The sequence below is a fragment of the Antechinus flavipes genome, chromosome 3 (genome assembly GCF_016432865.1).
Source record: "Antechinus flavipes isolate AdamAnt ecotype Samford, QLD, Australia chromosome 3, AdamAnt_v2, whole genome shotgun sequence".
Lineage (NCBI taxonomy): Eukaryota > Metazoa > Chordata > Mammalia > Dasyuromorphia > Dasyuridae > Antechinus > Antechinus flavipes.
The window spans coordinates 165122276-165266454 of NC_067400.1; the positions used below are offsets into that span (position 1 = coordinate 165122276).

At 32.7% G+C, this 144179-nt stretch overlaps 1 long non-coding RNA gene across 1 annotated transcript; it reads left to right on the plus strand.

The window, feature by feature from the left end:
- The first annotated feature begins 3848 nt into the window (after positions 1–3848).
- On the plus strand, positions 3849–119962 carry LOC127553457 (uncharacterized). Its single transcript, XR_007951743.1, has 3 exons — positions 3849–4181; positions 59062–59118; positions 119638–119962. It is a non-coding gene; the product is annotated as an uncharacterized LOC127553457 (long non-coding RNA).
- Positions 119963–144179: the final 24217 nt, after the last annotated feature.

Consider the following 144179-nt stretch of genomic DNA (forward strand, 5'->3'; position numbering starts at 1 on the left):
CACAGCGTGCATCCCACCCCAAGAATGTCAAGATCTCTAAAATGTCAGGGCTTCCACCATGATCCAAGAGAGACATTTGCTTTGGTGAACATAGATACCTATTTTTTTCCTTTGATATTAATTAAGATCATAGAGTTAATATGTCAAGGAACCTCAGAGGACATCTAGTCCAAACTTTTCATCAAACAGATGAAGAAAATGAGTCTCAGGAACCATAAATGACTTGCCTAATCTACAACAGCAAATTAAGATAGGATAACAGATGTCTGGTAGAACTCATTGAAACCTCTATAGAAGATATAAATGCATAATATCAGATATGTGTATTTCTCTGCCCTAAATATTCCCTTAATACTTATATTTGTGCCTAAAATAGTTTTGAAAGACTGCTAAATGATTTTAGTAGTTCTAGATGTTTAAAAAAAAGTCTAATAAATGAGAGAAAGATGATATTCAAGAACAAAGAGAAGAAAACAGAACAGAATGGAATGAATAGGAATTCCAGGCTTTCAAAGTTAAGTTTAGGAGAAGACTGCTGATCTTAATCTAGAAATTTAGTTTTAGTCAACATCTGAAATTTCATCAGGTAGATACTAATTCAGTGAAAATGCCCCCAACAAATGGAAATAATTGCAACATATTTTTAGAGTTGCATGGATAAAAGGGTATTCAAGTGACTTGCCCATACAGCAAGTATGTGACCAGCAGAATTTGAATCTAGGAAACTTGGAATTTCAGAATTTTTTGGAAGTGGTAGAGAGAGACTAGACATTTCATTTTATTGTCATAAGAAAGTCCCAGTAAAGAAATTTCTACTAATACAAGTTAATTTTTTTAAAAAATGAATTTATAGTCCTATAAAGTAGCTCAAGGATGCTAAGAAAACGTAACTTACTCAGTTACATAGATAGTATGTCAAAGGCTGGTCTTGAATTCAGATTTTCTTTATTTTACTGTCCATTCTCCATCTACTGCACCATGCTGCCTGTTCGAATGAAACATGAAGATATGAATATGTGAATAATGTAGTAGAGAATTTAAAATGTGCAGAATATGGGGAAAATTTTCTCTAATGAGAAATGACTTTTTTAATTAAATGTGTTAAAATTTTCTAAATGGTAAAATTGCATTTGTAAATACATTTACATTTATATCTAAAAAGTCTAGTTAATATAGAATACAGTTCCAATTACATGGGAAATGGATATCCCAGGCCTTTCAATATCTGTTAAAAATGAACAGACTACTTCATTAACATTCCTAGGTTGTCTCTACATTTAAGAAAAGAATCTAAAAAGGGGGACATTTGGATGTAAGTCTACTTAAAATACAGTTTCATTTAATGCTATCAACTGGTTCAATAAAAACACATTTATAATCCCAAAGTTTTAATAATTTTGTTTCTAAAGTATTAAAAAATCTAAAGCTAATGGAACATACTTGCTTTCAGGACTTTGTTTTAGGCAATTTTCTTTTATAACTGTAACTCATGGGGTTGCAAAGAATGGATAATACATTTCTATGCTAGCAAAAGAATTAATATTTAGAATTGGATATCTTTGTATGTAGTGTGCTATTGCTAATGGCAAATCAGCTTTCAAATCTTACTTTAAGAATTGACTTTTGAGAATAGAGCCAATATTGACATGTTTAATAACAAAGTGTCAATATGATGGGATAGCATATTTATTTTTTATAAATCCAAAGGTAGTTGTGTTTCAAGGATCCATGATTTTATAATTGTAGATACTCATTTCAACACGTCACCAGCACTGCTCCTCTTTCCTTAAGTAGTTAGGTTAATAAATTATTATGGTTGAAGAAATTTATAACCTGTAAACAACTCTTTTTTAATGAGTCTGAATTTAGCAAAGCTGATGTTCAGAGAAAAGGTGTAAAGTCTGCTACCAAGACTCTACCCAAAATCTTTCTAGCTTGGTATCAGAGATTTCACTTGAAAATGTAGTCTTCTAGAAGCTACTGTTACTTTCCTGTGATAAAGATTGGGAATTGGATTTATATAGGGATTATTCCCATAAGTCTGGGAATGTAAAGTGACCAAATATATTCATAAATACTTATGATTAGCATAAGAATTTGAAGAAAAGGAATAATCACATTTTGTATCCAAAATTAACACTCTAATTGATTCTGCAGTAGCAATTTAAATAATAAGGTAGGTCTTAATTGTAAAAGATTCTAATTTTGTTGAAGGTTTTTATTGAAAATACTAATAGCTCAAGAAAGTAGATTAATTCATAATGATTTTAGGCATTATAGGATAATAAAATATAAAAAAGGAAATATTTCCTATGCTGAATCTGAATTTCTCTGAAACTAGAATTATAATACATAAACTTGTCACATACACACTTCCCCTGTAAAGTAGCTGTAAAGATAAATCAATTACCTGAATTGATCTTGTGTCACATATACTAAAAATCTAGAGGCACTCTATTTTAGTTCACCCTAAAAAAATGAATGACATCCAAGAAAAATCACAATCATAAAGAGTTTAATCCTTTTATATAATCTCAATGCTATCTTTACAAATCATGCCTACTATATGTTGTGAGGGCTTTTGGATAGCCTAAGAAAATATCCTAAGTTTCTATGTTCATTATCTTCATAGTTATTATTTGATGTTTTCAGAAAGGCCCATACCAAAGATGGACATAAATTGTTCATATAACAGTTGGGTGTTTGGAAAACAGCATTTGTTATAAAAAGTACAAATGACATATTAAAGAGACAGATAAATGAAATCTCAAAAGTTGCCCCCATATTGTAGTACATAAGTAGTATCCTACTCCTTTCAAGTCACACACACACACACACACACACACACACACACACACACACACACACACACCACTACCACCACCACCACCACCAACAACAACAACCCTCCCCCCCCAAATAAAATACAGTTGCAGAGAAAAAGTCAATTGTAATTTGATATAATAGAACTATAACTCAATTAGGTAGCAGACAACTTGGATTTGAATTTTGGTTCTGCCCATGAGTTATACCTAAACAGGTCACTTAACTTCTCTTTCCTCTTCTTTATATGATCATATCTGAGATCTCTTTCAGCTTGGAAATTTCAAGATAATTCTACAGTTATAATGACTCTTGCCTTTTTCAAATTACCTACTGGATTTACAATGAAATATGAATTTTGATGTATATTAGGAGAATGTCTCTGAGGATTTTAGAAAGCCTTAAAGGGGAAAGAATAAGAAAGTGAAGGAAGTATTTATGGCTGTGTATCTTTAAAATGTTTTTTCCATCATCTCATACGGTGACAATTGCAATATACCCAGTGTTTCCCCTTTGTTCTATTCCATCAGTCAGTGGGGAATCAACCAGCTCTTTGTCATGCTGATTAGCAACCAGACTGTTGCAGTGTGTATTCCCTCCCTCCCCACCCCCCCCCCCTTTTTTTTTCCTTCTAACAGTTCTAGGAGGGGAAAGTTTGAAGAAGGGGCCACATTCTTAGGTTTGCAGCAAAGGGTGAGGCGGATGTAATTGAAAGGCAGAATTGTGTGAGGAAGAATAAGAGAGAGAGGGGCAGAATTCGAGAAAGTGTGAGAAAAGAAGGAAAGAGAATCAAGGAGAGAATTAAAAAGAATGCTTTTATAATGAAAGAGTGAAATAAAGGAAAAGTAAGGAAGTATGGAGAGAAGCTGTTAAGTGAAAACAGGGGTGGCTTTAAAACGTTAAGAAGACATTCGTGACAGAAGGGGAGAAACCTGCGCGCAGTGGCTATTAGGAGAAAACGTGTGTGTGTGTGTGTGTGTGTGTGTGTGTGTGTGTGTGTGTGTGTGTGTGTGTGTAAAAGAAAAAGAAGTGAAGCTTTCAGTGCCCACCCACACCTCCTTGTGGGTGTAAAGTGTCTGTGTTGTCGCTACTGCTGCTTGTCTGAGAAAGGAGAAAGCAGCTGTTAGATTTGACTAAGCAGCTGTAATTAGAGTCTCTTTTGCGAAGCTGTCTCTCCTCTCCTCCCATCCCCCGCTCACTACTTGGCAGAATCCCCTAACCAAGGGGGGCTTCAGGGCCGGATCCCTTTGCCTCCAAGTGCCGGATCAGCATGAACTGAGGAATAAACTGATTGGAGCTGGGAAGGCTGCATGCTTCGGGAGGACGCGGGAGCTTCCGAGGATCCCATCCCTACCCAGGTACTGCCTACTGGCGGCGTCCGCACAAGGTTGGGTGGGCTGCTAGTCCCCAGCCAGGCTGTCAGGGTTGAGGATTAACTTCCCGAAGCCCCTTTGCCTGTGAGGGTCGAGGATTAAGAGGGGAAAGGATGGTCCTTTCTATTTCGGACTGTCGGAGAAATGGGTTTAGGAGCTTGTCACTAGGAATCCCTATTACGCTCAGGGCGGAGAGTGGTGGCTTGCGCTGGACTTGCTTCCAAAGGCACAGGGAGTATGGGGGTGTGGGTTTCTTTGGGGGCTCAATTAAGACACCTCTCCCTGAACTTCAGGGACAGAGAGGCGTATTTTGCATTGGAGTTGAAATGGAGTGAGAAGGAAGACTAAGGGAAACAGGCTGCTTGTAGTGAGGGGGAAGCCTCTCGTTGCTAAGGTTACTACTTAGATACTAGTGAGAAGCTGAAGGGTCACCTGCTTAGGCAGCCACTCTTGTCATGCTTCTGCTTTATCCTCTTCTTCTTGAGGTTAAAGAACACGGGTTTATTTAAAGAACAAAGCTAGAGAAGTGAGAGAATTCTTCTTGTTTGTTTCTCGATAGGACCAAAACTATTTTCCCTTCACATTACTATCTTCTTTCACCCCTCAACTCCAACCCCCAATAAGTATTCCCTTTGAAAATGTCAGTTTCATTGTTTAAGAGACAGAGGAAGCGTTGCTTCTAAATGCTGGAGTAAAGTAAATCTCTAGGGATTTGAGCGGTGAAAAACAATACGTTTATTCCCAATCTTCCCTGGATGTGTAACTAATCAAATAGGTCTATCGAGGCCCCGCTGTGCTTAATTGATACCACTTATACCTCTCGGTGATAACCGAGAGAATTTTGATCAGTTTCTGCTTGATTGTCCCCATGTTCCCCAGGAAAGTGGTAGGGACTCCATTCATTTGTTTCTGCATTTAAACAGCAGGATGAATTGACTGTTTGTGTGTGTGTGTGTGTGTGTGTGTGTGTGTGTGTGTGTGTGTGTGTATCTTTCCACCTGGCAAGAACATATGACCAGGAGGAATATTGCCTCTTGGGGAGAAAGGTTGATGAAAACTTAGCTTCTCTGGTTATATTTGGCTGCAGGAGTGTGCCTGAATGGGAAGGAGAAAAGGTTGAGAGATTCTATTTATTTCTCCAAGCTTTAGTTTTTCTCCAGGGTCTTTGTGGCTTGCTTTTACTGAAGTTCAAGCCCTAGCTGGGCGTTGGAAATTGGGAGTTGGGGGTGGAATAAACAAACGAGATTCCTAGGTCAAAGGAAATCAAATATCAGTGCTGCTGCTCGTGGAATGGCAGCAGTAAGGCATGGAGTCTTAATCTCTCTCTCTCTCTCTCTCTCTCTCTCTCTCTCTCTCTCTCAATCTCTCTTTCTCTCTCTCTCCCCCCTTTTACACCCCCACTTTGGACTACATTGGCAGTCTAATGAAAATGTGGATCTTTCCCCAAATAATATTTTTCAATATATAAAATACATAGGGTTACAAAGAAAATTAATGATTGAAATTCAGTTATTGAAATATTAGAAATTCCACATTTACACCCCGCTCTGAAATCTTAATACTTTCCCCCTCAAGGTTAAAGGTCAAGGTTAGATATATTTGGAGATCTTCATACTTCCAAAGATATAATCATAACAAAAAGCAGAATTTCTTCAAGATTTTTTTTTCTTTCAAGTTTTTATGCTCTCTTGAAGTTGCTTGTATTTGCATCAAATGGCCAAATTAGAAAGTAGTTATATGAAATAGTTGCTCACACTTACATGACATATAATGAAAACAACTGGGCTTGACTACTTATTTTTTAGGAACATATTCTATATTGTGAAAAATTATGGCTTATTTAACAGACATTGATGTGGGTTTGTCTTTGGAATCTGCAAGTGGCACACTGATTTATAGCTGATATTTACATACACAGGGCAGTATGTTAACCTGTCTTTTAAAAATATATTGGAGAATATGATGTTTCTTTAAAAAGATAACCTTAATAATCTATTCAGGAATATATACTTCTGTTATAGTTTTCTTGAAGTTATGGAGAATATATTTTAAACCTGCATTCTATTGATTAAATGAAAATATGACAGTCATAGGAGTTGAAAATTAAAAAAAAAAAACTAAGTAATCTTAAACTGACAATTTATATTTTATTTGAACTGTTTCTTTGGCCTGCAGATTCAAGAAAGGATTTAATAGATTCTGTACTAAATCATTAATAAGTTTTATGACTCAATCAGTATCACACACTTTGGCACTATTTTTATGAGCAAATGTATAAAGGTATTTGATATTCTTTTCTTAAAAGTCTTACTAATTCACTTAAACACAAATGATACTTATAGTTTTCAATAATGCCCCTCATCAAACCCTCAGTAGAATTATCCTTTGTAACAAATAGATTAAAATTAAGCAATATAATCAATGTATTTCCTCTTTCTGAAAATGTATTCTTCATTCCACACTCATTGACCATCATCTCTTTACTCTTAGGTAAAAGGAATACTTGCTCATCTAGACCTCTGAAGTCAAGATTAGTCATTTCATTGCTCTGAGTTCTGAAGACTTTCAACAATGCTTTCCTTAAATAAAATGATCTTGAATGAAGATGTTTTTGAATATAAACTAGAAGCTATCAGAAAAAGAAGAATCTCAATGAGATCAGTGAATGAAATATTTAACTTAGAACTTTACTTTCTCTAGAGAATTATTATTTACAATTTCTATTTTGAGGAGTTTCATTGGTTTGGAAAATTAACAGTGTGGAAACCCCCTCTATAGATGCAAGTTGGCAAGGCATTTGTAACCTGTATTCTGAGAATTGTTTCTTTGACTCTCTGAGAGTTATCACATTGCTAGAATTTTTCAGAGGCAGATGTGTCAAATAATTGACTTGTTTCCAAGTCTTCCAAACTCCAAGACTTTTCTGCTTCATGGCAGCAATGTAAAACAATGTGAAAATACAAAGGTAGTATATTGGAAGGAGCATAGAATTTGGAGACAAAAGACCTGAACTCAAATGCCAGTTTTACTACTTAATATCTATATGATCATGGGTAAGTTTTTTCTCATCTCTGAACCTCAGTTTCTTCATCCAAAAAATGGAGAAAATACTTTACTACACAGAGTTGTAATGGATTACATATAATAATATGCATGTTAAATATTTGCCAGACTTAAAGTACTACATGAAAGTCAATTGCTATTATTTTCATTATTAAATTTTTTAAAGGATGGTTTGATTCATATCCCTGAATCTTAATGTGTATGAACATACACATATACATATATGTACACACATACATATGTATGCATCTGTATGGTTACTTCACTGACTCATAGGGTTGGTTCTACATTTCTCTAATTTCTTCTTTACATCTTTTGAAATATTAAAAAATGTTAATTGGACATAATTTTCCTTTTTATCTTTTTTTTATGATCACAGTTTGATAGATTATTAAAGGGCTAATTAATTCTTCTTGGCCACTTGATTTTATCAGCCAGCCAACCAATAACTATTTAATTAGCACCAATGATATTCATGCTACATTATACTTAGGTACAGACTATTCTAAGAGATATGTAAATTGCCATAAGAAATTCTCCCTTGTTCTCCCTACCTTTTGGAATTTCTCCTTCCTTGAATTTCTCAACATAACTTGTTACTATATAAAATGTCCCTTTTGTCTAGTACCATGCCAACCTCGACTCCTTTTTCTTGTTTTTTTTTTTTTATCTCATCTGAAATTTCTCTGCAGTTGTGCCATTTTTAGTGCCAAGGAGAAAGAGAACTAAGAAGGGGTGGGTGGAAGGGGAATTCCTGTGATTGTTTCTTTCTCTCTCTAGTGCTAGTTTTCTTGGGAACTCCTACTCCATTACTTTACAATCTCCTCTTTCGTCCATGCCCTACTCAGCTTGTCATTCTAAAACCTGCTTTCAACTTTTTGGTCCTGTGATAAAAGACATGAGATAATTGTCATATTTTACCTTTCAAATTAAATTGCTTAAGCCCTTTGTGTGCCCCAAAACTATTATATCTATCTTTGTCTTTCTTTTCCTGGTGATTCAAGTGAAATATAGAAGTATGTATAGGAAACAGGTTTTTAAATCAACTTCTGTTGTTACTAGCAGTAAGGCTCCTTAGGAACCCTCAAAAGTGCTGTGTACTTGTTTTTCTGCCTTTTTTCCACAAAGATAACCCACTGGCTTTAAGCTTTATGTTTTCCAACTCCACTTATGATCTTCTTCTTAGATCCCTGGATTTGTTACTTCGTAAGTGGACTTAAATTTCTAAACTTGGAAAGACTGACTGATTACCCCTTGAGATCTCATCTTGTACCACATCTTTTCCCCTTGGGTTTGTTTATCCCCATTGGGTCTATTAATTACTCTGTGGTTTCAGACATATGTGATTCCTATTTCCTCAAGAGGCCAGAGACATAATACAACAGATGTTGGCAGCAGAAAGAGAAATAGGCAAGTTAGTCCCTGGAGCTCAGGAAGAAAATAAAGGTCCTGATGGAAAATCAGTTTTAGATATAGAAATGAAAAATGCACTAGACTGTGGGTGTTGTGTTTATGTAAGTTTATACTAAAGAAAGGCATGTACTTCCTCCCTTTGCCCCCATGAGCTTTTGATTCTTTTACCCTTTGGAGACCTCTTCCAAAAGCTTAGACCAGTGGTTCTCAAACTTTTGTTTTCAGTATCTTTATCCTATTAAAAATTATTGAGTATCTCTCCAAAGCATTTTTGTTTATCTGGATTATATTTATAGACATTTACCATATTGGAAATAAAAACTATTTTTGAATTTGTAGACCTTCTAAAAGGGTTTCAGAGATCCCCAGGATTCTCTAGACCATACTTTGAGAATTACTGGCTTAGACTTTCCCACTCCTTATTTATCCCCATACTTTAAAGTTCAAGTCTGTAGCAGTTACAATTAGTGATTTGAAACTTTCCAATAGGTGGTTATGGAGAACTATCATCAATCCTTGGACCCCTAGTTTAAATTCATTGTATTCATTGTTTTTAAGAAGTTTCCATCCAGAATATATTTGAAGATCTTCTGCAAGGGATACTTTACTGCCTCATGAGACAGTTTATTCTAGTCTTGTATACCACTATTTTAAAATAAATGCCTGTTTGAATGGGTTAAATTTCACTTCACTCCAATTTCTCTACCTATCAGTCTTCTAAAGCCAAGTTAAATGTCTATTCCTTCTTTCATGTTAATAACTTAAAGTTATATAATATTCTAAAATTTTTAATTTTTTTAACACAAGTGGTTATACTAGTCAATGCCATTACATATAATTAACTTTGTTTTATAGATTAAAGACATAAGGTTAAAAGAGATTGAGTATTTTGTCCATGATCAAATAATTAAAAAGTTATCAAGAGGAAGGCATGGGCTCATGTATCTTAGAATTGGCAAAGACAGATTTCAGAGACAATAGAGTTACGTATTATTGCTTAAAATCTATATGGGAAATTGCTCTAAAGTATTAACTCTCAAGTTATTAGTTGAGGCAAGTACAAATTATTTCAGTGAGAAATAAAAGAGGGCATTAGGCAAAGAAACTGATGTGGATACATAAGTAACTCAGTGACTTACTGCTAGACTTTTTTTTTAATTTAAAAAAGTTAAAATAAAGAGCAGACACTTAGCTAAGGATACATGCAAATAAATGCTATAACCTTGAAAAAAATTGTCAAGAATGCTAAATTTCGGAACAAACTTTGCTTAATAATGAATATCAGATACAAAAAGGGAATTTTGTTCTCTAGCATGAGAAAGAAGCAAATTAAAGAAAGAGTGTTTCTTAAAATAAACAGGATAGTAATAAGAGTGATGATATATGAATACCAGTCATGGGACACTATAGTTTACAAAGAATTGAAGTTGAGGAATACCCAAAGTTTAATAGTTAGGCACATGGTGGACAGGATTAGGCCATTATAATACTAAAAAGGAGGTATACAGAAGTAGTGTAAGAAATACATGAACAAAGAAAGAAATGAGTGAACTACAAAGGTGGTGGATCAGTTATAAAACAGGGGTAAAGGATGGAATGCATGTTTGCTCCATTGGTATCATGATACCAAGAGATTATCATGTTGAATGAATATAGAAAAGTGGTGGTTAATCTTATCAATAAAAGGAATTTCAATATTGATAAGATTATTGATCTCATTGGATATTGCTTTGTAGTATACCAAATCAATATATAATTTTTACTTGTGTGGCATATTCTGGACTACATTAATACAACACATGCACATGGGCACACACCAATATATGTATGTACATATTTAGTCCATATTCTCATTATTAATATCTTGTAAGTTATAAATTGGCAGATATTCTAAGTTTCTTACTAAGATTGTGGAATATATGCTGTTCAAAAGCCAATGAATTAGGAATTCCTTATAGATGTTAAAGTCCTTCAGATATTTGTGTTAAGGGTTAATTTCAGAGTTAATTATTGCTGAGTGCATCAAATCTCAGAATATTAGAAGTCTCCTTAATAAGTGTGATGATTATAACTGATGATTATAAAAGAAATTAACAACTGTATGGCAAGGACTAAATGACTGGATGAGTAAGTGAGAACCCTAGATAGGATTTATGCAAGAAAAAAATCTACTGGAAAGCAGAAGATTCCTAATGACCCTCAAATTTCCCTAGGCTAGACTTATCCAAGCAAAGGTTAGGTAATTGCTTGTAAAAGATTTGTTGGGTTTTGTTGTTGTTGTTGTTGAAGTTGCTTATTTGTTTTTTGTTTTGTTTTGTGGAGGTGGGGATTCTTCTTGAGGTTTGGATGGATTAGATAACCCTTAACATCCTTTCCAATTATGAGATTCTATGATTCTGTGGTTCTGTCATATATTCCTGATGATTATTATCAGTATTTTATATTTTTTTTATTATTAGTATTGATCATTAAAAAATGGAAACATTCTAAATAACTCATTAATACTTTAAAAATATTTAAATATTCCCATTTAATTCAGCCTTTTACAACACAGTTGTATTAGAAAAATCATTCTAGGAATCATTAAATCTTTTGCTTAAGCAAAGGGGAAAGAAGGAAATTGAAAAAAGGTGGGGGGGAAAGGATTCTTCAAGAGAAACTTAAGAGAGTACCCCCTTTTGAGAGTATATGCAAGAAAGAACTTCAAGAAGATGAAATTTCCCAATTAAGCCCCAATTCTGATCTTCAGTTTAGATTCTATTCTAAATGACTATAAACATAAATTTTACTTGTATCCACTTTTTCATATTAGAGATATGTGCATTGTTCTGAATTTAAATATTGTACTGTCACACAAGGGTCTGGTCTTGTACATTGGTTACTTAATAAATTAGAAGGTCTCTGTTTCATCTCTTTTTAGCTTTTGTAGAAATAGTCATCAACTATTTAAGGACAAAGCTATAGCATAGAAGATTGAGACATATATCTGCAGTACCCATTGGTATATCTTGGTTTGTAAAGTATGGAATGACTTTGTATCATTTGATTGTATCTGTTTTCTTTTAAACTCTTTGTGATCCTAGGTTGTAGATTGTAACATTATACCATGTGAAGATCATAGAATTTTGTCCTAAAAGAAGCCTTAGTGTTCATTTACCCCAAGCCTCACTTGTCCGTCCCTCCCTAGCCCTGATTTTATACATAAGACAATTTAGACTTCATAATAATGAAACATGGATATTGCAGAAACTGGGCAATTGATGAGTACAAAATGAAGCACTTCAAGGAAAGAGTTATATGTAATTAGCACAACTAGGAACTACAAAGGGAGAGAGAGTCTGCAGGAGACGATCAAAGGATAAAATGAGGAATCAACCACTAGTGGAAGCCAGGGTTCCTAGAAAATCTCAGTTCTTCACTGAGGATTTTAAGAGCCAAGACCTATTCAAGTATAAATGTCTGCTATAAAAAGAGTTTCAATTTGTATGCTTTCTCCTGTAGAAGATCAAGTGTTTGGTAGCTGCTCCATTCTAAACTATTCTGCAGAAAAAGGGAATCAAATGGTATTCATTTGTAAATGTGGCTAAGATTGCTTTTGTTTACTGAACAATAATGTCCTCTGAAAATTTTTAATTATTTAAATGCATTCCTGCCTGGTTACAGTGGTGAACATTAAAATATATCTAAACCCAAAGTAACTTCAGACCTTGATAATGAAAATGAGATAAGATTGGTGAATTATAATTCAGCTTCTCATGATTTGAAGTTGAATCCTTGAGATGAAGGAGATGAGGTCTATAGCATATAATTAATTTATATTTTTCTTTAAAAGCTATCTTTTTACTTAGAACAAAGTTATTCTCTATCCTCTGTACATGTTAAATAAGATACTGAAGAAGTCTGAAAAATATCACTCAAAAATTCAAAGTTCTTCAGCGTCTCATTTTTTCTATACTCAATTCTTCTTTCTTTTACTATTTTATTCAAGGATGATCAGTATGATCAAACATGAAAAGTACAAGCCAAATATTTTATTTTTCTTTTCTCTTTTCAAACTCATATGTTGTATAGCTTATGTGATCTATATAAACTTTGGGGCTCCTTAAACCAATTTCCACTTGTAATGATAAATTGTTTCCCCAGAATATAGCAAGCTATATCTTTTCATCTTGGTTCTTGAAGGTCTCTTGAAAGATTGGGGTGTCTTTCCCATGCTTTTGGCTGGTCTGGAGTCATTCTAGTACTTCCTCCTCAATATCAATCAATGTAATTTTCATTACAACTATAGCCAATGAATATCTTCTTTACATAATCGATATCATTGGTCAGGGCTCTAGCATTATTTAATCAATCACTGCAAATTAGCCTTCACAAAAATGTATATTTATTGAGAAGATACAGCAGGAAAAGAAGCTATAAATGATTTTACCTATTATACTTGAGCAACTCTTCTCTTAGCACCACAATCCTCAGTTCCTTGAGAAAATGGGATCAGATTTAAAGCAGTTCATACTAGCATTTGCCTCACCAAATTCACTTCCAAATGTGACATAGCCAATAGATAAATTGCTAAGGTAATCTTTGATCAACTGCTATGTTGAGTCATATAGGTTTCTCCTCTCTGGGATTGGCTGACAGAAAAGTTTGGTATGAATTCTTACCCTTGGACCTCTGACAGTTAACTCTTCAAGTAGATGACTGGTATTTCATCATACTCAGATGCCAGAAAACTGTTATAACCTTTGATCCTTCAAAATACATACTACACTTTTTGTCAAAGAGTGAAAAAAATCAATATAATAGAAATAAAATCAACAGTAGGACTGAGGATCCAGATGAGGATATAAAGGCATGATGCCTGTCTTCCCACCCAGAAGCTTACACTATAGCTTTCCTAAATCCCCCTCAGCAAAGAAACCAATTTGGCACTCTTTTGTCTCAGCATCAACCCAAAGGTCCTTTCTTAACCATGCAATAAATTAACAGTTGCAGAATGTTTGAGTATGTGTTGATGTAGAGAGCCAGACCTTTACATTTCATATCATCATTCACTTCTAAAAAGCATCACACATGCTCTCAAGAATAAGGCCTCATTGGTCATTCTTCTATTATATTTACATATTGCTTAAAGGTTTGATTAACTAATACTTTTAAAAATATATGTTAGAGTTAAAGGAAAGCAGGCCTATTTTTTTTCTTCTGAGATTTTGAGCTAAAGTCTTGAAAAACTTCCTTTGACAGTTTATACCAAACTGTGAAGAAAACAAAAAAACTTGAAATGAGAAGATGTGGATTTGAGTCCTGATTCTGCTATTTACCAGATTTGGGGCAAGTCACTTGTCTCTCAGAGACTCAGTTTCTCTCTCTTTTTAATGGGGATTTCATAAATGTATATGTGTGCATATGTATGTGTGTGTATATATGCTATAAATATGTATATGTATATTTATGATTGCATATGTACACACATGTATATATCATACATCATCTTAGAAGATGATTGTGGGGACCTAAGGAGAGAATAAGTTCACAAAATGTTTTGCAACCATAAACCTGTCTAAATTTAAAATATAGACAGAGGGTATGACATTGTCATAAGAAAATTGAAAATGAGATTTTCACAGTTCAGCCCTAATGAATGTAATGAAAATCTGAATACTAAAATTAATATAATCAAAATTAATACAGCTAGTAAGCAAATCATACTGTGTAAAGTTATTAGTATATTGTAGAGTTTTAATGTAGCTATTTCCCAGGCAAATTCTATATAAATCACACAGTACAACTTATGAATACACTATTTTATCTAAATATTAACAGGAATAACATTTTAAAGTTAGTGCAGTCCTAGCAAGAATCACTTGCTTATTCTCCAAAGGAAAGTGATGAAGCAGGTTAATTTATTTCATAGACTACATTTCTCCTAAGGAGAAGCTTGATTGCTTCCTGGTTTTTATGAGCAGATACACTTGGGTCATTTAGAATTATAAAAGTTCCTATTTGGAAAGTATTTTCAAGGTCAACTTAGCCTGAATTTTTATTATAGCAACTATTAGACCTATTGGCAAGAATATTGCTATAGTATACATTTTTGCGAGGCTACAAATTAGCATCTGTCAGCTACAAATTAGATCTTCACATTATGTTCATTGGAGGTGTGTTTGGTAATATTATTTTGAAGCTATAATTTCATTTTGAGTACTTAGTCATGTAGCATTTCTTGTCCCCAGTATAAGACGTACATAAATAAAAATGATATAAAAACTGTTTAAGATTCTGAGTAATGCTTATTAACCAAAACATATTCAATTCATATTCTTATGAAATAAGTCATTCTAGGCTATACATAACTCTATTTGAATTTATATATATTTTAAATGTTATATACATTTGTATGTACGGATATAAAATTTTCTTATAAACTATTAGTTGACATATATTCTAAACTCTTTCGGGTACCTAGTTTTTTTTTTTTTTGTTTTGTTTTTTTGTTTTGTTTTGTTTTTTTGTTTTGTTTTCCTTTCTTGAAATAATACCTTTATATTTGGAAGGGATTCTAGAGGACATCAAGCTTAACCTCCTTGTTTTATATATGAGAAAACAGGCAAAGAGGATAAATGACTTGCCCAGAGTCTCAGAACTAGTAAATGTTTGGCATACATTTTGAACTCAAGTCTTCTTGATTCCAAGTCTAGTGCCCTATCCACTACACTATGCTATAACTTTCACAGTTTAAAAAAAAATGTACTGAAGATCAATTCTGATAGACATGGCTCTCTTCAACAATGAGATAACCCAAACTAGTTCCAATTGTTCAGTAATGAAGAGAGTCATTTACACCCAGAAAGAGAACTATGGTAAATGAGTGTGGACAATAGCACAGCATTTTCACTCTTTCTGTTATTGTTTGCTTGCATTTTTGTTTTCCTTCTAAGGTTTTTCTCTTTCTAGATCCAATTTTTCTTGTGCAGCAAGACAACTGTATAAATATGTATACATATATTGGATTTAACATTTACTTTAACATATTTAACATGTATTGGACTACCTGCCATCTAGAGGAGGGGTTGGGGGAAGGAGAAGTAAATTTGGAACACAAGATTTTGCAAGAGTCATTGTTGAAAAATTACCCATGCATATGTTTTGTAAATAAAAAGCTATAATAAAAAGAATGCATTATTATATTGCTGTATAATTTTCATATATAGTAAAATTAAGGAAGAAGAAAATATTTTAAGTAGGATGGAAGTTGAACAGGTGTTATAATGTCATACCACATAACCACATTTTAAAGGAATTAATGATAACATGCCACGTACACCAATAATTGGGTTTCCTAAATGAACATGTGCCTTGAGTATATTGTTTGGTCAGGTTGTATATTAAACAATTCCAATCACAGAAAGGTTTTAATGCATTTTTGGGAGCTTAAGTTTATTAATATTCATGACATTTTAGTTATTCTGATAAGACATGAAGATTTCAGAGACTGACTTTCTCTAGCATACCAAATATTAATTGCCCTGTTCATATTACCTTGTATGGTCTTTTTTCGTCCTCTGAGTAATCAGTGACAAACCACAATCTACACACACACACACACACACACACACACACACACACACACACCAACTCCTTCTAGTCTCCTTTGATTCCTTGTATCTTTTTTTTTTTAATATATCATTAAACATACACATTTTTGTATATATCTATACACACATATATCTCCCTTTCCTCCAGGTAATTATTAATCTTTTTATGGGCACAAAGTTCTTTACTTTTTTATTTGAGCTTTTAGTCTTTAATGAAATGCTTCAAATATGACAGATTCTTAAATTCTAATTATTTGAATGATTTTTGACATCTCTGATGTCATGGGAGCAGCTGGATTTTCACTGAGAACTGAGATTATATGATTAATTTTCTAGGAATGCATAAGTGTAAAATAGATAAATAAACTAGGTGCTGTAAGTATACAAGTAATGTCAAGTGAAGCATTTGCCTATGTAAAGAGTGGGCTTTTCATTTATTTATTTATTTAGAGATTAACTCTAGCTGATATCATTAATAGATGGAAATATTTTAAAAAATAAAACATTCTGACATCTGATCAAATTTAAAAACTTACTACCTACTTTGAATGAGTCATTTAACATCTCTGAACCTCAATTTCCTCAACTATGAAAAGAGAGTGTTGAACTAGTTGGCCACTGAACATTCTTCCATATCTAAATCTGTGATCCTAGATGGGTAGGATGATGGGATTATTCCTAGATGGGATTATTTTGTTAACAATTTAGAATCAGTTATTGTTTTGATAGGGCAGCTCAGTATCAGACTGGATAGGGCACATAGCCTCAAGTCAAAAAGATATCTTCAGGAATTCAAATACAGCTTCAGACACTAACCAGCTATGTGACCCTGGGAAAGTCATTAAACCCTATTGTTCCTCAGTTTCTTTATATGTAAAATGACCTTCAGAAGAAAATACAAATCACTTCAGTATCTCTGCCAAAAGCAGAGTCAGGAAAAGCCCAACACAACAGCAGCATTAAATTGATGAATGCATAGAAACAAGTCCTGCTCCTCTGTGACTAAGATTGCCAATACACAATCTCTTCTTCAATCTTATGCACAGAGAAACAGTTTAATATTTTAGATAAAAATTTCATAGGTCAAGAAACTGAGCATGTGATACTTGCACATATTTAACAAACAAATTTGGAATCTTAAGGAATTCCTCTAAGAATAATAAAGCAGTATCCAATACCCTAGTTCTCTTTCTAATTTAGATTCTTAGCTTTAAGCAGCTCTATAATATGTGCTTTAAGAGTCCCCAGATGGAAATCATTATATCAGATACCAATTCTTCTTTTTTTAAAAAAATCCATTAATATGTCTCTTATCTTTTATTATTTGGCACAGCGAGTCATTAACTTTACATTTATTTCAGTCCTTTAAAATTATATTGCAAATTAAGTTTTCTTTTGTAGAAGATACTTAGAATTAAGGAGTTTGGTCTATTATAATGAAAAACTGCATGGAATAGAAGAGTAATAAAATACTTCTTACATAGTTTTCTAGTTCAATAATTTTATTTTTGCATTGTGTAAAGAGAGCTAACACTTTCCCAAGCTGAACTTTGATATGTTAGCTACTAATGTAGGGATTTGAACGAAGCAAAGGGTTAATTCTCTATACTCAGATGGGGGAGATGGTTGATACTATGCTAATATTGATTGCTGAATGTAACATAGAGAAGGACACCTAGGTGGAACAATGATTGGAGTATACATTCTAAAGTCAGGAAGATCTGAGTTCAGATCCAGATGCAGACACTCAATTAGCTTTGTGACCTTGGATATGTACTTAATCCTGTTTGCCTCAGTTTCTTTATGTGTAAAATGAGTTGGAGAAGGAAGTAAGCCATTTCAGTATTTTTGTCAAGACCTAAATGAGGTCATGAAGAATTGACTGCAACTGAAACAACTGAACAACAAAGACAGTATGATATATATTATTATTAATAAATATTATTAGTTTTAATAAGGGGATCTAAACACCAGAATATCTGCTAGAAGTTTCATTTAGCTAAAAGCTAAACATCTGAATTCTTGACTTTATTGCTAATAATTTCATATTTTGAAAGGTAAATGAAAGAAGTAGGGGACTTTTGATTCTGAACTTTCTTCAGTTAAAAAAAGAAAACAATTGACAGATCTTTAATATTATAGTCACTTATTAGGTCATGCTTGAGAGGAAATAACACTGGATTTGGAATTAGAAAATATGAGTTTGTGTATTAATTCTGTTATTTGCTGTCTGTAAACTTTGGAAATTTACTCTCTTTGGACTTCAGTAAGATGAAAATTAACATCTAAAGTCACTTTTATTTTTAAATATCATGAACCCTATGAACTTTAAATGACATAAATATGCAAACTATAGGGTTTCAAGAGATATAAAATAATAATAATATATTTTATAACTGCCTTATTATAACTATGACATGTTTATTATAATAACAGTATAAGCAAGTAACTACTTATTATTTAAGCACGTAAAGAGGAAGTGTATATTCTAAAGAGGAACAGTTTTTACATGTAAGGCAGATCTTGTGCATCAAATCAGGGGATGGTTAGTAGACTTTTAGCTTGAGTATTCATAAAAATGAAATTTTGAAATATTATTATAATGAAAAACTGAAGCCCAATTGTTATAAAATTTAAATGCCAGGCTGAGAAATTTGTATTTTTATGCTTCGGGCACTTATGAAAGATATGAGCAAAAGAGTAGTGTGCTCTAGAAACATTATTTTGAAGTAGTGCAGAGGATGAATAGGAAAAGGGAGCTATGGAAACAGGAAAATCAATTAGAAGGATTTTTCATTTGACCAGGTAAAAGATGAAGATGTAAAGTATGTGATCAATATTATGAACAGAGAGAAATGGAATTATATGAACTGTATTGATATGAAATAGACAAGATGAGTAAACTGCCAGATATATAAATATATCTGGGAGAAGATAAGACCTTAGATGAACCTAGGGTTGATTGGGAGAAATCATTGTCAACAGAAATAAGAAAGCCTGGAGGAAGAACAGGTTTTAATGGGTGAAGATAATGAATTTTATTTTTGATATATTGTGTTTGAGATTCCTGTAGGTCTCTAGAAGGATGTACTCACTAGATTAGTATTGATTTAGAACTGGAGCTCAGGGATGTGATGAATATTGGTTATATAGATTTGGGAATCATCTACATAGAGGTGATAACTGAACTTATGAGTGAAAATGTGATCTCCTAGGGAAGATGAACAAGATGAAATTGGCAAATGGTTATCCAACAAAGAAGAGAGAGAATGAACAGTGAGGTAGAAGGAAAAAGCAATACTTAAAATCCAAATGAGGAAAGAGTAATTGGGGGATTGTCAATGGTGATTAAAAAATAAAAACAAAACAGTACAAACAATTTTGGAAGTGATAAAGGAAGATGAAGAATCAAATGAGATTAAATACTTAAGATACTATTCAGAAATTTGTGAGAGCACTTTTAGCTGCAAGGGTTTGCAAAGGGTGTGGAAGGTTAGGAAATAGAGAAAGTTAGGAAAATGACAGAGAATTCTCTTTTGCAAGGTAAGCTATACCAAAGTAGCTTAAGGTCATGGGAAGGTTTTATATATATATATATATATTATATATATATATATATATATATATATATATATATATATATATATATATATATATATTTCTTTTAAAGGTATGATTAGAGTTGAGAGGGTTTGTGGGAAACAAGGAGAAAGCTAATAGGTAGACAATGAAAATGAGATAAGGGTGAGGGAATTGTTGATGGGGCAAGCGCCAATAAGATTAAATGGGATTACAAACACAAGTAGAATAATTCTTGGTGTGAATAATAACATCAAGATAAAGGTGATGGATAAAGATATAGAGGAATTATGTGCTATAAATAGAGGAAATGAGGGAACTTATAGTGGACAAATACAGATTTTCAGAGCAATATAGGAGTTGGGTACATTTAATGAGAGACAGAACTGAAAATGATATTAGAGCCATTGAAGAGTTTTGAATAGTACATAGATTCATTAGATCACTACATCAAAAAAAAAAAAAGATTTTCCAGATAAAAAATATAAAGAAAAAATTTATGAAGGACTGACTGGTAACAAGAAAGTTAGGAAGCAGTTCAAGGTTTTTAAGAATTGATAAGATCCTGAATTAGGTTTTTATGTTAAATTGAAAAGGAGGAGATGGGTACAAGAAATATAATGGTTATAGACTTGATAGATAGAATTTGAAATGTGATTTAATGTATGGTATGAGGGAGAGGAGAAAAGACTCATTTGTGACTTTAGTCACAAGCCTAAATGATTAGATTGATGTTAAAACTACCAACAAAGAGAAAAGATAGTAAAATGAGAAGTTTTGGTTTAAAAATGTAGAATTTCGTTTTGAACATGTTATGCTTGAAGTGATGGCACAGCATCCAGATGGAGATGCCTATCAGGATTTTGGAATATGGCTCAGGACAGGGAGAAAGAGTCATTGCAGGAAGGTAAACAAATCTTAGGGTATAATAGTTATACTTTGGATAGTGAATGAATTCACTAAGAAAGAATGTGAAGTGAGAATCTTCTATTTTCTTTTAAACTTAGATGTACATGTTTTCTCCCTTTTTACAGTATATTCAACTATGTAGCAGCAACTCTACCTTATTCATTGTGGTATCATTGAGGTATACCCAGTAAATAGTTTAGCTTTCTGTACATAATAGGATTTTAATAAGTATTTGTTGAATTTTAATATCCACTTAGTCTAAAGCATTCTATAGTTCACAAACATGTGCAACAGAAGTGTTTATTATTTATCTTTTTACTTCTAAATTATAGCATCCACCCACCAAGTTTCACAATTGCACCTGTCCCCCAAACTAAAGATTGCTATACTGAAAGATGGAGGAGGGAAAAATATGAAAAACCAAAAATAATAAACAAAATGGTAAAAACCAAAGTAGAAAATGTGAAACCTTTAACGGCTGACCCAAAGATTAGTGTGATGCATAAATGTGACTTATTGAAGATTCAAAATAATTCTGGCTAGAGAAAACAGTAAAATAAGATGAGGTCTGTATTATAGAAATTTGGAACTAGAAGGAACCTTAGATGGCATTTCATTCAAGTCAGACAAAATTAGGGTTTGAACTGAGTTGCCATGGTCTCCAATCTTTAATTTTTTTTCCCCCAATTTATCTTATTAGGAGCATTTAACTATTCTTAATAAGATGACTACCTTCTATGTTGCTGGGAATTAATCTTGTTCTTATTGTTGTGATGCATCTTATAACTATTGGAAACCTATTTTGTGCAATGTGATCAAAGCAAACATGTTTTAAAAATTCTTTTCAATAGCAATAGAGTTTCAGTTAAAAATTCATCATGAAAATAGAAAAGCACTCCTATTTTCAAGTATATGAATATTCTCAAGAAGTAAATGATATCATAGTTGTCAATATGATCAACTCACTGGACATAAAAAGAATAGATTTTATTCAGAAATACAAAGTATAGTTGAATCTCATGTAGAAGACAGATATGGGTTATAGGTCAACACATTTTAACAAAACAATAATAATGAAATTAACAATCTTTATGAAGTGTAAGATAATTAAATCAATAGCAATAACTAATTAAACATGAAAATGAAAGTGCTGTGTGATATTGTGACATTTAAGCTATGGATTAAATAAGCTAAGCTTTAAAGAAAATGTTACTCAAAATCTATACTGGAATATTTTAAAATCTTTTTATAAATTATGTATTTTTCTCTATCTTTTTTTTTTTAAGTACTTAACTTTCTGATTTCAGGCAGAGGTTAGAAGATAAATCTTAAATTAAAAAATATTAAATCTACCTGTAAAGTTAATGAAAGAAGACCTATTATTTTCTCTGATTAAGACACCTTATTTTTATCTACTTATCAAATCTACTAATTATTTATTAATCACTTAATATATACAAAGTACTTTACCTAGTACTAAAGATACAACCACATCAAAATATTCCCTTCCCTCAAGGAGTTTATATTCTGTTGGAGTATGTCTGTGTGTTTTGGAGGGTTGGTAGAACAGGAAAGGGGAAAAGATACAACATCTATACAGCTAAAGTCATTAAAGATATTTTGAGAGGAGAAATATCTTAGGGGATTGAGGAAAAAAACTTCCTATAGGAACTGGCCTGAAAGTAAGGATTCTAAGAAATGGAGGTGATAAGTACATTCTTAGCATAGGAGACAGACTATGCAATGCTTGGAAATAAGAAATGGAAAGACTATTTAAAAGAACTGCAATTATACTTGTTTTCTTGAAATGTAAAGTATATAAAGTAGTGTAATATGAACAATTCTGCAAAGATAAAGCTAGGAATTTCATGGCTTCTTAACCTAAGAGCTGTGAACTTTTTTGAAAAAAAATTCTATTTTGATACCTTATTTCAACACAATTAATTTATCTTATGCATTTAAAACCATTATTCTTTGAAAGCTTTACCAGATTGCCAAAAGACTTCATGATGCAAAAAAGAGCTAAGAATGCCTGAGTTAGATTGTAGCTTTTTCAATATGTAGGATAAAGTCAATGAAGAATTTTAAGCAGAGCAATGTTTAAGAAATTTATTAGGGATAAATAAAATAACTTCTATTTTTGAATATGTTGATTTTGAGGTATCCATGGGACATCCAGTCAGAGCTTAACAAACCATTATTGATGCAGGATTAGAACTCAGAAGTGAGTGTATGTATACATCACTCAATGTTGAAGTCATTTATACATGGAGGTGAGAATGCAATCCTTGGGAGTTTATGACATCACTAAGGAAGGGTATAGAGTAAGAATTAAAAAGCACAGAGAGCAGAACCTTAGGTGGGTGGGTGGGACATTTGGTTGAAGGGCATAAATAATCATCTTGTGCTGTAGAAATGTCAAGAAGTATAAAGAATGAGCAAAGACTATTTCGCATCTAAGAGATAGTAGAACTTTGGAGACAGTAGGTTTAGGTCTTCTACATAAATTTGTACATAAATATTACATACCCAAATAGTATGTACATATTAACACCTATGTACAAATTACATATATATTTATGTATTTTATAGAAATATTACATGACAAATTTATGCTCTATCTCAAGAAAATTCAGTCACTTGCATAGACATTCATTTTATTCTTGAACATGACAGTATGTCCTATTTCTTACACTTACTTGATCTTTTTTGGCCTCAGGTAATTAATCAGTAAAATAAAAAGATTGAACCCACATCACCTAGAAGGTATCTTTCATCTTTGATTCCATGATCCTAAGATCTGAAAGCATATAATTCTTATGTTAGAGAGTCTTCATCAGGTTCTTTAATGAGATTTCATCACTTGTATGATTTATAAACTCCCTCCCCCGCCACACACCTCAAAACATGTGAAAATATGTGCTTGTTTTTTGTTTTTGTTTTGTTATTGTTGCTTTTGTTGCTTAATTGTTTTATTTTTGTCCACCTCTGTGACTCTATCTGTTTTTTTTTTTTTTTTTTTTTTGGCAAAAATACTGGAGTGGTTTGACAACATTTCCTTCTACAGGTCATTTTACAGATGAAGAAAATGAGACAAATGATTTAATGACTTGTCCAAACAATACTAGGCAACCAATATTGTCTGAAATCAGATTTGAACTCAGGGAGAAGAGTCTTGCTGACTCCATACCTAACACACTGTTCATTGAGTCATTCATGTTTGCTTTACCCAATATATTGAGACCAGCTTTCTACTTGATACTTGAAAACATAGAATTCACAGAATTACAGGAGAAATTCTTTTAAAAGGGCAAAAATAAAGCAGACCTCCTCCAGAATGAACAGCCATTAATTCTATAAACATCCAACAAGCATCCTTTATAATCCTAAATGTTATGGCTACTTTGATAGATGCTCCCCCTTTTCTTTACCTCCTCACAAATCCCGCCTTTGCTATTTTTGGCTTCTCAGAGTAGGGCCAGGAAGAGAATTAAGTCTGCCAACATGTCTTTCTTATTACTGTCCAACTGGTAGCCACTTACCTTAATTATAAACATAATCCTTGGAAGGAAATAAACAGTATGTTAGCTCGTGTGTATAACACAATGTCAACAACCCTAACACTGCTTTGTCCCTGAGGGCATTACTGAAATAGCTGCTGTTCCTTATTGTGATTCTTCAAATGAAGATTAAATTATGATCAGTGTAATCAAACTAAAAGCAGACTTATATATAGGTTATTATAGTCACAAAGTGCTTTACAAACATTATTTCATTTGACTCTTACACTAACCTTGTGAAGAAGGTGGTACAAATATCACTGTATTTTATGGAGGAATGAACTGAGGCTCAGGATTTAACTATTTGCTCAAGGTTACAAAGAAAAGAATTAGCATTTAAAGTCAAATTTTCTCACTCCAAATTCTTTGCATGTTACATTAAACCATGTCCATAGTTTTTGCCATAGAATGCATTTAAGAAATGTATTTATATTAATATAATATGTAAAAAGTTTCAGAGGCAAAATGGGAGAGTAGGTAGAGAGACAGGCTTATAGGCAGGAAGGTTTGGATTTATATCCCACTTTGAAATCCCATCTGTGACATATAACAGCTTTGTGACCCTTTGGAACTCACTTAACCTCTGAGTGTTTCAGCTAATTAAGACTATAATTTCCAGACAGAAACTGACTGGCACTGATAGAAATTTTCTCATCACAAAGACCCCTACAAAAATAAATAAATAAAATGTCAGGCCAAGGTCTCCCACTGCATCCAGGGCCACCTCCAGTCAATCTGATCTATATTTAGCAACTGAACCCAGATAACTCTGGAGGGGAAAATGAGACAGATTACCTCACATAGCCCTATTAAATCTAATTCATTTACATAGTATGGTATCACCTCCTGATGTCATGATCCACTTCAAGAACTAAGGACAAATAATAGCAAATATTTCTATAGATACATAGAGTGTTTGTTGTTGTTCAGTTGTTTCTTTTTTTTGTCATGTCCAATGTACCATGACTATATTTGGCCTTTTCTTTTCTTTCTCTTTTTTTAAAAAATTTTATAATAACTTTTTATTGACAGAATCCATGCCAGTGTAATTTTTTACAACATTATCCCTTGCACTCACTTTCGTTCTGATTTTTCCCCTCTCTCCCTCCATCCCCTCCCCCAGATGGCAAGCAGTCCTATGTATATTAAATATGTTGCAGTATATCCTAGATACAATATATGTATGCAGAACCGAACAGTTCTCCTTTTGCACAGGGAGAATTGGATTCAGAAGGTAAAAAAAAAAAAAAAAAAACCGGAAGAAAAACAAAAATGCAAATAGTTTACATTCATTTTCCAGTATTCTTTCTTTGGGTGTAGCTGCTTCTGTTCATCATTGATCAATTGAAACTGAATTAGGTCTCTTTGTCAAAGAAATCCACTTCCATCAGAATACATCTTCATACAGTATTGTTGTTGAAGTATATAATTATCTCCTGGTTCTGCTCATTTCATTTAGTATCAGTTCATGTAGGTCTCTCCAAGCCTCTCTGAATTCATCCTGCTGGTCATTTCTTACAGAACAATATTCCATAACATTCATATACCACAATTTACCCAACCATTCTCCAATTGATGGGCATCCATTCCATTTTCAGTTTCTAGCCACTACAAATAGGACTGCCACAAACATTTTGGCACATATGGGTCCCTTTCCCTTCTTTAGTATCTCTTTGGGATATAAGCCCAGAAGTAACACTGCTGGATCAAAGGGTATGCACAGTTTGATAACTTTTTGGGCATAATTCCAGATTGCTCTCCAGAATGGTTGGATTCATTCACAACTCTACCAACAATGCATCAGTGTCCCAGTTTTCCCACATCCCCTCCAACATTCATTATTATTTTTTCCTGTCATCTTAGTGTTTGGCCTTTTCTAAGAAAAAATGGGGGTGGTTTGTCCTTTTTTATCCAACTCTATTTTACTGATAAAGAAACTGAAGTAAACAATGTAAATGACTTGTCTAGGATCACACAACTAGCATATGTCTGAGGTCACATTTGAACTGCAAGATGAGTATTCCTAAATTCAGGCCCAGGACTTGTCCACTGTGCCACCCAACTGCCTCTACTTACTGATTACTACCTACTATTCAGAGAACACATTATTTGTGTTCAGTGCTTAGTCTACTTAAAAGTCTATAATTATATAATAAAATTGTTTTATTTTTATGGATAGTATAAATATCTGACCAAATGAGTTAACATATGTAAAATGTTCTGTAAAACTTAAAACAATATATAAAATGCTAGCTTCTTATAACAACAATAATAATAATATGATGATGATGATGAAGAAAATCATCATATTTGATATCCAGAGATATATCCAGGGAAGAGACAGACATTTTTTTTTGATGGTCCTTCCAAGGACAAGAACTTGTAAATAGAAGTATTTACATTTTAAAGTCTCTTTTCAAAAACCTCTGTAGTTGTCTGGTCACCAAGAACAAGTAATCATATTGCCCATATGGATTAGTTAAGCTTTCTGCTTTGAATAAAATTAGTGGAGTTGGATGATTGAAGGTATGCTTACAGGTCAATCAGCTGTAAGCTGAAACAAGAGATAATATGCCATCCACTTACCCCAGGGAATATTATAAAAGAGGGATCATAAGATTTAAGTCCATTCTTGGCTCAGATCCTATCTAAGCCAGCCTTATAATGTGATGATTGTGTTATTACCTTAATATGCCTATAGTCATATTGGGTCCATGCATAGGGTTTAGTACCTCTACCACATGACTCATTGTATCAGAATAATGCTGAAAATCAGCGGATAGCTATTATTCATAGCTGTATTGCTTGGACAACTTATCTTGGATTAAAGACTAGGCAACCAATTGGATATCTAAATGTTGGGCAGAAGATTATCCCTACCAGAAATTCTTTTTTATTCTAGATCACTTTAAAAGATAGTCCAGAAATGACCCTGTGGATTAAAAATCAATTAAGAGAACTGAACACAATATATATTCCTTTCTCTAAAGTGGAAGCTGCTAGATTCAGGGTAATCTTGATTGTGGCTCCTCAATATTTGAATTATTTTTTTCTGGCTGTTTGTAGTATTTCACTACTTGATCTGATAATTCTGGAATTTAGCTATAATATTCCTTAGAATTTTCGTTTTGGGATCCTAGGGGGTGACTGGTGGATTCCTTCAAAGACTATTTTACCCTCTGATTCTAGGATATTAGGGTAATTTTCTTTGATGATTTCTTGAAAGATGTTGTCCAGCTGGCGAGACTTACATGAACTGATGCTAAGTGAAATGAGTAGAACCAGGAGATCTTTATATGCCTCAATGACGATACTATATGAGGATGTATTCTGATGGAAGTGGATTTCTTCAACAAAGAGATCTAACTCAATTTCAATTGATCAAGGATGGACAGAAGCAGCTACACCCAAAGAAAGGACACTGGGAAATGAATAGAAACTGCTTGCATTTTAATTTTTCTTCCCAGGTTATTTATACCTTCTGAATCCAATTCTCCCTGTGCAACAAGAGAACTGTTTGGTTCTGCACACATATATTGTATCTAGGATATACTTTAGCCTACTTAACATGTATAGGACTGCTTGCCATATGGGGGAGGGGGTGGAGGGAGGGAAGGGAAAAATCGGAACAGAAGAGAGTGCAAGGGATAATGTTGTAAAAAATTACCCTGGCATGGGTTCTGTTAATAAAAAGTTATTAAAAAAAGAAAAAAAGAAAGATGTTGTCCAGGCTCTTTTTTGCATTGTGATTTTCAGATAGTCCAGTAATTCTTATATTGTTTTTCCTAGATCTATTTTCCCAGGTCAGCTATTTTTCTAATGAGGTATTTTATATTTTCTTCTTTCATGTTTTTGTTTTATTTTGTTTGATTGATTCTTGATGTCTCATTGAGTCATTCACTTCCATTTGTTCAATTCTAATTTTTAATGAATTATTTTCTTTCAATTGCTTTTTTACTTCCTTTTGCATTTGGCCAATTGTACTTTTAAAGAAGTATGGTGTCTGGACTAGCTCTCTGGGGGATCTCGGGACCATCCTTGATCTTAGTGGAGAAGTGCAGGAGACAGGAGAGCCACCAGGAGGATGGTTAAAGATGGAATGTCTCATTTCCAGTCCTCTCAGCTCTTATATACCTTAGTACAATTACATGACTACAGCACATTGAGTATGTGTGAACTACAGAATCATTACATCAACATACTAAGTACTAAATATATGGAAACTAGAGAACCATTATCTTATGAATTTCACTGAGTTAACCACTTGTTGTAAGTATCATTGTTTCAAGTATACTTCTCCAGAGTTCCGGCCCTCTACAAAGAAGTTATTTTGTTCATTGGATTTTTTTTTTCCATTTCTTGGATTCTAATTTTTAGGGAGTTGTTCTTTTTTTTTTTTTTCAATTTTACCAATTCCATTTTTCAAAGAATTAGTTTCTTTTTCCATTTTGCCAAAGCTATTTTAAGGAGTTGTTTTCTTCAGACAATCTCTATGTTTCCTTTTCCAAACTCTCCTACAAAGTTCTCATTTTCTTTTCCTACTTTTCTTCTAACTCTCTTTTAAGATCTTTTTTGAATTCTTCCAAGAATCTTTTGAATTGGTGACCAACTCATATCATCCTTTGACGCTTCATCTGGAATTGTTTTGTCTTTAGTGTCCACAGGAGTTGAGGTCTGTTCTTCCCCATCTCCATAATAGCTAGATAAGGTCAGAGCTTTTTGCTTTTTTGCTTATTTTTAAAGGTTGAGGTCTACTCCTATGGCAAAGAGGAGATTGTCCCAAGCTTTCACTACAGGATGACAGGAGTTTTACATTGAGCTGGAGCAGTGCTGCTAGTTTCCTTCCTTTGCTAGGTGAATGTGGCCAAGTCCAACTTGTTATGCTGAGGTTCAGGAGCTCAATATTTGGCTTCTGTAGCCTGCTGGTCCTGAACAAGGAAAGATACTGTTGTATTTTGACTAAAAGCCTCTCAATATATTTTCCACCTGAGGCCTCTTCGCCCTGGGCCTCCCTGCATTGAACCTATGCTGCACACCTCTCCTCTCCCTGCCCATCCCTTCTCTCCCCCCTTTCCTCCCTCCCCCCACCTTCCCACCTAAATTGAGACAGACTTTTCCTCAAGTCCTTCCAAGATATCTTCTACTGGAAATTTGTTATCCTCCAAATATTTGTGGGTTCTGTCACTAAAAAATCTTGATCTAGACTCTTGATCTAGTTTTGATTCTGAAGGAAGACAGGAAGAGCTCAAGTGAACTCCCATCTATTCAATGACATCCTGGCTCTACTCCAATATATTCACTTTTTCATTCTTTTCAGGCATATCTTACATGACTACATACACAACTATGGAAGAAGCAGACATTTTCTTTGATAGTTCTTTTTTTGATATTTCCTCTTATGAGGCCATTTTAACTTCAAAATTTGACTTTAGATGTGTTAAGTATGTTAATTAAGTTTAATGTCTTTCTAAGAGTACAATTCATGAATACTAAGATCTGCATGATATAAATAGGAATGACCAATATCAACATTTCCATTTTACTCTCAGAAAAGACAATGTACTGTCTACACTTAGTTCAAGACAGAGAGTTGTGACAATGATCTCAATGCACTTTCTTATCGCCCATGTTAGTGGTTTCAATTAATTTAGGGCTTTTTCTTTTTCACAGCTTAACCATAAAGACCTGGCATTGTCAGGGAAGGTGCTAGGGAATTGTTGATTTTATTTGCCTATAAAATTGAGCATGGCAAGATTTTCTAACTTCCATCTCCTTTCCTTTTTTGCTTCCTTCTTTATTCTTTTTCTTTCTGTGATTTTTAAGTGTTATCAATTATACTCTTTCAAATATTGAAGGCCTATAAAAGGAAAATTAAAAATGTTTGTTATTCTCAGGGAGAGTATATAATCAAATCGAAAAGATAAGAAAGTAACATAAAGTACTTAAATAATAAAATAGTATGTGATGGTATAAAAACATAAAAGAAATAAAGTAACATGATAATGTTAAAAAGAACAATGTAGACAGTAAATATTTTAGCAACAGTGAAAAGGGCATCTTTATCAATTGGGGTCGTTGGGAAAAGATTCATGAAAGACATAAGATTTAAGCAAGTCTTAAAGAATATTTAGATTCTGTTTTAGAATGCTATTTAAATTATTGTGCATCAGCATAAATTAACAGCATATAGAGCAAATAGATGAACTTTATCCTAGAGTTCAACTTTCTCTAATTAGCTAAAAGAACATTTCCAATGTAAATGTCTGTCAGAGAACATACTTTGCATTTGATTTCCTCTATTCTAAACATAAGGGGATGCAATATAAATGTTAACAGTTGCCAGCATGCTGTTTAATCTCTTCACCTTTTATGAAGCTGTTTTGTAAACAGCACCATTCAAACCAATAACTGTCCTTTTAATGTCTAATAATCTGCTGCTGAGCCTTGCATTTGGGACCTTAAGTAGTTTTATTTGTAAATGTAATTATATTTAATGATCTATTTCATAAATGCTTTTTCTTTACTATGTTCTTCCTATGTGTAGTCAGATGAATCTAGATACACAAAAAAGAAGAAAAAAACGAAATGAAGAAGCTGTACTCTTTAGAAAACAGTGGCATCATCATATGTGTTTTGTATTTGATTTATAGTAGATATTCCACATGACTTCAGTTTTGTTAATATCAAGGAGTATAAATATGATTTAAATTACCTAAATTTCTTAAAAACATAGAATAAATCTTTTTGTTATATAATTGTCCCCAAACTTTACCATAGTCTTTCCCTCCCAAAGAGTACTAAGTTCAACACTGTATATGCAAAAATGTTCAATATAATTATTAATGAGAGCCCATATGAAAAGCCAATGATTGGAAGAAGACAAATTGCATTAAATAAGGTATTACATAAGTTTGCATGGTCAAAGGTAATAAAATGGAAATCAGTACACTTGGCTTTAATTAGAACATGCATTATTCTCAAATTTCTTTATTATTGAGAAAACCAAGACTCATACTAAGCCCTTGCTTCTTAATTTGTGCTGGAAAGTTTAGTATCTCTAGAGGATTAGATTACCCTGGATATGTTTTATGCTAGCAAACAATATATGTCTGGACTTGCTTGTCTAAGTCAGTGTCCATTTTCAGTTCTTTGTCAGTTGCCAGAGGAAGATAAGGAGACCCTTTCTGATAACTGTTAATAAGGAGTACATGGTGAGAATTGTCCAGCAAAACTAGAAGCATGGGTTAAAATAAGATTACTAAACTGGGGTTTGTAAACATGGAACAATATCTAGGATGAAGAAAATATGGTAAATAGAACCAATGTCAGTCATACAAATGGGAAGCATCCTATTAAGCAAGATGTAGGACCATGTCTTCTCTATACATAATCCCAACCTTTTCTCACCTCAAATTTTGTACTTGACACCATCTACTGGATATTTTGATTTGGATATACTGTTAGCAGATCAAAAACCAAACTACTTTTAAACCAGATGCTATTGCTGACAATTATTCTTGTTAATGGAACTACCATTCTCTGAAATAATTTAAACTTGAAACTTCTTTGGATATGGGTGGTTCTGCATGTAATGTTTACACATACATTATCTATCTATCTATCTATCTATCTATCTATCTATCTATCTGTCTGTCTGTCTGTCTGTTTGTCTATCTGTCTAATTATGGAAGAATTAGGACCCGAAGAGTTAAAGTCAAAGCCCTTGGTTTGGCTTTTTATTTTTCCACTCAAATTTATTTTCATATTAACTTGGAAAGGACCTTGTGAAGTTCTAAACCAGAATTTAATAATTGTCTGGAGTAATGAACTTTGATTCAGCCTTAAACAAATTGGATTATAGAACTTGATATCTTGGATTTTTCTCTCCTGGGACCCAGAAAAGAAGTACAGTTGCAGTAACAATACAGAGAGCAAATATTCTGGGATGGATTTCAGAAAGTATGTTTTCATTATGTGCTAAGATTTCTGAACTAGGAATGTTTCAAATTCTTTAAGGAATAAGAATAAAAGGCAATATAAGCAGATGATATAGTCTAAGAGATCTGGAAAGATAGAAGACCAACACCAAGTCAAAAAAAAAATGCATTCATGTTATAAATATTCCAATTCTTAAAAGAGTAATTTCATCCATATTGGTACTTGTCCCATGGATCACTATGATGCCATGTTATAAATTATAAAATCCTTTACAGGAGTCTTTAAATATTGCTGTGTTAGGAAAAACACACGCACATTATTTGGTGATCAGTCTGATGTTGAAGATCTCTAAATAGCTAGCATGGTTTTTGAAAAATAGAAACTTTTTCTGGGGGATGGAAACATGCACTTGAAAACTATCAAAATCGTCACAATGCCAGAACTTTCCCTCTACTCACATGTATTGACCCTGGGAGCTCCCTACATTTCCATGACAAGCTAATCTATTCAAGTGATTTCCAGTCCACTTAAAAGTTACAATGACTTTTTCTTGCTAGAAAGTTATAAAGTAGTTATTTGTAACTACTTTATATAGAAGAGGAAACACAGAGAAGAGAAAGAAAAGTTTTGGGAATGTTAGCTCAAATAGCTTCTATCCTTGTGGCCTTTTTAGATGTCTACTATATTAAGTGTAAATGCTTCCATACATTCTCTTCCCTTTTGTTTGCTTCACTCTGGAGAACTATGAATGGGATATATCATTATAAGATGCCCCAAAGAACAATTTTATAAGACAAACACATCTATAAGAATATGTTAGAAACTGCTATATCTTTTTACTGAAAACATTTGAAAGAGTTTCTTACCTCTTAATTTTTTTTTTCTCTTTGATTCAGCTTCTAAAAACAGGATTAAAAATAATAGTGTCCTTACCAGGAATTATGCCATAATTGTAGGCCTTATTCAGCCTTATTGGTTTAGCAAAGAGGACTTTGGGACAGGAGTTATATATTAGTAATTCATTAAATCGTTCTTTATAATTTAAGATGAATGTGTATTTGAGGTCCCTGTATTTTCTAATAATTATTTTAGTTTATAATTTGCTTATAAATATAAAAGATACTATCGCAGCAAAATGTTAGTAAGTTGAATATTTTGTATTCTGATCATCAATTTCCTCTCTCTTCTTTGTTCTTCAAGTGAAAGAGACATGGGAATGTATCTTTTATAATTTGTTTCTAAATCTCAGGGGCCGAAGAGACAATTGAAGGCAAAGAAATCTAAAGGCATTATCTTTTTTTAATTGAGAATTTTCTGTTTATTATATAGATTGTCAGAGAAATGTAAGATGATATTTTATTGTCATTATATTTTAGTAGCAATTAGATCTCATATGGATCATCTTTAGAAAACAAGTATTTTGGGAAGAACTTTTGCTCCATTTGTCACTGCTTGAATGTCAGTCATGACAAATAAGCTTATTAACTTATTAAGTACTACCTAATGAGTAAACCATCATATTACCCAAACACTTATGATAAGTCTTTCAATGAATTCTATATATAAAAATGTTAAGTGAACCAGAGTTAATAACTTTTTACTCATTTCTATAATTTTTTTCCCTTCTGTTATAGTTAATTAAGTGACATTCTTTCTCTCTTTTCTTTCTTTCTTTCTCAAATTGGTGACAGACATTGGTGCTGATCTTCCAAATCTCTGTATGTCTGTGTGTCTGTGTATGTTGGGGGAAGAGGGGATTGTGGGTGTTATTTTTTGACTATAGTGACACCAGCTGGTGAATGCAGAATTAATTAGAGATTGTTTTCCTAAAAAAGCACACACGGATAACGAACTACTAATGATTTTGGCAGCTATCCCTGCCCTTTAAGATTACCCGGAATTGAACTGATAATTTCTTTTCCTTCTTAGAAGCATATGTCGCAATTCTTTGGGATTTAGAGACTTGCTGCTGTGTTGCAGGTCCCACAGATGGTTAGCACTTTGGACTTCCCATGTTTTTGCTGGACCTATCGTTGAGTCGATTAACTCTTTTGGAGTTGTTAAATTAAAATCCACAAAATACTAAATTAAAATACACTATTTGTCCAAAATAAAAACAAAGTAAAAACAAAGAAATATAAGCAAGTAATCTAGAAAATACCTATGAATTTAAGTTGAATTTTTAAAAGAATATTTTGTCACCACACATAAAAAAATAGCCATTCCCAAATATTATATTTACAGATAAGTTGTGTTAAGATATTTTCCCAGTATTTCAAGTTCCTAATATTTTAAAATGATGATTGTATAGAATGTTTGTCTTTTTATGTTTAAAGAATAGATTCTAGATTCTTCTCTGAAGTAAAATTCTTACATATATAGTCTTGAAAAGTAAATTGAGTTGAGTATGATAACCAGCAAAACTCTGTCTGAAAATTTATACATTTCCATATATTTGTGGAAGACACTTGGGAAGGTTGCCATTTTGGTCAAATTATATTGTACATTATTTATTCCTTACTTCCCATCTCTGAACAAATTAATTCTCTGTAATTAGAGATTCCAGATCTATTACTTATTCATGTATTCCTAACAAGGAGCTAGCATGAGGTGATGGAAAAAGCACTTGATTTAGAGTCACAAAACTTGGGTTTAAATCCCATTTCTCTTACCTATTAGTTGTGTGAATTCAGGCAAGAACTTTACCTTTTAAGCCTTTAGTTTTTGTATCTTCCAATCCAGGAGGTAGGAATTTATGACTATTATTTTTTTGTTCTTTCTATGCTTACATTCTTTGAGCTATAATAATTTTGCCATGTTTCATTTATTTTTTAGTGTCTAGCACATAATAAGGTAGGCTCATCAAGAAGTTATTGGCATTCAAGACATATACCAAATTTTTTTTACTGGGATTTAATTTCATCAATACACTTATAGATACACATATAGATGAATACATACATATGTGTGTATATATATATATATATATATATAGAGAGAGAGAGAGAGAGAGAGAGAGATAAAAGACATAGACACAGAAATAGATAGATATAGAGATAAATAGATATAGATAGATATAAAATGCTTATATATAATTATGAGTGAAAGTAGGTAGAAAAAATCCATGTATTAAGTTCTAATGTTAAATTTCAAGAATTGTAGAGGAAAATTTTAATTGATGAAAAAATGTCAACAAGTCACATCACCTGATTGATTCAGGACTGCTTAGTATTTTGCCAAGAACAAAGATGTGTTAAATAAAATAAATGATAGGGATATACAGTGACAGGCTCTATAATAATAAGTATTTACTAAATACTAACCAGACATGTCAATTGTTAAGAAGGAGGAGAAGGAGAAGTAAGAAAAAGAAAAAGAGGAGGGGGAGGAGAAAAAAGAAGAGGAACAAGAAGAAAAGGAGGAAGAGAAGTTGAAGAAAAAGAAGAGGAGGAGAAAGGGGAAGAAGAAACAATAATGTCTGTCTTCAAGAAACTTACATTGGTTAACTAGGAGTAGTTAAGTTTTAATTAGACTTAATTCAATTAATTGGTAAAAAAAAAAAGGGAAATAAATAGCAAAACTTCTATCAGGAATTTTGGTCTAAGCAGAACAATAAGTATTAGAATCTTGGTGAAAGGTGAGGTTAAGACAAGTACCTGAGATAGCCAAAAAAACATGCAATGTTCTAATTTGAAATAATAAATGAGAACTTAGCTTCAGAATTCTAATACAATGTGAGAATTAGCCATTGAGATGTTATCCAAAATCAATTCTAAGGGTGATAAGATAGGTAGAGAAAAATGAAAAGAAGATGTGTCCAATCAAACAAGATAGACCTTGTTATAATATTTTACAGATCATATAGGAGAGCTATATCATTAATAATAGGCATCAGACAGATCATCTATGAAAGGCTTGGCTCTTCAGTAGTTCAGTGATCCAAAGCAATTCCAATAGACTTTGCCATCTGCAACTAGTAAAAGAACTAAGGAGACAATGTAATCCACACATGCTATATTTACTTTTTTTTTTTTTTTAACCTCTCCTATGCTTTTCTCCCTTTTGCTCTGATTTTTGTCTCCCAATGTATTTCATAAAATGATGTATATTAAAAAATTTTTAAAAATAGGCATCACACTAAGAGAATATAGAAGCAGTTAATAAGGGTCATAGCAATTGAGACCCAAATTGTAACAATAAGACATATTGTAGCATAGTGAGTAGAAAGATCTGCGTTCCAATCAATTTCAACACATTCTGTATGTGTGATTGTGGACAATCTCTAATTGCTCTGGGCAAGCTTTGAAGATCATCACACAGAAAACGATTTGAATCTATATTGATAGAAAGAATTCCCTGATGCAGGAGTTCCCTATATCAATAAAATGTCAGGTTTAGCCTTTTCCTTTCACAGGCAGAATTTGAAAAGGCTTCATACTGTAATAAATGCCAGCAGTTAGATTTATGACATTTTCCCCATCTAGTCTAAATATATATTTTTTCATCTAGTCTGTATCCAGATGAAAGAAATAAATAAAAACTTACCAAATAGTTCTAAACCTTGGAATTTGGGATTATTCAAAGAAAATGTATCCCTTTTGACCTTTTGTAATCTAGTAGTCATTCCAATTCAGTTCAGTTACACAAAATGGGCAAATAAGGATATAAAGATAAGCAAATTTTATTGCCTCAGTCTATGGAGAATTTATAATTTAAAGAGTGGGGAGAAGATCTATATCTATAGGAAAGAGGAAAGAAACTGATTCAGTCATCTTTCTGCATTTAAAGTAATGAGATAAACTTGTGTTGGTAACTTTATCAGGTGAGAACATCTTTTTTGAAATAAATAATCAATGAAAAGCACTAAATTGATCTACAAACTAGTTGCCTTGTTGCTCATCTTCAATATATTAAGTAAATTAAGTTTCTAGCATTTATAAGAATTTATTAGATTCTATTGGTGAGCCAGGTGAAAGTAGTTTCAGCTATTATCTTCCCCTACGCCCAAACACTTTGGAAAGAAGCAGAAAAACTTAAGTCTCCTCAGTATCCTGGATCATTGAAGGTCCTTTTGGACTTAAGGTAGTTAGAGGATTTAGAATTCTCATCAGTATGCCTAGAAGAGCAATGATTCATAGCATTGTCTGCAAAGGGGGTCAAGGAAAATTAAAATTGAAAAAAGGCAGCTCCACAACTCTAAATAAAACTATAACATCCTAAGGAGAATTATATGCATACCTCATAAAGGGGATAAAAGGACTTATGACAATCAGAAGCTGTGACCCTTTTCTATATGTTATAGCCCATCTTTCCCTAAACTTGTGTATTGTAAAAAGTAAAAAGTTTTGTATCAACTTCTTTTACTACTTCAATAACTATTCATTTCTAAAAACTAATTAGGCCTGGTTGACTGATATTAGTTGATAATCCATGCAAAAGACAAACATGTTGGGGCTCATGAATTATAATTTTAGAAAAAATATAACTCAGTGCTTTGGTACCCTGTAATACCCTGAGGCTCCAGCTTGTCAGTAAGGATGGGAATTTGGAATAGTAGCCTTGGATTTTTGCTGCATATGAGTCCTCAGTCATTGTCCCCTGAATTTCCTCTGTCAAAAGACAGACAGGAGGGAGATGATGGGTCAGAGTCCAGAATTTACTCAAAACTGAATATTTAGCTAAGGAATGTGGAGCAATAAAACCTCTTATTTGTTGCTACTTGTTTCTTGTAAAACCCCATTCCAACTTATCTTTCTATAAAGGCTCTTATTTGTCTCTTTCCATAAATTATGATCTTTCTTGTCTCTCTTTTACAATTTATAAAATTTATAGCTTTGTAGACTATTAGATTGCAGATTGAAACCCCAAATTTTCTGTGTGAAAAATCCTCCCAAAATTCCTCTAATTGCTAGACTCCTTTAGAGACTAATATTATACCAGCTATGGCATAAATAAACTCTTTGTGGCTATAAAAGAATCTCTTTGGATTCTTTCAAATTATGAACCATGACTCCCAAACACTTCATATACAAATGCATGCCATCAATTTTATATACTGGATATAAAAGAAAAGTCAACAAAGTAAAATAAATTGTTAATTCTAGAAAGATAGATTAGTGAAGGATTCATGAAACATTATCTCTCTTTCTAGAGAATTCAGTCTTGAACTGAACCTTGAGAGCTCTAAGAGAGAAAGAGTAGAACCAGAGGAACAAATATTTAAGGAAGAATTCTTTGGCAATGGTTATATTGGAAAACAATTTTTAGAATATAGGAAAAAAGCAACAAGGTAAACAAAGATGCATCAGTCACAGATAAAATGTAGTATCTATCTATCTATCTATCTATATGTATAGTATCATAGCAGCTAGGTATGGAACATTTCAGAAACAATATGATGGTCAACTCTTAAAAACAAAGATAGCAGGAAAGATTAAAGAGACAAAAATGGAAAAAAATACACTGGATGTTGTGATCTGGTAGATTTTTTGTTGTTCTCTAGCAATATATACTCAATTTTTATATTGCTATGTAAAAAATAGTTTTAATTACGTTTTTTTTAAGTTTACATTTCCAGGAATTTGCATATGATTTAATTTTTGGCTTGGAATCATATAGACATTGTGGGTGATTGTCCATTATCATTGAAGTTTCTCACAGATCTCTTCTTGTTTGCTTTTTGGTTGTTATTACAAAGGCAGATTTTGTTTGGCCAGATGGGATGAGTGCTATTAGAAAGTGTTAGAACTCTACTTGTTACATTTATTATATAAACTGATATTTGTTATGATTCCAAGGGATTAGGGGAGGAAATGAAACATCTTATCATTTATACTTTGTGTAAAGTATAAAAAAGTAGAGGTATAATAAAATATAAAGAATCTAAGAATGGTAGATATTATTTCAGGTGCATTGATAGAAGATAGAACTTTCAATAAATATTGTAGAGGACCAGAACTCTGAAAAGGTGTACTTGAATCAAAGACAGCAGGATATTTGTAGTTAAGCACCCTACTCAGTGTGAGCTAATGGTTACATAATCAGTATGCAGTAATGCTGTAATTGTAATAGGGTATTTAAGGGTTGAGAAGAACTAGAAATGATACATTCCATTTTTTACCATCATCCTAGTGGCTCTCCTGCCTCTTGCACTCCCTAATTCCAGAAAGCTGGCCTGGACATTACATTTTGGCACCCAAACATGGATATAAAGACTTACACTCAGCAGTTTGACTGATGCAATTGTATGTTCAGTAGAGAAGTTCCTATCACTTGGAAATAAATGAGTAAACTAGTCACTTTTGTTTTTCAACTGAAATGGGGCAAATACTAAGAAAAGAGCCTTTCCATCCCAAGGGAAGTGTGTAGCAAGCATAAGTAGGTTAGTAAAGGAGCAAGGTTTGTTGGTAACTTGGGAGCAGATCATTGGAATCTTAGATACATTAGAAGAATATACATCTCCTTGGTTCTCTAAGGAAGAAAAATTAGAACCAGATTAGTGGAAACTACTGAGAGAGCAGCTATTTGAATATTATGAAGATAATGGACCTGATTCAATTCCTGAGGAAACATTCTATATGTACAACATAATACAATTGGCTACAAGGAATTACATAAGTTCTAAAATAAGGAAAAAAGGAGAAAGAGCAGGAAAGAGATGGTACTGACAAAGCAGCTGAAAAGCATGAAGAATTGGACAAGAAAGGAGTTAAATACAGTGCTGATAAAATTAAGGAGTGTGGTGCTTCTCAATCAGCCTCACCCATGCAGCAGCTTTGTCCACCCCCTATGACAGGATTAAAAAAGACATTAATTGAAACTAAAGATGAAGAACAGGATACATCTGATTTGAAAATAGAAGCATAGCCTGTGATTGAAGAGTTTGACTCTTCAGATCAAGAAAAAATATATATACTCCATTTAACCCAGAAATTTTCAAAGATATGAAAAAGACTTGTACTCTTTATGGTCTACATCATCTTATCTTAAGATGGTAATAGAGAATTTGGCTTTTGAAGTTTTAACCCCTAATGATTGGAAATCTATAACAAGGACATGTTTAGAACCTAGACAAAACTTGTTGTGTCTTTCTGAGTATAGTGAACTCTGTAGAATAAAAGCTCAATGAATTAGACAACCTGTAGTTAATATACCAGTTGCCTCTGATCAACTAGCAGGTTTAGGTCTTTATGCAGACACTTTAGCACAGCTATTGCTATCAAAGCATGGGGTACTCTCCCAGGAAGACAACATAAAGAGGAAGCCTTCACAAAAACAGCACAAGGTCCAAATGAATCCTTTGCTGATTTTTGTGGGACTTCTGCAGACGCTGTCATACAAACTATCAATGAAAACGTAGCAACAGAAATTATGATAAGATAAATTATGATAACTTGCTAAAGAAAATTATAATGAGGTTTGTAGAAGAATTATACTAGGATTACATGGAATGCTCCTTTAGATGAGATCATAAGATGCTGTGCCACAATGGGCACAGATACCTTTTATACCCAGGCTATGCAGACTTTTCAAGATCTGAACATGGGAAGACAGGGTCCCTTTTGGCAAGGGACTTTCATAAAGACTCATCAATGCTTTCAATATGGTAAAGTAGGGCATCTAAAAGTTCAATGTTGGCATAGAAGACAGGGTGGGAAAACAAGACCCAAAACCCTCTGTCTAAAATGCAACAAAGGGTTCCACTGGGCATCAGAATGTAGATTGCCTCAGGGAAATGAGAGGCAAGGGTTGACTCCAGAGCCTCAGGCAAAAAACACTTGGAGCATGATGGCAGCCAATGTTACCCAGAGAGTCTTTAGAAATTCAGTACTTTGACATAATCAATTAGTGGAGAAGCAACCTGATGGGGGAAAGAGATTACAGTTGGGGAGAATAGAGTTATATGCATCTGAGACTACTGAAATATCTCCTGGAGAGGTGAAATCTGTTCCTGTATGGCCTATGGATCCTTTGCCTCCAGGCACAGTAGATTTGATCATTTTACCTCCTGGGAGTGCTTACAAAACAGTGTCTATCCATACACTGATTTGGGAAACTGGAGAATGTGTAGCTAATATCCTAGTCACTACTATAGCTAGAAATGTGTGACTTATCACCCAGCAGAAGAAGTCACATCAGGTTTACTGATACATACTCCTAATAGACAAATTGGTGATATTTGTCCAGATTTTGACTCCTAGCAACAGAATCCAGGAATATTCTGGACTGCAGCTGTTATAACTGACCTTCCTATGTTCACTATCTATGTAAATGGCATACTATTGAAAGGGTTGGTAGACACAGGTGCAGATCATATACTCATTAGAGGTGACAATTGGCCCAGTCACTGGCCAAAGATTAAGGTAGATAACTATATGTCTGGCATAAGAGGATCAATAGCAGCTGAAGCTACCCCTTTCAGATGGATATGTGAAGGTAAAACAGAAATTTTTACTCCTATTGTAGTAGAAAAAAAATCTCCATCAATCTATGGGGAAGATACATCTTACAACAGTTAGGATTATAAATGAGTACTTCAGCTTTTTAGGCAGGGCTGCTGTTGAAGGCCTGCCTGCACTCTCACCTGTTCCCATTCAATGGAAAACTGATATACCAGTGTGAGTAGAACAGTGCTCTTAACAAGTGAAAAAATTCAGGCCTTATTAGGTATAGAACAAGAGCATTAGATATAGTACAAGAGCAACTTGACCAAGGATACTAACAACCTTTTCTAAGTCCTTGGAATTCCCCTGTATTTGTTGTAAAAAAAAAAAAAAAAAAAAAAAAAAATCTGGAAAATGAAGGATGTTGACTGATTTAAGAAAAGTAACTGAACAGATGGAAACTATGAGAACTTTTCAGCCTGGACTCCCATCTCTTACTCAATTGCCTAGAGAATGGGCTCTTTGGGTTATTGATATTAAGGATTCTTTCTATTCTATCATTCTAGATAAGGACAATATGAAAAGATTTGCCTTTTCAGTGCCCAGCATTAACTTAGCTGAGCCTTATAAAAGATATGAATGAACAGTTTTGCCATAGGGAATGAAAAATAGCCCCACTATGTGTCAAATATATGTGGCTGCTGCTCTTATTCCAGTAAGAAAAGCATTTCCAAACATTATGTTGCTACATCACAATACGATGATATCTTGGGCTATATACCTGAGGAGCTGTATTCACCTTGTCAATCAGAGAGAGATGAAGAAGACCCTTGAAACAAAGAAAACGATCCAAGAAACATCAGATGGTTCTATCTGATTATATGTGTCAATGAACATAAAACATTGTTTATGAGACTGTTGCAAGACTAAAAAACCAGCAGGAATCATTGGATTCCCTAACACATGAAGTAATGGACAATAAATTGGTTTTGGACTACCTCTTGGCTCCTGAAGGAGGTATATTGTGATTGTTGTTTATATAGCCTCCTTCTAGGACTTAAGGACATGTATATTCATATGGTTTGCTATATCACTATGTTGATTCATAGTTTTTGTTACATCGCTACTAGTGTGTGTATATTACTATGTACTTGTGTAATACCTCCCGTGCTGTGGATTTATTTACCTGTTTCAATTTCAGGCCAGAGGAAACCTGCTAACCATATCTGATTTTGACTCCCCATTTCTCTTTGATGTTCTTACCTCCCTTCCTGAGAAATCAGGGAGGGCGTGACTGTCTATGTTCTAAAACAAAAGAAAATGGGAGATGTAGAGGGCTAGAACTCTGAAAAGGTGTACTTGAATTAAGGACAGCAGGGTGCTTATAGTTAAGCACCTACTCAGTGTGAGGTAATGGTTCTCTAGTTTACACATAATGCAATAATACTGCATAATAAGTATACTGCAATAGAGTGTTTTAGGGCTGAAAAGGACTAGAAATGAGACATTGCATTTTTGACCATCCTCCTGGTGATTCTCCTGCCTCCTGCACTCCTTAATTCCAGAAAGCTAGCCCATACATTACAAAACATGGTTTTATGTGTTATCTTCTAGACTAGTGATCCTCAAAGTGTAGTCCAAAGAATTGTTGGGGCCTCTGAAACCCTTTCAGAGGATCTACAAATTCAAAATTATTATTTTTTTTATTTCTAATATAGTAAATAGCTATAAATATAATCCATGTGAATAAAAACTCTTTGAACATATCCTTGATAGTTTTTTAACAACATGAAGATACTGAGAACAAAAGTTTGAGAACCACTGCTCTAGACCTTTTTTACAGAACTCGTTGGGTTCCAAGGAAAATACCAATGCTATGTTTTGTTTTATTTTATTTCATTTTCATGAAAAGGGGAAGATTTCGTCTTCAAAATCCTGCAGTTTCTGAAATAACAGAGCTATGCTGTGGGTATAATATCTTCCATCTACAAAACAGTAAACTCCTAGCTTTGAAACAGACTGCAGTCACTTGTGTGATCCGGGCAGCACTCAATATACTCCTAGGCCAATTGATAATTTGTAGTGGCAAACAAGCCTGAGAGAAATGTGAAGTATCATCTACAGAGGACTGCAGGTGCTTTCTTTTCATTCACCACACACAGCAGGTAACCTCTTGGGTTTAAGTGAAGACTTTGCAGAATTAACTCTCAGCTCTGATACAAGATGAAAAGGTAAAGGTGTCTGGAGGCTACCTCAGGAAACTGCTCTCCCCATAAGCACTTTTCGTCCCTTCTGGGTCTGAGTCATGACATCTAAAAGGAGAGGAATCAGTTGAATATAAACACAGCTGCTGTAACAGTTTGTAGTTGTTTAGTTTCCCCTCGGCTTCGAGAAGGGGAAAGTGATAGAATGCAAGAGGGGGAATCATAATATTTGGGGTCTTAATTTGCTTTCTAGTCTCTAGACTCTCCATGTTGCTATATTATGCTGCTCAAATTCTGGGCAAATCACCACTTGTTGAACTTCAGTTTCCTCATTTGTAAAATAGGGTAATTGCATTACTTGATTGTTATGATAGAGTAAGGAACTGGAGCTATAATTTCACTTATGAAAGAAACTGTTCAATAAATAAAATCCAAAAGTTGGTCCCTTTTATGTAATTTATAGGTCTAAATAGTTATCTAGTGCTCTAATTGATTAAGAGGTTTTCCTACTAGTGTCACATAGCCAATGTGTGAAAGAGGTGGGAGCTGAAACTGTGACATGAAAAATTTGAGAGACATAGTTTCTGAGTAACTAATCATTTCATTAATCATGATAGCAATAATTAATAAAAGGAGTCAGCAACACTCTCAAATACCAAAGACTCCTTATGAAACCCACTAAATGCTTATAAACCCTTGAAAAGATGGGTATTCCTGAATGTGGTAAATGATTGGTTTATAAGTAATAAGATAATGGACATTATCATTATTATTATTCTAATCTTATTCTTATTCTTCATCCTATTCTAATAGGGGGTTGGGAGATACGACTTATGTCATTTACTTCCAGACTACCTGCCTTGAATAATTTAATCAAAAAATTTATCCCCACCCATGGGCTTCCCCAATTTGGTGAAGTCTGAACAAGATTGGAGAGAAAGTTAATCCAGTCTCATTATCAGCAATGTCCTTCAGATACTGGTTTGGCTTACTAGAGAATGAGGATATAGGAAGGAGGAAAAAATAAACCAACACAACAAACTGGTTCTTCCCAATATTAACAATTATTTATTTAACAATCATTTCTCACAAAACCTAGATTTTCTTAGCCAATAATAGCTCTCTTCCCACTACTTCACATGCATCTAAAGCCTTTTATTTGGGGGGCAATTTGGTGTTGTACTGCAGAAAGCACAAGTCCTAAAGTCAGGAGGACCTGTACAATTGAGTAAGGTACTGAAGCTGTGATTTTATTGATGAAAAAACTGCCCAATGAAAAAAATACATTTGTCAACCTAAGTTGGTGCCTTTTCTGTAATTTATAGTTCTAAATAGTTACCTAGTGCGCTGAATGATGAAGAGGCTTTCCTGAGGTCACAAAGTACATGAAAGAGTTGGGGGCCTGTGACATGAAACTGTAATGTGAAAAGAGTCATAGACCATAAGAGACATAGACCAAATTTCAGATACTTACAGGCTATATGATCATAGATAAGTCACTTAATCTCTATGTTTAAAAAGAAAATAGAAAACATTTTGTTCTCAGAACTCCTTTATACTTCTAAAATTATTGAGAACTTCAAAGAACTTAATTTTATATGAGTTACATCAATATTTACCATGATAGAAATTGAAACAGATAAAATTAAAAATATTTAATTCATTAAAAATAATAACACGCCCATTATATAACTGCATATAAAATATTTTATTAAAATAACTCTGTTTTCCAAAAAAGAAATTATATGGAGTGGCATTGTTTTGCCCTATCCCCACAAACCTCTTTAATGGCTTGACAGTGGGATTTTCATATCTATTCTTGCAGGCAATCTGTTACAATGTAGTTTTGGTGATGTACATAAAAAAACCCAGCTTCACGTGGATTTGTAGTTAAAAAAGGGAGGAATATTTTAATAGGCAAATTACATACTAGTATTATTATGAAAACAGTTTTGAGCTTGCTGAAGAAGTTTCAAGGATTTCTAAGAATCCATGGATCACATTTTAAGAGCCACTACATTAGAACAAAGCTACATTTATACATGGTTGTTGAGAGCATTTATTTATAAGATATAGGTAAAATGCTTTTTAAAAACTATGAACCATAAATATCATGTCACTCCCATACTTAAACAACTTCCAAATTAAATTTCACATCATATTGTCTAAATTCCTCTATTTGAATTTTTTATCTCAATCCACTATAAATATTGATTTAGCCTATTTACTGACTTTATTTCTTATTATTTATCATTGACAATAGTAACCCTTTGCGCTAGTTTCTTCTATTTCTCCAAGAATATGCCATGTTCACACCTATGTCTTCTATCACTAATGTTTTCTTTTCCTAGAAATCCTTTCCTATTCTATCTTAATAGACCCTCAATCCTGCTTTCCTGCTCCCCAAAGCACTTAAAAATAATATCAAATACATTGCACTCATCCATAAATATTTGATTGATTGGTTGCTTTGCCCTTACATAGAATACTTCAATGAGGACATCAAGACAATCTCTGTCATTTCAAAATGAAATAAAATTTCCATGGGAGAAATTTTGTTAAATATTTTCGACTGCTTACCTCATCCCACCTCATATTTTTCCTTTAACTTTCAGCCAGGAACAATATCAAAAGAAGCAATTTGTAAGATCCAGAATTGGCAGAATCTACTTTGTGCATTAAGTGAGTAAAAGTCATTTATTTTACTCTATAGTGATTGATTGTTACTCAGTCTTAGCAGGGCCACAGACAGAGGAAAAACAATTGTTGCCCTAGAGCAACCTCTGTCTGTGACCAAATGCAGAATAAATATAGGTTTATGTCTTGTACTTGGAGTTCAGGGCCTTGGTTCTGTAAACCCATATTTGGACTTTTATATCTTCTTGAATTTATATTCTTTGATGTTCTATGGGCTCCATACAAGGAAATAAATGCCCAAGATAAAGTACAGAGATGACAGAAGAGATATAGAACCTATAATGTTAAAGCTATATATTTCTTTGTGAGTCTGTCACAGAATCAGGATACCATTATATAGATGTTAGTAGGGAGTTAATGATCTGTTATGCAACTTGGGGTTATCTATGTCCTTTCATTTTTTTTCCTTTTCTCTCCCCTTTTCCATTTTCTTCTCATCAACACATTCTTTAGAGGATGATTAGAAAAATTAACTTTAAAAAAGCTTTCTTCAAAAGTTAGCATCCCATCCTTTGAGTAAATGATAGATAGAAATAGTCTGTATGCTTATAAATATTTAATAACAGCCTCTCAAATATATATAAAATACTTTCATGCTTAATTTTCATTATTTGTGATTTCAATTATCACTTTCTTAAGTCTAGAAAATCAACAGTACAACAAATCAAACTCATATGTGTATTTTGCTTATTTCTGAGGTCTAAATGATCATGGAATATTTAACCATCAGCTCTGTATCCAATTTGAGCTGACTCCAGGATAATTTATGACTTATACAGGAAATCAAAAAACACATCTGTAAGTTGATATATATCCCTGTAGATAACATAACTGATGATCTGTCAAAATATTGAATGAAATGCTATAGTTGGGAAGGAATGTTATGGTGATCATGTGCAGATGATGTTTCTTACATGAAAAATGGGTTTATTAATGGCATTCTTAGTAAGAAAGCTCCACTCTAGTGTTCTGTTATTGTATTTAATTAACCAGTAAACTGTTAAAGATCCATAGAGTTCAGCTCTGGAAGTGAGTGATAATCAATTTTTGATTTTGCTCTGGCCACAACTAAGAAAAGGTAGTTGCAAACCTCAGAAAGATCATTCAAAAGAAGAGATCAATATTTCATTTTGTCTTTTGCCACTGTTAATTTAGTAAGGGGAAATTCACATATGTTCACAACTTGCTGTTTTTCTGCTCAAATTCTGGGTTTATTTATTTCTCAGGTGAGACTATTTGTGAGCCAGAGAAAATAATCTTAGATGTTTAAAGTTAAGATGGCACAAAATAATCTGTATTAAAATAAGACATGTTAGCTCCATGCTCTGAAATTTGTAATCTGTCTTTTCACGTTAGAAAAAATAGCTAACAGGCGTAAAGACACAATAGCAACAGATTTTCTTTAGTAGAATAACTATGATTGAGGGTGTAGTGATCACTTTCTTTTCTTTAAGCTTCATTAAAGCCAGCTGCCTCCATTTTGACAAAAAATTTAAAACCCACTATAAGAGTTTTATACTGAATTGCAACTAAAAATACAAATGGATGTAATAAAGCAGAGACTTGTTAGTTATTGTAACCAGATATATAATCTTTAATGATATAGTTGCCAAAATGGATAGTGGAGGAGTAGAGGATTCACTTTTTATTTGTCCTTTATTGTTGAAGAGGACGGTGACATCATGGAGATGATACCATGACATTCAATGAATTGGATTTAAGTGAGGGAGGGCTGTGTAAGGTCATCTGCCTTACTTTCTCCTCAAGAGTCTGTGGGTCCAGTGGCCAGATATAGATGATGGGATGATGGTCCTGGACACAGTGGGACATATTGGCCTTTTCAAGTTAAGATTTTCAACAGGTCTCTGTTTGCCCAAGGCTACCCTCATTTAGTAATTTAAGGCTAGTACACTTAATAAACCACCTGAAGGAATCAGTTATGACTGGTTTACCTTTAGGACCCTAGTAATAAACCAATCAGCAAGCATTTATCAAGAACCTACCATGTAATATTTATTACATTCTAGGGGTGGAAATACAGAAAATGAAACAAGCCCTCTTCTTTTTTTTTTTTTTTTCCTTTTTAAAATTTATTTATTTTATAATAACTTTTTATTGACAGAACCCATGCCAGGGTAATTTTTTACAACATTATCCCTTCCACTCACTTCTGTTCCGATTTTTCCCCTCCCTCCCTCCACCCCTTCCCCTAGATGGCAAGCAGTTCTATATATGTTAAATATGTTGCAGTATATCCTAGATACAATATATGTATGCAGAACCAAACAGTTCTCTTATTGCACAGGAAGAATGGGTAATATTATATGAGCTTGGAATTACTGTAGATTGCATTTTCTATCCCTAAAGATTCTTTAATGTTGATCAATAAATTTGAATAGCATTGAATTAGCTTCATAAATACCATTGTCCAGCATACATTATCTTGGATGATATTTTGAAAAAGCAAAATTGTATCTGTGGATATTTTTAAGATTTTTCCATGTTTAAAAATTAAAATAGATATGGTAATGGCTTTTTTATTTTATTGTTAATAATTACTTTGTATTAATTAGGTGGCACAGAGTAGAATTTCTTAAACTTTTCTTCCTCAGGACCCCTTTTCATCTGAGAAATTTTTATGTGATATTAGGTGTATAGATATATAAAATAGTTATACAAATCAAACATTTACTGATAAATCATAATTTTGCAACTCCCACATTTACTTATGCAGTTACATACAGGATCATGATACACAGTTTAAGAAGCTTTGTGAAGTCTTGTGGCCCTGGAGTCAGTAGGACCTGAGTTCAAATCTACCTTCAGACACTTACTAGCTGTGTGACTCTGTAAATCAATTAACCTTATTTGCCTCCCCCAAGTTATATCTTACTCTTTTGCATATAAATTACATGCACATGTTTTACCCACTCCTATTTAGTGCTTCCCCCACCCCAGTAACATATAAGTCCCTTAAAGACAGGTGTCATTTCAGTTTTGACTTTTATCCTCCAGAAAAAAATGCTTAACACAGTAGCTCTCTAATAAATATGTTTTGAATGAATTGTCTTACTATCTATAAGCATTGAAGAGGAGGAAATTCTCTCTCTCTCTCTCTCTCTTTCTCTCTCTCTCTCTTTCTCCCTCCCTCTTTATCTATCTATCTATCTATCTATCTATCTATCTATCTATCTATCTATCTATAGATGTGTAGTCAGAACACTGTTAGCAGTCAGAAGACCTGGGTTTCAGATCCCAGTTTATTGTGGTGCTAAATTTCATTTAATCCCCTGGGTCTGATTTTTCTGAACTAGTTTATCTCAAAGATCCCATTTAGAGTTATACTTATAAAATTTTGAGCTAAAAGAAGTTAGAAATTAAATAAACTCAGAAGGGACATCTTGGCACTAAGAAATAGGACAAAGAAAAGTCTATTCCCTATGTGACTGTGCAATGAAGAAGGAATCTCTATAGAATCCCTTTCTTTAAAATATGAACTTTTTGAGGGCAGGGACTGGTTTTACTTTATTTTGTATTCATGAAAGTTAGCACAATCCCTGGCACAGAATAAGTGCTCAGTAAATGATTATTGACTAACCAATTGGTAGTTTGCAAGTCCAGCTTTTTCTTTTTGCTGAATGGATACTTATCTCTCTTGCTTCTACTGAAAAACTTTCTAAGTACTTTCAGAAACTTATAAATTTGGTTCACTGGGGCCAAATTTGCATCTTTAATATTCTCTAATTATATCGATGTTGGGAATTCAACATTATCAAGATTATATCCCTGTTCTTGGGCTACTGAGGTTAATTAATCATATTTAGATGAGATTAAAACATATACCATCATAACAAAATCAGTTAAATATATGTAAATGAAAAGATCAAGCTTAGATTACAGATACCTAAAATATGTTTTAGGAATAGAGGAAACTAGTGTAAGATCGTAGTCAATCTCTCTAATTTCTCAGCCTGACTTCTCACTACGTCATTATCAAAAAGTTTCAGTAATAAGAGATATAGGGGAAATATCAGGTTTGGGAGGCAAAGGCAGACCAAATCTTATCTAATTTAGAAATAAACAGCAAGGTCAGAAGGCCAGATAAATTCTGACATCCTGAAAGTTGATAGAAGTATTATTCAATTTTTAATGGGGATATCTGATACCACATAGGCAGTCATGGGCCTATAGCAAAAAAAAAAACTGTTTAGATATTTAGATGTTGTCTCATCTTACAATCTAAACTACAAACCAGAATGAGCTAAGAATTAAGTATGTAGATAATGGAGACAGTGTGCTACTCACAGAAGTAAAACATATAATTTCTTTGCTTGAAAGGCAATCTCCTCATACACCCATTGGAAAACAATCTAATATCCCCTCTTCTAGTCTATATATATCATGCCCATAATACCAAAATTATTCTGCAGTACTTGTAAAGAGCACATCTCTTATAGGCAGTAAAATGTATCTTCCAATATCTTCCAGCTTAAAATGAAGATTATACACAATGGAATTTAACATAGTAGAATGATAATTTTATATTATCATTTATTAGAATTTTACATTTTAAATCAAGATCCATATACAAAGTGACATATTTAGAGGAGAAATTGGCTTAAATTGGGGGTTATCCTCAACTTAATCCCCTTTAAGAAGTAAATTAATGAGTCAGTATAGCATAGTGGATAGAGAGCTGGTTTTGGAGTTAGAAAGACTAGGGTATGAATATTTGGCAAATACTGTCTGTGTGACTTTTGGGAAATCAATTTCACATTGTTTCAGATGGGTCACAGAGGTTTTAAGTTGTAGAAAAGATAACACTTTGTTTCAATAGCCCGAATCTTCTCATTAGAAGCTCCCAACAAATGAAATAAGGTTTTCCCAGCAAAATTTATAGGAAATGAAATCATAGATATGATTTAAAGAAAAAAAGGCTAACACAGATTTTGTTACATTAATCTGCCAAAATATGAGATACACCTTCCAGATAAATCATTTTATTTTCCTTATTTATTTTTGAGTCACTGAATAATGATAATAACCCCCATGGTACAAGGAAAAGAACATTGACTTTGGAACCAAATGTTCAAGTCCAACATCCAAAGCTTACTTCCTGTATTACCTTGGGCAAATCATCTTATTTGTATCAGTTAGTTTCTAAAGTCCTGTTTGACTTATTTTTTATCCCATGGCACTTTAAGATTGGGAAGGGATTTTTTTGAACAACAGAAATGAATCATCATCATCATCATCATCATCATCTTCATCATCATTACCACTACCACTACCATCACCACCATCACTTTCATCATCCTTATCATCATCTCCACCTTCTATAGAAGCTTGTAGTTCTCAGAAGTTAAGCAGCTAACCCATCATCATCTAGTTTGTAATTATTGTACCAAGGCTTTGATTTCTAGTTTTCTGGCTTCAGACCCAGGCACCTCACCATAGCACATGAATATTTCTTCCTCCTCTCCAGCTTTTCAAATAGTCTAGATGCTTCCAACTTGGATCGTCACCATCACAGAAAAGTTTAAAAATGAAAAACACAAGTGATAATTTGCACATTTCTTGCAAGTGACTGTAAAGAGCATTGTATTGCCAGCATGTATAGAACTGTAACACCAGACAGGGCATTCTTTCTAATTCACTGACACATGCTGCAGAAAATTATTTTGGCTACAGAACACTATTCTATATTATTCAGTGCCTTTTATTATCCCTAATTTTTTTTTTAATGAAATGATTTGAAATTTTATGCCTTACCAAGCTGCAGTTTTATTTCATTTGCATTCTAAATTATGGTCTAGAATGTCACAGAGTACTTTGCAATTGTTTAAATGCATAAAAGTATCTTTGGAATAAGTGACTATTTTGAAAACACATACACAATGGAGCAGTTTTAGTATATATACATATATTCATATTGATATTCTGATCAAGTATTGGGATCACTCATTAAAAGCTGAATTTGTATTATTCTCTTTATTTTGTAGTCTTGAATTCTTTTTTGAATAACATTTTGTTTTTCAAAATACATGCAAAGATTTTTTTTTTAGCATTTGCCTTTGCAAAAATTTGTGTTCCAAATTTTTCTCCCCTTCCCCAAGTTCTATATAGGTCAAACATGCAATTCTAAATATATTTCCATATTTGTCATGCTATGCAAGAAAAATCAGATCAATAGTGAAAAAAAAAGCAAAAACTACATCAAAAAGGTGAAAATATTATACTTTGATTCACATTCAGTCTCCATAGTTCTCTCTCTGGATGAGGATGACATTTTTCAAGACAAGTCTATTGGAACTGAATTCACCTCATTGTTGAAAAGAACCAAGTCCATCTCAATTGATCATCTTATAATCTTGATGTTACTGTGTATAATGTTCTTCTGATTCGGTTCACTTCACTCAGTTTTAGTTTATGTAAGGCTTTCCAGGCTTTTCTGAAATTAGCCGATTCATAATTTCTTATACAATAATAATAATCCATTACACTTATATATGATAACTTATCCAAATGTCCAGCTGATAGAACATCCATTTAAATTTCCAGTTTTCTATAGAATAAGTCTAAAATTTACTTTTCTATAAATAGAATAGAGGACTGAGTCAGTCAGAGCACAGTATATGACCAAGAAGTTTTACTGAGGATCTTAGTTTTGGACCTGAAAGAAAGATCAGTCATCGAGCCCATCTCTCTCATTATAGAGAAAAAAATTGAAGCCCAGGGACTTAAAATGATTTGCCTAGGTTCTCATAGAGAGTTTAGGGTCAGAGGTCAGATTTGAACCCTGGGCTCTTTTGAACCCAAGTCCCCTGACTCATGGCCAATGCTCTGGTCACTATACATTTGTCATAATTTTAAAGTTTTAAAACTGGTAGTATTTTGCTATTTTTGGTGATGTTTTTCAATGTTTTCATACTATTATTTAACCTTTTGTTTAAATCATTACTTCTAGAATATATATTTCTGAATACAAAGAATACAATGATGTCTGTTTAATCTCCTAAATTACTAATCTATTATTTTTAAAGGACTGAAAAATCATCTGCAGTAATTTGTTTTGCCCACAATATACTTTTTTAAATTTAGTTTTAATTTAGCCTTTGAACTCTGACTTGCTTTTTAAAAAAAATGAATATAGCTCATCAAGAAAGTATGTTTATGTTTCTGCTAGGATTTTGAGCTGTTTGGCACAGAGTAGATTGTTGAGTTGAATTATTGAATCTTAATGGTCTCAACATTCAACCTTAGTATTGACCAGATGAAGTGTTATCTCCTCAAGAGGAGACAAGAATTTCTGAAATGACTTGCCTTGCCTTTACTTTGATAGCTCATCAAAATGCCTTTATTTCTATTGAATACTCACATGGGATTTTATTCTGTATTAATATAAACCTCAATTATTTCTCCTTTAAATAGTTGGAATATGTTTATGTTAGTTAGTTTGCTATGTAGTTATATGCAATACTAACAAATTTTCCAGGGAAGTTGAAATAACTGTAAGAATCTGCTTCTGCTTCTTCTTCTTCTTCTTCTTCTTCTTCTTCTTCTTCTTCTTCTTCTTCTTCTTCTTCTTCTTCTTCTTCTGCTTCTGCTTCTGCTTCTGCTTCTGCTTCTGCTTCTTCTGCTTCTTCTGCTTCTTCTTCTTTTCCTCCTTCCCTCCTTCCTTTTTTCTTTCTTTCCTTTCTTTCTTTTCTTTTTCTTGTTTTCTTCCTGTTCACCCTCTTCTTTTTTTCTTTTCCTCTTCCTCCTTCTTCTATTTGAATTAGCTCCACTTCTGACAAATCAACAACCCAATGTCATTGTGCAGAAGCACCCAATGAAAAGTAGAAGCTGACCTCAGGAGGAATCAATGCAAAATCGTATTTAAAATCGACATTGCATCAAGTCTCAGTAGTCCTGTCCACTTGTGCACTGAAGTGTGTGGCAACTGAATGTTTTATAATAAATAAGGAATAAAAAAGTTTATAATAGACAGAAGGGGGCACATTCCATTTCTACCTCTTTTCTACATTTGCCCCCCTCATTTTCATCAGATTAATAAGAACTTTGCCTCAAAAGCCTTAGAAAGCACTTCCAAGTTGTTCTACCAGAAAAAATCCCTGTGAGGCAAATAAGTAATCACTATTATTTCAGCATCTTGATAAAGGCAATTTTATTGAGAATTGCTTAATAAGACTATGTCAGAATTTAGAATGGAATCAGAATCTTGAATCTATTTTCAGTTTAAAGTTGTCTGCTGGAAATAACAAAAATTCATTAGATAAAATTAACAATGTTAACACACTATAGTGAGTAAATTATTTCAAGTTATAAAACTGATTCTTTTTGTTAGCTATGTGAACATGGGAAAGTCACTTAAATTGGAGGAAGTAAGAGTTTACTTTTTTTCACCTGCAAAATGAGGAAGTTAGGTAAAATGATCTAATAGATGGAATTGATCTTGCAGTAAAAAAGAACTGGGTTCAAGTTATGCCTCTGTAACGCACTATGGAAATCATCAAGGCAAAGATCTCATTAGTTAAAATTAAAGAGTAAAACATGCTTTAGTGGATAAAGAAGTTGATTTTGGATTACATGGTCTAGTGTAGGGTTCTAGTTCAATTTGTAGTTATATAACCATAGACAAATTAAATCTCTAAGACTTAGAACAAATAGAGGATGTTGATTGGATAGTACAGTTATTGTACTGGTATCCATGAACCATGAAGAGAACCAAAGAATGGCTTTCCAAAAACATTGGATAGATCGTTAGGATTAAAAAATGAATATTGAGCAATCATCCACTACTAGAAGCTGTGGGTGGAACAGCAACATTTTCCAAACTTTCTTTATCTTTCTCAGCTTCTCAGAGCAGCTTGTTTTCATTCACCATCAGTACCTTCTTAATTGGCATCACAGATACATAGCCTTAGAAATGGAAGAACCATCACCTTTTATTTTATAGATCATGAAGTGTGGTACAAAATCTGGACCTACTTGACTGGAAGTCATTGGTACAATCACTACACTATGCTGCCATGTTCTTATGTCAATAAGGGGGAGGGGTATGTGTCATTCAAACACATCCCATGCCCTATCCCTTTGGCTCCTCCTGTTCTTCTTTACTTAACTTGCATCACTCAAGGTTGCTTATAAGGCTCATAGGATCAACAATTTGGAGTTGAAAAGTACTTCGGAAACTAAAGTTCAGGTATTTCATGTTATAGAAACTGACAAATAGACAGTTTAGTTAACTTGACCATGGTCACACAACTAGTATCATAGGTGGAATTTGAACCCAAGTCTTCTTGAATCGAAGACCTATGGTTAGTTGCTATAATTGTTTATTTGTAGTTATATTTAGAGAGACCTATAGGCCAATAGCCCTAGATTTAACTGCAAGCTTATATTATAAATCTCTATGTCTCTGTCACTCTGTCCCTTCCTCTTTGTCCTTGTGTGTGTCTCTCTGTTTCTGTTCATCTGTTTCTCTTTTTCTCTTTCTGTCTGTCTCTCTCTCTGTTTGTCTTTCTCTGTTTCTGTCTCTTTTTCTGTGTTTATCCCTCTTTCTTTCTTTCTGTCTCTGTCTCCGTGTCTGTCTGCCTCTTTGTCTTTCTCCCTCTCTCTCTCTCCATGTGTCTCTGTCTCTGTCTCTGTCTCTTCCCCTTCATTTTTGACTTTCATTAGCCTATTGATTACAATAATACCCAGAACTGAAAGAATTCTACAAATCTTTTTTTCTCTCTCAGTCTCAGTACCATGCAATATTTTCATATATCTTACTTCCAAAGCAAATATGGTTCCATGTTCTTTGATAACAACAACAATAGCAACAATTAACTATGTCACTTGAAACAGAATATCAAGTATAATTTGGGGTAAATTTTAATATTTGTGGACCTACATATGTGCATACATGTGCATTTATATACACACAGGCATATATTACATATTGTCATTTAAGGAATGAAAAATCCAGCAACATTGTATTTGAAATAAGAAGACCAGATTTAAAATTCCAGCTTCTCACTTAATCATTATAATTATTTACCACGTTTGAAATTTTATGCAGAACAATGTTACAAAATTTGAATAGAATTTCATTTTAACATGATTATTACTCTAAGCTGAACGCAGCATAACTGAGACATCATCAAAGATAGATCCTAGAAAAATTTGGAAGATAAGAATAAGCTAGAATTAGCATGGGAGTCTATTATGGTACATTACTTCAAGTAGGAGCCATGATTAGTTTATTTTAAGTGCTCTTTTTACCAAAGGCAAAGTTCTTCATTCCTTAATATACAACCTCCATGATTTTCACATGATAGATTGACTCAATACTTGGTATCCTGGAACTGCAGTTTCCCTAATTACAAAATGTGGATATTGATACTCACAGTTACCTATAATATTAATGTTGTGAGTATCACATGAGATATATTAGGTGAAGACTTTCTAGACTGTAAAGCATTATACAAATGTTTGTTTTTATTATGGTAGAGTAGTAATATTGTTTCATTTTTAAAAATTTATCACAATGATTTCTGAAGGTTCCAAAAATCTCTAACAATTTAAAAAACAATAACAAGAATCAGAATCATTTTTATCAGAAGTTTTAGCAAAAAGGAAAAAAAATTAAAATGCTCTCATAATCTCCCAAGAGAATGTCTCTATGCACTGGTGATTGTGTGTGTGTGTGTGTGTGTGTGTGTGTGTGTGTGTGTGTGTATGTGGTGTGTGTATGTGTGTGTGTGTGTGCGTGCGCATGTGCAGAAGTGCCTGGGTATATGCTTATTAACAGTAATTCATTTCCTTTAAAAGGAAATGGTTAAGAGGGTGATCAATCAAAATCACAGGCACACCATGACAATATATCCCAGTTCCAAATAACACCTTTTAATGGAAATCAGGATTTTCAATAATATGTTGTCTGGAAACCAACACCAACTCTATTTCTATCTTTTCTTAAAGATTAAATGGTAACTTATGATAATTATTTATTGGCACCAATTTATTTGCTGTCAATCTTTTTTTGTTTGGTTGAATTATACATTCTCCTCACACAAATTTCCAATTTTCACAATAATACTTGTGTGAGGATGAAGCTCATCTCATAGAGGCAGACTACTAGCCAGCACTTAAAGTTGTAATTTCTGGTGCATATTCTGAAGTCACAGGTCAAAGAGATATCAAAACTCTGACAGCAAAGACATTGTTCTAATGAAACTTACAGCTTCAGTATACACCTTTAAACATACTGGCATAATTAAATTATTTGATTAGAATAGATAAATCCAATTTAACAAATACTCCTTTATATGCTTTATTTTAAGATAAAAAGATAACAATTGAATTGAATTGAAAATCTTGGAAAATTGGCTAGAAAGCCTATCAGTGCTTATTTCTGGGCACACGAGTAAGTATGTACATGTCCATCACAGACAGAGCTTTTTACCTAGTCTGACTTTGAACCTGACTCTTTCTTCTGTGTGCTATGCTTCCTTTTCATTACAAGATTCAAAGCATTACTATTTTGTTAGTAGAGCAATACAAATGACTAGAGAATAACCAAGCAGCTCATATTTAAACTCATACTATAACAAATTAGAATATTCTTCCCTCTCTTAGCATGGAGTGCATTGTAAAGTCTCTGGGATTTTGCCAGCAGATGGTAGTATTTGTCAGTTCCTACCAAGATGGAAAGACTTTCAAGTATGAGCTTGGTGGCAAACTATGCTTGTTGTCCAAGGATCAATTTAGTTAAGGTTAGAAGGCTCAAACCCAGAGGCTTGGCTGACAGGTGTTGCATTTTTTAGATTGTAGCAAATCCAAAAAGAAAAAAATGCCACCAACAACTATCTACTATGGTTTTGAAAAGTTGTGATCACTCTGATGGAAGAATCAATGATATCACAGATTTTTCTTGAAATACAATATGAAAAATAATCCACTAGGAAGATGTAATTTTTTTCTTCAATTTTTCCAGGCATTATTTTTCATTATTCTAATGAATTTTCTTAGTCATATCTTGAATGTAATTGGACTTGGAGTTAAAAACATCTGGCTTCAAATTCTGCCTCTTACATTTATTGGTTGAGTATGAATAATGCACTTAACTTCTAGTCCATTTTCTTCATCTCTAAAATGGAAATAATATCTATGATGTCAATCTCAAAGTGTTTTTTGAGAATATGGTGAAATCATGTGTATTATATTTAGAAATCTTAAATCATAAACCATAAAATGTCAAGATTATATTTTTGTATTATCACTATTATTCCGGGATCCTAAGTGTGGAATGTGAATAAAGGTATATTCTCTATGCCATTTATTTACCACTACTTTAGATATTCACCAATAGAAATGAAACAGTTTAATAATTATGAGCTTAGTTAATTCACTTAAACTCTTCTTAGTTTCCTCATTTGTGAAATAACAGGGTTAGTCATTAATAAGCTCTTTCAAGGTTTAAAATTATAATTTTTAGACTATAATTTCATTAGTAATAAGGAATTTTCTTTCCTATTTAGATCTGCAACTTCTCTGCAAATTTCTACGCTTAGAGACTTCAGTGACTTGGCCAAAAGGTATGACATTGATTTAATTGTAACAATTTAAATGATTGTCTCAGGGTCATATAATTAGTGAGTCAGAAGCAACACTTGAACCCGCATCTTCCTGATTCCAAGGTAACTCAATTCACTATACCATGCTGCCTCTCTTTGTTCTATGGTGTGTTGTTAAAAGCTTATTATTTTAAATTATAGGCTTCCAAAATAAATGTAGGTTAATTTGTTCTCTTTGATATCCATTTTTAGAAATGAAAAATCAGACATTTTCAATGTGTGTTAATTTACCTTTAAATTATGGTAATTAAAATAAAATGAAAATAGAAAATGAATATATCGACTATTGAAATTCCATATTTCAAAACATAGGTGTTATAAAATTATATGGTATCAATACTTTATCTTCATTGTATATACTTATAGTTTATTTGGGCAGATAGGTGGTAGAGTGAATAGAGTGCTGGATCTGGAGTCAAAAAGATTCATTTTCCTGATTTCAAATATGCCCTCAGACATTAACGAACTGTGTGGGCCTGGATAAGTTACTTAACCTTGTTTGACTTAGTTCCTCATCTGTAAAATGAGCTAGAGAAAGAAATAGCAACCCAAATGGGGTTATGAAGAATTATACAGGACTGAAAAATGATTGAATATCAAGAAGAACAAATACTTTATTTAAGGCAGAAACTTAATAGTATTTTTTATGTACAACTTTTATTATGTTCAGACAGTGACATAAAAATAATAGATTCTTTTAAAATATTTAAGGTTTGTTGAATTTGTATTCTTATATCTAAGAAGAGTATCATTTTCATTACAGATTTCTTAATCGAGTAACTTTGGGAATTATTTTATTTTGGGAATACTTCTTAAGAAAGTTATAAGTCTAGAGGAAAAGCAATCACTAACATGATTTTAAATCAAATCTAATTGTATTTTTATTTTTCTAATAGGTAGTATTTTATTTTTCCAATCATACATAAAAACAATTTTTAGCATTCTTTTTTATATAAAATTTTGTTTCAAGTTTTTTTTTTCCTTCCTCTATCCCCTAAAGTTGAAAGCAATTTAATATAGGTTATAATGTATGTGCAAACTGAATTGATTTTAAAAAAAAATCTGAGGCCATTGTGAAGAATAGGTTTAGTCATTTTTTATTTTTCTTTTACATTTCTATTAGTAGGGTTTTTATTATTATGTGTGACTTTGGTCTATTTTCATCTGGAAAATATGTAATGAAAGATAGATGAAAAGGACAAAGTCAGAAAAGAGGGTTCAAATATAAAAGGAAAAAAAAAAGGAAAATGCAAGTTGCTCTTAGAAAAAGCCAAGAAGCATTTATATAACATCACAAGAAACAGTATGCTGAGTTTATTGCAAATGAGGACAAGCTCTTCATTTGATATAATGTATGAATGTGAATCATTGGTTATGAAAATTATAAAGAAATTTCATTTGGGGATAGTATAATAGTAGGAAGTAGGGGGAATAAATAATAGTGATTAATAATGGACAGCTTTTGGCAGTGTTAATTTTTTTAAATGTTGAATTTCTAAAATAGAAGAGATAATTAAATGTAATATTAGTCAGGAGTTTTAATATGAACATAGTTGTAAGTTTCTTAGACTTTTAAATCAGGACATTTTAGTCAATGATTTTAGTAAAGGAAGGAATATTTGTGAGTCCAAATTGCCTGAAGTGAACTTCAGTGCAGTCTGTCTCGGTCCTTTATTGGACAAGACACTCCTAATTTTCTCTGTAGTCTGTATCCAGTGCAGTTGGAACTGACTCCACCTCTGTCCTTCATCTCTATAATTCTGTTATATGCCAGCTGGCTTGTAGGTTGAGTTGCCTTTGTACTTCATTGACCTAGATTGCTGATGTATGGGGAAAAAGTAGAGCTTCTGAGCAGTGAGAAGGGACAACAGGCATAGAGACAGCATTTAGTCCATTGGCGACACGATTACTCACTCCATCAGCTGTTTGATGATGGCTGCTAGTGGTGCTGCTTTCAGTAGGCGTCAGCCCCTTGGCATCTGTGCACAGAGCCTTGGAAAAAACAAAAGTCTATACAAACGCTTTGTCTGAGCCTAGCAGTGGTACAAGTAAGCTCTTCAAGTTGTGTAATGCATCCATGCAGAAGTTTAGATAAATTTTTTTTTTTTATTTCTCATATTTGCATGAGGAAACTTTTTTCTCCCTCCTTCCTTCCTTCCTTCCTTCCTTCCTTCCTTCCTTCCTTCCTTCCTTCCTTCCTTCCTTCCTTCCTTCTTTCCTTCCTTCCTTCCTTCCTTCCTTCCTTCCTCCCTCCCTCCCTCCTTCCTTCCTTCCTTCCTCCTTCCTTCCTTCCTTCCTTCCTTCCTTCCTTCCTTCCTTCCTTCCTTCCTTCCTTCCTTCCTTCCTTCCTTCCTTCCTTCCTTCCTTCCTTCTTTATTGTTTTTTCCTTCTTGCTTCCTTTATTCTTTCTTTACTTTCTTATTCACCCCTTTATTCTTTCCTTCCTCTCTTTCCTACCTTATCTTATTCCCTCTTTCCTCCCTCCCTTTTTTATTTTCTTGTTCACTTCCTTCTTTCCCCCTTTCTTTCCTTTCTTTTTCCTTCCTTTCCTCTCTCCTTTCCTTTCTTCCCTCCTTTCTTTTCATTTTCTTCTTTCCTTTCTTACTTCTTTACCCTCTCTTTCTTTTCTGTTAAATTTATTTCTACTACCTTGATTTCTGTTGTAGAAAAAGAAAATCACAGTTGATTAAAGAACTACTGCTCATATTTCTGTTGTTTTTGTTCCTCCATGTCCTCTAGCCACAGTAAACAATATCCACAAAAATAATATTGAATCATTAATAAAAACAATTTTGGGTGTAGACCTTTAATTAAGTCATTAAATTGCTGTGGGTGTGGTAGGGAAGAGGGATGGATAATGACAGTAATTTTTCTTTATTGTGTTATACTTGTCAGAATTATTCCCTTTAATAAATTTGTTGTTCAATTAAAAAAAAAAGAGTGACATAACTAAAATTTTGTTGAACCTATGCAGATGCTTTGAAAATTATCATTACCTTCTGGATAAATGACAATATACTGGTTTCTTTTTCCTTTTTCAGAAACATAGAAACATAGTAATATGTGAGAGTACATTAAATCCATTTGGAGTTTCCAAGCATTGCAAATTGATTCGATAAGCATTCAAAAACATGGACATATCTTTAGAAAAAATCTTTAGATTTATTAAGCCCTTTACAATTTACTTAACACTTTCATACTCATTTTAAAGGGTAATTTAAATGAATGAAAATAGGTAGTTGTGGATTTAATTTAGTACAAGGTGAATAGTTTTACTTATTATTCAAATGAATAATTTCCCAGGAGTGTGATATAGTAGAAACAGTACTAGATTTCGAACCAGAAAAATGTTCAAATTCCAGCTCATTATTCAATAATAATTTAGCCTTCAAGATTTCAGCTAAACACTTGTCTCATTTTCTACATTTGTAAAATGAGGGCATAAATATATCAATAAATTAACAATTATTCATAATAAATTAATAACTGTCAGCCACTGACTGCTAGGACTTGAAAATACAAAGACAAAAAATGGCAAAATAGCTTTTCTCAAAGGAGAAAACCTCCACTGAGGTAAAATAGCATGTAGGCAGATGAGCATAAACAGACTTTAAAAAATTGTATAAGTTGTAAGTTCACTTGGTTTTATATCCTGTATGACAATCTAGGTGCTTTAGTACCAGCTTTAAAGTGGCTGGTGTGTTGACTTCTAAAAGATCCCAGAAAGACAAAGTAGCAGTTTATTAATTAAGCAATTCATTAATTTCTCAATTGGCTGGACTTTTCAATCATGTTTCAGGAATCTCATCATTATGGAAGGTCACTTCATTCCTGTAATTCACATTTCATCAGTATCCTATGCCCTTGGATTTACACTCTATGATTGGAGGTTGGAGACCTCCTCTCAGAATCTCCATTTAAGAAGGATGTCTGAGTCAGTAATCTCTTCCCTTCTTCCCTACTTGCACAAGTGATCTTTTACAGCCCTCCCTCACTTAAATCTAGTTCACTTGCATGTCATGGCATCACTTCCCTGATGTCATAGTCCTTTTTGAGAAAGAAAGACAATGAATAACTTCTCTCAAATTCTGCATATTGCCTTATACCAAGTAACTCATCCTATCTACCCCCTTTTAGATTTCTTTGATGTTATCTTTTCTCATTAGAAAATAAGTTTCTTAAGAGCATGCTTACATTTTGTTAATAAATATTTATTGGCTACGAGATAGTATGATATATAATTTGCCTACTAAGTGGAGCTATACTTAAGCTGCTAGTCAGCTTGTCAAAGATTCTCTGAGGCATATGTGAATATCTGCAACATGGGATGTATAAGAAGGAAACCTTTTAATAACCTGGTGCTAAATTCTAGCCTGGGGAGAATATAAAATATTTTTCAAATTTGCAAATATCAGATGAAAATCTTTGTGGTTCTCTTCACACACTATATCCAGAATATTTCCTAAGTCAGTCTTGATTTTTTTATATTAATATTCTCAGTTAATAATTTTTTTCTAGCTACAGAGATTAACATTAAAAATACAAAGGAAGTTTCAGAATACCTACAAGGCTTGCCTAGATCACATCCTTGAGAAATACTACTCATATATTTGAGAAAAAGAAAGCAAGAATGATGCTACTCTCTAGACACAGTTGGAATAGACAAAAAAAAATTAGACAGTAGCATTTGGATAAGAGTTGGAAGACAGATTCATTTCCTAGCATTCTTACCAGTCATTGATATTAAGAGAATCTGCTTTCTCTTGCTAGAATGTTTTTCACATTGGTCTCAGATCTGACTCCTGACCTGGAATTTGCACAAGATTTATTTTGTCCCATTAAGACCTTGAAGGTCTCATCTCCAGATTTCACCTTAATGATGCTGAACTTTTCAGGGTTAGTCTTAGCTTAGTCACTACTGATAATAGGATAGGCAGCTAAGGCAACAAGTAGTGACTTCTAACAACATGAAAGTTTTCAATTTCTTTTTGCTTTCTGAAGCCATAAAAATTACTGAAAGGAAGTCTTAGAGGTAAAAGTTGGAGAGGAGAGACAGACCTCTATGACTTAACACAAAAGTCTTTTTCCTCTGTCTTCTCAAGAGGCTTGTTTGTTTATGTATATGTATATATACATATTTATTTGCAAGGCAGGCAATTGGGGTTAAGTGACTTGCCCAGTGTCACACAGCTAGTAAGTGTTACAAATCTGTAGCTGGACTTGAGCTCAGCTACTCCTGAGTCCACAACGATACTCTATTCACTAAGTCTCTAGCAGCCCTAAGTGGCTTATTTTTTAAGGCAGAAATGTCAAGAAGGAGGAAAGGGATGGGAAGAAAAAGGATAAGGAAAATAGAGGAAAAATCGTTATTCCTCTTTTATTCCTCTTATGTTTTTCAGATTACTTTGATTCTATAATGTGGGGTAAGATGATACTTTGAGGGAGATAAGAGGATATATAGCATAATCACTCATACACACAAAGCAATATAATGTAATTAAAGAGGGATGCTATAGTAGATAGGACAAAGGGACCTCAATAAAGTTTCTTTTAGGTCATTCTTGAGCTAAGCTTAAAGGGAAGCAGAGATTCAAAGTAGCAGAGGTGTGAAAGAAGGATTCCAGGGATTTAGAAAAAAGTATAGTACAAAAGTTTTGTAGCAATAGATGTGATGTTCTGTATAGGGAGTGGCAGACAATTCAGGCCACTATCATCCCAGTATTCATTAGATCATCAACTTGGAGCAAATAGTTAATTCATCACTCCCTCATTTAATAAACGAGGAAACTGGAACATTGGGAAATCAAGCACCTTGTCCAAGATCATGTAAGTAATAATGGTCAGAGGTGATATTTGAATCCATGTATTCTGACTCAGCAAAGAATATTCTTTCCATTACAATATAATTTTTGCAGATACCTTGTCTCTGAGAGTTTAAATGATTTTTATTTTGTTTACATAATGGAGCAGCTAGGTAGTGCAGATGGATAAATTATTGGGTTTGGAGTCAGGCAGACTCCTTTTTGGAGTTCAAATCTGGCCTCAAACACTTAGTAGTTGTGTGATCCTGGCCAAGTCATTTAACCCTGTTTGCCTCTGTTTGTAATGTGTAAAATCATCTGAAGACAGAAGTGTTAAATTACTTTGGTATCTTTGCCAAGAAAAGTCTAAATGGGATAACAGAGAGTCTGAAATGACTCAACTATGTTGTTTTTAACATTTTATAAATATCAATGTAAAATTCAGGTTGTTATTTCTTATTCCTGGTATATGGCTCTGCTACTTATTTTTCTAGTCATATGTATCCTTGATATTTATTTAAGTAAATCAATCAATAAACATTTATTAAATATCTACTGTGTCCCCACAATTGTTTCAAGTATTGAAAAAAAAAGACAAAAAAAAAAATGAAAACAATACCTGACCTCAAAGAGACAAAATTTTATTTTTGGAGACAACATATACATAAATGTTTCTAATGTAGAAGAGAGCAGGAGGAATCTAACAAGGTTTTGTGCAGATGCCACTAGAACTCTGTCTGAAAGGAAGTCATAAGTGTATAATCATTGGCTCTAATCTGCATCCTGTTTATACACCTCATCCATTTTTTCACTATCCTGGATCATAAGCAAATGTGGTTCTTCTAATACCACATTCTCTTCCACTATTTTGTACTGATTATAGAATTTGCAAGAGCAAATTGGTCTTAAAATTGGGTTGTTGTGATGACAGCAACTAGTTTGGATTCACTGATGGTATTGAATATTTTTTTTTCCTAAAAGTAACTCCAGTCAATCTCTTTCCTCTACTCAGTTCTAGAACCAAGGATTTTGCCTAAAAGTTATAGACTAAATCAATGGTTTGCCCATGTGTAGTGCTTTTCCAAATTATATAGATTAAATCAATGGCATGTGATAATTTGGGTAATATATTCTGAGACCCTTTTCCTACAAGAAATGTGACCTTACTTTGTGTCCTCTTATATTTGTAATATGGGAAAGTGAAGGATTCAGCCTGTGCTAGATAATGAGTGTGTAGATCAAAATGTTTTATTTTTCTCTGTTAAAAGATTATATGCCTTGAAATTGTTGCTCCTCAGCTCTTACTGATAAGATATGCAGTTTATAACTGAGATTCTGGGAACTTCAGCCCAGGGTCACCTTGAAGAAGTAAAGGATGAGGTATAAATCACAGTATGAGCCCTCTATTCCCATCCTAAAAGTTTTATATAGATGAAATCTGATTTAAATGAGTAGAATACTATAGAGGAAACATACTTATTCTGCTTTCCGAGGACCTGCATTCAAATCTCTTTCCTGGTACTCATTACTTCCATGACCTTGCACAAATCCTTGGACCTCAATTTCTTTAAACAACCTGGGGATACAAAAAGAGGTAAAAAAAACAGTTCATGTCCTCAAGGAACTTACAAACTAATGGGTGATGATGTATATAGAAAGCAAGTTAATACAAGATAAAAAGGAAAGAATTAACAGATAAAAAGCCACTAGAAATAAGAGGTATTGGAAAAGGTTTTCTTTAAAATATGGCTTATTAATTTGAACTGAAAGGAAGTCAGGGTAGTCAGTGGGCAAAGATGAAGAGGTGTATCATTCCAAATATGAGAGACTGGTAGAAAAATTTGGAGAAATAAGTGTCTTGTTCATGGAACAGCCAAGAAGCTAGTGTCATTGGATCAAAGAGTATATGTCAGGGAGTAGAGTTTGGAAAGGTAAAAGGGTGATAGGTTATGGAAGACTTTGAATATCCAAAGTCCTGAAAGCCATAGGAAGCATTGGAGTTTATTGAATAGGAGAGTAATTTGGTCCTACCTGAACTTTTGCAAAATAGTTTTAGTAGTTAGAATAGAGGATTAATTAAAGTGGGGAGAATTTGAGAGGCAAATATAAAAGTCCAAGTGTGAGCTGCTAAGGACAAGCAGCAGAGTGATATTAGTGTCAGAAGAAAAATATTGCAGAGCTGAAATCAACAGGCCTTGGCAACAAATTAGATATGCAGGAGTAGAGGAGCAAAAAATAGTCAGAAGTCAAAGATAATTTCTAGCTTGAAAGCCTGAGGAGTAGGAAGATAGGGTTGCCCTTTACAATAACAGAGAAGATAGAAGAAGAAGGAGAAAAAATAATGAGTTCTGTCTTGGATATGTGTAGTTGAAGATGTCTACTGGACATTAAGTAAATTCAACTGTAAAATGAGAGGGTTGCACTAGACCAGGCACTAGGTGACATAGAGTATTGGACTTTGAATCAGGAAGATTCATCTCCCTGAGTTCAACTCTGTCCTCGGAAATATTAACTGTGTGACCCTGGGCAAGTCACTTCATAATGTTTGCCTCAGTTTCTTCATCTATAAAGATGAGCTGGAGAAGTAAATGGGAAAGTTCATATCGTTGCTAAGAAAAACCTCAAGTTGGCATCACAAAGAGTCAGGTGTGATTGAAATGACCAAATAAAAGAAGTTTTTAACTTTTTATGTGTCATCAACCCTATTTACATCTGTGAAACCTGTAGAACTTTTCTCAGAATAATATTTTTAATGATAGATTTTTATTTTCAAAATACATGCAAAGATAGTTTTTTAACATTCACCCTTGCAAAAACTTTTGTTCCATTTTCCCCTCTCTTCCTGCATCCCCTCCCCAAATAGTAAGTAATACAATATATATTAAACATGCAATTTTTCTATACATATTTCCACATTTTTCATGCCAAACAAGAAAGATCATATCACAAAGATAAAAAATAAGAAAGAAAGAAAAAAAGCAAGCAAGCAATAACAAAAAAGGTGAAACCATATTGGAATCCATATTCAGTCCCCACACTTCTTCTTCTGGATGCAAAAGGCTCTCTTTATCACAAGTCTGTTGGAATTAGACTAAATTACCTCATTGTTGAAAAGAGCCATGTCCATCAGAGTTGATCATTACACAATCTTCTTGTTGCTGTGTATAAAGTTCTCTTGGTTCTCTTCACTTCACTTAGCATCAGTTCATGCAAGTCTCTCTAGGCCTTTCAGAATATTTTTAAATAATTAGAGGAAATGCTAAATTTTAAGTCAAAGTAGTGAAAAGCTAAATTTTAGTCTGAAGTTAGTAAAAACAAAGATATAATTCTACCCAAGACTCCCTGAAAACTCTTCAGAGAAACATTGGAGGTCTGCTGACTTCAGATAAAGAATTCCTGAAACAGCTTCCTTCTGATCAATTCCTGTGATTCTTTAAGGGCAGCCTAAAAGGCCAACGTAGGGTGGGGTAGCATAGACAGGAGTGGACATCTCATAAAATGGTAGGATGTTGATGTTTACTGTCTTAAGGGAATATAGAGGAGAGAGGAGGGTTGGGGTATACATTCAATCCCAATTCCTTGCCAACGTGTTGAATATATGAATATATAAGCATTTCAGGATTCCCTTTCCCCACCACCCCTTTAAAAAGCACCAGCTGGTGGAATTACTGCCTTTTTCTCCCATCTGCCGGTTTCCTAAAGTTTCATCCCTCTAGTGGTTGCCCTGCCTGTTTTATTCTTGGGGAAACTTTAACTCAGCCTGTTTTTGAGGCAAGTTAGGAATCACATTCCAGGTTATCCAGTTGAAAGACTTGTAACCCAATGCATAGAAAAAACAAGCAAACAACATAACAACAGTTTTAAAAAACTCATTATTGTCAAGTTATTGGGATCATATCATTTTGGTGAGTTCCCATCTTGTGTATTATCCTACTGTGTACTTGAAGCTGACTCTGTCAAAAGCTGAATAAAGCAGTCATCAACCAATACACAAACACTCATGTATTAAGTGCTTACTAAGTGCCAGATACTGTTCTAGGTGCTGAAGAAATAAAGACAAAAATGGAGCAATCCATGCCTTCAAAGAGCTTACATGATACAGTGAAGGAAAAAAACACAAATACATGTAAGTACACATATAATGTATCCAAAATGAAAACAAGATGGTTGGTTATAGGAGGAATCATGGATCAAGAAAGGCTTCATTTATAAGATGGCACTTGATCTGAACCTTTATTTTCTCTGTATCCATAATAAGATTTCTCAAATAGAAAAAAATAGTATTTGTTCATGGTTGAATTCAATAATTAAGAATGGAATAGAAATATCACCAAATTTTACATGAATTTCTTAAAGGTACCACATTTCCTCCATTATAATGTACATACACATATGTATCTAAATCTCTGCCTTTGTATCTCTCTGTCTCTACACACGCACATACACACAAGTGTGTATATATATGTAAATATATATAATATAAATGTATGCAAGTCTACATTACACATACACATGTCATTTTATTTTAAAATTGTGAGGCAAAAGGGGAAATGGAGACTTGGGAATAGAATTCCAGCTGGAAGGCAGACTGAAGTCAGAAGATTTGAGTTCATATTCTGCACCTGAGACTTTTTCTGTATTCATAGAGGAGGAAAAATTAGGTGGGTTGGCAAGCTATTTTAAAATTACTAAAGTACTAATTTTAGCTTAGGAATTCCATACTTCCATATTAATGCAAGTTAACTTGTGAAGTTCATTGTGCCTTTAAGAGGCTTGTAGTGGGGGGTGGAAAGGAGCTGAAATTAGCTCAGTATAGAATGTGAGGTATTATGTTTGGAATTACATCTGAAGTGATGAAAATTATTAGTTGGAACTAGATATTATTATACTAAAATAGAATGCTAAGTAACAGTTAAAAAGGGGACAATGTCTAAAAAACAAGATGTTGTATACACACACAACAGCTGTTCACCATATATTGGGAGGTGAACAGCAGAGCCTGGCCAGCATGTTACCATGTTGCTGAGTTGCTATGGCAATATCAAACCAATGAATGGACCACATCCCAGAGACAGGGAGGTGAGTAAGTGTGAAATTGATTCAGTTGTACACAGGAATATATTGGAGCCAAAATTGTCAGGATAAAATTACTGGTAGGAAATTGTATTTACATTTATACAGGCATAATGATTATGCTATTAAATATATACTTTGAATATTCTGTTAAAATGTTTTTTAATTGAATGCATTTGTTGTTTCTTTTTTCACTGTGCTAGAAACTGTGCTTATTATAGATAATTCTGATTGGTTTTTGCTATATTCAGAAATTAATATTTTTACTAAAAATTTAATTATTAGCATATTTAAATAATATTTTTGAAAGAAAACAATGTTTCCTTATTTAAGTTTAAAGTGCTAAAATAAGCTTCTCTATATGAATAAAAATAAAAGTTATAATTTAACTATGTTTTGGGGTAGCAATCTAAAACTAATTAAATGCTGATTAGTATAAAATATGAAAAAGTGAGATCATATTCAGTGAGGATTATGATAGTATTCATTTGTTTTAGATGTTCACATTTATCTTATTGTAAAGACAAAGACATAAGTTCTTTTCAGATCTTATTTACAGAAAGCATGCTTTTATGATGATGTGCGAAAAATAGTAATTTTTTTTTTACACCTTTTGGCTAAAATATTACCTACTACATAAAATGAATATTAATCAGAGAAAACCTCATTCAAATATTGAAAATGAAAATAAGTATGTATTTATATCTTGTACAATTTTTGTCTAATATCAGATAACCACTGTATGTTGACAGATAATAGTTATTTGGAAATAAAAGCTTATTTAGAGGTTATTTATTCTTAGGAGGGACATTGCTGAAAGAAATATCATGCTTCACTCACAATGTACACTATTTCCTCTGGGATCTGAAATGGAATTTTTCTTTAAAATACATTGATGAAACAGAACTTAATATGGGTAGCAATCATGTATTTAATGATCTGAGGGAAGTCTTTCAGGGCAAATTGTTTCTTTTGAGGAAGCTGATACAATAGATAGGGTTTATTCCTTTCTTTATCTACTCCTAGAATGAACACAGCTCAGTATACTTGACCACAATTATTGAAAAAAAATGAAGGAAGAGAAAGAAAAAAAACATATATATATAAAAGAAACTTTCTAAGTTTGGAAAATATCAATTATCTGATATTGAAGTCAACTTGCCCTGTGGAAATATACTTAATAGCTACAATAAGTTTTAAATCAAGATAGTGTCTAATTTCTCATTAGTTGTATATATTAAGAGTTGTCTACTCTTGGTTCAAGTTGCAAAACAAGAGAGCATGACTTGTTTATATAAAAGAAACCAATATTTGCTTTCTTTTATTCTCTTGGCATTAACTTCCAGGGGCAACATTTGCCAGATCTTGGCAACACACTTCACTTGCTGACGATGCATTTCTGCCGGGATGATAGAATGAGGCTTCTTAAAGCAATGCAGCCTCTACAGCAGCCTTATTTTGTTTATGTGTATACTAGAACACTTCCTTCACTGTTCATGCAAATTAATCCCTGCAACCAAAACTGAGCTTTGCTATCTAGAAGTATTTTCATTTTATTTCAGGAGAAATTGTACCAGCCCCTACAATGACTGTTTAATAGTGGACTCCAGTATTCTGATATTTATTTTAAACTAGAACTGAAAGTGAGACAATTGATTAAGCTGTATTTTGTACTACATCCCTCATGCACCCATTGGTATGCTAGTCTTATTACACAGTTCTTATTTGTAAACCCATTTAGAGCTGTGTAAAGCCTTACTTAGGGAAAACACTTATTTGAAACACCAAATAAGAAGAGCTGTTCAAGTAAATTAATCAAATAAATTCTCCTGCTGGAAATTTACTTCCTGGGTAATGACATTTTTTTCCCCTTATACAACCTCAGTTGATTACAAACCCACTCAAAAGTGAATCCCAGGGGACAAAATGAAAACTCTTTCCTAAATGTGTTCCTGCTCCATCAATATTTCACTTCATTTCTACTTTGGAAGCTGGGAACACTGACATGTCACATGAGACTCAGGATAGTGAGGTTTTAGTTGATTAGTTAATCAAGAGATGTTTATTAAACTACTTGGGGTTTTTTACTCTGCAAAGTCGTAGAAATATAAATAATAAAGGGAAGCCATTCTATTTGTGTTGAAGGTGGGAGAGAAGTATGACATGTACATATAAAGCTCTAAGTATAATACATCCAAAATGAAAGTGTCTTTTTTTTTTGAGGGGGGGAAGGATGATGGAGTAAGGTTTCGGCACTTAAGCTGAACCATTTTTGGTGGTAATCCTGACACTATAGTTATCCCTTCCTTCCACATCCAAATGATTAGGGGTGTGGCATCCCCCATGATCTGGAAAATCCATGTAAAATTTTTGGCTCTCGCTTCATACCAAAGAAGGAATCTGAATTATTATGGTATTAAAGCTAAAATATGTTGAAAGTCATGATGTGGAAGGCATAATTGTATTATCAATTAGCTGTGTGACCTTAGGCATTTCACTCCTCCCTAGGACTCTATAAAGTGAGAAGTCTTAAAGGGTGATTTCTAGCTCCCTTCCAGATATAGAATTCCATGTTTCTACTCTGGGCTTTTTATGTTCCTTCAAAACTCCTTCATGGATTAAAAAAAAAAAAAAAGAAATATATAAAGAAAATACCTGTGCTAAAAGGCAGGAGGAGCCAAAGGAAGGATTTGTTCATTTTGAAATAAATAAAACATTGTATTCAGATATTACTGCATTTGGAATAGACTTAAAATTGCATGAAATTATTTTGAAATATGCTTCATTCACTGTGACTAGCTGTCTTAGGTATTTTTTTTAAATTTAATTTAATTTATTTTTAATTTGCAGAATAAAATAAACATTTCCATAACATGGTATTCTTAAAAAAAGATTGCACATTAAAATGCAAATTTATTATGTCCAACTTGCTTTTCTTTTTAAATAAATAACAAAGTTGTCATGAAAATTCCTTTTTTTTTTCTTTTTTCTCCTTCCCCCAAAAGAGCTATCATTAAAACTCACTATGTAATTCAATTTTCAGAAATTTTAATGGGAAGTTTTTCCTAATGTTGAGGAAAAAGTGACTTCCCTATAATTTCTACCCATCAATCCTATTTTTGCCTTTTGCCTTTCAGAGTTAAGTAGTAAAAATCAAATATCTCCATCACCGACCAACCTTTACATTTTTATAAGACAACAATTTTGTTGCTATTATTTTGTTGCCTTCTTTATTAGAACAATCTCCTGGATGGCAGGAATGTTTTCATTCTTCTTTGTATCTCCAGAATTTACCATAGTCCCTGAGATCTAGTAAACATTTAAGCGTTGTTTACAGACTAATTCTTCCTTTGAGTCTTATCAGATCCCATTTCTATTAACTAGCAATTTATGTATCCAGTTGGTTAACTGCTTTTTAAGCTCTTCTAACTATACTATTATCTCATCCAAATCATTTCATTTTTTCTTCAGAAAAATATATGAGCAATTTATTAAATTCCTTCCTAAAATATGGATTTGCTATTCTTATGATATTAGCTTAACTTATAAATGTAAGGGAGTCATGGAGGACTGGGAGGGGAATTTTTCAAGGAATAGGTGATAAATAGTTTCAAATGCAGCAGAGATCAAAGAAAAATGATGAACAAGAGAGGCCATTGGATCTAATGATTGTGAACTATTCTTTGAATATCTGATTTCAGTAAAGTGATTGCATTGTAAAGTCAGATTTTAGTTGGCCAAAAAGTGGTGAGGAAATGCTAAATATCCATTCAGTAACCTTAGCAATAAAAAGAATTAGATAAATAAGATAGTTTTGTAATGCCAGAGAAACTGAGGCAGGATAGAAATTAGAGAACAATTTAATAGTTTATTAAATGGAGAGATTTACTGGGACCAAATGATCCATGTTTGGTCCCAGGGCTGAATGAGACTATCATCTCAAAGAATCCAGCCCTGAATATCAGACAGCAAGACTCTTATGGGATAACAACAACAATGACACAATGGGGGAGGTAGCTGGATGGGGATAACCTAATGGGGGGAGGCACCTAGAATGACTTAATGGAGGGAGGTACTGGAGAGGTTACTGCTATTCTAATGATGTCTAAAATGGATAGACCTTTATCCTGTCAAACATTAAGAAGGAATGATTATAGCCTAAAGATATAAAACCTTTAGCTCATCAAACATTAAGAGGGAATGGTTATAACCTGAGGCAGAGTAACTAAATAGGACAATTAGAGAAACTGGGTTAGGACATTAAAAGGGAACTGTGGCACAATAGTTTTGGGGTACAGTGAGTTTGCTTTAGGACTGGTTGATTCTATTTTAGAAGGTGTAGCCATATTTTAAGAGTTACTCTACAGGTTTAAATATATTTAGAAAATAAATGCAAGAGACTAGAAACTTTGTGTACATCAGAATTAGAGTTTCATGATAATAAAATCTCAAACATTTTGTTTCTTTTTCTCTTTAAGCTATGTGAAAGTATTTGGTTAGTAACAGATTCTATGTGAATTATGGAAGCTTAGGGAATGGCTCATTGGTCAAAGACAAAGGGAATAATAGGAAATAGTTAGCAATGAGGTTTAACCGCAGGGGCCAAGATGAACACAACTCAAAAAGGCTTTTGAACTAGAGAGAACAACAAAAGTGTGAAGATAGATAAATAATCAGACAGTAATTAGTATTTTGTAAATAAGTAGGTGTACAAATGGAGAACAAGGGAAATCTGAGCAAGTTTTCAGAAATAAATCCAAAGTAAATTAAAAGGATTGACTAAAATTATTCAGAAGTGTTGAGGGAGAAATTTGAAGGGTAAGTAAGTTTTGTACTAGTGACAATTGATCATTAGATAGTGTCTATTATCCCATGATGGACACATTATTCATTCTATTTACAGTTTAACTAAAGAGACAACATTTCAAATACTAAATATGTTTTCTGTTTTAATTCTGGTAATAAGAAAATCAATTTTGATAATATTTAGAATTTCTGAGTACATTTTCATAATGTATATTCTGTTAATTATGCTGTGAGAACAAATGGATTAATGGCCATATAGTTGACCTATTTTTGTCATGTCTTTCTTAATGATCTACTTCCAACCATTTATCTAATAATGACCTATTTAAATATTTATATTTCCATTAGTATTCTTATCACAGTCCTCAAGATAGTGCATGGTAAATATAATTCATTTTAATATATTGTCATCAGTCCCTCCAATAATGCTGAATAGATCCCATCTATACTTTCCTATTCTCTGTAACTTTTCTGCAAATCCATCTTTAAACTATTTTTAAGGAATCCATCCAAAAATAATGATGAAATTTCCTCTAAATTTCCTTATTGTCAATTAAGCATTTAATCAACTGTATTTGTTAGGTCTCTATCATATTCCTAACGTTATTATTAATATTAGCTATCATGTATATAGCTATATGCACTTAATATGTGCCACTCATTGTGCTAAATGTTTTACAATTATTTCATTTTATCCTCCCACCAACCCTGGAAAGTAAGTGCTATATACACAATTCTTTTTATATCTTAAATATATGTATGTATACATACATATTTATTGCAAGGCCTACTTTTGGCTGCACTATAAAGGAAAAATTTTAAAAAGAGAAAGATCTGAGTCAAGCTGCCTTATTAAGACTATACAAAATGTTTTAGGCAAGAGGTAATTAAAGTCCAAATTAGGATTATCAATTACTCAGTTGTTTCCAAAATGTTCACCAATGTCATTTTATAACAATGCAAAGATAATTATATGCCCTGAAGTTATCTTTTCAGTACACAAATATTCAAAACACAAAGATGTTAATTCTCACTGGCAATATACTCTAATATGAAGAACTACATGTATGTATATGCATACTTATACATATAATCTTTTAATGAAGAATACTTCTCACATAAAGATTTATATTTTGTTCATTAAGGTGACATGGCTCTTAAAACTTAAAGATGTAACCATCCTAGAATATTCAAATAGGAATATAAATTTAAATTTGAATATCAAGAAGTTTTTTTTTAAACAAACATCAACATTAAACTTTTAAAGTTTCAAATTAAAGGGATACTTCCCCATAATTTGCATTCTTAAAGAAATTTGGAATAATCTGTTTTTTATTCTAACACTTAAAAGGAACACATAAATTGCTGAACATATAATTTCCTTGACTTGTTCTTTCCAAAACCCATAAGTTAGTTATTCTTTTATCAGGTCAGCATGACTCATAAACTCATTGTCTTTTGAAACTAGTACATAAACAGTCAAGAAATGCCTCTTACCTTGAATCATCTATGCTCTACCCAGATTGGTCCATTCATGGTCCATTAAACATTCATTTTTGCCATCAAGGCCTAACTCAAGTTTTGTATTTTTCATGATACTTTCTTTGAACATCTTTGGTTACAGTGATTCCTCCCACCTCTGAAATATTGTGATTTTTTAATTTGGCCACTATAGCACTTACATTATACTAACTTTGAAAGTTAGTAATCTTGAAATGATTCTGGCAAGATAGCAGAGTAGATCAGATAATTTCAAGCTCTCCAGATTTTCCCTCCAAACAGATGAAAGAACATAGACAGGTGAAAAACAAAGAAGACTTGGGGCAGAATAGGAGTACTCCTAGGACAAATGAGATCAGTAGAGGAAATACCCTACATTCTTAGGTTAACCAGTGTGAAATGCAAACAACTCCATGCTAGTTCTACAGAATCATCCAAAGGGACCTCTGAGGCTAGCTGGGATCAGAGAGAGCTTCATCTAGAACTTTGACTTTCCTACCAGTGAGGGGAAGGGGAACATCAAGGTTCTGAGTCAGGGAAAACTTGGGAAACTTCTACTGATTAGGAATGCTAGGTTATGATAGTGAGATATGGCATGTAGATAAATGGAAGTGGGGTGAGGATGACAAAGGATAAGGTAGATAAGGTGGGATACAGAACAATGTTAGATTATCAGAAGTGAGATAAGGTATATAGGTTAAAGAGAATGGGATGAAGATGTAATAAAAATATGGGATTTATGGGTGGGGAAGAAGTTAATAGCAAGGCAAGGTAAGGAGCAGAATTAAAGTAAAAGAGTTAGCAGGGATAAGAAATAATAGAAATATTACAACAATGGTCAGCAGTAGAATTTATTGGAAAAAAGAAGTAAGTTTAGCAATCATTGATCTTAGACAAAGACTAACTTAAAGATTCAATCAAGAGAGAAATCTATATGTCAGACATATTAATATGGATTTAGATATATGTTTATATATGGGCAAATGTGTAAATGTACATGTGTCTGAATATATGTTTATTTGTGAATGGAGATATATGCATATGTGTAGTTTTATGTATATGTGTCTATATCAATATGTAAATATAAATATATCTGTGATTAACTGTAGCCTGCTTGGAGATTAGTGGGGGGAATAAAAGAGGAAAAAAAGACTAAAGTAAAAAGTTTACAGTAGAGAACAAAAGATTCACCTATAAAGAAGCAAAGGAAAGATGGATACTTACCAATATAATCTCTTCTATTATTATTATATTTTTCTGAAATGAAAATTTAATGTTATGTTTTTTACATCCTCTCAGATGTTCTGCTGGCTACATGTTTTTTGTTTTGTTTTTTTATTTTCTTTTTCTGTCTTTTTTCTGCTTTTTTTTCTTATTTTTATAGTTAATTCAATTAAAATGTATAAATGTAAAAAAAAAAAGAAAGCTATTTTTATGTGGCAGTATGTGTCTTTAAATATATTTTGAGCTCCTTGAGGATATGACTAGATTGATGACGAGACCCTTCTTCTGATGGCTCCAAGGTGACCTTCACCTGCCTACCATTGGAGTTGCCATTAGAACATTTTTTTTTTAGCTAACCTTCAGCTCAGATTACCGGCATCAAATGTGCCAGTTCACATCTTTGATGAATAAGAAGTCACCTCTTAAAATCTTTCAGACAAAATGAAGGATCACTACATTGGGCTTTAATATATGTCCCACTATGCCCCTTAGACCCATAGACACTACCAGTTTTCCTCTTAATATACTCTATGAATACATGGCTTTGCTATCTGCCCAGAAGTTTAACTCTTTTACATAAGTCTCTCATTTAGAACCTGAGAACATGATAAGGAGATACCAGAGAGATGGCATGGTGATCTGCTGGGCCCTGGGAAGATACGATAAAAAATCATCTAGCAGGATCTATAGATTAAGAGGCAGAACCCAGGGTTCATTAAGAGTTGGTCAGATCACACCTGAGGATAATAGCAGTGAAGCACAGGGCAGGGTGAGGTGACAACAAGGAAGAAGTCTTACACTGATTACATTTCAGGGCTAATATGAAGGTTATTGTGAAAATGATGTGAATGGAAAGTTTCTTATAACCGTGAATTGTTTTATAAAGATATGATTTTAGTCTTCTCTCTCTCTCTCTGTCTCTCTGTCTCTCTCTCTCTCTCTCCATGTATAATCTATGTTCTTTCTCTTCCCTTGCCTTCCTCTCTCCTCTCCTCTTCTCCCCTCTTTTCACTTATCTATTATTAAGGGATAATAATAATATTGTTATATATTAATCATTATATATAATATACATATAATCATTAAATAATTTTTCACCTTTCTGTTTGGTGAAATGTCTCAGACTAGGCATCTCTCATTCTCCAAACTTAACCACCTTGATTCATTAGTCTCTAGACTCATTTCCCATTGGTCTCTTTTCCTACTGATGAATTCTTCCTAGAACCTCCATTTTAGGAAAGACCCAGACCAATGATCCTTTTTTCACTAGACTTACCCCAAGTCCCACTCCTTTTCAGTTTACTTTTTATGTATTATCTTTCCCCAATTAAAAAGTAAATTATTTGTGGAATCAAAAGAACATTGTACACAGCAACAAGATTATGGAATGATCAATTCTGATGTATGTGACTCTTTTCAACAATGAGATAATTCAGTCCAATTCCAACAGAATTGTGATGGAGAAAGCCATCTGCATCCAGAAAGAGGATTACGGGGATTTAATGAAGATTACAACATAGTATTCTAACTTTTTTTGTTGTTTGCTTGCTTTTTGTTTTGCTGTACCACAGTTCCCTTTTAATGTCCCGACCCACTCTGCCTCAGGTTATAACCATTCCCTCTTAATATTAGGATAAAGATCTTATATCTTAGACCTTAGGCTATAATCATTCCCTCTTAATGTTTGATGTGATAAAGATCTTTATCCATTTTAGACATCATTAGAATATCAAGAGCCTCTTCAGTGCCTGCCTCCATTATGTCATCCTCATTCTGGGTTCCTCCCCCCATTAGGTCATCCTCATCCAGTACCTCCCCCATTATGTCATCGTTCTTATAATCCTATAAAGACTCTTGTATCTGACATTCACAGCTGGATTCTTTGAGATGGTAGATCAAACATGGATCCCTTTGGTCCCAGTAAATCTCTCCCATTTAATAAATTATTAAATACTCTCTAATCTCTACCTTGCTCAGTTTCTCCAGCATTACAATTTTTCTCATTTGTTTCCATTTTGATATATTTTTTCTTGTGCAGCATGATAATTGTTCAAATATGTATAGAAGAATTGCACATGTTTAAATATATTGGATTACTTGTCTAAGGGAGGAATGGGGAGAAGGGAAGGAGAAAAATTTTGGAACACAAGGTTTTGTAAGGGTGAATGTTGAAAACTCTTTGCAAATATTTTGAAAATAAAAAGCTATTGGAAAAATAAAAATAAGCTCCTTGAGGGAAAGGACAGTCTTTTTTACCTTGTATTTGTATTCATTGTGCTTTGTGCATACAAATGCAAGAAAAAAAGATAAACTATACCTAGTACATAATAAGCTTGTAATAGCTATTCATTGGTTGATTTATTTTAGAAAAGTGAATCCTATATGATTAAGCTACTTCTTTCATTGACGTATTAGTTAAGATAGGGGCATTTAAATGGCACAATAGATAGAGCACTAGTCCTGGAGTCAGGAGGACTTTTGAGTTCAAATCCAGCCTGTGTGACCCTAGGCAAGCCACTTAACCCGAATTACTTTGCCAAAAGAAAAAAAAAAAGACAAGACATATTAGTTGAACAGAGACTATTAATGTAAATTTTGTTTTAAAAATGACATTTGAACTGTGCATGCATAGGTTTTATTTGTTATTTTTTGGATTAAGCCAATTCAGGAATTTTTTTTGACTAGACTTTTTGTAAAAGGAACTTTGTTTTTCTTGCTTTCTTAGTGTGAAGGAAGGAAAGAATTTAGACCTGAAAATGAAATAAAATTGAATTATGTTAACTAAAGGAATATTTAATAAACATGGTTTAACAACTAGGTGGCATATTTGAGATAAGCTAGACTTGAAGTCAGGAAAACCTGAATTAAAATCCTACTTCAAACACATGTTAACTTTGTGATCCTGAACAAGTCACTTTAACTGAATCTTAGTTTCCTCATTTGTGAATTAGGGATAAAGATTATGCCTACCTCACTCACAGTGTTGTGAGGATCAAATGAGATAACATGTGCAAGGTGCTTTACAAACTTTAAAGCATTGTAAAAGACCTAGCTACTCTTATTATGTCAAATATAAACAATAGCCATGTCAACATTTTAAAAATTATTTGCCTGAGATAATTTGGTAAGATGAAAAAATGTATATATATAGATTTTAGAAAATTAATAATTTAGATGTTGCTAAAATTTTATTTTTCTAATGTTTGAAAAGTGAAAACTGAGTTAATGTGAAGTTTGTTTATGTAGTGAAATGTTTAATTCTAATCAGTTTTTAAGTTCTATTTTTAAGTTTGGAGCCCATAGGAATTTAAAATGCACAAAACAAACAAGTAAAGGTGCCGCTTGCTAAGTAGTGTATTTTCTACCTATAAACTCACTGTCTAAAACTGACAGTTTACTTGGTAGAACACATGATTTGAAGGAAGTGTATTGTACTAGCATCTTATTTCAAAAAAAATTCTAATTTATTGCTATTTTTTTCTCCTGTTTCAATAAGCCCTCACTTTTAATAAACAAGGAGAGACAGAGACATGGAATGAGACAGAGACAAAGACACAAACAGAGAGACAGCAAAGACAGACACAGAGACAGATAGACATAGAGGCAGACAAAGACACATACAGAGAGAGACAGGGAGAGGGAAAGGGAGAAAGAAGGAGAAAAAAAAAAGAGACAGAGACAGAAAAAGACAGAGAAAGGTAGATAGAGAGAGAGAGAGAGAGACAGAGAAACAGAGAGACAGACAGGGAGAGCAAAAGGGAGAGAGAGAGGAAGACAGAGAGGGAGAGAGAGAGAGAGGAAGAGGGAAACAGAGAGGGAGAGGGGGGGAGAGAGAGAGAGTTAATAAATCAACTAGCTTTGACAGTACATAGATATTCTATACCCAAAAACTCCAACCTCTGCATAAAAAGGAAAAAGGTACCTTTTCTAATCTCTGCTTGCAGTTGGACATCTCATAATACTTTATGTTCCTTTTATATAGGTATGCTAATTTGTGTTAGATTTATCTATCGATGTATCTCTTATCTCTTCCTATCAGCTGCAAGAGCTATGATTTACTTGTATTTATTATCATTCCCAATGTCTGCCATAGTGGATTATTTATATTTGATATTTTATAAGGACTTGTTTAATAAAAAGTTACTATCTCCGCTGACTTGGTATTCAGAAAACTGAAGTCCAATTACCAGGTAGCCTAGTAATAATAAAAATAAAAGTTTATAGATTTTGTATGAATATTTCAATTCATCTAGATACACATGTATGTTTCATTCCCTCTCCTACTTTTCTCTTTTATCTTTTCTTATCACCATGCTTACCTACCATTTTTGTAATTATTGTGTTGCTTAATCATTTTCAGTTATGTCCTATTCTTAATGATGCTATTGGGATTTTCTAGAGTGGCTTCTAAGGTGGTTTTCCATTTTCTTCATATTAACAAATAAGGAACTGAGGCAAACAGGATTTGGTGATTTGTCCAATATCACACAATTAGTAATGATGGGATGCCATCTTTGAACTTAGTTCTTCCTGACTCTAGGGCTGTGCTCATCCATTATTCTACCTAGTTGTCCTATAATTTATTTAAATATTAATAAACATTAAGTATGTTTGATGGAAGTTTCTTTCTCACAGAAATATCCTTCTCATTCCATTTCCTGAATGCTCACAATTTTATATAATATGTAATTATGTAATATAATTATACTACATATTACATATCATGTGCATATATAACATAATTTTATAATTATTTAAAAATACTTTAATAAAATTTTTTTACTTAGATTTATTGGAGAAGATGAAGCTAGAAATGATAAAAGCCACTAAAGTTGTTTTGTGATTATAAATCAGTATTTTAGTGAATATTCTCAGAAAGAATTCTTAGAAATTATCCAATCTCAAAATAGTTCCCAGACATAATCCAGTCTAAGACATAGATCATAATTATTAGGAAAATTTTCCTTATATTACGCCCAAATCTACTTCTTTACAGCTTTTAACCCATTTCTCCAAGTAGTCAATGCCTCTACCACAAGATTACCTTTTAAATATGTTAACTATTAGTCCTGAAGTGGTTGTTTGGTTAAATGAACTCAGTTCCTTCAATCAATCTTTATTTGGCATGATATCTAGAACCTTTATCTTTGTGTTTCTATTCTTTGGGCTGATTTCAACTCATCAATGTTCTTTGCAAAAAGTGGAGTCCAGTGCTTGTCAGAATATGTCTTATTTTGATTGCTTAGGGCAAAATACAATTAGGTTTGAGCATTATACTCTCTAGGTCAGCATAAAGATAATATAGTTTTCTGGATCATCATATTAGACTTTTGATTTATATAGAACATGCAATCCTTCAACTTTTTTGTTTATCATTGGTCTCATGTAGAAACTTTACCTACACATCAAGGCAGCTGTGGTATTGTAGAAATAACACTGGATCTAAAGGCTCTGGCCTAGGATTAGATCTTGAAAAGTCCCTTTTTGGGGGTCTTGCTTTCCTTTTTTACAAAGTGATGGGTTTGGATTAGATGAGCTCCCAAGGTTCTTCTAGTTCTAAATTCTATAATCCTTCCATACTTCATCCTGGGTTATTTTTGTTTTCCCCTCAGGTCAGTGTTATCATTCAACATATCAAGAGAAAATGAACTTTTTATTATATTGGAAAGGTATAAAACATTTAGGTCATCAATAAAAAAGACAATAAATCAATAATTATACATGTTAAATATAAATTTTCCAAGGAAACTACTTTCAGTAAGAAAAAAAAAAGCCTCTAGTTGCACTTAACATAGGATTAAGCTGCATATCCTATAAAAAATAATTGAACCTATTTTTAGTTATTGTTATTGTTCAATTGTATATGTCATGTCTGATTCTTTATAACGCCATTTGCCATTTTCTTGGAAAATATACTAGAGTGATATCAAAACTTCTCCAGTCCATTTTACAGTTGAGAATCTGAGGCAAATGGGGTTGAATGACTTACCCAAAGTCACGTAGCTAGTTAAGTGTCTGAGCCAAGATTTGTATTCAGGAAGATGAATTTTCTTGACTTTAGGCCCAGTGCTTTATCCACTTTTCTACTCAGCTGCCATTTTTATCTTTAATGAATTATTAATAGCTGTCATGTCTTAATATTTGTAATTTTGTTTTTTTTTTATTTAAAAGACAGTATTATTTGAATTCTATCTTTCAGTTTCTTTCCTTTCCTTTCATTCTCAGATAACTTCATCTTCATTTTAACTATCAATTTTTATTTAAAAGAAAAGATTCAGAGGTCAAAAATAAATAAAACTATCAGAGCTTATAATCTTTTGTTTTCATAGCTGACTTTAAATATGTAATCATTTCCTAAATATCTCTTCTGTTTTCTATCTTAATTCTCTATACAAATTCAATATTTTAAAATTTATATTATAATGGCATCCATTTATGTGATGACTTATGGGTGCAAGATTGTTAACATATGTTATTTGATTTTTATTGTAATAACCCTGTAAAATATCCTAAATTTGCAGAGGATAGCAGTGAGGTTCAAGATAAAGTCTAAACAAACAGTTTATCATTGTCTATGTTACTAAATAATATGACTACAGGTCAAATCTATTTTTTAGAATCATAAAATCTTAAACATGTATGAGACTTTGCCTCTACCCACACACATCAAAACATTCTGTAATTCAGCCCCTCTGCAAAAATCTCTATAATATCTCTGATAAGTGGTCACTCAGCTTCCAACTGAAGACCTATAGTGACATAAAATTTAACACCTCCAAAAGCAGTCTTTTTTACACAGCTCTAATTATTAGGACATTTTTCCTTACATAAAGAGCTTTTGATGACACTAGCTTCTGCTTAGACATATTAAACTGGGTGTCCCATAGGCACATTAAACTCAACATATCCACATAGAACTAATTATTTTTCCTTTCAAATCTTCCTCTCTTTAGAACCTCCCAGGCTACATTTTTCACTCATCTGTAGGTGTAATGAAGAGAACATTTTTTTTTTTCTGGAGTCACGAAGAATTGAGTTTAAAACTGACCTCAGACATTTTTACTATGCTGTATAAACTTGGACAAATTATACAACCTCTGTTTGCTTCAATTTCCTCAACTATAAAATCAACTTAGTAAAATCTTCTACCTCATAGAATTGTAAGAATTTGATGAGATATTTCTAAGGAACTTAACACAATGCCTGGCACATAATAGATGCTATATGAATATTCATGCCCTTCCTCTTAACTGCCTTGTCCATTGTCAAGTTTTGTCATTTTCACATGCTATTTCTTGAACATAATTTTCCATCTCTGTCTCTATGCTTCTCCACCAGCTGTGTGCTGTGCTGGAAATACTTTCTCTCCTTTGAAAGTTTTCTCCAACCACTCTTATTATCTATAGCTTCTTTTAAGAATTAGATTAAATCTTACCTTTTTCAGGAAATCTTTGCTGGGCCAACCTCTTCCATTTGCTTTGAAATGGCTTCCTTTATACATGCTTGGGTATACCTAATTTTTTTTTTTTCTATAGTATCTCCCCTCTTAGATTGTAACCTCCTTGTGGAGGGAGATTATTTTTTCCTTTTTTTTTTTTTTTTTTTTTGGTATTCTTAGAAGTTAGCACAATGCTTAATAGATGCTTTTTGATTTATTGATTGCTATTCACAAAATCTAATCTCATTCTGGAGAGCTAGAGACAAATATCTCATTCCTTTTCCATGCCAATCCTTCAAATATTAGGACACTGTTTTCCTGTTCCTATTAGTCTCTTCTGTTTCACTGTTTTGTTTCCTTTAACCAATAAATCTTTTCATGATTGATTAATCCAGATCTAGATTTGCACCCAATGTAACTTCTGAAATGTGGTCTAGCCAAAACAGAGAATGGTGGTATCATCTTTATTGATTTGTATATTGTACTATAATGAATATAGCCAATTCTTCATTAATTCTTTTTATCTTCACGAACTATTGATAGTATACAATATTTAAATTTTTATTTCTTGAATATCTAATTTATACAAAGCACTGTTATGGGTACTGGGGACAATGTGGCAAACATAAAACAGTCTAAGACTTTATCATATTCCCAAATTCTAAAACTTATATTTTACTCAGAGCATAAAACATAGGCACAGTAAATATAAAGTAATTTAGTAAAATTTAGTGAAAGACAATATTAACCACTGGAGGAAAAAGGCAGTCTTGGTGGAAAAAGTGAAATTAGATCTAATCCTTGATGAAAGATAAGAATTTAAGTGAATAGGGATAAGGAGAAAGTATATTTCAGAAAAAAGAGTTTGGCTTGTATAAATTCAGAGTTCAAAAATGAAATATCATATTTGGGAAACAGCTTTCAGTCAATTTTGGCTGTCCTTAGTGAAGTGAAATAATCTTAGAGAGATCTAGGAAGATAGGTTAGAGCCAGGCTATGGAAGTTTTAAATAACAGGAGTTATTTACAGTATTTTGTGGTATATGTGTGATGTGTGTGTATATGTGTGTGTGTACATATACTATTTATATTTTATACTAGTGGCAGTAGAGCTTTGAAGGCTTTTGATCAGGTTGAGTGTCTTGGTCAGAGCTTGGTTCTTAGATTATTATAGTTATTCTTCATTCTTAAAGAGGTAGCTAATGTGTCTTCTTGAAGAGAATCATGCTGTCAGAAAGGTGATGTCATGACCTGTAAGTGAATTTGCATGTGAGTGAAGGAAGGCTGTGCAAAGTCACCGGCCTCACTCTCTCTTCCAGAGCCATCTGGGTCCAGTGGCAAGATTTAGTTCAGGACTGAAGGTGAACCTAGATACAGTGGGAGACTTTGGTTTTTAAGCTATAGTCTTTTCCAGGTCTCACTTTGTCTGATGCAATAACCATTCAGTAGTTAAAGGTTAGGCAAGAGATGAGGCAAAAGATGGACCAGTTTGCCTTCACAAAAAAAGAATCAATCTGGGAGGAAGATCTTAGGGATATTGTAAATAATGAATCAGTTGGAATTATAGTATATGAATTTGTTATGGCCTCAGCCGTCAGGGTGTGTGACTTATTTTAACAATATCTTGTAATATTGGAGAAGGCATAAATGGTAGTAATTAAATCTTAAATTGTTATAGTACTTTCTATATACACATAGAATGCTCTGTTTTATATTGACATATAGTGTTAATTTTTTTTATTAATATGTTATTTCATTTGATCGTCTTTTTTATTTTTATTTTTTATTTTTTTATTTTTCTTAAATTGTAACTTTTTATTGACAGAACATATGCCTAGGTAATTTTTTTACAACCCCTTGTACTCACTTATATTCTGACTTTTCCCTTCCCTCCCTCCACTCCCTCCTCTAGATGGCAAGCAGTCTTATACATGTTAAATATGTTATAGTATATGCTAGATGCAATATATGTGTGCAGAACCAAACAGTTCTCTTGTTGCACAGGAAGAATTGGATTTAGAAGGTAAAAATAATCCGGGAAGAAAAACAAAAATGCAAACAATTTACACTCATTTCCCAGTGTTCTTTCTTTGTGTATAGCTGCTTCTGTTCATCATTGATCAACTGGAACTGAATTAGATCTTCTCTTTGTCGAAGAAATCCACTTCCATCAGAATACATCCTCATACAGTATCATTGTTGAGGTATATAATGATCTCCTGGTTCTGCTCATTTCACTTAGCAATTTGACCCTCTTTTGATCAAAACAACCCTTTGTAACTTTTTTTTTTTTTTTTTTTTTACAAATGAGAGAACTAAAGTACAAGAGACTTGCCAATAACACACAATTGATAAGTAGCAGGTCTTCTGTGTCAACTGCTTCTGTAGATGCTTTAGCTTCAGCTACTGAAGATCCTGAAAAAATTATTTTCACCAAAGTTGTTGACATCGTCAAATGGTTTAATAGAAGAAATGGATATAGTTGTATTGGTGGAAATAATATTAAAGAAGGGAGCTCCTAAGAACCATGGGATCTTTCCATCTGACTTGCATTTGAAACCTTCTATACATCTTGTATAGCATTAGAATGTGAGCATATTCAGAATAGTTACTGTCTCATTTTTCCTTTGTATTCCTAGCACTTAGCATAAGGAATATAGTAAATGTTTTGTATTCTTCATTTATTCATTCACAATTCACTCAAATTCCTAAGTATTCTGTGCATCCCCTGAAATCTTACTCTTATGCATTTTTGTGTTTTGTTTCTATGGCAGCATCTTCGGCTCAAAAACTGATCTGAGAAGAAAACTGTATGTCTGGTATCTGGGGATAACATGAAAAAAAGTTAGAAAAATAAAATATACCTAACAACAGAACTATTGAAGCATGACATATTTCCTTTTTTTTTTTTAACTAACAAAGTCCTTCTACTCTTCTGAAAATACTCTGAAATTTAAAGTAGAATAGTTTGCCAAGTGGGCTGGGAAGGCTCTGACTATGTTTGAATGTAGTACCCCAGGAGCATCAGGGAATGGTAGAGATTCACAGAAGTGGTTTTTTTTTTTTTTTTTTTTTTGATCTTCTGTAACTATGAAAGGGGAAAAAAACTATTGAAATAGATTTCTATGAAGTATTCTGTTGTATGTACCGAATGTTAACCTCCTTTTCCTTCTCCCACCTGCATTGATTCTTAAAATAGAAGCAGCTTTACAACTAGGCCAAAAGAGAATCATTAGAGAAGAAGAGAGGTCATGTTTTTACACTGCTATAATAATAAGGAAAGAGAGAAAAAAAGGATTTTGACAATTGAGAAACTTAATAATAATGATAGCTGATATTTTTATAGTATTGTGAGGTTTGCAAAGCACTATACTTTGTACATGTATAATGTATATGCATATACAGATTATATATGGAATTTCATTTGATGCTCAAAAATTTAAAAAAAAACAAACCTTGTTAGATATGTTTTATTACTACCTTTACACATAATATACCCGAAGTTCATAGTGTTTCAGTGACTTGTTCAGTCATATACTTAATATGACTCTGATGAGAAATTCCAAATCAATTGTCTTTGAGTGCATTGCCTACAAAAAACATGTACTTACAATATTTCTCATTCACTTGTTTCCTTTGAGAACGATGTAATATAACAGCCAGCTTTTGTGGCTTAAATTTCTGTGTTGAGAAAAGGGTCCAAATCCTCAGTATGGGAGAAAAAATACTTTCCCCCAACATTCTCAAACAGCCACATATTCAGTGGGCATTCAAACAGTACCTATACCATTGTTCCAACATTTAATCTATGCTTTAGAGAACAAGCCCCATAGAACTTCCTCAAATGCTAATACTAATAATACTCATGTTCAAATATAAATGTATCATTGAGATCTATAAAAAGAAATTGAAATATAACCACCATAAAATTTCATCAGGTAATTTGGGTAGTGTGGAAGTTTCTTAAGCAAGGTAAGTGCTTGAGTCTTTCATAGGTATCGACTTTTTATAATTCTGTATTTTTGTTTTGGCATGCAATGAATTTTATATTTTATAGTAAAAATTTAATAGTCCTCTTTTTTCAGAGTATGTGGGTGTACTTTTGGACATGAGCCTGGAAAATTAAAAGTGAAAGGAATTTAAATTCACCAACATAGATGGATTTTTTCCTTAGATTGTGTTTCTACAAATATAACGATCCCCAAAGAAACCTCTAGATATAAAATACTTTCAAATAACACATCTCAAGTTTAATTATATATTAAATAAACACAGTTTCTTTACTTGTGGATTCTCTACACTGATAAAATCACAAATATGTGTAAAAAAAATACATATCAGTGCACACACACAACCCCCATGCTTATGTAAGGCACTGTGCTAACCCAGTAGTTATATTGACAATATGAAAAAACATTGTGCTTCTGAAGAAATAGATTGAATCTTTGAATACTTTTAAAATATATTCCATTTTATGAATGATGTAATAATAATATAATAATCATAATGTTTTTTTCTAATTTTTAAAGCATTCATATACAATAAGATGTCAATAAATTATTAATAAATATGTTTCTGGAATGGTTAAGATGAGAGACATAACTTTTAAAGATCTTTGCCATTTTTATCATTCTACTAGGCAGTGAGTAAAGAAATATATATGTATATATTTATATATGTATGTTTATATATGTAGATGTATATATGTATGCTTATATATACATGTAGATATATATAAGTTCATAGTTTTATATAAGTATTTCAGATTATCAAAAAGCTTTTTTCTTTTTACACATATTCCTGGCTATATTTATGGAATTTTGTGGAGGGAATTCAGATTTTTTCATGTAAACATTTCATTGTGAAGCAGGATTGAGAAATTTTGTTACATGTCAAATTCATTTGAATGTACAGCACTTTAAAGAAGAAAGATGATATATGTAGTAAAGTATCAGAAAAGTATAGACTGTCCAAGAATATCAATTGAGGAAAATAAAATGAATAAAAAAGTTTTGGTTTTTAAATTAATAAGAAGATCTTCTTACAAATGAGAATTTAACAACTTTGGCAAAATGATGCAAGTTTTTGGGTTTCATAATTTATTCATCTATATTCATATGCAGGGAATTAAATCAGCAAATAAACAAGTTTGAGCTAACTACTATTAATTTGAAGGAAATGAAAACAGTTTTTGTGGAGTTCTTTTTCTTCTTTAAAATATAATAGTACTCTCTGTGAGAAAAGGTTGGTTTCTCGAGGAGATTTTCTGGAAGCAGCCTTAGTATCAGTTCAGATCAATAATTACCCCAAATGCAGACAGCTGGTAAAAATACAAATGTTTATTTCTCCTTCCAAGTCTTGTCTCTTTCCTTGGGCCCAGATAGTTAGATTCTTAGAGGCCTGTCTCTCTGCTTGGTTCCAAGAGCTCCCTCCAAATGTCTCCAAATCCAAAGGTTTGTCCTTCAGCCTCTGCCTCTGCTTTCTTCTGCCTCCAGCCAGCACAAAGATGAATCTGTCTCTCTTGCCTTCCAAAGTAATTCTCTCCTGGCTCTAGCTCAACTCCGACTCATGGCTTCTTCTGACTTGACGCTCTCCTTTCCATGTAATTTGGCTGAATTCTGTCTGAGAGCCTCTATCTGTATTTTATATATGAGAGAGAGGAATTGTGGGATACGAGAGAGAGGGATTATAGGTTTTCTCCCATAGTGCTTTCTGGCCCTAAGAGCTTCAAGGTAGGTGTGAATTCACAAAGTTACAAAGTTTACTTTGTGAATCTCCCATACTTGTGAACTCCAATGAGAGTAAAGGTGTAAACACAAGCATTGTATCAATTAGTTCTACTTAGTACCTTGTTTCAGGTTCTGGCCCAAAACATCTTCTTGTAAGATCAGATTAATAATCTATCAACTCTAATGAGTTAGCAGTTTGTAAAGATTCCAACAAGTTTTGAAACTAAGTATTATTAGTATTATTTAAGATGGAGGAAAGTTAGTCATGATTATCAAGGTTACAAAGCATTAATGCTGATATCTAGATAAAAATAACTATAAATAACTGTATCCTAGCAATGTGAGTCCATTAAAATTTAGTACTCAGTTAAAAGTGTTGAGTATCAGAATCCAAAGTCATAATATGGATTTATAAATGACATAACATTATATGATAGGAATTGGGCAAAAGCCTAAAATTCTATTACTATTTAATGCTTGTTCTAGTCTGCCCTTTTGTCTAATTAAGCTGTGTTTCATTTGAATCTTCTCTGGCCCTTCACCCTGCTAACCTTCACCTTAGTCATTTTTATGTTGCATGTACTTCTTTCTCCATATCCATTAGGCCCCGGTTAAGGATTGAATCTTTTCCACTCATTTTACCAAGGCTGGCCTAAGGCACAATTATGAAGTGGGTGAAGTCTATGTAAATTGCATTAAATGACTAAAAAAATGGGTGGATGATTCAATGCCATTTGCATGTTTTCCAACAACGCCAACTGTTTATTTTGAGCTGAGTAACATTTTTTGTTTTAAATTGAAGAAATGTCCATTATTCAAATACACCCACTTCCATGCTGCTTTCTCTTTACTGTTGAATATCATTTCTTCATTGTTTTCTTCTTGAAAACATTTCAGTTTTCTCAGCACAACTACCTATGCCTTCTACTTCAGGTACCCATTAACTTCCTATTTGGGCAAAACATTTCAGATTCACCAGAGGAAGAAATATGTTATAGTACTTACATGGAAGTCATAATACATAGGTTCATGTCTCAGCTATACCACTGAATAATTGTGTGCCCTAGAGAAAGCCACTTAACCCTGTATTATTCAAATTCCTCATTTTTAAAAGAGCATACAAATGAACATTCAAAAGATTGCTGTGAGAATGAAATGACAAAGGGTGTTCTCAAATATTATAAAGAACTATTGGATATCATGTAAACAAAAGGTATTAAATTCTTCATAAATATATGAATATTTCAGTAGACTTTAAGGTATTTGAAAGCAAAGTCTATGTTACTTTATTTTTCATTTTTGTGTCTTCGGTCTTCAGCCTAATACTATATAAATGCTTATCAAATTTGGAAAGTCCATTTTAGATCTTATAATAACAAAAGAGAACACATGAAAATAACAAATCATCATATATTACAATTATGTATTTTAGTAAAATAAAATATTACATATCCATAGTGTTCAGTTTTACAGGGAAAGTAATGACCATTTTGTACATAATATTTTTATTTTGAATATTTTTTCCTCCCTTAACCTTTAGATCAAAGAAGGTACACATGATGTAATGTAAAGACTGCTTTAGAGAACACATTCGTAAATCATCCCTAGATTGAGAAGAGAACCCATGCATCAAGTTGACAGTTGAATTGATAGCATTATTCTGTAGCAATTCCTCCAGTTAGCCTTGGCAGGTACCTGAAGAAAGTTCAATTAAAGGAATCAAGGGCTTCTATGATATTTAATTGCACTCTATTCTTCTTCTTCTTCTTCTTCTTCTTCTTCTTCTTTTTCTTTCTTCTTCTTTCTCCTTTCTTCTTCTTCATTAAAAAAAATTTAATACAAAATTTGATTAGATTCTTCTATTAAAGTAAATCCTTCTAGCACTTTTGGAAGGTCATGTACCATATATGAGTTTCTTATACTATTATTCTGTCTAAGTAATTAGGAAATTGGAATGTTTTCCTATGATTGCTTTTTATTTTCAACAATATTTTAAAAATGTAGGAAATATATAAAATATTTTGCAGAAGCTATTATCATACAATTTGATAGAGACAGGAAAAATACATCAACTAATACTAGCATTTTTTTCTTTTCAATTTCAATCACGCATAAATATGACTAAAAATGTCATTGTGCATCCTTTGAAATCTAACAATTATTTACAAGATAAACACCTATAGTAAGCTTATAAAGGGGAATTTTGATAATATATCAATTTTATCTAACCTTCATCATTATGAATCAAAAACATGATAATTTGGATTAGCATAAATTCATTTCAATTTAACCAGTCTAATCTATATTCCATACATGTCTGGAATTCATAGATAGCTATCTTCAGTACAGGTTCTATTATTAATTTTGTGCTTCTATTAAGTGCCTTCTCTGTCAATAAATCAGTTATTTAAATTGCTAAGTATCTTGTTTGAGATAAATCATCAAAATTAGCTTCAGTTACATTCAAGTAATGCAATTCTTAGGCCTCTTTTATACAAATAACTAATCTCCTATGAATACAGATATCAATGGGAATGAGAATATCTCCCAGGAAAATGCTTTTCAGAAAATGGAAGAATTTCAGCCTCAGACAAGACATTCATAATGAAGGAGCTTATGTTCTATGTGTTGCTTTCACATCATTATTCTTAATGCTATTTTCTTCTCTAATTTTATTTTACGATGAAATTGTTATCTTTTAAGAAATTGATTATTGCATTTTCCTAATAATATAGTTAGAGAAAATAATAAATTTTGTACTTCCAAGAATCTCTTTTTAAGATCATGTATTTTAATTTTATTGTTTTATACTGATTCCTCATTGTGGGATAAGTATGATAAAGATTATCTTGATGAATGTTGAGCAATTGGCTCTTCAAAAATAAATATGGAAAGACGTATTTTTAAATTCAATCTGTATTATTAACACCTTCTCCATCACCTTCTTAATCTAGATAGTCAACAAAAAAAAAAAAAAAACTAACCCTTATTTGTGGTATTTGCTTATTTCTGAGGTAGAAAAATATGTTTACAGTACAAATTTAACAATGGACTCCTTCCAGTTTGAGCTGATTCTAGAATACTCCTATTATCCATGGACTCTAAAAGGTTTTGCTAGAGGAACAAAAGCTCTGGAAGTTACTATAAGGCAAATAAAAAAAAAAGATTCCAATGTATGTATAGGTATACACAGGCCTAAAAAATAACTTATCTAAGACTGAAAAGAGTTATCCATCATACAGGGAATAGCTTCCTGGTAGTAGTGATGGTGACTATGACCATGATAATTTTTATTATTAGTCTCAAGAAATTATGAATTATTTTCTTTGGGGAGTGGTTCTATATTGCTAGATTGCCCACACCCTTTAAATTAAAAAAAATTTTTTTGAGTGAGGCAAGTAGGTTTAAGTGACTTTCCTAGGAAGTTGTGTGACAACTAGGAAAGTGTTAAGTGTCTGAAGCTAGATTTGAACTCAGATGCTCCTGACTGCAGGATCAGTGCTCTATCCCGTGCACATCTAGCTCTCTCTTTTAAATTAAAAAAAAATATTTGGAGGTGTTCAAATTCAATAACAAGAACCATCTGAAATTCTAGTCTTCAAATAGATTATATATGCTTATAATTATTTAAAATGCAACAATGGTCTAATGTCCACAAGAGGTAAGGATATTTCATAAATTTGTTGAATAGAATCTTATTTCTTCTATTACCAAGATAAACATTTGAGAGACAGCTAGGGCCTGGAGTCAGGAAGGCTTCTCTTCCTAAGTTCAAATCTGATTTTAGACACTTATTTGTTCTGTGATCTTGGGCAAGTCACTCTCAGTTTCTCATTTGTAAAATGAACTCTAGAAGGAAATGGCAAATTGATTCATTATTTCTGCCAGAAACTCCCAAATGGGATCACAATAAGTCCAACATCACTGAAGCAACCAAACAACAACCAAACGTTTGTTGTTCTGGCATTGGTTATTGCTCTTCCCATTTATTCATAGTAGATAATATTTAGTTGTTCAAAATTAAATAATTGTATTGTTATGTGAACAGCATCTATACTAACAGTCCTGGGAAGGAAAGAGATATTCTACCTCATCCTATCACACCTGATTTCAGTACTTAATTCAATAATTGTCCTTATTATTGTTGGATTTTTCATACAAAAGGACTGAATATATTTATACTTATCCCTGAATATCATGTGATGATGTCAAGTAGACATATACCTTGCCATTTAGAATGTTATAGCCTGAAACAAAAGGGAGAAATATTAAATAATAAAAATATGTTGTAGTGAAATGGAGTCATAAAAAAAGACAAAGAGGCAACAAGAAAAAAACATGTTCTCGGACATCTTTTTACCACGTTCCTCTCTTTTTCTTCTCTCTGCTAAATATAAGGCTTAGTATTGGTAGATTTTATATTTTGGCCTTCTTTAGAAATGGTTTCAGAAAATCTCATTCTCATTCATTGAAAACTTTCTTTAAAGTGGAGACTTTTTCTGAGAACTTTGTGAAAGGGGTGGACGAAAACATTATTAATTTAGGATGAGGCATGTGCTATCATTCTTTGAATAAAATTTCCCTCCTCCTGTTTGAATTTCACATTGTTTGTTTCTTTTATTGACCTATCTCTTGAATAATCATTTTTATTGTTCTTCCATTTGTGACCTTCCTATTTTATATCTTTTCCAACTTCTTTTATTATTCTACATCTCTCAATTTAGTAACCTCTATAGTTTCCATTAATGCACTGTGTACTTTCTCTTGGATGTTAAATATGTCTATATTTCTTTAGTACTTCACTAGATATCACCTTATAGTAAATACTTGCCATTTATCATGATCTTTATTTTACTTTTTAATTTAAAGAATTCTTAAGCATTTGTTCACTCTAGAGCAGACAAGACATAAATTCATCTACTATCCATAAAACCTTATTTTATCTGCCTCTTATAGAAATTTTTACACCTCTTACAAAGTTTTTCAGAGGTCAGTCATGGTCTTTTTAGAGATAGCTGTAAATTATTTTTTCCTCCACATTAATTTTTGTACTCTTTAGAAGTAAAAGGATTTGGTTTTCTAGATTTCCAAAGGATAATTTTGTGGATAAACATGATTGGGAGAACATAGAACATGATAGATAACTTCAAGTAGTGTGCTATTATTTGGAAGATTAATTAGACTTATTACACATACCTTTTTGTATTTGTATAATTGTACTTGTACTTGCACAGTTGATTGTTTTGGAATCCAAGAATAGAATCTTACACTCAACAATCTTAAATTTAATCTTACTACATCTGACCCATCAGCTCAACCCATAGAGATATTTGTTGAAGGCAATGTGACTAAATGGAAAGGGTTTTATCTCTACAGTCAGAAGACCTAAGTTTAAATTTGATTCATGTCCTTGGGCAGATTATTTAAATTTCTTGTTCCTCATCTGACTTATCTTTGAAACATAAGTAGATTGGGCTAGATAGGTTCTAACATCTCTTCCAACTCTACATCTATAACTATAATTGAAGAACTGTGTGACTCAAAAGATAAGAAGTATATAATACATTGACCTGAATGACATGTTGAATGAAGTATTACAGAATTTTAGACTTAGAAGGAAGTTCAGAGATCATATATCCAGCCCATATTTAAACCACACACAATTCCTCTGACAAATGTTCTTCAGCTTGTACACTGTTTATTCTTAAAAAGTTATTCCTTATATCAAACAAATTTTGTTTGTTTATTTGTTTGTTGTTGTTGGTTTGCTGAGGCAATTGGAGTTAAGTGACTTGCCCAGAATCACATAGCTAGGAAGTGTTAAGTGTCTGAGATAGGACCTCAGGTCCTCCTGACTTCAGAGCTGGTGCTCTATCCACTGCACCACCTAGCTGCCCCCAAACAAATCTTTTTTTAAGCCTATACTTTATATTTATTCCTACTGAATTTTATTGATTTTACCCTAATATTACAGTATGTTTCCAATAATTTGAACTTGCTTTCATCATGCAGCACAATTGTGATCCTTCAAAGTTTTGTGTTATCAATAAATCGAATAAACATTCTATTTATGTTTTTTTTTTGAAAGCACTAGCCAAAAACAAACAAACAAACCACAAAACACAAGTCTAAACAAAGAAACTCAGGGGAATTTTATTGGGACAACTTCTTCCAAATTGACATCAGACCATTAATAGGTGTTAAGTAGCATGTCCTTTCAAACTGATAACAATCTGTTAATTTGTTTTGTCTTTCAATGAGGTCAGAAAAAATCCAATTGTTCATAAATTTAGAACACATTTTTGCAGTATGTATAACTTAGGCAGATTGAAGAAGGATATGGACTCAAAGATAAATAGGAAGTTTAGTATAGAATGTCTAACCTTCAGAAAATTCAGAACTCTTTTACTTACAAATAATTTACCATGGAAACAGAGGTCCATTTTAGGCATCTATATAGCTTTAGTTTTACTCTATGGCAATGAATCATGGAATATTACAATTTCCAAAGAATTAATTAAAAAGGGATATCATATAGAGGGTAATGGAAAAGTTCATATTGGATGTGAGCATGAGGTTGCAACATTTAGAACTACGGAATAAAATGTGAAGAACAATAAATAGCTTGTTAGAAAGAAATAAGTCTGTTTTTGTAGCAAGAGATAGGTCATGGAGGAATAATCAGAGTATAACACTGATACTCGTGATTTCAAGAGAAAGGCAGAGAGATATCCAGTATAATGGATAGATCATCCATGGTGAATTTATGAGAGAAAATGAATAAGAGTCACACAGGAAAAGCAAAGATGAGTATGCAGTGATTTTCCTTATTGAAGACATTCTGAATCATTTGAGCAATGAAGATTGAAAAAGATAACTTGAGACTGTTTCATACACATACACATACACAAAACCACACATTTGTTTTTATTTATTACATTAATTTTTTTAAGTAACATACAAAACAATTTCAACATTCTTTTTATTTAAATTTGAATTCTAAATCCTCTTCTCTTCCTCTGTACCCTTCTTGAGAAGGCAAGCAATTTGTTATTAATTATACATATGAAGTCATGCAAAAAATTTCCAAATTGACAGTGTTGTAAAAGAAAAGAAAGATAAGAAAAAAAGAAAATTAAAAAGTATACTTCAATCTGCATTCAGATTTTACTAATTCACTCCTGGATATGGATAACATTTTCCATCATCTGTCCTTTAGAATTATATTGCATCATTGTCTTTTTTTTAATAATTAAATTTTGTAATATTTTAAAATGTAAAAACTAGGGACTATACATAATCATGGGACTAAATTTAGCCCACATATATGTATCTTTGTATAGATATAGATATAGATAGATGTATGTATGTATATACATATATACATATTATAGGCAGTATTTAATATAGGAAGAAACTGAGGATATATATGTATTTATCATGATAAATATATATGTACATGTAAATGTGTAAATGTACATATATGTATATATTTATAGCTTAGACATTGAATCATTGTCTTAATTGGAATAGCTAAATGTCTTATGGCTGATCCTCTTTAAAGTACTGCAGCTTCTGTGTCAATGCTTTCCTGGTTCTGCTCGTTTCACTTTGTAGTAACATAGTTTTTTTTGAAATGCCCTTCATAATCTCTTATGGCACAAACTATACACTTCAATCATATGCCTCAACTTGTTCAGCCATTCTGCAATTGATTGACATCCCCTCAATTTTCAATTCTTTGTTACCACAAAGAGTTGCAACAAATGTTTTGTACAAATAATTTCATTTTCCTCTTTCTTTTGATCATTGTTGTTATTTGTCCTTCATTCTCAAAGAGGGCCATGACATCAGAGAGGTGATGCACTGACATGCAGGTGAATTAGATTTGAGGGAGGAAGGGTTATGAAAGCTCACCTGCCTCATTTCCCCCTCCAGAGATACCTGGATCCAGTGGCTAGATGACAAATCAGAACAATTGTAGATGGGTTATAGATCTTACTAATAATATTGTTGATCAAAGGGCATGCACTATTTGGTGCTTTGAATATAATTCCAAATTGTTTTTCAGATTGAGTGTACTAGTTCACAATAGCACAAGCAGTGCATTAATGTCCAATTTTTCCATATTTTTCCTCTGGAAAATTATATTCCAAGCCTTCTGCTCCTTTAATGCAGAAGCTGTTAAATCTTATGTTATCGTGACTGGCTCTACTATTCTTGAATTGTTTCTTTCAGGACACATACATTATTTTCTCCTTGACCTGAAAGTTCTGGAATTTGGCAATAATATTCCTGGGAATTTTCATTTGGAGAACTCTATCAGGAGGTTATTGGTAGATTATTTCAATTTTTATTTTACCCTCTGGTACTAGAATATCAGGATAATTTTCTTTGATAATTTCTTGAAAGAAGATTTCTAGGTTCTTTTTTTTTCATGATGACTTTCAGATAGACCAATAATTTAAAAATTATATCTCCTGAATCTATTCTCTAGGTTAGTTTTTTTTTTCCCCCAATGAGATATTTCACTTTTTTCTATTTTTTGGTTTTACTTTATTTTATCTTAATTTCTCACAAAGTCATTAGCTGCCATTTGCTCAATTCTATTTTTTAAGGAATAATTTTCCTATTGAGCCTTTGTATCACCTTTTCAAGCTGATCAATTATGTTTTTAAGCCATTTTCCTTTTCATTAGCTTTTTGCATTCTCTTTTGTGTCAGTCTCAATTCTTTTACTAATTTTTTTTTTATCTTCTTTACTTGATTTTCAAAATCTCTTTTCAGTTCTTCCATTACCTGAGCCCAATTCCTAATTTTCTTGGAGGCTTTGGAGGTAGTAGCTTTGACTTTGTTATCTTCTTCTTTGTGTGTGTTTTGATTTTCTTTGTCACTATTGTAACTTTGTAGGGTCAGAACCAATTTTTTTTTTTTTTTGGTTGTCTACTCATTTTCTTGGTCTATTACTTTAGCTTTTAACTTTTTGTTAAAGTAGAGCTCTGTTTCCAGGGTAGTGAGTATGATGTCCCAAGCTTCAGGAATTTTGTGTAATGGTTTTCAGAAATCCTTTGAGAAATCCACAAGAACTGTTTTCTGCCTTGGAACTGTTAGTAGTGCCCCCACTCCACTATAACTGTAAGATCTACTGTGCTAGAATAAGAGACCTGCTTTGCTGACCCTGGGGCCAGATCTGATGCCAGGGCTTTCCTGGGATTATGTGCTGGACTCCTACCCTGTTGTCACAGATTTTTTCAGCTGAGTTTCTAAATTGCCTTTGGTGGAAAATGTCCTACTCCATCTTTTTTGAGTGTTCTGATGCTCTAAAAATGTTTAGAATAATTATTTAAAAGAATTTAGAGTGATTTGAGGAAGAGGTTGAGAGAGTTCCTGCCTTTATTCCATCATCTTTGACTTTGCCTCCTCCTTGAACTTCTTGCACATGAATTTTATTATTTTTTCTAGTTTTTAAAGTAATTCTTTGGTAGTTGATTTATATAATATTGTAATTTTAATTAGATTGGCTTGTCCTCCCTGTCATGACTTATTTTTAATGAAAATGTTTTCTTTGTAGTCATTACTTCTTATTTATGTTTACTAATGATTATTTTAGTAATATGCTCTAGCATATCACCAAGAATCAAAGTCAAGAGCAATAACCTATTGTTTGGAGAATCCAACTTCTTCCCTCTCTCTCCCCCTTATCCTCCTCCTTCTAATCTTCATTATCCTCCTCCTTTTCCTTTTCCTCATCCTACACTTCTTGCTCTCCTTTGTTCTTCTCTTTTTGATAACAGGAACTTTTTCTACCTTTATTTTTTTAGTTCTCTCCTATTTTATGCTTTTTTCCCCCAGAATACACAAAATAGCTAATTAAATTGATGCATTAATACCTTTTGTGCTGTAGATAGGTTTTGTGTTTGTGTTTTAGATAGATTTTGTCCAACCGTGAAGATTTATAATAACTTCAACAGTAATTAGGTGGTGTTTTGCCATCTCCTTATTTAGGTTGGAATTTTTACTCTCAACCATTTTTTTTTCTCTTTTTTTCATCCTAAAAATTCTTCTTCTTCTTAAAGACAATAGAAGCAAAATAGAATTTTATTATTTGCACCAAGGACTCCATTAAGCCTCTTCATATGACTTTTACCTAACTCCAATCATTCCCTTATTTTCTTTTCTTTTCTACCCTCCCTTTCTCTTATTCTATATAAGTTTAGACAGCTGCAACTGAGTATAGATGAAGACTATATGTCTTTATTTTAAAATTTAAAAAAAAATTCTACTTCTTGCTTCAGAAGTCCCAATATTTTAAAATCCTGTCATAAATACCTTCCTTATCTTGCTTCAATTCATTTCAAAAATTGACCTGTTCTTAGTAGAAATAAGACAAATCTTACCTGCTGGTTAAGAGTCTATTGCATATGTAAAGACTTTTATCAATATACTTTTCACTCTTGGGACTAGAAACTGTTTTATTATCTTTAATATGCCAAAATACCTTGGAAATGTTCCTTATTTTAAATCCAAGTTCATAAAATATACTTGCACTTAAATATACTTGCACTTAAAAATATACTTGCACTTAAAAAAATGTAGACTCTAGTAAACAAGTCTAAAATTTTAAGGTTTGGGAAATGTTTAGGCTTCATGGACTCAAAGCTAATTCTCAAGAAAAAAGTAGGATTTAATCTTAGAAGTGAAGAATGATAATTTATTATTTTGAAATGTAGGGGGAAATTAAAGTCACCAAAACATGTTTAGAGACTTGCCTGTTCTTAAAATTTCCTTGGTTTTCATGACTATAAATAATCAATGCTTTGGCCTTTTCTTCTTATTGCTATACTGGTTTTTCATTCTTTGTTGACATATAGTGATTATGACATTTCATATCAGGTAGAAAGAATTATAGAACAAAAAACAATTTCAAGTATTTTTTTCCCTTTTAAGGTTGTACAATAGCTTTAGAAAACCTCTGAAATATTGGGATTTGTGCTTTTTTATTGTTCATCCTTGGCTTTCATAAGGAATTGTTTTTCTTTTCTTTCTCTTCACTGTCCTTTATGAAGTTTAAAAGGCCTTTTTGAAGTTTCAATGGAAAAAAAAGTGAAATCAAAATTAATTAAAATTATTGCTTTGGGCTTCCTCTCTCCCCAACCCTCTAGACACAACTAGAAAAGTTATTGAGTGTTGCCCTGCTAAGTATGGTAACAAGTTACCTTATTTGTTTTTTTTTCTTATCAAGAGTGTTCTTCTGGTTCTCTGCACAGGCACCATCCTACCAATGTTGGAATACAATGTAGAGGAGCATTTTAAGTTAGTTATTTTTTTTATGATAGTCAAAGTGCAGGCAAAGAGATTGTTAAATGTATTTTAGTGCTTCAGGGAGGGAAGAGTACTTCACTCTCACAGTTATTTCCTCTTCCAGTATGGACCACAATTATTGCATAGCTGATCGGATTCAGGTTCTGGTTTTGTTATATACTGGTTTTGTGATCTTGTGCAAATCACTTAACTTTTAGAGAATTCCTACAATTTCTAAGTTCCAGAAAAACATACTGTTTTGCATTGGTTAAGGGTGTTTCCTCACCTATGAATCCCATTTACTTGTGAAATTACTACAGATCTAGTCCCAGATCCTATCTTATCTGCTCAGTGACCAATTCTTTTTTGATAAGCTTTTATGAACTTGGTGATAATGGTTTTCTAGTGACAGGTACACATTTTGTCTCCAGACCCATTATAAGTATTTTTAACTTGATAGAAAAAGTGAGAGATTGTTTCCTGGTATATCCATCAATAAAGCAGGTAGATAATATAGTGGACAGAGTGCTGGGACTGGACTTAAGGGAATTCATGTTCCAGCCTCAGACACTTCCAGTCTCAGATACTTAACACTTAAAAGGTGTGTAAGCCTGGGCAAGTTATATAACCCCAATTGCCTTGTAGTGATAATAATCGTAATAACAAAACAAATTTATTTCTTCTTATTAGAAAACAGAAGATACAAATATCTAATGAGATCAGAAAAATCTTTCCATAGAAGGTGGCATGTTAATAAAATCTTGAAATAAAGTAGGGATTTAAAAGGTGTGGGTGAAAGAGGGAGGGCATCTGCTGGATAACTTTTGCAAAAACTCAGAGATGAAAGATGGTTTACCAACTTTAGGGCTCAGTAAGTAGGTCAGTTTGTTTGGAGCATAGAATGATTAAAGGGGACCAATTTTTATATTAAAATGAGAATGATATATGATGTTAGAATAAATTGTACAAATAAAGACAAGTTTATCCTTGAGACAATATGGAACCTCTAAAAGTTTTCATTTGGTATCATGATAAGTGGAAGGTACTTTAGGAAGGTTTTTTTTGCATATATGTTGAGGAAAAATTAAAGGAAGTTAGAATAAAACAATTTAGCAAGGATGGTAGCCATGTGAATGACCAGAAGGTGACTTCAGGAGAAAAAAAAAAGATACACTTTTTCAAACTGTATTATTTTTATCTGTGTTCTTCTGTAGTCTTCCAAAGAGGCTGAACTCTTCATACTGAAGCAATATTTGAATTTTTAAAAAAACTCATTGTACACTGGGGTTGGCCATCTTATTTTTTGCCTTATTCTTATCACATAACTAATGTACTTCCTTTCCCCATCAAACATTTCCTCATCCATATCCCCTTTGACATTTCACGAGTATATATATAATTAAAAGGCATATAGTACAGTTTCCTTATGCCCATTGTGTGTATCTCTCTTTTGCAGGGAAATATTTTACTATCAATTTTAGTATCACAAAAATTATAACATTCTAAAACATGTAACCATATAGCATTGTTGGGAGACCATTTGAGTAGAAAAAGATGAATCTTTGCAATGAGGAGCAGTTAGGGATTATTCAAAGCACAATTTCCCTCAAGTCATCTAGCTTGCTCTATTCTTTCTTTTGATTTTGCACCCAACTTATTGTCCAACAATGGTTTATCTTCAAATGAATGTACTGTCATAAAGCTGCTTACCAAATTTGGGCAATAGATACTTTTCATTCATTTTTTGTACATTATCTTAGACTGATTTTCTTTGAATAATTGATTGGATAATAAAATATATTCAGATATCTGAAGATGTGAAAAGTTTAATTGATAAAAATTTTAATGTCACCATTTTAAAGACTTACATGCTAATACATGGTTCTATGATTACACTTTTTATTTATATAAAATATATGTTTATAAGAGATATATTTGTACTTAAAGTATTCCTTTGCATAATCTTGTAGTTGCATTAAGGAGGTCTTGCAGTTTTCCGAGATATAATGCAATTAGCATAATACCATTAGGAAAGATAAGCAAGTGGAGGAATTCACTATCATTTAAGAATTTTTTTTTTCTATTTTGATTCAGAGACATCAACTGCAACGACAAGCAGTTTTAACAAGCATACATCTCTAGGTTTTATCATCACTTGATTGTTAATCTGGTGATCATTGATCAGATTAATCTCTGGTTACATTTGTTAAGGAAATTTATTTGATCTTATAGGTGTTCAAGAAATGCTATCTTGGAGAGGGGGAGAAGGAGAGGGAAAGCTCCAAGGTGGAAATTTGTTCTGCTGAATTGAATAGTTTTGAAACAATAATGAACAACCAAGCGGAATGAGACCTTATATTATTTCTCCTTTCATTTTAACCTTCACCTTGATTCTTCCATACCAGAAATGTGGTCTCTGTGATGGATGCAATATCCCCTATTTTCCAAGATTCAGAGCTTTTTATTCCCTACACATCACCACAACTTTAAAAAAAAAATTCATTCTATTATTTTTTTCTGTTTTTACAAGCTAATAATCATGCTCAATTAGCCTAAGGTCTTTTACAAATGAATTTGTATTTTCAGGGGATGTTGCCTTTAGGTGTCATCTCTTTCTTCTTGGCAAAAAAAAAAATTAGGCAATTTTGTCTAAGGCAGTTTCTGAGATCTTTTAATTTCCTCCTTATGTCAATTGCTTCATATTAGAAGTTTTTTTTTAAATAAAATATGGTTATAATCAAGGAACGCATTATCAGTGACATAGATAGTTAATTAGACTAAGTCAAGTTGACATTGCTTTCTTAGTATCTTCTTTTCATCTCAAATCTTTTTTCTTATTTGATATTGATTCTGACCTTTTTTCTAATTAGTTGATAGTCTGATTGTGCCCTAATAGTTGGTTCTCTGTGATATCCATATTATCAACCAGTTACTTGTTGTTGACTAATTTTGTTGATTTCATTTTTTATGACACTTTTTGGTGCTTTCTATATTCATCTCTTTTCTGAGAAAAAATATTACTGATAGAAAGATATAAAAATCTCAGTTCTATAAATCCTCAAGTGTTTTAATTTCTCAGTCCTGGATGATTATGTAATTTTCAATGGCTTTTCCCCACTATCTTCTTCTAGGTCGATTTTCACATTATCCAACTATATATTGAATTAGTTTGGAAGATCTTGTCAAATTATTTATGCAATCTTTCTACCCTTTCAGGACACGAAAAAAGAGGACAAACTCTATAATCATCTCCATGACAGTTTTTATTTATTCTCTACATTATGAATGGTGGAGGGGAAGAGAAAGGATCAAGTATTTGTTAATTGCCACTTATGTGTGAGGCATTATGGTAGGTGCTGTATAAATAGTATCTCATTTGATCTTCATAACAACCCTGGGAGGTAGGTACTGTTATGATCCTCATTTTTTCAGTTCAGGAAACAGAGGAAGAGATTAAGTGACTCCCCCTACTGCTAAGTATCTGAGGTCCCATTTGAATTATGTTTTCTTGATTCCAAGATCAGTACTCTATCACATTATCTAGTAAGGTATATAGGCAAAATGTTCAAATGTCCCCACAACTTGATGTTTTTTTGTTTTTTGGGGGAACAATATGGCACAAATTCTATAGACTCTATTCTGTGAGCTCTTACCCATTTAAATATAATTTTTTTTTTGAATTCTAGTTTCCTTTGGTATGAGAATATCAATATTGATATAGTTCATTTTTTGAAATAATGCCAATTGATTGGTCATTGTGCAGCAACAGTTTGGCATTTGGATTAGCTTTTAATTAATATTCTGTTGTTGGATAAGTTGTTTAATTACAAGATTTACTGGCTGTTTTTTGGTATCATAGCTCCATCATCATTGTGGCAGGATAAAGTAACTATATGGGACAAATGAACTTTTGAAATGTGTCTGATTCTTGACAACATAGTAGACAAAGTACTTAACTTGGAGTCAGGAGATCCTTGAATTGAATACTGCTACAAAAATGTAATAGTTATGTCATCCTGGGCTCATCCATTTAACTTCTCTGGACCTTAGTTTCCTCAGCTGTAAAATTGAGGCCTCTATATAATTATGGCCTTAAGATCCTTTCCAGTTCTAAATTTATTATATGTTTGGTAAAAACAATGCTATGTTTCTGTGATCATGTATTGCTATGAACAAATTATTCATTACCTAATGACAAACTTATTAGTGATGCAATATTGGCATTCATGTAGCACATACAATATATGATTTACTAAGTATAAACTCTTTCCAGTATAATGGGAGGCCTATCCTTCTAGAACCCAGTCACTAAACAACATGACAGTATAACAACAACAAAATCTGCCTCTCTTTACTTTCCACCTTTGATAACAGACTTTTAGTTTGGAGCTAAAATGAGTAGCTCTACACTACTGTTACTACTACTACTACTACTACTACTACTACTACTACTACTACTACTACTACTACTACTACTACTACTCCTACTCCTACTCCTACTACTACTATTCCTACTCATACTCCTACTCCTACTACTCCTACTAATAATAAATCTACTGGTGAAACTTTGAGTGCTTTGAACACATACATATAATCCACTTAGAACCTTTAGACTGTTTCTGGGGGGAAAAAAAAGGAAAAATCTTGCATTCTTATGAAATTTGTCCTTTGCTTACTTTTTGACAGAAAGCTTTTATTAATTTCAAGGCATGGTTCACATGCAATTGAATTAACTCCAGTGAGCAATTAAAAAACTTGAAAACTATTTGACTTACATTCTGAATTGCAAGAAATGGTTAACACTGCAATTTTTTTCCTGGGTTTTCTTTTTCATAGTGACATTTTCTTCTTTTTTTTATATATGATCAAATTTTGCACATTGGTTTTTTATAGAGGCATACCTTCCTTATCACTATCAGAATGCTACAAATAGCTTGATTTACAAAAAAAGATACAAGCCATTTTGGAATATTTGGAGAATCATTAGAATTCTATTGAATTATCTCATTAGTAGAATACATTCAAGTCATACAATGTTCCTGAAATGTAATGGCAAAATGTATGTATACATATACATCGATATAAGTATATATGTATGTATGTGTGTGTAGGTATATATATTCCAACTTATCTTATAAGACAGGTGTTTTATTCTTGGCCACAACTTTATTTTTTAAGACACTTTACAAAAGTGCCTTATTGTATTATATGCAATAGGTTTTCTAAAACTAGCATACTAACTCATCATTTCAATGTAATTTAAATATATATTTTTAAAATCCTAGTGAAAACAATATTGAGTATTATATATAGCTGCATTCCAAACTGATTAGGAAAACCTGATTCAGTTAAGGTAGTGACATACTTTTAAAGAAAAGCTTAGTCTAGAGCAAAATTCTCTAAGTGGTTACTGCCTCACAGAAGCTCAGCAGGCCTCTCCAGCTTCCTAATCACTATTCTGATGGGAAAATCCTCTTTCCACCTGCTATGGAATTTTTAGACACAGAACAAGAGCATGGCCCCAGGCAGCCTACAAATCTCCATCTAAATAAATTTATTCTTTATCAGATTTAAACCCTGCCTCAATAATTTCAATCTGTGTGGTATGCCCAGTCTACTAGTAATTTTAACTTTTATTTACCAAATTAAGTTTGATTTTGACAATGCTTTTTAGTTCGAAGTGATTCCCTGAAACTAAATTGGTATAAAAGTTACGGTGTTAGTTTTCAAAGTCAGAATTAATTCCATTTATTCAACCTTGTTTTTCTTTTTAATTAAACTTCTTTATTACCACTGCTGAAGAATAGTTACTGACTACTGTAAAACTAGTTTTGGTGTTTAGGTAAAATTAAACGTCTTTGTTTTCTTGAATGACTTTTCTTCTTCTTTTTTTTAAACCAGTCTTTTCTTACAGGAATTGGCTTCATCAATGTTAGATGGGGGAGGGAGGTTTAGACACTCTGTGTTTCTTACAAGATCTGAGAGTAAGATTTTTTCATTGAAAGCCAGGGAAGTCCCTTCCAAAAGTTGTATTTTACTTTTGATCAGGTTTACCCATCTACATTGTGGTAAGTGGGTCAGAGCCATTTAAAGCTTTCTTTTAGAAGTGGAAAATGGAAAACTTCTTGCATAATTAATTCTTCCTCACCTATAAAAATATTTTTAATCCTTCAATTTTGTATATGTATATATAAAAGTATATGTAACATGTATATCATATAATATAAAATCTCAGAAATTATTTCTCAGTTTTATCAAAAACTTCAGTAATTCATGATTTTATTATCTTTTCACTCGCACCACTGATACAGATTGGCCTCTCCCATATATCTTTATCATCTTTGTGAGTTTCTGTGTCTCTGAGATGCTGCAAACTTAGCTAGGCTTAGTCTAAAGCACCTTGCTTAAAGTCTTTCCTGTATGATAGGATGTCCCAGAATTTAGAGGAAGCTCTTTTTCTTAAATTCAGTGTAAATAAATAGTCCATAAACAAACTGAGCTCTCAGGAGAAATTCTATGGCATCTATTCAATTTATTTTTACTCTAAATTTTAGGAACATATTCTAATAAGCTGTCTTTAGTCTCTGGATATTGCCACTTACCTGGTTTATGGTACTGCTAGAACACCATGGCCTCAGATCAAAAGAATATTGGCAATGAATATCTTCATAATTGCTCTGCTACTCTTTTATGGTAGATCCCATGTATAGAAAAGGACCATATTTTAAAATTTCACACTTCCTAGAACTTGTCATGGCTAGCACTCTTCTAAAATAGCCTGCTAAATATCTAAGTCCCTGCCATTTGATGAGGCTTCAGTATAGCATATAATGCTTTCTCTATTATATCTGTAATTTTCCCCTCATTCTAGGATTAGGTTTTTTTCATAAATAAATTAAGAAAAATCAGCATCAATTACAGAGACTCACATGCTATTCTTCTGGGACAATCTTAAGTTTTAGTCTAAGCAAAAGGCCCTAAATAATGCTGTAATATCCAACTCTTCAAGTGCATCTTGAATCTTCATGAGTGATCTCATCTGGCAATACTGAATCAAAACCTGCAAGTTGGCTTCATCTCAGTATAACCCATGCATTTTTCAAATTAGAGGACTGAGACATAGTCACTTATTAATTAATCCTTCCTTTGGAATAAGAACCTTATCCTTTTGCAAGAGTTCAGTAAGGGCAAAAATTAATAGGAAGTGGAAAAGAATAAAATAGAAGAAAAAGATAAAGGAGCTATAAGAAGCCAAGTTAGAGAGAGGGCTAGTGGAGAGAGAGAGAGAGAGAGAGAGAGAGAGACAGAGACAGAGACAGAGACAGAGACAAAGAAACAGAGAGAAGAGGGGAAAAGAGAGAGGAGAGCAGAGAAGAGGAAGGAAAAATAGGGATAGGAAGGGGAGAGGAGAGGAAGAGAAGAGAAGGTGGCTAAATTGCCATTATCACATGAATAAAATCGATGAATATATGTATATGTTAAAGAGAGCTTTATAAGAAAATAAGGAAAAATTTTTAAACTAAAATTTAGTCTTCTAAATTTGGGGCTTTAGAGATAGAAGAAAATTTAGATGTCATCTTATCCTATCCCTACATTTAAAATATTTATTATTTTCTCTTGCTTGTCCCCTATTGCAAGACTTATATTTGAAAACAAAATAAAACAAAAACCTATGACTTTTCTTAGGTCAATTACAAAAGCATTTTTGCCTTGATCGACAAATGGAAAAGAAACAATCAGGAAGTCATGGGAACTGAGGTCACATAGTAAATGATCATGCTAGATTATGGAGACAACAAAAACAACTACATAATAGGACCTGCTATAAATAAAGACTTTGGATTGCATACTTACATTTGTTACTGTTTTCTTTGTTAAAAATGCTGTTAATTATAACCTATTCTCTTCTCCCTATGGGGCAAAGGTTTGTAGAATTATAGAGGAGTCTTAGCATTGAGCTTTAGAACTCTAGCTGTCACTGGAATGAACCTCTAATTTCTGGAAAGAAGAGGACAGAAATCCTGCCCACAGATATACTTAGTTAACACTATCATTTAGTAATGATATCATTGTAGCTACATGGGACTTTTGATCCATTGCTTTTAGCATGTTTCTCTGATTTCTCATTTTTTCCTTGTTTTTACTCTTTTGACCAAGAAATAATAATTCATGCTTTTAGACAATTTTTTTCTCCATCTTTGGTGGAGATATCAGGACCTGAGAGTTTATGCAGTTCAAGACCTAAAGCAAGTTTTAGAGGTTCAGAATCTTAGAATTGGCTGGTGCTCTAGCCTCTGGGCCACCACCTAACTGCCTTGAATTGGAAGACTTTAAAGGGTTTCTATGTAAGCTTCAATGTAAGAATCCTCTTCATTGTATCCCTAATAGAATGGAAATCTAATTTTTTCTACCTCATCTTAGACATTTCATCTGCTAACAATTTACATTTTTTTTTGGCTTTCCCCCTCCTGGAACTCTCTTATTTCTCATCTAGCCTCTTTTCCTGGCTTCCTTCATCTCAATGAAAGTCATTTTTTTCTGCAGGAAGACTTTCTGAATCCTCTTAATGCTAAATTAATGCTAAATAATCTGTCGATTATTTCCACTTTATCTTGTCTATAACTTGTTTGCATGTCGTTGTTTTGCATGCTATTTTTTTCCATTAGATTGTGAGATCCTTGAGAGCAGAAATTGGATTTTTGGTTTGTCTGTGTTTTCCTTTCTTTGTATCATTAAAGCTTAGCACAGAATTTGACACAAAGTAAATGTTTACTAAATGTTTGCTGATTGCTTGAATTCTGCAAAAAAGTTTCCTAATTTTTGAGGTTGCTTATTCCATTTTAATAGCTTAATATTTTTATAATTTTATGAGATCAAATCTGCTTCTTTGTAACTTTTATCCACCTACATTTTCGCTCTCTGAAACTAAAGAGACAACAAATTTAATCTCTGTTACCATATTATAGACCTTCAAACATTTAAAGACAGCTGCCATATCTTTTTTTATGTCCTCTTTACTCTAAGCTAAACATTTTACTTACTCTTCTATTATATGGTTTTTAAACTTCTCACCACTCTGATTGACCTCTTGATATATTCCAGTTTGACACTATTCTTCAGAAAATGGAAGTATGGAACTGAATATAATACTCAAAAATGTGATTTGAGTAGGCCTTGGTAGGGTATCAAGCACACATATTAAATTGTGAATTTTGGTGTCACTGAGACACATTATAAGATTTACAACTATAAGGGTTCATTTTACAAATAAGGAAACAGACAGAGAAAGGTGAAAAGAGGGTATTTCCTAAATTTGGCCCTCTCTCTTCCACCTCCCTGATCTTTCTCAGGCTGTCTCCCCTGCCTGAAATGCTGTTTCTCTTCACTTCACCCTCTTAAGAGTTCCCAGCTCCCTTTGACTAGCCAAAGAATGTTTTTCATGATTCATTCAGTTGAAAGGTTCTTAATGTCATGGATGAATTTGGCCATTTGGAAAGCTGATATATAGTAAATGTTTACACATGCATGAAATAAAATATACAGGGTTAAAAAAGGAATTCAATTATATTGAAATAAAATTATCAAATTATATTGAAAACAATTATACTGATCCTACGTTAAAAACCCTTGATGATATTACTTTTTTTCCCTCATCTACTCCTTAAATTATCATATAAATACTTATCTACATACAAAAGAGCAGAGGCTTTTTTTTCCCGTCTTTCCATCCTCAAGATCTAGCATTATCCTCTGCATGAAGTAGGCCCTAAATAAATGCTTGATTTATTTGGACTATGTGGGAGAGGCTTGCTTAAGTTCACAGATAATAAGTAAAGCTGGAACTTATACTACTGACTATATATTTTGTGCTCTTTTTACCTCACTAAATATTGATCGAGTTGTGATTTGATTAAAATTGTCAAATCAAAATGTAGTGGAAATATCATCCTTTTTTATCTCTATACTGATTTTTATTAATGGAGTTGAAAGTTGCATTTTTAGCAGCCTCTTTTACAATGGCAAGTCATATGAAGTGTATGGTCAACTGAAGCTCCCTTTACTCAGCTATTATGATTTTCCATCTTTCATACTTCAAAGTAGCAATTCTCTTCTGATTAACTTTGGAGTTTAAACTCTGGATGTTTCTTCTCTTCTTTTGTCACCTGGAGCAGCTGCCCTTCAGCTATGAATCTTTTTTTTTTTTTTAACCATGTTTTAAGCAAGGGTGACAGCACAGGCATCCATGGGTGCAGGAGACAGTGTTCCTGGTATTTCTACGTATTTTCTGGCAATTGATCAGTTTGGTCTTTCTCTTCCAAAAGATTCTTCTTAATAGTACAAATTTCCTCTGACTGTTTGAGCAAACCCAGCAGCTTCAGCCAAAGGTGCTTCCAGGAAAAGAAAATTAAGAAATTTGAGGGAAAGATAGAGCACTTGCTGCTGTAGGAGAAGCTAAGCCATTATGTTGTTTTTAAACACTGCTCTAGGGATTGCAAGAGGTCATGTTAAATTAAAAATGGAAAATTATGTGGAAGGAAAGAAATCACTGGTTTCCTTGCAACTTGGGAGAAAAAACACAAGCAACGGGGAGATGTTGACAATGACACATGAAAGGGATCATCATCTACAGATTCTCACTAGTTGAGGAACTGAAGAAGGCAGCTTTAAGACAGATATGATCTTCCTCAAAATTTTTATAGCATCTAAGAGTAGTTACTCTCTACATTTCGATTTGAAGATAATGAAACTGAAGAATCAAGATTTAGTGCCTCAAATGGGCAGTTTATAATGAAGGTGTAACAGATATCTTATTTTTTTTTTTGGGCTTCTTTTTCATTTTTCTTGTTATGAGATAAAGTAAACTTCTGAGGAATAAATAAAGGCTCACCCTAAAATAAAATAAATTGTGGGTGAATATAGTTTGTGCTTGTGGTTGTTGAAAAAAATGAAAAAAATTAAAGTACTTTAAAAATATTCAAAGTAGTGGCTTTTATTTAAAGAAAATTAAAGAAAGAACTGAAGAAAATTTCTTAACACTTTAATCTACATCTGTCAGACCTGGTTGGCTTTTTAACCAGCATTTTGCTTCAGGTGTTTAATGCCAGGCTATTAATTTTTATTTTCAGACTATACATTCATTTTATAGGCATTTAGGGATTTTTATTCTGGAAACAGTTTACTAGAGTCAGATAATAAATAGTCATTATTGAAAATCAGGGACCAATGATATATTTTATATATAAAATAACAGCTATTTCAGTTTGTTAGGTTGTATAAATTAGGGAAATGATCTCTGAAGCAGTTTTCTTCCTTGCTGAATATAGACTAGGAAGGAATTTGTGTCAGACACCTCAGTGGATTACTTTTTATTAGGTCAATTTTCATGGAAATTCTTTTTTAGAAATTGTGACTTAGTCTCTTTGAAACAGTCCCCAAAACAATAGAGACTTCATTAAATAGAACTCTATTAACTGGGGTGCTAATTAGTGTAGAGGATTTTTTTGTGTGTATTTAATTTTTAGGAATAAGAAACATATAAAATAATATTCAAATTTTCATTAAAATGTGGAATTGAAATATTTAAACAGTGTTCTATAGTCAGATTTACTTCTAATTTCTGTGCCTTTTATAAAATTTTATCATAAAAATTAATGTCTAACAACATAACATAAAGAAGAAGCCAATAGATTTCAGTTAGAGAGCTGGTCTTGATTTAGGGAGATAAAATTTCTTTATGATGCTTTCTTCTGATGATTTGGTCATAATAACATTTTTTAACTTCTATGTTATTAAAGTAGAATATTTCATAGGATCACAGGATCATAGATCTAGAGATAGAAATGATCCTTATAATTTTAAAGGTGAGATAAAAGTTCACACAGGTTACACAGGCAGGAAGTGGCTGGATTCAAAATCAATGTGTAAGAAGTTTTCCACTGCTGCATATTTGGAAACAGTCATCAAGTCAACAAGAATGGACTTTGTGTTAGGCTTCCTGCTAAGCAGTAGGCATGTGTGTGTGCAAGTATGCACTCACATACATGCATATACATACACACTCATATATTCACCAAATAAAAATAGCCTATTAAAACAAAGAACTTTTAGAAGGAGAAATTACATAGAAACAACTAGTCATTACCAGCATATAGATAGGATAAAAATTTTATTTTGTGAATATATGAGTGTGTGTATATGCATGTATGTATGTGCATACTTCCACACACACATGCCTACTGCTTAGCAGGAAGCCTAACACAAAGTCCATTCTTGTTGACTTGATGACTGTTTCCAAATTCAGATCTCTATGTACTGTACTTTGTGGTAAACTGTGGGGACTAGATAAAAGCAGAAAAGTTAAATTAGCAGTACAGTATTCTGATATGATGAAGGGTAAGAGACTATGTGCTTAGTAAATGGGATCAAAGACTTGGTTGTCAGAAGATTCTGTATTATCAGCCAAAGACAAAGGCCTCCCTGTGTATCAGGTAAGGTAGTGAACCAAAAGGCAGGAGAATATGAGGCAGTAAGGACAACCAGGGTCAGCAATATCCAGCCAAAATAGGGGTCAATGAACCTGGATTTCAAATACATTAAAAGGCAGCTCTGAGTTAAAGCAGAGTCTTCTTACAATTTGTTATACTTAATGAGAAAAGCCATGAGACTTTTTAAACAAGACATGGGAGCTAATCCTATCCTAGCAGTCTTTTCATAAGTAGACTATTCCTATTTGCTTCTTTAATAACAAATAAGTATGTCCAGATTAGTTATGGATAAGAGCCTGGAACCCTGAACTCTGAACTTAAATTTTTGAGGGACTTGGAAAGTGAATACGGGATTTAGACAAAGATTTCTGTAACTGGCATTGGAGAAAGTCTGAGTTCTGAAGTTTTTGCAATAGTTGACTGGATTAAATATGAGTTTGATGGCAAAAACTCATAAATTGCATAAGTCGTAAAGGGAAAAGATTTGTGCGGCATGCGTCCAGCATCAAGAGAAGGTGTATGTATATGTAGAGAGGGAAATGGAGACAAGGAGAGCAACCATTGTTGTCTGTAACTTCACTTTTAATTTGAGATGCTTTCATTGTCCTTAATTTATAATTTCCTATTCTTTATTAAAAAGAAGAAATAAAAATCTTGGCCCCAAGAAAAATATAAAAGGAAATGAACATACTATGCCATTTAAATTTGGTTCAATTTTAAGCATAAGCAAAAGCATTATAACCTATTAGTTACATTTTTAAAAATATTCTCTGTGATATGAAAAGATAAATATACAAGGAAAGGCTTTCATAACCTAATTATACTTAAATATTTAAATACCAGATAATAAGTACCAAAATAGTCTTTATTCCTTTAGAAATGAAATGTCATGGGTAACTAAAATATTTTTTGTGTTAAATTCTTATTCCACTAGCCTCTTTATAATTTATTCAAAGTTTTTTTTTTTTTTTTTTTTTTTTTTTTTTTTTTTTTTTTTTTTTGCTGTTTGTTTGTTTTATCCTTGGGAAATAAAAGTAACAAAGAAATGTCACCATTTAAGAAAATGTAAAACAAGATAATCCCCAAATAATTATAATAATTTTTTGAAAATTAAGAGATTCATCTTTTTAAATAATTATAACTTTTTATTGACAGAACCCATGCCTGCGTAATTTTTTACAACATTATCCCTTGCACTCACTTCTGTTCTGACTTTTCCCCTCCCTCCCTTCCCCCCCTTCCCCAGATGGCAAGCAGTCCTTTACATGTTAAATATGTCACAGTATATCCTAGATACAATATATGTGTGCAGAATCAAACAGTTCTCTTGTTGCACAGGGAGAATTGGATTCAGAAGGTATAAATAACCCGGGAAGAAAAACAAAAATGCAGATAGTTCACATTCATTTCCCAGTGTTCTTTCTTTGGGTGTAGGTGCTTTTGTCCGTCATTTATCAATTGAAACTCAGGTCTCTTTGTCAAAGAAATCCACTTCCATCAAAATATGTCCTCATACAATATCGTTGTCGAAGTGTATAATGATCTCCTGGTTCTGCTCATTTCACTTAGCATCAGTTCATGTAAGTGTCACCAGTCCTCTCTGTATTCATCCTGCTGGCCATTTCTTACAGAACAATAATATTCCATAACATTCATATACCACAATTTACCCAACCATTCTCCAATTGATGGGCATCCATTCATTTTCCAGTTTGTAGCCACTACAAACAGGGCTGCCACAAACATTTTGGTACATACAGGCCCTTTTCCCTTCTTTAGTATCTCTTTGGGGTATAAGCCCAGTAGAAACACTGCTGGATCAAAGGGTATGCACAGTTTGATAACTTTTTGGGCCTAATTCCAGATTGTTCTCCAGAATGGTTGGGTTTGTTCACAACTCCACCAACAATGCATCAGTGTCCCTGTTTTCCCACATGTCTTCCAACATTCCTCATTATCTTTCTCTGTCATTCTAGCCAATCTGACAGGTGTGTGGTAGTATCTCAGAGTTGTCTTAATGTGCATTTCTCTGATTAATAATGACTTGGAGCATCTTAAGAAATTCATCTTTTTCAAAAAAATAAAAATACTTTTGATCTTTTCCCTAATCAGAGAATCTGCTATAGAAAGTCAATGATACCATGTTTGTAGCAGCCCTGTTTGTAGTGGCTAGAAACTGGAAAATGAATGGATGCCCATCAATTGGAGAATGGCTGGGTAAATTGTGGTATATGAACGTTATGGAATATTATTGCTCTGTAAGGAATGACCAGCAGGATGAATACAGAGAGGCTTGGAGAGACCTACATGGACTGATGCTAAGTGAGATGAGCAGAACCAGGAGATCATTATACACTTCGACAACGATATTGTATGAGGATGTATTCTGATGGAAGTGGATTTCTCTGACAAAGAGACTTAACTGAGTTTCATTGGAGAAATGATGGACAGAAACAGCTACACCCAAAGAAGGAATACTGGGAAATGAATGTGAACTATTTGCAATTTTGATTTTCTTCCCGAGTTATTTTTACCTTCTGAATCCAATTCTCCCTGTGCAACAAGAGAACTGTTTGGTTCTGCAAATATGTATTGTATCTAGGATATACTGCAACATGTTTAGCATATATAGGACTGCTTGCCATCCTGGGGGGGGGGGAGGAGGGAGGGAGGGGAAAAAACGAAACATAAGTGATTGCAAGGGATAATGTCGTGTAGAAATTATCCTGGCATGGATTCTGTCAATGCGAAGTTATTATTAAATAAAATAAAATTTATTATAAAAAAAAAAAAAAAAAAAAAAAAAAAAAAAAAAAAAAAAAAAAGAAAGTCAATGATACCTACACATATATACATGTGTTTATGTACTTGCACTGGCTCCATATGCATAAATACCACAACTAATGGGTAAAATCTTTAATAGCCCCTTGAAATATAGGAGTTTTGGTCTAACTTTTAGAGAATGTTTATAACAGGCATTACTGAAGAGCAATGTTTTTTTCTGTTTTTTAAACTGGTAAGTAGAAAACTATACCAAAAGACTATACGCTAAAAAGATCAAATATATATGAATTTGTGAAACACAAATTGCTATATTACTATTAATAATGATTCATGAAATGCACTACAGTTAAATTGTATATTACATAGATGAAAACTCATTGAATTTTTAGTTTAAAGTGTTTTTATATATACTAGCCATTGTTTTTTCAGTGAAAGTAATTGATTCCCAGGGAGTATGTAATGTTCAAAAGGTCACTCAGTGTCACAGACAAAATGAGAAAGAGTCTTCTGATACCTAGGATACTATGTTCTATTTTATGATACAATGTTATAGGTAATGTTTGTATGCAAAGCTTTATATAAATTTGAAGCATTATATAAATGTCTATTGTGATTGTTATAGTACCACATGATAATTAAGTATAGATAGTATGTAGTTCATCTTAAAGACTACATTTAGTGTTATCACAGACATCAATTTTTATAGTTTCCTTTTTTTAGTATATTCAATCAGCATTATTAGATATGTTTTTCTCTAATACCATGTATAGTTTAACCATCACTTACATAATAATGTAATAATAATAATGAAAGCTTTTTCATAGGCTTATGAAGATGTCATAGATTTCACTTTTTGAAGCCTTGTCCTTTTGAAAGAGAATAAGCACTATTTGTTCAAAAAGTCACATTTATAATTTATCGAAGTTTGAGAGACACAATTTTCAGTTTGAAATAAGAGAGGAGAAAAATATCATACTTAATTTGTCCAAAAGTACAAAAAAAAACACATCCCAAGGTAGAGTCTCCCATCACTGAAGGTCTTAAGCAGAATATTAGTTTTTAAAATTTAAGATAAAAATATTCCTAGCTGAATATGGGTTGTATGAGATGGGTCCTGAGGTTGCTTGTATTTATGAAATTTTTTTCATTCTCTTCTTCATTCCTTCATAGGAGAGACCATTAAATAACATGTTAACCAACTCCATAACTCAGCAGATTTTTAACAGAGAAAAGACTTTGACAGAAATAACCCTCTCCATGCTTAGTTCCTGTCATGTCGTTCTTCTACTCAAGTTTTTTCTTTTCCTGACTCCCTATTACACTTAGTTACCATATCCAATTGATTGTCTATTCTTGCCATGTCTGCTTTCATAACATCTCATATATACATCTATTTGCCTTCAATTACCAATTACTTGCAGTGCAGGTTCATGCCTGAACTACTACAGTAATCTTTTATATAGTCTCCCTGCCTGAGTTTTCTCCCTATACTAACCCAATCTTCATTCATCAGTAAAAGTGATTTTCCTAAAGTCTAATATTGATAATGTTACCTCATTTTAATGAACTGCAGTGGCTCCCTAATCATTTCTAGGATCAAATATAAAATCCTCCAACATAGATAAAACTTCTCATTCTCCTACCTTTCCAGTCTTCTTCCAGTTTATTCTTCTCTGAATGTCTTCTTGCTAACAAGATTCCTTGTCAGTGAAGAATGAATACTTTTTTTTTTTTTGTCTTTGACACGTATATCTGGCTTCTTCTATAAGTATCTTGTAAGTACTCCATCAAGTTTATCTTATGGTGTGAAATCATGACAAAGAAAGGTCTTTCTGACTCCATAAATATATCCCAACTTCCTTGCAGATACTTGAAAAGCATTCAACAGAATAAAGCCCTTTATTCAATATTGAGCAGAAGAAGCCTAAAATGAAATATTGTATATTGCATATTGATTGATACTCATTTACAGTAAATTACAGTAAAATAAATCACCAATTGATTCTCTCTCTGCCTCTGTCTCTATCTCTTTGTCTCTGTCTGTCTGTCTTTTTCTCTGTCTGTTCTGTCTCTGTCTCTCTCTGTCTCTGTGTCTTGTCTGTGACTATCTGACTCTGTCTCTGTATCTCTCTGTGTGTCTGTCTCTGTCTGTCTGTCTGTCTGTTTCTTTCTCTCTGTCTCTCTGTCTCTGTTTCTCTCTGTCTCTCTCTGTCTGTCTCTGTCTCTCTCTGTCTCTGTCTCTCTCTCTTTCTTTCTCTCTCCTTCTCTCGATGGAGGAAGGGATAAGAGATTGAGAAAGCTTGGGAACACTTTGCAAATGTTCCACTCTTTTATTTTTCAGCTGTGCCTGGACAATAGAAGCTGTGAAAAGACACATTTACTCGGCTTGACCACTCAACAGGAACATTGCTGATGGATTCCTGAAATTGCTTTTATTCAGTTCTGCTGTCAATTGAGACAAGGCAAGTTATTGGCATTTTTGAGATATGCACATTTGAAAGGAGCACTTGAATAATATAGCTGAGACTGAGAGACAGGGATCAATACCAGTGTTATTTTTGCCATATGGATTTAACTCTACATAAACAGTAACTGACATATTTGTATAATCAAGGTAATGTCTCTGCTTTTCCCTTCAGAAGTTTGATCTCTAGTAATCTCAGAAAATTAACCATCCCACTTAAGTCTAAGAACTTATCTTAGCTGGATACATATGCCTATTTTATTTTGACTGGTTAGAAAATACTTGATATCACCAGAGACTTCCTCAAATTTGGAGGATACAGTTTTTAGGAAGCAAGGCTAGTTTTTTTTTAATTCTGAATTATTGATTCATTTTTAAACTCAAAGTTAGATAATATATATAACAAAATCAAATGAATACTCTTTGAAGTGTACCTTCTACTCATATTGAACTTTTGAAGAGAAAATATTTCCTCTAAGGTTGCCTTGCTTCTACAAAATAAAATATGAATTAAAATTATTATAATGAAGTCTGAGGTTTTGTTTAAAGTAGAACCATATTTTTTCTGAAAAACTTATAAAAATAATATTCCTCTATCCTGTGATGAATATGGAAGCTATAAATTTTGATACTTGCACATGGTGGTACAATTCTGTAATCCTATAATCTTTGCTACTAGGGACAGCCAAGATTGTGAGATCTCAAGCTGGGAGTTTAGAGCTGAAAAAGGATAAAACTGATATGGTGTCCACCCTAAACCTAGTGCCAGTAGAATCAGTCCTGGGAAGCAGAGCTCCAAGCTTGCCTCAGGAGGGGTAAGCCAGTCAAAGTCAGAAAAATGGAGCAGGTTAAAGCTTTCAAATCAATCAATATTGGAATTGGGCACTGAGTAACTGCTGTATATCCAGCTCAGGTGAGATAGTGGGGTCTTTTTTAAGAGACATAGATAAATAGATAGAGATATATATTTATGTTTATATGTACATGAATATGTCTATTGAGTGAATATGAGTATATATGAATATATATGGATATGTGCTTAAATGAATATATACATATACATACATGCCTGTGTATATATGAATGTATATATATGGGAATACATATATGTACATATACATATGAAATATACATCTAGATATGCTATATAGATGTGTATTATACGTATATATATATATATATATATATATATATTTAGCCCCATCTTTGATATTTCATTTTATTTGTTAGACAACATAATTAAACAGAAAGCATGCTAGATTTGAAGTCAGTAATTGTATTCAAACTTGGATTCTGCCAGTAACCATTTGTATAAATTTAGTCCATTCATCATCCCTGTGCCTTATTTTTCTAATCTGTAATTTATAAGCTGAACTACACAATCTGGAAGGTTGCTTCGAACTCTGAAGTCCAAACTCTCAGGAAGCATGTATTATTTTCATTTATTGTTTCCATATCTTCTCCCACCCCTCCTTATTTGGAATATAAGCTTAGACAAGTTTGATCCACCTGAAAGGTACTTTAAGATTATTTGTATACACAGACACAGACACACAGACACACACACACAGACACACAGACACACACACACACACACACACACACACGGGGAGAGAGAGAGAGAGAGAGAGAGAGAGAGAGAGAGAGAGAGAGAGAGAGAATTAGATCTAAACAATTGGAATTTCAAATACAAATCACAAAATGAATCTCCTATTGAAGATTCCATTTAGAATAAATTTATTAGGAAATGACTTGAGACCATGCCTACACGAAGTAACTATTTTAAACTTTTTGAACATTTTGAGTATGTTAACTTATCAAGAGGCAATAAATACATTTTCAATGATAAACAAATGATTCCTTGTGGGAGGAGGGTTTGAGGCTACTATAGATAGAAAATGCCTTCCCATCTCCTAATATTGCAAATTGGCACCCTGAGAGCATGTGCTATAGCTCTTATTCAGTCACCTGCAAAGCAAGCAAGTAATAGACTTAGTTAATGAAACTAAAGATACTCATTAGGTGTTTAGTTTTCTATGATTTATCAGAGTGGGAAAAGCAACACAGCTAGTTCCCCAAAGTAGAAAATAAGCTCCTGGAATTTTTGCAGTGACAAAATGAACAATCTTTCTAAATGCATGTGAATTGTCGTTAGTGAGTAATCTAAGGAGAAAGAAAAGAAAGAATAGAATGATTCAAAAAAAAAGTGAGACAGAAGGAACAGGTAAGACTCTAATGATAGGGAGGCATTGTATCTGCCAAGCTGTTAAGTCCTTGGGTATCTTCTCTTCTTTTGGGAATTCTCTGTGCTTTGCCAACGAACTGACCATTTGGCAGAGAAAGCCAAGAGAATGGCTTGTTTTTGTTTCCCCTCAAGATATCTTATGTGTTTGAGTTCCAGTCAGCACAGTGCTCTGAAAATCTGGGCATGGTTAGTAAGTACCATTTGGAAATAATTGGTATTTAGAAATTTAGTGCTATACTAATCAAACTACCCAAGGATTATTTATTGGAGTAGAAAAAAATAACGAAATTAACATTCTTCTGGAAGAATAAAATAATCTCACAAGATTTTTTTTAAAAAGTAGAACTGGCATTTTAAAATTTAAAACTATACAAAGCAATTATCAGCAAACTTGTTAGGTACTATAAAAATGTAGTTGATCAATGGAACTGATCTGTAATCTCATATATTACTGTATTTGATTACAGTATCATAATAAGCCAAGACTCCAATTACTAGGATAATTTCTATTTCTGAAAAAAAAAAAAAGGAGGGCAACTATGAAACTTGGGTAGCATTTATTTTCCAAAAATTACCACTACAAACTGTCACAAGCTTATGTGTATAAATGATCTAAATATAAGGAAATTTGATTAGAAAGTGGATGTATTTTATAAGTATGACTAAGGGAATAATTCTTTGCATTTTGCTGATGCAATGGGGTTAAGTGACTTGCCCAATGTCACACAACTAGGAAGTGTTGAGTGTCTGAGACCAGAATTGAACTCAGGTCCTCCTGACTTCAGGACTGGTGCTTTATCCACTGCACCACCTAGCTGCCCCCAAAAGGATAATTCTTAACTAAACAGCAAACATAATACAGAGAAGGCTATAGACTTATGCAAACTCATTCAAAGTGAAGTAGAATCATGAAAACAATAGATACAATAACTACAACAATGTAAATGAAAAGTACAACTACAAAATAATGAAAAATGAATTCTGAAAAGTTGTCATCAACAAGTTGAGTTTCTTGAAGTCAGGAGATATTATCTTTGTATCTTACATGCTTAATATAGAGTCTTGCAGACAGTAGGCACTTAATAAATGCTTATTGATTACTTGGTTCTTTGACAAAAGTTAAACTATGATTTTATCTGTTAGATGGAATTAATTTCAATTAACCACTGAACTCTGAACTTTCCATTATTCTTTTCATCATGTTTTCTTTAAATATGAACAACTATTATCAGCACTATATTCCATAATTGCTTTTGAGAATCAAGTCGGCGTTTTCCCTTTCCTATATTAGACTTTCTATTTGCATTATAGACTACATTAATATCAATAATTGCTTTTAGTTCCTTTGTTAAAAAATAAAAGAAATAATAATATAGATTGGAAACACATCAGGTTAAGCCTTTTGAAACTATATATATATATATATATATATATATACACATACATATCTGTATATTACACATATATGGAAAAAGAGAGTGAGAGAAAGAAAAAGAGAGAGCAACATAGTTTTTTTTTTTTTGTTTTTTTTTTTTTTTTTACTATCTCTCATACAACTGTGAGCTCAAGCTGTAGTGTTCTTTGAACTACAATAAATATATCAAAAGGTTCACTTTCTTTGCTGGTTGAGTAAATGCTGAGTTCCATTCTAACTCTTCTTCTCTTTGGAGGTTAATACACTATTGTGGAACCCAGGAAGCACTATAATAGAATTCCAATCTTTTAGATCTGACGTTTGATGATTAAATTCTTTGGTTGCTTTTATTCAAAAAAATCAGAAAGAAAGCTTTTTAAAAACAAAGTGAGTGGCTAGTCTGTCTTGACCTGCTTTCTGTACTTTATTATGTGTTATAGCAGTGCAGCTTTATCTGTGTAATTTATTTGGACTTTCCAAAGGCCTTTGATAGGATTTCATATCAAAGGTCTTTCCAAAAATGGATCTCCCTGGGGCTGGAGGAAAGGCTTTTTTGCAAAAAAAGCCAACTGACTTAGAGATAGGAGCAAAAGAGATTCTGTTGGATCTCTGATGGAGAGTTCGATAATGTCCTTCCAGGATCAATTCTGTGGTAAGACCTATTTAATAGTTTTGTAAATAATCTGGATAATTGAGTACTATGGAAAACCAATAATTCTGTGGATAACTGAATTCCTCTGGAAATATAAAGGAAAATATTTTGTAAAGCTTCATGACCTTGATTAGTACAATAGCCAAGATTAGGAATAAATCATGCTTCCCACTTCTCACTAGAGAAGTTTTGGACTAGAGATATAGAATGAGACATACATATTCAGACTTGCAGGATAATTTTTGGAGGATGATATAAATGAGGAAAATATTGAGTAGTAGCTATGCTTCAATGTTGATACATAGGAACTATTTTAGCATAAAACAGTCTAAACTATATTTCTAGGATAATCATGGACTCCAAATCATATAATGACTCAGGAAATTAATCTTGTACCTATTATATTCTATTCCTTGAAAACACCAGCCAGTTTTTCTGCTTCTACCTTCTGCCAAAGCTTCTCACAAGAAATTATACTTTATCATAACAGTTCTTGGAAATTGAAAGGAAAATATTATCACAATCATGTAAAACTATGATATTCATTCTTGGAATATTTTGGGAAAGTCTGTTTGTCCCATCCCATGAAATATATGGCAGAATTAGAGTAGCTCCATAAAAAGGTATCCAGTAAAGAAAAGGATAGAACCATTGGTGAACATATATATAATCAGGAATAATTTGGAGAGACAAATTCTATTAATTATATTGGAAGACTTTTTAATAAGAAAGCCACAAGCATTATGAACTTGAACATCACCATATTTTGGAATATAGGGAGAGTGAGGCAAAAATAATGCTGTCTTTGAAGTAAAGAGATTTGCTGATAAAATGACAAAAGCTTTTTTGAGACTGTTTCCTATAAAATGAATGAGGTTTCCCGTACAATTTTTGAAGCACTTCAGAACAGAAATAAGTGAATGTATAGAAAAGAATTAAATCTTTAAATATGGATGATAAATTCATAATGGATTATTGTGACAAACTAGGGTTTACTTGCTACTTTTAATTACATTATAATGAAGGAAAGAAATAAAAAATTATTAATCTACTACATGTGAGACATTGTGCTAAGCTTTTACAGATATTGTGTCATTGATTACTATTATAACATTAAGGTATTAATATTATGTTTGCAATGATTCCTGAATATGGTAGAGAAAATTCTTTAAATGCTCAAAATTCTTTTCGTGAGATATTGGAAGGGATTACTCCATTTTATTTTTAAGTTTATTATCAAAATAAGATTAGCTGGACTAAATTTTTTCTTTCATTTTATGAAAAAAAGGTTACTGATATAAAAATTTTAAAAATCTTCCTTTCTTCTCTGATTTCCAGGGACGAGACATGGGTTTAATTTAATTAGATACTTAACAATAGATTTTAGGTTGAGAAGCCATTGATATTATTAAATTATTGGAGATTTGGAAAGAAAAAGAAAAGGGGTTATAAAGAGATGTGGTTCATGTTCCTTACACACTACAAATATTCATCCATGGTGGGTCAGCAGTTGTCTTGCACTATTCTATGAAACCTCAGCATTTCATTGTAGAAATATTAACTAAAAGACCATTACAAATGGAAAAGGAAATATTCTATTGTGTAAAATGTCATTGTTTTCATTTTTAGTTGCTTATGCCCTTCCTTTTGCAGTGATATTATGAGTCTAATTTTTCTAAGTGGAAATACGTAGGTTTATCTATCCACAGTCACAGAAGAAATCAACAGCTGACTTTGGAAATTTCTATTTCTAGAGCTTAAGGAATCATTGGAGAAAGTTTTCTTTTAATTTTACATGGTACACTGTAACTGAATGAATTGTAGCTATAGAAGCATAGAGATGAAAGGGACCTTAGAGATAACGTATTCTAATACTTAACCTATTGCTATAATTTTCTCTAATGCATCTCTGACAAGTAGTCACCAGGTTTCTCTCTCAAAGTGAAACTTTTTTCTTATTCTTTTAAGAAAAAAAAATCTATTTAGTGCAACCATATTCCTGGCCTTCTTCACTTTTTTCTAACAATACACTCAGGGTATATTCTGGCCACCTCATCCCTAATCTTTGATATATGATTACCTCATCTTTTTTTTTTCTAATACAATTCTTTAACATCCTCTTTTTTCCCTGTTCTGTGAAGTTCCTTATTTATTATATATTGCACGCTGTTCACAACCATTATGAGCCATTAGTTCTTCAGAGGCAGTGATACTAGGTATCTCAATGCCCTAGAGCAAGACCAGTAAAGTGGTATTGCATATTGGGGAAAAAAATGGATCTTTGCTTTCAAAAAAAAAAAAAAAAAGCTTTGCTGCAATTTCTTACAAGCAGTTCACTGTGTTATTGTTTTTTTTTTTTTTTTCAATCTGACATTTTAAATGGAATCCCTATGGTGACCTTGAGGGATAAGAATCTTGTGGAATAGACATGAATATGTTACTCTCTGCAACAATGTGAGGGGGGACTTTTGAATCTAAGAAATCTCAAATCCATTCATGTATTTCAGTATGACTATCATTATAGTCAACCTGTAGGAAAAAAGAAGCTGAAATATACTATATAATTCAGGAAGTGTGGGATTATGGTTTAATGGTCTGATTTGATAATGGTTACTTTGATATTGAATCAATATCAAAACTATTTGATCATTACAGTGATTAATATGAATCAACATTTTGATTTCCTGTTTATTATTGACCCACAGACATCACTATCAATGCATTGAGTGTCATCACAGCCAATGATATCTTTTTTTTTTTTTTTTAATTCTCATCACACATATAGCATATACAACAAAGTCTTGGCTCTTGTATAGTTGATTCAATTCAATAATCATTTCTTAAGTTCATTCTATGTATAAAGTACTGGACTAAAGAATCAGAATATCAAAACAAAAATATTTTCTGCCCTCAAATTTCCATTATACTGGACAGAGACAACATATGCCCAGTTAAATAAATACAGACATATAGACAAAACAATTTTAAAGATTTTTAAATTTTTTGGTAGTGAGAGGGTGCTAAGAGAGTACTAAAAATTGTGCAATATGAAAAAAAGCTTAAAATAAAAAATGGGGGTGGGGGGTTGAGGAGAGAAATAAGAAGGAAGAGTGTTCCAAATATGGTTGCTTTTTAGACATCTCCATATATATGCCTTCTTATATAATGAATTGAAGTTCTTTCAGGTCAGAGCCTAAATTCATTAGATTTATTGAAATTTAGAACAAGAAGGAACTTCACAAATCATCTGGTTCACTTTACTGATTGACATATTTACTATGACCTACTCATGATTCCAGCTCAGTTACATACATATAGTTGAGATCCTCTTTTAGTTTTGCTATCAATTTCTTCCTGTAACTTACTTAACTTCTCTATTAAGAATCTGGAAACTATATTATTTGGTGCATATATATTTATTATTGATATTGCTTCATTGTCTACTTTTTAGCAAGATGTAGTTTCTTTCCTCATTTCTTTTAATTAGTTCAATTTTTATTTTTGTTTTATCTGAGATTAAGATTGGTACATTTGTTTTTCTTACTTCATCTGAAGCATAATAGATTTAGCTTCAGCTCCTTGCCTTTACTCTGTGTGTGTCTCTCTGCTTCAAGTGTGTGTGTGTGTGTGTGTGTGTGTGTGTGTTTTAATAAATAACACATTGTGGGATTCTGGTTTTTCATTCACTATGTTATCCACTTCTATGGGAGAGTTAACTCCATTTGCATTCACAATCATTAGGATTGTTAACTGTGTATTTTCCTCCATCCCAATTTTCTTCTGGTTTATCTTCTCTCTCCTTTCACCCTTTCCATCTCAATAGTATTTTGCTTCAGTCTACCACCTTCCTGAGTCTGTCCTCTCTTCTGTCAGTGCCTCCCCCTCCCCCTCTTACTTGATTTTTTTTTGTCCTATTTCCTGTTGGATAAAATAGTTTGCTATATTCTATTGACTGTACATTTATTCTCTCTTTGAATCATTATTGATGAGAGTAAGATTCTAAGTTTCACTCTACTGGAAAAAGTTTTCCCCATCCCTTTGTGTGAAATAATTTTCTCATTCTTTATCCCATTTTATATCTCACTTCCTTCTGCATTGAGTGTGCTCTTTCTCATCCCTTAATTATTTTTATGTCATTACCTCAAAACTATATCCTCTGCCCATATATATTCCTTCAAGTTGTACTAATAGTAGTGCAATTTTTAAGAATTATAAGCATCTTCCTATGTAGGATATAAATGGTTCAGCTCCACTAAATTCCTTATGTTGTCATTTCAAATAGCCCAATGATTCTGATGTTGTCTCTTTTGGATTTATTTTTCGGGTCAGTTTTGTTTTCCAATGAGGTATTTTAATTTTTCTTTTATTTTTTCATTCTTTTTAATTTGTTTGATCCTTAATGTCTCATAAACACATTAGCTTGCATTTGTCCACTTTAAACTTTAAGGAGTTTGTATATTTGTACTTCTAGTTCCATTTGGATCATTTACTTTTTAAGAAGTTCTCCTCAATGGCTTATTGTGTCTCCTTTCCTCTTTGATTAATTATATTTTTAAAGCATTTTTTTTCTTTTTCCAAACTGTTCACTCTTAGGTCAGTAAAAGTAAAAAATAAAACTCAAAAAGGAATAACATATCAAATATTGCATAGAAAAACAACACCCCTGGAAAATAGATCATGGAAAAATAATGTACACATTATTGATCCATCCAAAAACCATAAACAAATAAACAAAAAACTTTAACTTTACCTTTCAAGAAATTATAAGAGAAAGCTTATGAGATATCTTAAAAGCACATAGCAAAGTAGAGATTGAGAAACTTCATTGATTATCTGAAAGAAATCCCAAAATTAAAACTCCCAGAAATATTACAGCCAAAATCTAGGATTCCCAGGTCAAGGAGAAAATAGTGCAATATTGTTGGTAGAGTTGTAAAATGATCTAACCATTCTGGAGAGCAATTTGGAATTATGCCCAAAGGGATATAAAACTATGCATAACCTGTGATCCAATGATGTCACTACTGGGTTTGTATTCCAAAGAGGTCATAAAAGAGAGAAAAGGACCAAAAAAAATTATGTACTAATCTGGAATCTGGAAATTGAATGAATGTCCCTCAATTGGGGAATGGCTGAATAAGTTATGGTATATAAATGGAATAGAATATTATTATTCTATCAGAAATGATGAGCAGGCTTATTTCAGAAAAGCCTGGAAAGATTTTTGTGAACTGATAATGAGTGATGTAAACAAAACCAAAAGAACATTATATAATATATAATTTCATTTATATAATGAATGTTGTATTTCTTGCCTTTTCAATTTGTAGGGGGCAGATGAAGGGAGGGAGAGAATTGGGAATAAAAATAAAAGTAAAATTAAAGAGCAAATAAAAATAGAAAAAGGATTAAAGGGAAAAAAATTCTATAAAGAAAGTTGAGAATCAAAGTCACAAGTCTGGATAGTAATAGATCTAGGACTAGAGGCCAATACTACTAATTAGTTCATTTTGTAAGTGTAATTGTAACTCTGGCCCTCTGACTCCACATTGGCTATTTATTTACATACTGAGAGGGGAGGAAAGAAAGAAGGAAATAAGCATTTTTAAAACACCTATTATTATAGAGGGCTAAAACTCTGAAAAGGTGTACTTGAATCCAGAGCATTCAAGGCTAATTACCTATTTGATGTGAGATAATGGTTCTATATGTATGTATGTGTGTGTGTATATACATATACATATATATATATATATATACATATATATATATATATTTAGATGAGAAGGTGATGTGATGACTCTCCTCATCATTGGTGCTTGCTGAATGTGTAATGGTGAGGTAATCGTAGGCAAGAGTTGGGCTGAGGAGAGTGACTTGTTCTGCCGAAAGGAAGAAAAAGAGAGATTTCAGGTTCCGGACTCCAGAGTCCAGGATTCATCTTTGGCAAGCCATGTAGCAGCTTGTCTGCCTCCTTCACTTCTCCCCCTAAAGACCAAGGACTTTGACTGATCCTGACTCTGACTGATCCTGAGGCCCTCCAGAGAGTTAGCCCAGACATTAAAGAGTTATTCTGGACATTACATATTATGTATCCCAGGGATTGGAATACACACACACACACACACACACACACACACAAATAATACATATATGTACAAATAATATATGTGTATTACATATATAATATATATATTGTATGTATACATATATACACATATACATTTTTACAAAGACATATACATATATAAACAAACATACATATAAATGTATTATGAATTTCCAGGAGATAAATGTTGTTATTATACCTATTTTAAAAGTAAGAAAATGAAGGAAGTCTAAGATTGAATGACTTGCCCAGTGATATACCAAATAAATATATGAGGCTAGGTTTGAACTCAAACTTTTTTTGACTCCAGATTTAGTGCTGTATACTCTGTGCTTACATCAAGCTACCTTACCATCAACTACCAGAATATTTGTCCTAATACAAATTAGGTAGTATGTATATCTTTTATACAGTATGATATCTTTTATTGAAGTATGATATAACAAAAAAGCCATGAATTTGTCATTGGAGGACCTCAATTTGGATCCTATTTACAACATTTGACAGTGTGGCTATAAAAGGAGGTTGGCTAGATAATATCTAAGGTCCCTTCTTTTGTTCCTTAGAGTGCTATGTAAATGTCAGCTATCTACATGAAACAGTGCAGTGTAGTAAACTGAGTTGACCTTGAACCAAGGCATTTCTGGTTTAAGTACTCCATCTGATATATACTGTGAATGTAAACTAGGACAAATCACTTTTCAGTATTATAATAATTTTCTGTGATTGTGCATTATATTTTTAATTCAGTTGTTTTTTACTTATGTCCAACTCTTGGAGGCCTCATCTGAGGTTTTCTTATCAATGATATTGGGGTGGTTTATCATTTCCTTCTTCTGATCATTTTACAACATAGGCAAATAGGATTAAATGACTTACTCATGTTCACAAAGTAGTGTCTGAGGCCAGATTTGAATTCAGGAAGATAGGTCTTCCTGACCTATTTATTACTTGAATAAAGTCAATTTAAGTAATTGTTTACTAATTTGTCAAAAACTTTACTTATCTGAACAATTTCACCATAGTGTAGTTCCCTCTTTTAGGAAACCCCCAGATACTTGCCATCTCTTCTTCCAAACAAAGGCATGCATGTACCAAATGGGATCATTTTTATAGAACAACCCACATCTCTTCCTCTTTCACTTTATTTTCACAATACTATAAATTTATTTTTATTTCCTTTAAGTTTTATTTTTTGAGGGAGCCTCTTAATGATAGTCATTCTTTATGTATTGAAATATTGAGGAGATTTTGGGAGGAGTATTAGAACTGTTGTGACAAGACCACTTTTAAAGATGAACAAACATGCCACTAAGACAGACCACAGTATTTCTTGAACATTTGCTTTATGAATATTTCCCAATCTAAAATCTTTTAGTGAAGCATAATACATTTTATTAATTGATGAAAATATATACAAATACATGCTTTAGTGGATATGAACCAAAATGCTTATTACAGCATGTGTATGTATATGTTTTTATGTATATGTGTGTGGGAGGGTAATTTATAATTCATTAAGAGCTTTGATATACACAATCTTATTGGTCCTCATAAAAACCTTGTAACCAGAGCAGGCATTATTGTACCCATTCTATAGGTAGAAAAATAAAGCTCAGGAATGTTTTGTCTTGGTCAAGTTGTCATGGCTGGCAGTGGTGAAAGTTAGACAATAACCCCTTATTTTTTTCCCTCATACTTGAATAATCTTTATCTGCATAGCATCAAGTTACATAAGTATATACGAAAGATCATTTTCATTGAGACTTTTGTCATCGTATCATGTAACAAAGACATTTTAAATTATGGATGTGAAATTTGAGTGAAATATTAATCCAGAAAATTTTATGAAGAATCTGAGGCAGCAGATATGAAAGTCAGATGCCATTTGATTGATACAAGCTTCCCTTTGCTCTTCCAATTCATTATTACTTATAAAAATAATTCTACACTGGAGAAATGTGATCATTCTATAACTCTGCAGACAACAGCTACATACTCTGATAGGAAAATTCATTCAGTAAATTATTCAATGTTTTAAAAATAAAATTCACTGAGGATAAACTAAAAGCAAATTTGCAGGATAACTTCTTGCAATACTACCCTCCACTCTGTATATTTTTTGTTTCTTATATTCTTATTCTTAAAATGTGGGAAATTTTGAAAGAATCTTATCCTATATCTTGGGCTTGAAATGGAAATGAGGTCTAACTTACATAAATCTTTCATTGATGAGAGCTTTATAAGAAAAATGAAATCTACTAGAAGTTTGTCAGTGGATTCTTAACTTGAAACTTCTTTGAAATTGAGAACTAAGTGACTTTGACAGTCACTTTAAATGCTAAGTATAAAAGCTGAGATTTTAACTCAGGTCCTATGATTCCAAGTTCAGTACTTTGCATTCCTATAAGCTAGTAAGTTCTTTTTTTTAATTTTTAGTTTATTAGCTAGTGTATTTAGGGATTATCTTAGTCTCTCCTAGCTTTATGTTATTTGTAGATGTGATGAGCCTTTTATCTATTTTTTTTTTAATCTAAGTAATTGATTAAAATGTTATATGTAACAGGATCAAATGAAAATTTCAAGAGCTATTCCATTCAAGCTGATATTGAACCATTAGTTAATCTCTGATTCTTTAGTTACTCACTGCCACTAATTTAAAATTGACTTAATGGCACTCTTTTAAAGCCTTTATCTCACATCTGTTTTCCCCTATACTAACAAGAGATACATTAGATATTTTGTAATAACTAGGTAACTATCTACAACATTCTCCTGAGTTAGCTGTCTATTATCACGGTTCAAAAAAAAAAAAAAAAAAAAAAAAAGAGAGAGAGAGATGTGTGTATATAACATGACCTTCTTTTAAATAACAAAGACTGGCCCTTTATAATAATAATTTCTTTCTCTTGATTGTCACTAACAATCTTTTTAACAATCTAGTAATTCAAATCTAATTCACTAGGCCATATTTTGTAGATACATTTTTGCCCCCACATTTTTAAAATAATAAGTTATTTTCCATTCTCCAATCTTGGAATATCTCTCTTGTTTTCCATTATCTTTTAGACATCACTTATGGTTATTTGTCAGACATATCTGACAATATTTATAGTACTCAAGAATGTAGCTCATTACCTTAAAAACATCAAGAATAGTCCTGAGCTCTTTCACCCTCTTCTGACTTGCCTTGGGTATGAATATTTTTTTCTTCTGTCTGAAAGCAAAAGATAATTGAGCAGTCTGTTTTTTCTTTGTCATAATCATTGCCCCATCTAGTCTTAGCCAGAGATCATCTTCTATTTTATATCTATCAAAACAAATTAAAAAACTCCTCAAAGAAATGCAATCTCAATAATTTGCTATCTTTTTAAAAATCTTTCACCAACCTCAGCTCATTCTCAATAAGATTCACACCTATGATAATGTGATTATAATAGAGCATATGATAGCCAGGAAGGACTAAACGAGATTCATTCCATCTTTGGTCAGTCTCCTGGTGGCTCTCCTGGAGGACCAAGAGGCTTGGAGAGAGACTCAGAGAAGACAAGAGGACTGGAGATAGGAGCACAAGCTCTTCAAGCCAAGGAGAGACAGATTCATTCCATCTTCATCAGCTTCATGGTGGCTGGCCTGTCCTCCTGCTCCCTCCACTGAGATCAAGGCCCATCTGAAGGTCCTCAAGAAAACTAACCAGGCCCCAGGCAAGGAGACAATAAAGAATTTGGACTTTGGACTTTAACACCTGGCTATTCTTATGATGATTAATCTGCTGAAATGAAGGCTGGTCCAGAAACCTCCAGAAAACCAATCAGAACACTACAAAATATGAACTTAAGTAACTTGAAAAAAAGTGGTTCCTTTACAAAAGAGGAAACTTTAGGGAGGTGTGAAGAATTATGTGCAAGTTGATGCATTCAACTTTTTTACATATCAAATTTGAGATGCCACTGAGCCAACCTGTTAGAGATATCCAATATGCGGTTGGAACTGTGGGACTGGAATTCAAATGAGAAGTTATTGATGAAAATATTGACATGTGATTCATATATGTAGCAAGGTCACTCAAGGGAAGAGTGGAGAGAGAATAGAAAGAAGTGAAGCTAGAGCTTTGGTGCATGCCCGATTTGTCTCATAATTATATTTAAATCAATTTATAACACAAATTTTGTTTTGATGACAATCTTAGTGATATACTTACATTGTGTTCAAATGAATTGCTATAATCAAATCAGAAAACATTAAATTGTAGAGGTTCCTTTGATGGGAGCAGCATAAACAATTGAAATATTAATTGACTTTGGGAATAGCAATACTTGAATTCAAAATTGATAAAAGAATAAAGTGATGAAAATCCTTGGCACTATGCTTTATTACCTCTTATGTGCAGTTGTATTTTGATCTATTAATGTTGTTTTAAATTTGCATGGTATATCCTTGAAAGTTTTATTAGACATTTCCCTAATGAGTTAGATATGAGACCTACCATGGATATTTTTAATTGGTCAGTATCTTTAAATTACTATTTGAAGTACTTATCATTCTGCATTTCTCAACTATACCATTAACTTCTTCCATAAACCCATTTACCTTATTTCCCTATAGGTATGGTTAAATGGTTGACCTGACAGTTTATTGAATGTATTAGTAACATTGTGACCCTTAAGGTTTACAAAAATGAGGGACAAAAGCAATTTGAATTGATCAGAAATGTTAATTAGTCAGCATTGTATTTTCATATCTCTCTTTCCCCCTTTCTCTCTTTGTTTCTCTTCCCCCCTCTCTTTTTTCTTCCTCCCTCTCTCTTCCTCTCTCTTTTCTTCTTCTTCTTCTTCTTCTTCTTCTTCTTCTTCTTCTTCTTCTTCTTCTTCTTCTTCTTCTTCTTCTTCTTCTTCTTCTCTCTCTCTCTCTCTCTCACTCTCTCTCTCTCTCTTTTCCTTTCTCCTCTTTTCTCTCTCTCTCTCTCTCTCTCTGTTCTTCTCTGTTTCTCTCTCCCCCCCGCCACACACATGAAAACCTTTCTCCAAACATAATTATATAACTTTGTTTAAAAAAAAGTCATTATCGTGAAGAAAAAACTTCTGGAGATTGTCTTTTAGTCATTATCTTCCATAAATTCTCTACTTAATACTCTATAGTTGAAACAAGGATTCTTATATAAATCTTTCATTGATGAGAGCTTTATAAGAAAAATAAAATCTACTAGAAGTTTGTCAGTGGATTCTTAATTAACTTGAAACCTCTTTGAAATTGAGAACTAAGTGACTTTGACGTCACTTTAAATGCTAAGTATAAAAGCTGAGATTTAAAACCAGGTCCTATGATTCTAAGTTCAGTACTTTTCATTCCTATAAGATAGTGAGTTCTTTTTTTTTTTACATATTTACATAAAATTATGTACCACACAGCGTGATCTTTTTAAAAATTTATTTTATTTTCAATTCACAAGAACAAAATAAGCATTTCTATAACACAATACAATAAGAAAAGATGATTGCACATAAAACTGCAAAATTACCATATACAACCTACTATGCCCTCCAAATGAAGTTATCTTATAAATTTCTTTACCCCCTTTTTTTTCCCTCCCCACTTCCATTCTAGAGATGGCTTCCATTAGACACAAATAGCTGTGTATACAATACACACACATACACACACACACATTTCTAAAGGTACTTCTATTTATCAACTGGACACAAATAGACTCTTTCTTCATATGTTATTTGTTTAATTTATGTACTTAAGTTAAAATAATTTAATTGCTCAATGTTATTCTTAAAATAATGTTGCTATTGCTGTATACAGTATTCTCCTGGTTCTGCTTATTTGGGTCTTCATCATTTTGTGCAAGTCTTTCTATGTTCTTCTCATCATTTCTTATATCATAGTAACATCCCATCAGAACCATACGCCATAACTTGTTCAACTATTTCCCAATTAATGAGGATTTCTGTGATTTCCAGTTTTTTGTCACCACAAAGAGAGCTGCTATATAAACATCCCCTTCATATTTTAAAAGTTCCTCCTTCACCCCATGCCCTAGTTTTCTCACCTCTCTACATGTTTAGGAGATTTCATATACTCTTTTAGGTGTATACATTTCCTCGTCAAACCAGATGGGAGTCAAGTTCCAACATTACCAGGCCTCTGCCCTGACCTACTATCCTCTGTATTTGTTTTCCCTTTCATGACCCATTTCTATAATATAGTAACTTTCTTTTATCTTTTTATACCCAATTTAAATTCTTTTAGAAACACTCCATTATATACAATGCAACCCCAATCTTTCTTTTAAACTACCTTAGTAATGAAGCTAAGTTTAAAAATATTGATAACATTTTTATCATATATATATATATACATACATATATATGTATGTATATATATGCGTATATATATATATATATATGTATATATATATATATGCATTGGTAGAAGAATTTTTTTTAATCCCCAAAGACTTCAATTAACCATTTAAATTATGAATCTGGTTACTATCCCTATCCCTATCTATTTACCCAGGCATTAGGCCAGATAGCTGCTAGTAATAACAAAAACAAATAAGCCATTTTTTGTCCTCAAGGAGTCCTACAAGTAGTATATCAGTTAAAATATTTGAACTAACTACTACATATGGCCTAAATGGCATAAAAAAAGTTATGAGCTAGACACAAAACTTCTCTCCCTTGGAGAACACCCATTTGTCCTGGCTTCTTTCACTGTCCTTTCTCTACCTCAGCTCGTCAGAAGCCTCTTAAGGAGGCTAGTTTGGATAAAGCAGCTTAAATAGTCTAGCTATTTTTACTCTATGGAATATTTCTTTTATGATTGATATTCTAAGTTGTAAAAAGAGGGGAAAAGATTGTCTTAGTTATGTCAGCTTTCTGATTGAAGACTATTTATTCTCTGGAAAACAGTGCCACTCTCTGTAGGCTTCTTGTAATGAACTTAAAAATAGCTGCATCTATATGAGAATAGCAGATGAAACCAAGACTTCACCAATTATATCTTAGTGTTTGAGACTAAAACAATAGAACCTGTGTATATGGGGTGTGGGGGTGTGGGGAGAGATGCTCTTAATATATCCACAATGACTGGTACAATTTTTATTTTAAAATACTTTGGGTCTCTGGATGTTTAATTTAGGAAATTCATCTTCATAAAAGGCATAATGCTTTACTACCAAGGACACATTGTTTAGAGTCTCAAAAAATACAATTCTAGACCTGGCTCTGTTATTCAATAACTATATGACCATAATTTTAATTTCATAAATTTTAAAATATATATATATATATATATATATATATATATTTTATTTAATCAAATATTTTCCAATTATATGCAAACTTTTCTTAGCAACCTTTTAAAAATGAGTTCCACAGCTTTACTTTTTTGACTTTTAGTCTCTTCATTTGTGAAATGAGGGATTTGAAGAAATAATTTCTAAGTCCTTACAAGCCTTTAACTATCATTTTTGACCTATTCTAGAGAATACGGGACTTTTTAATGATATGTGCAAAGATTTTTCAGATAATAGCACAGAAGTGGCCTGCATCTCTTAGACCCATCCCATGGTTCTCTCTCTGAGTGTAGCTGATTCACTTCATTACTGAACAATTGGAACTTGTTTGGATCATCTTAATGTTGAAGAGAGTCACGTCTATCAGAATTGATCATCATATAATATTCTTGTTGAAGGGTATAATGATCTCTTGGTTCTGCTTATTTCACTTAGCATCAGTTCATGTAAGTCTCTCCAGGCCGTTCTGAAATCATTCTGTTGGTCATTTCTTACAGAACAGTATTCCATAATATTCATATACCACAATTTATTCAGACATTCTCCAATTGATGGGCATCCATTCAATTTCCAGTTTCTAGCTACTACAAAAGGGCTTCTATGAATGTCTTTTGCACATACGGGTCCTTTTCCCTTCTTTAAGATTTCTATGGGATATAAGCCCAGTAGTAACACTGCTGAATCAAAGGGTATGTGCAGTTTGATAACTTTCTAAGCATAGTTCCAAATTGTTCTCCAGAATGGTTGGATCCATTCACAATTCCCCAAATAGTGCATCAGTATCCCAGTTTTCTAACATCCCCTCCAGCATTTATCATTAGCTTTTCCTGTCATCTTAGCCAATCTGAGAGGTATGTAGTGGTATCTCAGAGTTGTTTTAATTTGCATTTCTCTGATCAATAATGATTTGGAGCACCTTTTTATATAACTAGAAATAGTTTCAATTTCTTCATCTGAAAATTGTCTGTTCATATCCTTTGACCATTTATCCATTGGAGAATGGCTTGATTTCTTATAAATTTGAGTCAATTGAGGCCTTTATCAGAACTTTTGATTGTAAAAATGTTTTCACAGTTTATTGCTTCCCTTCTAATCTTGTCTGCATTAGTTTTGTTTGTACAAAAGCTTTTTAATTTAATATAATCAAAATTTTCTCTTTTGTGATCAATAATGATCTCTAGTTCTTTGGTCACAAATTTCTTCCTTCTCCACAGGTCTGAGAGGTAAACTATCCTATGTTTTTCTAATTTATTTATAATCTCATTCTTTATGCCTAGAGCATGGACCCATTTTGACCGTATCTTGATGTATAGTGTTAAGTGTGGGTCAATGCCTAGTTTCTGCCATACTAGTTTCCAATTTTCCCAGCAGTTTTTGCAAATAGTTAATTCTTATCCCAAAAGTCGGGCTCTTTGGGTTTGTCAAACACTAGATTGCTTTAGTTATTGATTATTTGATCATGTGAATCTAATCTTTTCCACTGATCAATTAGCTATTTCTTAGCCAATACCAAATGGTTTTGGTGACTGCTACTTTATAATATAGTTTTAGATCAGGTACAGCTGGACCTCCTTCATTTGATTTTTTTTATTAGTTCCCTTGAAATTCTTGATCTTATGTTCTTCAGATAAATTTTGTTATTTTTCTATGTCAGTAAAATAGCTTCTTGGAAGTTTGATTGGTAAAGAACTAAATAAATAGATTAGTTTAGGTAGTATTGTCATCTTTATTATATTTACTCAATCTATCCAAGAGCACTTAATATTTTTCCAATTGTTTAGATTTGACTCTATTTTTATGAAAAGTGTTTTGTAGTTTTGTTCATATAATTCCTGGCTTTCCCTCTGCAGTTAGATTCCCAAATATTGTATACTTGTGGCAGTTATTTTAAATGGAATTTCTCTTTGTATCTCTTGCTGTCAGTCAAATTTTTATAAGAATTTCATTGGATATAAACTGGGAAAACATTTTTACAATCAAAGGTTCTGATAAAGGCCTCATTTACAAAATATATAGAGAATTGACTCTAATTTATAAGAAATCAAACCATTCTCCAATGGATAAATGGTCAAAGGATATGAACAGACAATTCTCAGATGAAGAAATTGAAACTATTTATAAACATATGAAAATATGCTCCAAATCATTATTAATCAGAGAAATGCAAATTAAGACAACTCTGAGATACCACTACACACTTGTCAGATTGGCTAGAGTGACAGGGAAAGATAATGTGGAATGTTGGAGGGGATGTGGGAAAACAGGGACACTGATACATTGTTGGTGGAATTGTGAACACATCCAGCCATTCTGGAGAGCAATTTGGAACTATGCTCAAAAAGTTATCAAACTGTGCATACCCTTTGATCCAACAGTGTTTCTACTGGGCTTATACCCCTAAGAAATACTAAAGAAGGGAAAGGGACCTGTATGTGCCAAAATTTTTGTGGCAGCCCTGTTTGTAGTGACTAGAAGCTGGAAAATGAATGGATGCCCATCAATTGGAGAATGGTTGAGTAAATTGTGGTATATGAACGTTATAGAATAGTATTGTTCTGTAAGGAATGACCAGCAGGATGAATACAGAGAGGACTGGCGAGACTTACATGAACTGATGCTAAGTGAGATGAGCAGAACCAGGAGATCATTATATATCTCAACAATGATACTGTTTGAGGATGTATTCTGATGGGAGTGGATCTCTTCGATAAAGAGAGCTAATTCAGTTTCAATTGATCAAAAATGGGCAGAAGCAGCTACACCCAAAGAAAGAACACTGGGAGATGAATATAAACTGCTTGCATTTTTGTTTTTCTTCCTGGATTATTTATACCTTCTGAATTCAATTCTCCCTGTGCAACAAGAAAACTGTTCGGTTCTGCACACGTATAGTGTATCCAGGATATGCTGTAACCTATTCAACATGTAAAGGATTGCTTGCCATCTGGGGGAGGGGGTGGAGGGAGGGAGGAAAAAAATTGGAACAGAAGTGAATGCAAGGGATAATGTTGTTACAAAATTACCCTGGCATGAGTTCTATCAATAAAAAGTTATTTAAAAAAAGAATTTCATTGGATATTGTAATTTTTATTGATTTAAAATAGAAAAACTCATGCAGTTCAAAGCTTCAGAACTCACTTTGAGAAATGAAGTGAAAAAACATGAACCAACTCAGGTTTCAAGTGTTTTTTTAATTCTCTTTTAAAATGACAAAAAATATTTGTCAAAATATATTTCCAAATGTATTCAGTAATTCTAAGGAATAGTTCAATATGAGCATTATTGAATCTTATGTATCTAACACAATGGCCTTACCTTACATATAAGGAAACTGAGACACAGACAGGTTTAAACAACTTGCCCAAATTTGCATTGGTAGAAAATAGAATTGAAATTCAAACACAGGATATCTAATTCCAAAGCTAGCTCTTTCTCCCCTACAATATTCTTATTCATATATTGATAAAATGGAATTTTTGTGAGAATACACTTAAATAAACAAGATGTCCATTTTAGTTTGCTCTCGAAGTCTAGGTAGGCAAAAATTTGTTAGCATATCTCTATGTAAAATAACTTTGGGCTATATTTGTATATAATTTATTAGTTCAAAATATATCTGAAATATATACTATTAAGTAATTTATAGTGAGAATTATGTTTTCTTGAATAAGGTTAGCCATTATTTATATAAAAGATAACCCTTTGTTGTGTAGAATTAATATGAAGAAACTAGGAGTTCAGAGAAGAAATCAAACGAATATAGAGTAAACAAAAATACTATATCTTATTTTGTAATAAAAAAGAAAAGAAATGTGGAAGCTGAATCCAATATAATTAGATCATCCTCCTCCTCCCCCCATGTTAATTGGTGAACCTAATGATTTTGAAAAAAAAAAGTGATGTGCCCTCAAATTTCCTATAAAAGAATCTTTCTTGATGTGAATCTTATAAACTGGCATTAAAGATTAGTTGTATTAAAAGTAGATATATTAAAGTAATTATGGGGAAAATAGTTAAGATTATTGAAAAGAATTGTATGAAATGTTAGTATTAAATTGAACTCATGCTCCTTGCCCTCTGGAATAAAATAAAGGACCTTTACCTTCAAGGAAGTTTGGTAGAGGCTCCATTAAGATTCTGTTTAAAATCTTAGATAAAGTTGAAACTGTAAACTTCTTTCTACTTTTCCGTGTTACTACCCTACAGTTACTGAATTCCAACTTCTTGTTTCTCTCATTCCTGTGATTAAGAAATGTAGTCAGCCTTAGTGCCTTTATACTTCATTCTGTCACCCTATTCACATTCCTATCCAGCTTATTTTACCTTTACCTATAATTAGTCTATCTCTTCTATCTCCCCATTTCATTATACTCTCTTGGACTCCTTTATGTTAGTTTTAAATTTTCTTTTATTCTCTACATGTTCTTGGGTGTCTCAGAAACTGATAGTTTTTTCTCATTTCTGATTATTTTTGATCTCTATGCTGTATTTGACAGAGATGACTGACCTCTGCTTCTGAATATGCATTTGTGAGTTTTTCTTTTTTTTAATGATATTGTTTTCTCCTTGTTCTTTTACATATATGAATACTTTTCAGCATTCTTTGGTAGCTCAACATTCATAGCAAAACTCTAGTCAGTGTTTTATTAAAGCTCTGTCCTGGGTTCTCTTCTCTTTTTACTTTCTCTAACTGGTCTCCTTAGGTCACATATATTTAATTATCATCTCTATGTCAGTAATTCACTAATTTTGTTGTTTGTACTTCATTTCACAGAGAACCAGTGACATCACCAGATGACTAGGCCTAGCTAATGTAATAAAAATGGCAATTCTGCCTAAATTGGTCTACTTGTTCAGTGTCATATCAAACTTCCAAAATATTATTTTATAGAACTAGAAAAAATAACAAAATTCATCTGGAAGAACAAAAGGTCAATAATATGAAGGGAATTAATGGAAAAATACAAAGGATGGTAGCATAGCAGTACAAAACATAAAACTATATTATAAAGAACTAAATTATAAATAATCAAAACCATTTGGTACTGCTTAAGAAATAGAGTGGTGGATCAATGGAATAGGTTAGATATACATGATGCAATAATCAAGGCTTGTAGCAATCTAGTATTTAGTAAATCCCCAAACTCCAGCTTCTGGAATAAAAACTCACTATTTGACAAAAATTGCTAGGAAAACTAGAAAATGATATGTCAGAAACTTGGCATAGACCTACAACCCACAGCACATACCAAAATAAGGTCAAAATTGATACATGATTTGGGAATAAAGAGTGATACCATAAAAAAAAAAATAGAAGACTAAGGGATAATTTCCCTATCATATCTTTGGAGAAGGGAGGAATTCATGACTAAAGAAGAACTGGAGAACATTATGAAAGGCAAAAAGGACAACTTTGATTACATTAAATTAAAAAGGTTTTGTTCAAACAAAACCAAAAATAACATGATTAAAAGGAAAGGACAAAGCTGGGGAAAAAATTTTTTTTCAGCCAGTATTTCTGATAAAGGTCTCATTTTTAAAATATGCAAGGAATTGTGTCAAATTTGTTAGAATATAAGTCATTCCCCAATTGATAAATGGTCAAAGGATATGAAAAGACAATTTTCAGATGATGGAATTAAAGCCATTTGTAGTTAAATATAAAATGTTCTAAATCACCGTTGATTAGAGAAATGCAAATTAAAACAAGTCTGAGGTACTACCTCATATTTCTCAGATTGGATAAGATGACAGAAAAAGATAATTATAAATGTTGGAGGAGATGTGAGAAAACTGGAACACTAAAGCATTGTTGGTGGAATTGTGAAATGATTCAACCATTCTGGAAAGCAATCTGGAACTATGCCCAAAGGGCTATAAAGCTGTGCATACCCTTTGATCCTGCAGTGTCATTACTGGGTCTGTATTCCACAAAAAAATAGAAAAGAAAAATATATGCAAAAATGTTTGTTGCAGCTCTTTTTGTGGTAGCAAATAATTGGAAAAAGAGTGGATGCCCATCAATTGGTGAATGGCTGAACAAGCTATGGTACATGAAGATAATGGAATATTATTGTTGTGTAAAAAATGATGAACAAACTGATTATAGAAAGGCCTGGTAAGATTTACAGAACTGATGCTGAGTGAAACAAATAGAACCAGGAATACATTGTACACAATAATAGCAAGAATGTGAAGATCAACTATGAAAGGCTTGGTTCTTCTCAGTAGTTCCAAGCAATCCTAATAGATTTTGAACAGAAACTGTCAACTACATCCAGAAAAATATCCAAGGAAACTGAATATAAATAAACACATGCTATGTTAATTTCTTCTTTCTGTGTGGTTTTTTTTTTTTTAATCTCTCCTATGGTTTTTCCCTTCTGCTCTGATTTTTCTCTCTCAACATGTTTCATAAAGCAATGTTTATTTAAAAAAATTTACTACAATAAAAATAGAAGAAAGTTTGGTGAAGATAAATTTCAAAAGTGAATGAGTCGCCCTGAAAAGGGCTTAACAAACTTTTATATGAGAGGTGCTAGTCCTTTCTCAGTACCCCATACAGGTAGGTGACAAAATAGAGCTCTGGGCCTGAAGTGAAGAAGATTTGAATTCAAATTTTTCCTCAAACATTTACTTTGCTATCACTTAACCTTGTTTGCCATAGTTTCCCTATCTATTAAATGAGGTGGA